This window comes from Taudactylus pleione, unplaced genomic scaffold (assembly GCF_031769625.1).
Source record: "Taudactylus pleione unplaced genomic scaffold, aTauple2 ptg000101l, whole genome shotgun sequence".
In the NCBI taxonomy this organism is placed as follows: Eukaryota; Metazoa; Chordata; class Amphibia; order Anura; family Myobatrachidae; genus Taudactylus; species Taudactylus pleione.
In genome coordinates, this window is record NW_028284503.1 from 1,207,696 (window position 1) to 1,323,012 (window position 115,317).

The 115,317-nt window shown below is 50.3% G+C and overlaps 1 protein-coding gene across 1 annotated transcript; it reads right to left on the bottom strand.

Moving 5' to 3' along the window:
- Window positions 1-215: 215 nt before the first annotated feature.
- Window positions 216-84,785, bottom strand: ETV6 (ETS variant transcription factor 6). Its single transcript, XM_088470602.1, has 8 exons — window positions 84,459-84,785; window positions 51,685-51,820; window positions 19,842-20,006; window positions 17,854-17,988; window positions 17,151-17,687; window positions 15,105-15,247; window positions 14,535-14,635; window positions 216-1,140 (listed from the first exon to the last, which is right to left on the bottom strand). The coding sequence occupies exons 1-8, from the start codon at window positions 84,483-84,485 to the stop codon at window positions 1,035-1,037; spliced, it is 1,350 nt and encodes a 449-aa protein (XP_088326728.1). The 5' UTR covers window positions 84,486-84,785; the 3' UTR covers window positions 216-1,034.
- Between the last annotated feature and the right edge of the window lie 30,532 nt (window positions 84,786-115,317).

Genomic DNA, 115,317 nt, shown 5'->3' on the forward strand with positions numbered 1-115,317 from the left:
AGGCCTTCTGTCTCTGTCAGCAGAGATCTGAGCAGTAAACTTAGAGGTTTCCACCGCTCCGCAAAACCTAGGACCACATACTGTGCGCATTGTAGATAAAATAAAATAAGTGCCTCAGTAATAACATAGGTTCCTAGTGGATTGCTGCTATCTCGTAACTACTAACAGTGTAAGCGGGGGGTACACGGTAACAATCAGACACAGAGACAAATTCGTGGCACTGTCAAATCAGGTTTCATATATTTTTTTTTTTCTGTACAACAAATCATTGGTTAAAAAAAACAAAACAAACCCCCAAAAAAACAAAAATTCTAAAAATAAAAATATAGAAAAACAGCCTAAAAATTAGAAATCCCGTCATTGCCAGACAACTTAATCCCCCCCGTACATATGAACGGCTCGCATTTTTTTTTTCTGGAACGAAAAAACACGTGTTCATGTCGGAGGAGGCAACGCAAACAGGAAACTGCTGAGCGCTAACAGGAAGTTATGGCGTGAATACAGAGCAGGTCGCAGGCAATAAGCGATGATGTCACAAGGAAGGCGTGGAATCATGCGCCACCTCTCGGCACGCCGCGTTTGGAAGCAGTGACAGAGGCCGCCGGTAGATTATGTGAACGTAGACCGTAGACAAAAGGAGTCTAGTGCAATTTACAAGTGATACAAAAAGATTCGAGAAAAGTTGTGTCAAAAAAGCGAAGGGGGCGCACTGATCCGAATCCCAATGCGCCAGCCCGGTCACAGTGCGTCGTCCCCAGTATCTTTCTCCAGTGCAAATACTTCCAAAAATACGAGCTGTAAAGGAATAGGATTGAATAGTCTCTTGGTGGAGGCAGCGCACAGCCTCTCCCCTCAGAGTACCGGGAACCGGCCACGTCATGCGGGTATACGTCCAACACTGGCCTTAAATGTCCATTGTAGAGGGGAGAGGGGCTGCACTCATTGTCCAGGCAGTACACATCCAGCGTGTGTTTCCAGTCCTTGTGATGCCTCCACCCGCTCAGACACTGCGCAATATGTCTCATTATTACGTCTCAGCATTCATCTTCCTGATACATCTGCTCGTCCAGCTCCTGAGATTCCAGATGCTCCAGCCGATCCGTCCTCCCGCTCATTATCTCATCCGGTGTCTTCATGAACCTGCGGGGAATGAGGAAAGGTTTATTATCACTGGAGGTTTCGCATGTTGGGCCGACGTTCACCTGCTGGGTAGGAGACTGGGATGATGTGTGCGTACTGGCTAGGAGACTGGGCTGATGTGTGCGTACTGGCTAGGAGACTGGGCTGATGTGTGCTCGCTGGCTAGGAGACTGGGCTGACGTTCACCTGCTGGGTAGGAGACTGGGCTGACGTGTGCCTGCTGGAGACTGGGCTGACGTGTGCCTTCTGGCTAGGAGACTGGGCTGACGTGTGCCTTTTGGCTAGGAGACTGGGCCGACATTCACCTGCTGGGTAGGAGATTGTGCTTGCGTGTGAGCACATGCATGTCAGCCCAGTCTCTTACCCAGCGAGCACACATCGGCCAGTTCTCCTAGCCAGTACGCACACGTCAGCCCAATCTCCTAGCCAGAAGGCACACGTCAGCCCAGTCTCCTAGCCAGCACGCACGCTAGGAGACTGGGCTGACATTCACCTGCTGGGTAGGAGACTGGGCTGACGTGTGCGTGCTGGCTAGGAGACTGGGCTGACGTGTGCCTTCTGGCTAGGAGACTGGGCCAATGTTCACCTGCTGGGTAGGAGATTGTGCTTACGTGTGCGTACTGGCTAGGAGAACTGGCCGATGTGTGCTCGCTGGGTAAGAGACTGGGCTGACGTGTGCCTGCTGGCTAGGAGACTGGGCTGACGTGTGCCTGCTGGCTAGGAGACTGGGCTGACGTGTGCCTGCTGGCTAGGAGACTGGGCTGACGTGTGCCTGCTGGCTAGGAGACTATGCTGACGTGTGCATGCTGGCTAGGAGACTATGCTGACGTGTGCCTGCTGGCCAGGAGACTGGGCTGACGTGTGCCTGCTGGCTAGGAGACTGGGCTGACGTGTGCCTGCTGGCTAGGAGACTATGCTGACGTGTGCCTGCTGGCTAGGAGACTGGGCTGATATGTGCTGCTGGGTAGGAGACTGGGCTGATGTGTATGTGCTGGCTAGGAGACTGGGCTGACGTGTGCATGCTGGCTAGGAGACTGGGCTGACGTGTGCCTGCTGGCTAGGAGACTGGGCTGATGTGTGCTCGCTGGCTAGGAGACTATGCTGACGTGTGCCTGCTGGCTAGGAGACTGGGCTGACGTGCTCGCTGGCTAGGAGACTGGGCTGACGTGTGCCTGCTGGCTAGGAGACTGGGCCAATGTTCACCTGCTGGGTAGGAGATTGGGCTGACGTATGCCTTCTGGCTAGGAGAACTGGCCGATGTGTGCTCGCTGGGTAAGAGACTGGGCTGACGTGTGCCTGCTGGCTAGGAGAATGGGCTGACGTGTGCCTGCTGGTTAGGAGACTGGACTGACGTGTGCCTGCTGGCTAGGAGACTGGACTGACGTTCACCTGCTGGCTAGGAGACTGGGCTGATGTATATGTGCTGGCTAGGAGACTGGGATGACGTGTGCCTGCTGGCTAGGAGACTGGGCCAATGTTCACCTGCTGGGTAGGAGACTGGGCTGACGTGTGCCTACTGGCAAGGAGACTGGGCTGACGTGTGCCTGCTGGCTAGGAAACTGGGCTGACGTGTGCCTGCTGGCTAGGAGACTGGGCCAATGTTCACCTGCTGGGTAGGAGACTGGGCTGATGTGTATGTGCTGGCTAGGAGACTGGGCTGACGTGTGCCTGCTGGCTAGGAGACTGGGCTGACGTTCGCCTGCTGGGTAGGAGACTGGGCTGATGTGTATGTGCTGGCTAGGAGACTGGGCTGATGTGTGCTCGCTGGCTAGGAGACTGGGCTGACGTGTGCCTGGTGGAGACTGGGCTGACGTGTGCCTGCTGGAGACTGGGCTGACGTGTGCCTTCTGGCTAGGAGACTGGGCTGACGTGTGCCTTTTGGCTAGGAGACTGGGCCGACATTCACCTGCTGGGTAGGAGACTGGGCTGACGTGTGCGTGCTGGCTAGGAGACAGGGCTGACGTGTGCCTTCTGGCTAGGAGACTGGGCCAATGTTCACCTGCTGGGTAAGAGACTGGGCTGACGTGTGCCTGCTGGCTAGGAGACTGGGCTGACGTGTGCCTACTGGCTAGGAGACTGGGCTGACGTGTGCCTGCTGGCTAGGAGACTGAGCTGACGTGTGCGTGCTGGCTAGGAGACTGGGCTGACGTGTGCCCTCTGGCTAGGAGACTGGGCCAATGTTCACCTGCTGGGTAGGAGACTGGGCTGACGTGTGCCTTCTGGCTAGGAGACTGGGCTGACGTGTGCATGCTGGCTAGGAGACTATGCTGACATGTGCCTGCTGGCTAGGAGACTGGGCTGACATGTGCCTGCTGGCTAGGAGACTATGCTGACGTGTGCATGCTGGCTAGGAGACTATGCTGACGTGTGCCTGCTGGCTAGGAGACTGGGCTGATATGTGCTGCTGGCTAGGAGACCGGGCTGACGTGTGCCTGCTGGCTAGGAGACTGGGCTGATATGTGCTGCTGGGTAGGAGACTGGGCCAATGTTCACCTGCTGGGTAGGAGATTGGGCTGACGTATGCCTTCTGGCTAGGAGAACTGGCCGATGTGTGCTCGCTGGGTAAGAGACTGGGCTGACGTGTGCCTGCTGGCTAGGAGACCGGGCTGACGTGTGCCTGCTGGCTAGGAGACTGGGCTGACGTGTGCCTGCTGGCTAGGAGACTATGCTGACGTGTGCATGCTGGCTAGGAGACTGGGCTGATGTGTATGTGCTGGCTAGGAGAACTGGCCGATGTGTGCTCGCTGGCTAGGAGACAGGGCTGACGTGTGCCTTCTGGCTAGGAGACTGGGCCAATGTTCACCTGCTGGGTAAGAGACTGGGCTGACGTGTGCCTGCTGGCTAGGAGACTGGGCTGACGTGTGCCTGCTGGCTAGGAGACTGGGCTGACGTGTGCCTGCTGGCTAGGAGACTATGCTGACATGTGCCTGCTGGCTAGGAGACTGGGCTGACATGTGCCTGCTGGCTAGGAGACTATGCTGACGTGTGCATGCTGGCTAGGAGACTATGCTGACGTGTGCCTGCTGGCTAGGAGACTGGGCTGATATGTGCTGCTGGCTAGGAGACTGGGCTGACGTGTGCCCTCTGGCTAGAAGACTGGGCCAATGTTCACCTGCTGGGTAGGAGACTGGGCTGACGTGTGCCTTCTGGCTAGGAGACTGGGCTGACGTGTGCATGCTGGCTAGGAGACTATGCTGACATGTGCCTGCTGGCTAGGAGACTGGGCTGACATGTGCCTGCTGGCTAGGAGACTATGCTGACGTGTGCATGCTGGCTAGGAGACTATGCTGACGTGTGCCTGCTGGCTAGGAGACTGGGCTGATATGTGCTGCTGGCTAGGAGACCGGGCTGACGTGTGCCTGCTGGCTAGGAGACTGGGCTGATATGTGCTGCTGGGTAGGAGACTGGGCCAATGTTCACCTGCTGGGTAGGAGATTGGGCTGACGTATGCCTTCTGGCTAGGAGAACTGGCCGATGTGGGCTCGCTGGGTAAGAGACTGGGCTGACGTGTGCCTGCTGGCTAGGAGACTGGGCAGACGTGTGCCTGCTGGCTAGGAGACTATGCTGACGTGTGCATGCTGGCTAGGAGACTGGGCTGATGTGTATGTGCTGGCTAGGAGAACTGGCCGATGTGTGCTCGCTGGCTAGGAGACTGGGCTGACGTGTGCCTGCTGGCTAGGAGACTGGGCTGAAATGTGCTGCTGGCTAGGAGACTGGGCTGACGTGTGCCTTCTGGCTAGGAGACTGGGCCAATGTTCACCTGCTGGGTAGGAGATTGTGCTTACGTGTGCGTACTGGCTAGGAGAACTGGCCGATGTGTGCTCGCTGGGTAAGAGACTGGGCTGACGTGTGCCTGCTGGCTAGGAGACTGGGCTGACGTGTGCCTGCTGGCTAGGAGACTGGGCTGACGTGTGCCTGCTGGCTAGGAGACTATGCTGCCGTGTGCATGCTGGCTAGGAGACTATGCTGACGTGTGCATGCTGGCCAGGAGACTGGGCTGACGTGTGCCTGCTGGCTAGGAGACTGGGCTGACGTGTGCCTGCTGGCTAGGAGACTGGGCTGATATGTGCTGCTGGGTAGGAGACTGGGCTGATGTGTATGTGCTGGCTAGGAGACTGGGCTGACGTGTGCATGCTGGCTAGTAGACTGGGCTGACGTGTGCCTGCTGGCTAGGAGACTGGGCTGATGTGTGCTCGCTGGCTAGGAGACTATGCTGACGTGTGCCTGCTGGCTAGGAGAACTGGCCGATGTGTGCTCGCTGGCTAGGAGACTATGCTGACGTGTGCCTGCTGGCTAGGAGACTGGGCTGACGTGCTCGCTGGCTAGGAGACTGGGCTGACGTGTGCCTGCTGGCTAGGAGACTGGGCCAATGTTCACCTGCTGGGTAGGAGATTGGGCTGACGTATGCCTTCTGGCTAGGAGAACTGGCCGATGTGTGCTCGCTGGGTAAGAGACTGGGCTGACGTGTGCCTGCTGGCTAGGAGAATGGGCTGACGTGTGCCTGCTGGCTAGGAGACTGGACTGACGTGTGCCTGCTGGCTAGGAGACTGGACTGAGGTTCACCTGCTGGCTAGGAGACTGGGCTGATGTATATGTGCTGGCTAGGAGACTGGGATGACGTGTGCCTGCTGGCTAGGAGACTGGGCCAATGTTCACCTGCTGGGTAGGAGACTGGGCCAATGTTCACCTGCTGGGTAGGAGACTGGGCTGACGTGTGCCTACTGGCAAGGAGACTGGGCTAACGTGTGCCTGCTGGCTAGGAGACTGGGCTGACGTGTGCCTGCTGGCTAGGAGACTGGGCTGACGTTCACCTGCTGGGTAGGAGACTGGGCTGATGTGTATGTGCTGGCTAGGAGACTGGGCTGACGTGTGCTCGCTGGCTAGGAGACTGGGCTGACGTGTGCCTGGTGGAGACTGGGCTGACGTGTGCCTGCTGGAGACTGGGCTGACGTGTGCCTTCTGGCTAGGAGACTGGGCTGACGTGTGCCTTTTGGCTAGGAGACTGGGCCGACATTCACCTGCTGGGTAGGAGACTGGGCTGACGTGTGCGTGCTGGCTAGGAGACAGGGCTGACGTGTGCCTTCTGGCTAGGAGACTGGGCCAATGTTCACCTGTTGGGTAAGAGACTGGGCTGACGTGTGCCTGCTGGCTAGGAGACTGGGCTGACGTGTGCCTACTGGCTAGGAGACTGGGCTGACGTGTGCCTGCTGGCTAGGAGACTGAGCTGACGTGTGCCTGCTGGCTAGGAGACTGGGCTGACGTGTGCCCTCTGGCTAGGAGACTGGGCCAATGTTCACCTGCTGGGTAGGAGACTGGGCTGACGTGTGCCTTCTGGCTAGGAGACTGGGCTGACGTGTGCCTGCTGGCTAGGAGACTGGGCTGACGTGTGCCTGCTGGCTAGGAGACTATGCTGACGTGTGCATGCTGGCTAGGAGACTGGGCTGATGTGTATGTGCTGGCTAGGAGAACTGGCCGATGTGTGCTCGCTGGCTAGGAGACTGGGCTGACGTGTGCCTGCTGGCTAGGAGACTGGGCAGATATGTGCTGCTGGCTAGGAGACTGGGCTGACGTGTGCCTTCTGGCTAGGAGACTGGGCTGACGTGTGCATGCTGGCTAGGAGACTGGGCAGCGTGTGCCTGCTGGCTAGGAGACTATGCTGACGTGTGCATGCTGGCTAGGAGACTGGGCTGACGTGTGCCTGTTGGCTAGGAGAATGGGCTGACGTGTGCCTGCTGGCTAGGAGACTGGACTGACGTGTGCCTGCTGGCTAGGAGACTGGACTGACGTTCACCTGCTGGGTAGGAGACTGGGCTGATGTATATGTGCTGGCTAGGAGACTGGGCTGACGTGTGCCTGCTGGCTAGGAGACTGGGCCAATGTTCACCTGCTGGGTAGGAGACTGGGCTGATGTGTATGTGCTGGCTAGGAGACTGGGCTGACGTGTGCATGCTGGCTAGGAGACTGGGCTGACGTGTGCCTGCTGGCTAGGAGACTGGGCTGACGTGTGCCTGCTGGCTAGGAGACTGGGCCAATGTTCACCTGCTGGGTAGGAGACTGGGCTGATGTGTATGTGCTGGCTAGGAGACTGGGCTGACGTGTGCATGCTGGCTAGGAGACTGGGCTGACGTGTGCCTGCTGGCTAGGAGACTATGCTGACGTGTGCCTGCTGGCTAGGAGACTGGGCTGACGTGCTCGCTGGCTAGGAGACTGGGCTGACGTGTGTCTGCTGGCTAGGAGACTGGGCCAATGTTCACGTGCTGGGTAGGAGATTGTGCTTACGTGTGCGTACTGGCTAGGAGAACTGGCCGATGTGTGCTCGCTGGGTAAGAGACTGGGCTGACGTGTGCCTGCTGGCTAGGAGACTGGGCAGACGTGTGCCTACTGGCTAGGAGACTGGGCTGACGTGTGCCTGCTGGCAAGGAGACTGGGCGACGTGTGCGTGCTGGCTAGGAGACTGGGCTGACGTGTGCGTGCTGGCTAGGAGACTGGGCTGACGTGTGCCCTCTGGCTAGGAGACTGGGCCAATGTTCACCTGCTGGGTAGGAGATTGTGCTTACGTGTGCGTACTGGCTAGGAGACTGGGCTGATATGTGCTGCTGGGTAGGAGACTGGGCTGATGTGTATGTGCTGGCTAGGAGACTGGGCTGACGTGTGCCTTCTGGCTAGGAGACTGGGCTGACGTGTGCATGCTGGCTAGGAGACTATGCTGACGTGTGCCTGCTGGCAAGGAGACTGGGCTGACGTGCTCGCTGGCTAGGAGACTGGGCTGACGTGTGCCTGCTGGCTAGGAGACTGGGCAATGTTCACCTGCTGGGTAGGAGCTTGGGCTGACGTATGTCTTCTGGCTAGGAGAACTGGCCGATGTGTGCTCGCTGGGTAAGAGACTGGGCTGACGTGTGCCTGCTGGTTAGGAGACTGGGCTGACGTGTGCCTGCTGGCTAGGAGACTATGCTGACGTGTGCCTGCTGGCTAGGAGACTGGGCTGACGTGTGCCTGCTGGCTAGGAGACTGGGCTGACGTGTGCCTGCTGGCTAGGAGACTGGGCTGACGTGTGCCTGCTGGCTAGGAGACTGGGCTGATGTTCACCTGCTGGGTAGGAGACTGGGCTGATGTATATGTGCTGGCTAGGAGACTGGGCTGACGTGTGCCTTCTGGCTAGGAGACTGGGCCAATGTTCACCTGCTGGGTAGGAGACTGGGCTGATGTGTATGTGCTGGCTAGGAGACTGGGCTGACGTGTGCATGCTGGCTAGGAGACTGGGCTGACGTGTGCCTGCTGGCTAGGAGACTATGCTGACGTGTGCCTGCTGGCTAGGAGACTGGGCTGACGTGTGCCTGCTGGTTAGGAGACTATGCTGACGTGTGCCTGCTGGCTAGGAGACTATGCTGACGTGTGCCTGCTGGCTAGGAGACTGGGCTGACGTGCTCGCTGGCTAGGAGACTGGGCTGACGTGTGCCTGCTGGCTAGGAGACTGGGCCAATGTTCACCTGCTGGGTAGGAGATTGGGCTGACGTATGCCTTCTGGCTAGGAGAACTGGCCGATGTGTGCTCGCTGGGTAAGAGACTGGGCTGACGTGTGCCTGCTGGCTAGGAGACTGGGCTGACGTGTGCTCGCTGGCCAGGAGACTATGCTGACGTGTGCCTGCTGGCTAGGAGACTATGCTGACGTGTGCCTGCTGGTTAGGAGACTATGCTGATGTGTGCCTGCTGGCTAGGAGACTATGCTGACGTGTGCCTGCTGGCTAGGAGACTGGGCTGACGTGTGCTCGCTGGCCAGGAGACTGGGCTGACGTGTGCCTGCTGGCTAGGAGACTGGGCCAATGTTCACCTGCTGGGTAGGAGATTGGGCTGACGTATGCCTTTTGGCTAGCAGAACTGGCCGATGTGTGCTCGCTGGGTAAGAGACTGGGCTGACATGTGCCTTCTGGCTAGGAGACTGGGCTGACGTGTGCCTGCTGGCTAGGAGACTGGGCTGACGTGTGCCTGCTGGCTAGGAGATTGGGCTGACGTGTGCCTGCTGGCTAGGAGACTGGGCCAATGTTCACTTGCTGGCAAGGAGACTGGGCTGACGTGTGCCTTCTGGCTAGGAGACTGGGCCAATGTTCACCTGCTGGGTAGGAGACTGGGCTGATGTGTATGTGCTGGCTAGGACACTGGGCTGACGTGTGCATGCTGGCTAGGAGACTGGGCTGACGTGTGCCTGCTGGCTAGGAGACTATGCTGACGTGTGCTTGCTGGCTAGGAGACTATGCTGACGTGTGCCTGCTGGCTAGGAGACTGGGCAGACGTGTGCCTGCTGGCTAGGAGACTATGCTGACGTGTGCCTGCTGGCTAGGAGACTATTCTGACGTGTGCCTGCTGGCTAGGAGACTGGGCTGACGTGCTCGCTGGCTAGGAGACTGGGCTGATGTGTGCCTGCTGGCTAGGAGACTGGGCCAATGTTCACCTGCTGGGTAGGAGATTGGGCTGACGTATGCCTTCTGGCTTGGAGTACTGGCCGATGTGTGCTCGCTGGGTAAGAGACTGGGCTGACGTGTTCCTGCTGGCTAGGAGACTGGGCTGACGTGTGCTCGCTGGCCAGGAGACTATGATGACGTGTGCCTGCTGGCTAGGATACTATGCTGACGTGTGCCTGCTGGCTAGGAGACTATGCTGACGTGTGCCTGCTGGCTAGGAGACTATGCTGACGTGTGCCTGCTGGCTAGAAGACTATGCTGACGTGTGCCTGCTGGCTAGGAGACCGGGCTGACGTGTGCCTGCTGGCTAGGAGAAAGGGCTGACGTGTGCCTGCTGGCTAGGAGAAAGGGCTGACGTGCTCGCTGGCTAGGAGACTGGGCTGACGTGCTCGCTGGCTAGGAGACTGGGCTGACGTGCTCGCTGGCTAGGAGACTGGGCTGACGTGTGCCTGCTGGCTAGGAGACTGGGCCAATGTTCACCTGCTGGGTAGGAGATTGGGCTGACGTATGCCTTTTGGCTAGGAGAACTGGCCGATGTGTGCTCGCTGGGTAAGAGACTGGGCTGACGTGTGCCTGCTGGCTAGGAGACTATGCTGACGTGTGCCTGCTGGCTAGGAGACTGGGCTGACGTCTGCCTGCTGGCTAGGAGACTATGCTGACATGTGCCTGCTGGCTAGGAGACTGGGCTGACGTCTGCCTGCTGGCTAGGAGACTGGGCTGACGTGTGCCTGCTGGCTAGGAGACTGGGCTGACGTGTGCCTGCTGGCTAGGAGACTATGCTGACGTGTGCCTGCTGGCTAGGAGACTGGGCTGACGTGTGCCTGCTGGCTAGGAGACTGGGCTGACGTGTGCCTGCTGGCTAGGAGACTGGGCTGACGTGTGCCAGCTGGCTAGGAGACTGGGCTGACGTGTGCCTGCTGGCTAGGAGACTGGGCTGACGTGTGCCTGCTGGCTAGGAGACTGGGCTGACGTGTGCCTGCTGGCTAGGAGACTATGCTGACGTGTGCATGCTGGCTAGGAGACTGGGCTGACGTGTGCCTGCTGGCTAGGAGACTGGGCTGACGTGTGCCTGCTGGCTAGGAGACTGGGCTGACGTGTGCCTGCTGGCTAGGAGAATGGGCTGACGTGTGCCTTCTGGCTAGGAGACTGGGCTGACGTGTGCCTTCTGGCTAGGAGACTGGGCTGACGTGTGTATGCTGGCTAGGAGACAGGGCTGATATGTGCTGCTGGCTAGGAGACTGGGCTGACGTTCACCTGCTGGGTAGGAGACTGGGCTGATGTGTATGTGCTGGCTAGGAGACTGGGCTGACGTGTGCCTTCTGGCTAGGAGACTGGGCTGACGTGTGTATGCTGGCTAGGAGACTATGCTGACGTGTGCCTGCTGGCTAGGAGACTGGGCTGACGTGCTCGCTGGCTAGGAGACTGGGCTGACGTGTGCCTGCTGGCTAGGAGACTGGGCCAATGTTCACCTGCTGGGTAGGAGATTGGGCTGACGTATGCCTTCTGGCTAGGAGAACTGGCCGATGTGTGCTCGCTGGGTAAGAGACTGGGCTGACGTGTGCCGGCTGGCTAGGAGACTGGGCTGACGTGTGCCGGCTGGCTAGGAGACAGGGCTGATATGTGCTGCTGGCTAGGAGACTGGGCTGACGTTCACCTGCTGGGTAGGAGACTGGGCTGATGTGTATGTGCTGGCTAGGAGACTGGGCTGACGTGTGTATGCTGGCTAGGAGACTATGCTGACGTGTGCCTGCTGGCTAGGAGACTGGGCTGACGTGCTCGCTGGCTAGGAGACTGGGCTGACGTGTGCCTGCTGGCTAGGAGACTGGGCCAATGTTCACCTGCTGGCTAGGAGACTATGCTGACGTGTGCCTGCTGGCTAGGAGACTGGGCTGACGTGCTCGCTGGCTAGGAGACTGGGCTGACGTATGCCTTCTGGCTAGGAGAACTGGCCGATGTGTGCTCGCTGGGTAAGAGACTGGGCTGACGTGTGCCTGCTGGTTAGGAGACTGGGCTGACGTGTGCCTGCTGGCTAGGAGACTATGCTGACGTGTGCATGCTGGCTAGGAGACTGGGCTGACGTGTGCCTGCTGGCTAGGAGACTGAGCTGACGTGTGCCTGCTGGCTAGGAGACTATGCTGACGTGTGCCTGCTGGCTAGGAGACTGGGCTGACGTGTGCCTGCTGGCTAGGAGACTATGCTGACGTGTGCCTGCTGGCTAGGAGACTATGCTGACGTGTGCCTGCTGGCTAGGAGACTGGGCTGACGTGCTCGCTGGCTAGGAGACTGGGCTGACGTTTGCCTGCTGGCTAGGAGACTGGGCTGACGTGTGCCTGCTGGCTAGGAGACTGGGCTGACGTGTGCCTGCTGGCTAGGAGACTGGGCCAATGTTCACCTGCTGGGTAGGAGATTGGGCTGACGTATGCCTTCTGGCTAGGAGAACTGGCCGATGTGTGCTCGCTGGGTAAGAGACTGGGCTGACGTGTGCTCGCTGGCCAGGAGACTATGATGACGTGTGCCTGCTGGCTAGGAGACCGGGCTGACGTGTGCCTGCTGGCTAGGAGACCGGGCTGACGTGCTCGCTGGCTAGGAGACTGGGCTGACGTGCTCGCTGGCTAGGAGACTGGGCTGACGTGCTCGCTGGCTAGGAGACTGGGCTGACGTGCTCGCTGGCTAGGAGATTGGGCTGACGTGTGCCTGCTGCCTAGGAGACTGGGCCAATGTTCACCTGCTGGGTAGGAGATTGGGCTGACGTATGCCTTTTGGCTAGGAGAACTGGCCGATGTGTGCTCGCTGGGTAAGAGACTGGGCTGACGTGTGCCTTCTGGCTAGGAGACTGGGCTGACGTGTGCCTGCTGGCTAGGAGACTGGGCTGACGTGTGCCTGCTGGCTAGGAGACTGGGCTGACGTGTGCCTGTTGGCTAGGAGACTATGCTGACGTGTGCCTGCTGGCTAGGAGACTATGCTGACGTGTGCCTGCTGGCTAGGAGACTGGGCTGACGTGCTCGCTGGCTAGGAGACTGGGCTGACGTGCTCGCTGGCTAGGAGACTGGGCTGACGTGTGCCTGCTGGCTAGGAGCCTGGGCCAATGTTCACCTGCTGGGTAGGAGTGTGGCTGACGTATGCCTTCTGGCTAGGAGAACTGGCCGATGTGTGCTCGCTGGGTAAGAGACTGGGCTGACGTGTGCCTGCTGGCTAGGAGACTGGGCTGACGTGTGCCTGCTGGCTAGGAGACTATGCCGACGTGTGCCTGCTGGCTAGGAGACTATGCCGACGTGTGCCTGCTGGCTAGGAGAGTATGCTGACGTGTGCCTGCTGGCTAGGAGACTGGGCTGACGTGTGCCTGCTGGCTAGGAGACTGGGCTGACGTGTGCCTGCTGGCTAGGAGACTGGGCTGACGTGTGCCTGCTGGCTAGTAGACTGGGCTGACGTGTGCCTGCTGGCTAGGAGTCTATGCTGACGTGTGCCTGCTGGCTAGGAGACTGGGCTGACGTGTGCCTGCTGGCTAGTAGACTGGGCTGACGTGTGCCTGCTGGCTAGGAGACTGGGCTGACGTGTGCCTGCTGGCTAGGAGACTGGGCTGACGTGTGCCTGCTGGCTAGGAGACTGGGCTGACGTGTGCCTGCTGGCTAGGAGACTGGGCTGACGTGTGCCTGCTGGCTAGGAGACTGGGCTGACGTGTGCCTGCTGGCTAGGAGACTGGGCTGACGTGTGCCTGCTGGCTAGGAGACTGGGCTGACGTGTGCCTGCTGGCTAGGAGACTGGGCTGACGTGTGCCTGCTGGCTAGGAGACTGGGCTGACGTGTGCCTGCTGGCTAGGAGACTGGGCTGACGTGTGCCTGCTGGCTAGGAGACTGGGCTGACGTGTGCCTGCTGGCTAGGAGACTGGGCTGACGTGTGCCTGCTGGCTAGGAGACTGGGCTGACGTGTGCCTGCTGGCTAGGAGACTGGGCTGACGTGTGCCTGCTGGCTAGGAGACTGGGCTGACGTGTGCCTGCTGGCTAGGAGACTGGGCTGACGTGTGCCTGCTGGCTAGGAGACTGGGCTGACGTGTGCCTGCTGGCTAGGAGACTGGGCTGACGTGTGCCTGCTGGCTAGGAGACTGGGCTGACGTGTGCCTGCTGGCTAGGAGACTGGGCTGACGTGTGCCTGCTGGCTAGGAGACTGGGCTGACGTGTGCCTGCTGGCTAGGAGATTGGGCTGACGTGTGCCTGCTGGCTAGGAGACTGGGCTGACGTGTGCCTGCTGGCTAGGAGACTGGGCTGACGTGTGCCTTCTGGCTAGGAGACTGGGCTGACGTGTGCCTGCTGGCTAGGAGACTGGGCTGACGTGTGCCTGCTGGCTAGGAGACTGGGCTGACGTGTGCCTGTTGGCTAGGAGACTATGCTGACGTGTGCCTGCTGGCTAGGAGACTATGCTGACGTGTGCCTGCTGGCTAGGAGACTGGGCTGACGTGCTCGCTGGCTAGGAGACTGGGCTGACGTGCTCGCTGGCTAGGAGACTGGGCTGACGTGTGCCTGCTGGCTAGGAGCCTGGGCCAATGTTCACCTGCTGGGTAGGAGTGTGGCTGACGTATGCCTTCTGGCTAGGAGAACTGGCCGATGTGTGCCTGCTGGCTAGGAGACTGGGCTGACGTGTGCCTGCTGGCTAGGAGACTGGGCTGACGTGTGCCTGCTGGCTAGGAGACCGGGCTGACGTGTGCCTGCAGGCTAGGAGACTGGGCTGACGTGTAATGTGTGATCTATGCGGACACCCCTATGTATGGCAGTAACTACTGGCAATCAGCATGTACCTAACAGTGGCCTTAGCTGGAAAATAGAACCAAACGGCAGCCTGTGAATAACAGACTATAAATAACCATCCATTTTGTATGTTATTCTCCTGTACAGGCTATGGGAAAACACCACGTCACCGGCTCTGGCCAGGGCCGGGTACCGTTACCTGAAGAGTAAGCGCTGGCCGGGTTCCTTACGGATTATGTTCAATTTGTAGTAATGGCGGAGCGCCCGGGACATCTTCTCATACGTCATGTTTGTCCTGTTCTGTGTATGGAGGAGAGAGAGAGAGAGAGGAATAAGCAGCTGTCTGCATGGAGAGCGAGGAGACCGGCGTACAGGAAGAGACAGACCAGGGAACCGCCATGGAGGACAGGAAGAGACAGACCAGGGAACCGCCATGGAAGACAGGAAGAGACAGACCAGGGAACCGCCATGGAAGACAGGAAGAGACAGACCAGGAGGACAGGAAGAGACAGACCAGGAGGACAGGAAGAGACAGACCAGGGAACCGCCATGGAAGACAGGAAGAGACAGACCAGGGAACCGCCATGGAAGACAGGAAGAGACAGGCCAGGAGGACAGGAAGAGACAGACCAGGGAACCGCCATGGAAGACAGGAAGAGACAGACTAGGGAACCGCCATGTAAGACAGGAAGAGACAGACCAGGAGGACAGGAAGAGACAGACCAGGGAACCGCCATGGAAGAAACACTACAGGAGGCGCGTGTAATACCTTATGGTTCCCCCACAGACGCGCCAATCCATTGGGGTCCATGATTCGGAAAACCATCGACTCCTTATCTTCCCAGCGGATAAAGTTTTCGTATCTGGTGTCAGACAGGAGCTGGTAGACGTAATCCCAGAGCAGCCGGCAGTCTGGGGAGACGCGAAGACAACGGGGGAATGAGGCAAAGATCATACAAATACATACTGTATACATTACTATATACAAAGAGTGACCACTACATTCACCACACACCTCTAGTACTGAGTACCCCCGCACCCTTTGCCGCAGAACAGCCTGAATTCCCTGAGGCGTGGATACGACGAGGCGCTAATACATTATGACTCTGGCACATGGTGACAAGATGGCGTCGCGCAGTTGGTGCACATTTATGCTCTGAATCCCCCGTTCCTCCTCATCCCAAAGCTGCTCTATTGAGACCTGGTGACTTTGGCGCCCGTTGGGGTACAAGGACCTTACTGTCATGTACATGGTACCAGCGTGAGACGACGTGCGCTGTGTGACATGGGGGGAGATGCATCAAGCTTTGGAGAGAGAAAATGGAGAAGTTGCCCATAGCAACCAATCAGCTACTAACGGACATGTCACAGACTGTGCTGGATAAATGACAGAAGCTGATTGGCTAATTTAGGTAACTTCTGGCCTTATCTCTCCTTAGGCCGCATGCGATGCCTCCCCCGCTCCCTACACTAATACCTCTAATCCCCACATATCACACCGGGTCCCGCGCTCCCTACACTAATACCTCTAATCCCCACATATCACACCGGGTCCCCCGCTCCCTACACTAATACCTCTAATCCCCACATATCACACCGGGTCACCCTGCTCCCTTCACTAATATCTCTAATCCCCACATATCACACCGGGTCCCCCTCTCCCTACACTAATATCTCTAATCCCCACATATCACACCGGGTCCCCCGCTCCCTACACTAATATCTCTAATCCCCACATATCACACCGGGTCCCCCGCTCCCTACACTAATATCTCTAATCCCCGCATATCACACCGGGTCCCCCGATCCCTACACTAATATCTGTAATCCCCATATATCACACCGGGTCCCACGCTCCCTACACTAAAACCTCTAATCCCCACATATCACACCGGATCCCCCACTCCCTACACTAGTATCTCCAATCCCCACATATCACACCGGGTCCCCCTGCTCCCTACACTAATACCTCTAATCCCCACATATCACACCGGGTCCCCGCTCCCTACACTAATATCTCTAATCCCCACATATCACACCGGGTCCCCACGCTCCCTACACTAATATCTCTAATCCCCACATATCACACCGGGTCCCCCGCTCCCTACACTAATACCTCTAATCCCCACATATCACACCGGGTCCCACGCTCCCTACACTAAAACCTCTAATCCCCACATATCACACCGGATCCCCCACTCCCTACACTAGTATCTCCAATCCCCACATATCACACGGGTCCCCCTGCTCCCTACACTAATATCTCTAATCCCCACATATCACACCGGGTCCCCGCTCCCTACACTAGTATCTCCAATCACCACATATCACACCGGATCCCCCTGCTCCCTACACTAATATCTCTAATCCCCACATATCACACCGGGTCCCCGCTCCCTACACTAATATCTCTAATCCCCACATATCACACCGGGTCCCCCTGCTCCCTACACTAATATCTCTAATCCCCACATATCACACCGGGTCCCCACGCTCCCTACACTAATATCTCTAATCCCCACATATCAGACCGGGTCCCCACGCTCCCTACACTAATACCTCTAATCCCCACATATCACACCGGGTCCCCCGCTCCCTACACTAATACCTCTAATCCCCACATATCACACCGGGTCCCCGCTCCCTACACTAATGCCTCTAATCCCCACATATCACACCGGGGCACCCGCTCCCTACACTAATATCTCTAATCCCCACATATCACACCGGTTCCCGCGCTCCCTACACTAATACCTCTAATCCCCACATATCACCCTGACGTGTTACACGCCCGTCGGGCGCTCAGATAACATACCCGCTATTCTTCCCATGGGGATGGTCTGCTCCTCGGGGGGAGAGATGGAGACCATGACGTGATTCATGTACGCCATCTCCTCTCTGTGAGATAAGTTCATGGGTTTGCCCTCTCGCTGCTGCCCGTCATCTGCTCCCAGCCGCGGCTGCTTAAATTCCACAGGATGGCGCGGATTGAGGAGCAGCGGGTGCATGATGGGGCTGGGCATGAGCTGGATGACCCGGGGGTTTTCCTGCCGCGGGCTGCTGGCTTTGGGCAGAGTATCGGCGGGACAGTGGTTGGCTTCGGCAGGGGACACGGATAAGGGGTAAGGATCCTGGGGGTGGTGGTTGGTTTCACTTTGCAAGCGGTGGAGGCGTTCTGCGGGGGAGGGACGACGGAGGTTGCTGTCCAGTGGTGAGCGCAGTGGGCGGGGCTCAGGGGAGGGGTGGTGGTTAGAAGACAGAGGGGAGTGGGATCGATGTCGTAGCTCTATAGTGGGGGTATTCTGCGGGTGGACATCGGAGGGCGCTCTCGGGGGTCTGTGATGAAGGTGGTCTAGAAGAAAAAAAGAAAAAATAGAAAATATTAATGGGATGAACAGAATCACTAATTCCTCCCGTCATCGCTGCGCAATACTCTGCCCCTGGTAACGCTCTGCAGCCAGGAGAGGAATACGACCACTCAGAATGCCGCAGAGACACCACAGGCTGGGAGCGCTTACCGTCATGGTGGTTGTGGGGGAGCAGAACCTCGGGCTGGCCGTGGAGAGAGTTTCCAGTGTGATACACAGATGAATGAGCCAGCCGGGGTCTACGCTGTCGCAGGATGTGCTGCAGAACCTCGTACAAAACGTCACCTGCACCGCAAGATACATGTGTTACTACTGTTATGTGCACAACACTCTATACACACATTTCAGTACACACAGGGCATCATGTCATTACCCTACAGGGCCGAGGTGTATACCGCTGTTTTATAATATTACTTCTCAGCAGCACAGAGTATATCAGGAGATGAGTGATGTGTCAGTGAGGACAGGGCTGCATGTGACAGGGGCAGTGACATGATGTGAGGAGGGGAATGGAGGCAGCAGGAAGCCACAGACTGAGAGTTATATAGTGGGAGGAGCAGGGTCCCCAGCAGCACAGAGTATATCAGGAGATGAGTGATGTGTTAGTGAGGACAGGGCTGCATGTGACGGGGGCAGTGACATGATGTGAGGAGAGGAATGGGGGCAGCAGGAAGTCACAGACTGAGAGTTATATAGTGGGAGGAGCAGAGTCCCCAGCAGCACAGAGTATATAAGGAGATGAGGGATGTGTTAGTGAGGATAGGGCTGCATGTGACAGGGGCAGTGACATGATGTGAGGAGGGGAATGGAGGCAGCAGGAAGCCACAGACTGAGAGTTATATAGTGGGAGGAGCAGAGTCCCCAGCAGCACAGAGTATATCAGGAGATGAGTGATGTGTTAGTGAGGACAGGGCTGCAAGTGACAGGGGCAGTGACATGATGTGAGGAGGGGAATGGAGGCAGCAGGAAGTCACAGACTGAGAGTTATATAGTGGGAGGAGCAGGGTCCCCAGCAGCACAGAGTATATCAGGAGATGAGTGATGTGTTAGTGAGGACAGGGCTGCATGTGACAGTGGCAGTGACATGATGTGAGGAGGGGAATGGAGGCAGCAGGAAGCCACAGACTGAGAGTTATATAGTGGGATGAGCAGGGTCCCCAGCAGCACAGAGTAGGGATATGAGGCTCAAACACTGATACAGGAAGACTGATGTCAAATGCACTTTTGTACCCAACTTATTTCCTTATATTCGCTTGTTTTGTTACTTAGTATTTACACATCCACATTAATAGTAGTGATGCAGGAATTTTGGATGGAAGGACTCTGACCATGTGATGTGCCCAGTTACTCATTGGGGCCATATTTATAATAGAACCCTGTTACATACTACAGTTTTATGTAATGGTCAATAGGGGGCGCCAAGGTATAATGAAATACAAATATATTGTATTTCCTTGATAATTACTCTCCTGCTGTCTGTCAGCTAAAACTAAGGGGGAACAGTCTCTCATAGCAACCAAGCAGCATTTATCATTCATTGACTGTGCTAGATAAATGATAGCTAGAAGCTGATTGGGCAACCTCTCCACTTTACGGCCGGGATGTACCAACGTGAAGAATGCGGTAAAACCGTTTTCGGGGGCATTACCGCATTTCTCAAATGTACTGAGGACTGGCATGCGATGCATTCTGGTGCTTCGTCCCGGTGTGTAACGCCCACTTCTTTTCGTGATGCCTCCCCTGAGGGGGATACAATCGGATCCCTCCCATCTCCTTCTGCGGCACGCATCCTGTCACGCATACACAGAAGGATGCCAGAGAGACTTCTGGGTGTTAAACTCGGAAGTCCCTCCATCCAAGGGCATCGCAAAGGGTCTGCCGCTCCGATCGGGAGCGCTGTGCTTTGCAATTTTATTCGCATTTCTAAGTACATACCGCGGTAATCAACTGCAGTAAGTACCCGATAAGAGGCGGGATGTACAGCATTGCAGAAGCGATTCTTAGTACATCCCACCCTATCTATTTACAGGTTTGTCACAACTCCCCCTAATAATGGTAAAAGTCTTTGATACGGCCAGTCACAATAGCTGTGCTGCGACTCGCCGCGCCGGAGCGTCAGGATGTAACACTCTAGTCACCTGAGTGAGCGCAGCGGTATCTGAAGTCTTCCTTGGTGAGGAGGAGCAGGGCTTTGCCATTCATCTCAAACGTGTTATTCTCGATCGGATGCAGAGAGAACTCGCTCTCCGCCCAGCGCAGCCACTGACACACGTCATCCCGCGACCAGTGCGAAGGGGGGAGACCTGCAACAAAACAGTATCAGGAAGATAATTAATATTTTTTGCTCTTTACGTGACTCCGCCCCCAGACCTCACGGGGATTCTGCGCAGAATGCAACTTTTTGTTTTTCAGGCTCATTTTACGTATTTGGATGCGCAACGCGTCCGACTCTACAAGAGCCCCTCATCCTTAAAATCAGCATTAGACCAACACAAAGGGGAAAGTATAACATAGAGGGTGTGAGAACCTTTTATCATCTGTTAGTGGTAGTAGCAGCTGCCCCGCACTGCACCTCATCTCTCCAGGAAGCTCCTGTTTGGAGGAGGAAATTTCCTGCGGTCAAACAGACATGTCTGTGAGCTGTTATCACACGGTGCAGCCCCGGCCGGGGAGCCCAGTGTCCATGGAAACCACATGAAAACACGGCCTTGCTCAGGAGCGGTAACGTGTAGACGGAGGTTGCTGGATTTCAGTACTTAACCGTTTGCACCAGATGATGACGAGAGCTGGGCCGTAATAAGATATCTTGTACACAGGCCACAGTGCCCCCTTCTATTCTCATGCACAAACCAACATCTGTAAATTATATGTATATGCTGATATATAAGACGCAAGTGATCCAACAGCAGCAGAATGCAAAGTACATTTTCTTTTTTACATTCGATTTTTACAACAAACACAAATACTGGAGAGATCTGCCCCAGACTGGCACATTATAGGACCCCCCGCTGCCAAACCGGACTTAGGGCCTGATTCAGAGCCGCTCGTTCGCTCCGAGCGATGTTCGCACAACTGTGCATGCGTATGGGTTGTAATGCGCATGCGCCAACCAGTCATTGCTGTTGGAAATTGTGTGCTCGCAAAATAGCGAATGCCTGCTAATTTGAGTGACAGGATGAGGCGTTTGTGGGTGGTAACAGGGGAAGGTGCTTGAAAACGGGGAGTGGAGATCCGAACGCAGGCGTGCCAAACGGTCAAAACGGGCGTTTTAAGGGTGTGCATAATTAACAAAGCAGCGTCATCGGCCACGTCACTTGGTTGTCTTTTAGCCTGAACTGCTCGCATGATTGCGGTAGGAAAATGCAACCACAAGCACTGCGAGCAGTTCAGACGCCTTTCGATGTACTCGATTAATCTAATAAATAGCGGAGATGACGTAGGATGCGAGCGGCCAGGTTTTTTTTTTAAAAAAATAGCGAGCGCATGTTTCGTTCGCTCGTTCAGACATAGAGGCGTCAACAGACCGCAATGAGCGAGCGCTCTATTTAAATATCTGGCCCCTTTTTCTGAACGAGCGAGCGCAAATAGCGTCCGGCTCTGAATCAGGCCCTTAATCCCTGCTCATGTAATAATACTACGCAACACTGAGAAGAACAGACTGACCGGCTCCTGCCTCAAATTAAAATCTACATGTATAATATCATTGTAGAGAAATACTGTATGTGTTTTTAAGCAGCGAGTATTTTCCTTATTTACGGCACCTGCCTATAGAACATAACAACTTCTATACTGTATAATTAGACAGTATATAGAGTTGCAGGTCAGCCGTCACACATATGTAATGCGCTTGCAGTCTGGCACGGTTCTGCTACCTGCGTTCCTGCGTAGTCATGGCTGAAGTCATACACCTGAGAGCTCAATTCAGATCCGCTCGCTAGATGTGTTCGCACGCAGCCAAAGTATGCAAATCCCGCAATCGCACGGCAAGGCATTAGTACGCCCACTATGACTTGGCGTGCAATCGGGGTGTGTATTTAGACGCCCACTTTCCCTTAGTAACACACGTCATCTCCAGGAAGCGTATGCAACAATCGGTAGCATCGAGTACCATCGGAAGTGTACGCAGCACTTGTGGCTGACCATACCCTACCGCACGCACTGCGAGTGCTGCTGTGTGTAATTCAGCCATGTGACGTGTACGCTGACGCTGCGTCTTAATTATGCACGCCTCTGAAACGGCGTTAAGACGCACAGACATGCCTGCGTTCGCACCACCACACCCCCGTTTCCATCGACCAACCCCTGTCGCCACCCACAAACGACTCTTCCTGTCACTCAATCTAGCGAGGTGGCTATGCGCTGCGAGCGACCGTTTCCCGATCGATTGGACTAGTTCGCGCACTGCGTCTTTTTGCATGCGCACATTGCAAACATCGGCAGGCTACGTGCGAACGCAGCCTAGTGAGCGGGTCTGAATGGGACCCTTAGTTTGAAGCAGCAATGCGGCCTGTGCATACTCGGTTTTATAAGGCAGGGGGTGCAAGACCCCAGAGGCACAAAACTGCTTTTTTCTAGAGAACATTAAATACCTAAGGGGTCCCTGTCAGCCTCTGGCATGCTGGATCTTGTAGTTCCATCACAAGAAATTATTTATATAGCGCGTACATATTCCGCAGCGCTTTACAGAGAATATTTGGACATTCACACCAGTGGAGCTTACACTCTATATTGCCTACCACCAGTACCTATAGATGGACAGAGGCATCGGACGGATAATGAATACATTATTTGGGTTTGCTTTGATGCATGCTTTAGGTAATTTCCCTGTTACTAAAAACCAACCCCAGCATCTTCCTAATATCTGTGCGATGGGCCCTAGTACTGAGAGGAACGTCACCCGCCCCCCTCGCTGCTGTGTCATAGAATGAGGAAGCCGTAGATTTGGCACAGGCACAGCGGAGGGCTGGTAAGACCTAAGAATGGTCACACCCAGATACGTTATCAGCACCGTCTACCCCTGGAAACTCCCCGCAATCTGATTATCATCGTCTCCCACAGGGTGGTCACATGAAAATATTTCTCCCCGAGACAAACAGCTCTCTGCCGAGATGCCTCAATGTGACTGTATTCATATTTACACACAGCCTGTTATTGGTTATATCCTATTAATCCTGAGAATCAGATCCTCCCTCTGCGCTGTAACTTTACAGTTCCCTGCACTCAGCGCTGGATTAAGGCTTGTGGGGGTCCCTACCAATAAAATAAGCTGCCGATGTTTCTAATACTGTGTAAATGCTCCCAGTTCACATTATGCCACAGTGACCCCCACACTGGCAATATGGGTATGTATGTGTGTGGGCCCCCCATTGTGTGGGGTCCCCGAGGCGATCACCCTGCTGCTCTGTTGCTATTCCGGTTCTGTCTGCGCTCTTCACCAATTAGCCGAACGTGTTTATTTACTCTGCGGACAAAGGGGTCTATTTACTAAGCAGTGTTAGGAGACAGAGGGCCTGATTCAGACCCGCTCATAAGCCGGCGCTCGTTCGCTCTGAGCGATGTTCGCACAACTGCGCATGTGTATGGTTCCCAATGCGCGTGCGCCAACCAGTAATTGCGGTCGGAAATTGTGCGCTCGTAAAACAACGAGGGGCTGCTAATTTGAGTGACAGAATGTACCGTTTGTGGGTGGTAACAGGGGAAGGTGCTTGAAAACAGGGGAGTGGAGATCCGAACGCAGGCGTGCCAAATGGTCAAAACGGCGTTTAATGGATGTGTATAATTAGTAAAGGAGCGTCATCGACCACGTCACTTGGTTGTCTTTTAGCCTGAACTGCTCGCAGTGATAGCGGGAAGTAAATCCTACCACAAGCACTGCGAGCAGTTCAGATGCCTTTCAATGTTCCCGATTAATCTAATAAATAACGGAGATGACGTGTGATGCGAACGGCAAAGGGGCGCCTTTACAAAATAGCGAGCGCATTTATCGGACGCTTGCTCAGACATAGAGGCGTCCACACACCGCAAAGAGCGAGCGCTCAATTTAAATATCTGGCCACTTTTTAAGAACGAGCGACCGCAAATAGCGTCCGGGTCTGAATCAGGCCCAGAGTGTAAAGTGATAAAGTACCAGCCAATCAGCTCCTAACTGCCATCTCACAGGTTGTGTTTGAAAAATGACAGTTGATAGCTGACTGGCTGGTACCTTATCACTTTCTTATCACTTTTCACACTGTCTCCTAACACTGCTTAGTAAATAGACCCCAAAGTCAGGGAGCTAAACAGGCGCATATGTCTCCCCAAAACGTGCGCAATCCCCCAGAGCCATCCGATCCGCAGATGGACCTGATCATGACCCACGTGTTACTAAGATTTGGAAGATTTTAATTTAAAAAAAAAACAAAACATTTTAAGATGTTGCTGTAACAACAGAATAGCGGCCACGCGCACACTCAGATTATAGGAATAGTATTTTAGGATTTCCTTGGCCGGGGTTTTGTATGTCCGTTAGTCCAGAGCTGAAGGGGTTCAGTCACCAGAGAGAGAACAGATGTCTGATAGTGGATTACATTCGGCATCCCACTAGGAAATGCAGGTTCCATCCAAGAAGTCGGTGGCAGGAAACCTCATCGGCCCACGCAGGAAATTCTTTCCACTTCACGTCCTCCTATAGGAAATTTCCCTGGAAGGGAACTCATTAACCACTTCTGTGAGCCGTCTCCGTGGGAACGTTCAGCGTCTTCATCTCCATTTTCTACCGATAATTCACAATCACTATGAAAAATATTTCTGAATTGAAAGTTATGACGTAATTAGCGCAGCGTTGTCCAAGCTCTCTGTGGTGGGGGGCCTTATATAATGCAACGCGCTCCTTTATAATAGCGAGCCAGGCCGTGGCTCATTTATCAGCGGCACATACAATAACCACACGTGGTACAGTGATACTTGTATGATTGGCGTAGAGTGACGTGTGTGAATTCGCAATGTGCATGCCCAGGACAGTGTACGCTGGCAGGTACGTCCAGGCAGATTTGCGCGATCCTGACAATTATACCCGCCTCCACCTGGATGGATGGAGCAGGAGAGTACCGGTGGAGTTTGCGCAACTGTGAACTCTTTCAGCCCATAAATAAACACGCATATACGTGGGCGATCAGAGACAGGTGCGATTAGGATAAGACAGTGATGACGGGCGCCTGCAAATGGGTGCTGATTGCGTACCGATTGGTGCATTCTTCGTTGCTTCGGCGTAGATTTTGCTTTCTGGGGGTGGTTATGCAATTTTCTTTTCTTGCCCATGTGAGATGGGGAGTTGTTATTGCTGTATTACAGAGGCCGCACGGTCTGTATGGAATATATATACACGAGACCGGTAGTCGGGATGCCAGTAACATTCAGTCGTATATATTCCAGCGTCGCATCTCAAGTGATGTTGGGATTCCGGCGCTGGTATTCTGGCCGTGGTCGGTATTTCCTCCAGAATTGTATCTACATCCCATCTGTAGTTACACTGAGGCAGAATAGTGCATTTATTATTTTGCGCATAAACAATGAGATAGTTGCATTTAGGTAAAATTATTTTCCTGTAGCCCACTGGGGACACTGCAACCACCAAGGGGTACAGAGCGCAGTGCAGGAACCCCTGAGCACTGTAACATTACAGGCCGAGACTCCTCCCCCAGCGGCTGCCTGAGAACAAGTTTACAATTTGGGCGCAAGTGGCGTGTAAGTGTCCGTGATGTGCGCCAGGCATAAACTAGACACGTAATGCTACAGCTGCTGACCGGAAACACATCTCCGGGGTGGGAAGTGGGAAAATGCCATCTTTGTGCGCATTTTTTTAGGACAATTTACGCCAATCTTGTGAGCGACTCTACATTATCCCCTCAGACCGCATCTATCACGACCGGACGTGTACAATTCTACCTAGATTTACATAGTAAATTTTGGGATAAGAAAACGCCAAGAAGTTACCTCAGTTGACCTTTCGCACAACACAGAAACACGAGAACGGTCTATGGTGGAAAACACCAATAATACAGAGACGTAAACACTGCAACCCGCCCACTACCGAGAGGTGACGAGGACCAAGCGCCCGGGGTCTTCGGTGTGGACGGTGTCGGGGCGTATCTTGTTACGTTATCAGCATGCCAGTCAGTCTCTTTCCTACGATGCCCTCGTCTCTTATCAGCCCATTTCTGCTTCCTGTGCAGCCTCACACCTCCATGAACTGGTTTCTCCCTCAGTGCCAATGTCTTTCAGCGCTAGCGGTGTGTGGCATCGCCGCAATAGGTGGGGCACCTTGATCCCAGAGAGATACGGGGCGCAGGCCGTGTGGAGGTCCAAATGACAAGTAAAACAAATGGATTCTAGGGAGTGATGCTGCAGCCATGTCTCCCTTATATGACTCAGGACCTGCCATCATTACGGTATACGTTTAGGAAGCCGGCGGACGCAATGCCGACCGCCGGCTTCCCGACTGCTTAATCCCGGCCAGGGTTAAATGACAGGCGTTATTACATGGGGCAGCACCTATCAATCAATCTGCTTCTGCTATTAAAAAGTACAGGACGACACCCAAACACCAAGAACATATGCAGGGTCAAAGGTACAGAGCAAGGGCGTATTTAGAGAGGTGGGGGCCCGTGTTCACTCACCGTCCGGGGCCCCCTCCTCTCTCTCTCTCTCTCCGGTGGCCGCGGCGCACTGACAGGTTCAGTAGACTTCGGGCATTAGTCTGTGCCCGGAGTCTACTGAGGGCGATTTCCCTATGGCAGCGGCGGCCATTTTCCAGGCATTCTGCGTTGCGCCTCTCCAGCTGACGTGGGACTTCGGAGAGGTAAGTATTAGAAAGTATGGGTGCAGGGTGCGCGGTGTGGGCCTCCAACTAGGGGCCCGTGTGCCCCGCACACCCTGCACCCATTATATATACTCCCCTGGTAGAGAGTGCCCTTCAGCGCAGCAAGGAACGTTCCAATAAATGCGCCCTATTTACCGCTATAGCTGCGTATTCAATTAGATGCGAAAAGTCGGCAAGGTTTCGCCTGCTGTGTACTTTTCCCCATCTTCGCATGTTTTGGTGGTGAAAACTTGTCGTGTGCGGCCCCGCTTTTCGCCCTATTCAATTCCAAAGACGTGAAGCCGGGACCTGGCGAAACGCAAACTGGCGAAAAGTGCTGTCTGATTTGGGGAAATCAGCCTGACACCCCCCAAAAGATGCACTAACATTGGGGATCATTGTAGATCCCCCGAATCGCCCTGCTGAAGCTATTGGGGTACTTAAATGCTCTCATTAGCTGCTAATTAGCGTCTTTGCACAAGTGGTGAAGAAGAGCATTTAGCAGTTTGTTTTGGTGAAATGAACTAGTCACAGCAAATTTGGGGTACATGACAATGGGTGCAAGCATGGTTATAAATCGCAAAAGTGTGCTTTAAAAAAACTTGACAAAACGCACCGTCAGCAAGCGCCTGCAAAAACAACCCCCCCCCCATACTTGTAGACCCCCCTAAGGTCTATTTCACTACTTTTTAAGTTTGTACCCCAACTTGGGGTTTTTTCACCCCCTTTTTCAAAGTAATTTTTTGGGGTGTTCTTTAATTTTGTGGGGGAATTTTTTGATGCAGTTAACCTTTGGGGACCTGTCCTAAGGGTGCAGGGTGGTTTGCCCACCTTTGCTCCCCAAAACCGCAATTCTGCACTTTTTTCCGCCAGGTTTCATAGGCGAATGTCTTTCGCCTATACCAATGCATTGACTTTCCGCACCGGCGAAAAGTCGCCACAATTGAATACGGGGATAACTTCTCGCCTGGTGAAATGATATCACCGGCGAAAACGTCTTTTTGCCGCTAATTGACAAAACTTTTTTATAAAATCTAATAAGTCTTGTTTTTGTAAAAGTAGGTTCCCTTGTGCGTCTACTTCCTACCTGTAAAGGTGTCACCCCACCCAACGTTCCCAAACTGCTCTGTGGAGGCAGAACCCTGGGTGCACCTCAAACTTTTTTCTTTGTATTTTCTTCATTTAAATGATAATCCATACAAGTGTACCTACTAACGGGGGCTCCCTATTACCTGGCACAGATCTGGCTGACGTAAGTTACAGTGCCAACGTGCCAGCTGCACTGATCCACCTTAAAGGGTTAAAAGTTAATGGGGAACTTCAGGTCCCTCCAGAAACAAAAGTAGTAAAAAAGATTTCCCATGAAATTGCGCAATGCCTCTTACTGGAGAATTCCCCTCCGCGCGATCTCAACTGTGAAGATGTTCCGGATACAACCGTCAGATATATTGTGCATGAGTGTACAGGGGGAGGGGGCAGCGTGGGCTTTGTCTGTAGGGGGCGTGGATACTGCAGGATGGAAGACATGTACAGGCAGTATGTCCGGCGCTATACGTGGATTGCTGCCAATGTGAAGTGACGGTTTTAGTGCCAGAGGCGCCTTCAGTCAGATCTGGTCACTGAGACGGTTACGGACGCCCACGCGCGCAGGAATGTTTTACGCGATCACACTAGATTGGATGTTGCAGCAATCACTACAGGTGTGATGCATGTCACATCATAGTATAACTATCAGTGGGATCGGTGTGCGCGTGGGCAGATCGAGCGCTCAGAATTACGCAAAGTACCAGGTCCCTTGTGTGGTCACAAGATCTGCGGATGTGTGCAATGCGGGCATGTGCTGGTCCCCTTCAGCCGGACACCAATGCTGGCCACACAGACGGGCAGATTGGCCGCAATGTCAGGCAACTGGCACAATATCGCACTAAGGAAGGGATGTACCAAGCATTGCATCCGTGATAACGTACATTCCGCCCATTATCGGGTACATATCGGCAGTGGCGTCCCTCCCCGCCATGTCAGCCGGTGCTGGGAGGGACGATGTGCATGCCGAAAAGTGGGCGTGGTCAGGCGAAAAGGGGCATGGCCATGCGTCCGGAACACCCGTGGCTATTACTTGGGAGGGGGAGGGGGGGTGCAGGAGGTCCCAGTTTGCAGTGCCGTCCGGCCGGCTCCCTCAGTGACCAGAGCCGAGTGCTGCACTTAATGCTCCAGTGCGGCACCCGGCTCCTGTTAGCGAGGGGGAGTCTTCACCTTGGTGTCACCACTTGGCGAGTGACACCCCACCTCCCCCTGCACTCCCTTGTGACGCCATTGCATACCAACGATAAAATCTCCCTGTTAGAGCCGTCCTGTGCGATAGAGGGACTTAAGGTTTTATGACCCAGACAGGTCCCTGTGATGTCCTCTGCACATGTGCTGCGGGGAGAGCTGGGAGGGATACGATTGGATTCCTCTAAGGGGGCGTAATAATAAGAAGCCCATCGGTAAATATGGTTAAATGCCTGAAAACTGAATTTTCAGGGTTTTTGCCGAATTTCTGCCCTTAGCACATCCCGCGCAATATGTGGCCGTAAGCGACCTCTATAACAAATGGCGATCCCACTGATATAGATGGGATTATTATTGGGCATGTGGGGTCTGGAAGATGACCGCTGTCTGTGGCCTGTGCATATGGTCGCCTTTCCGAGCGCATTAATAGTATCCGCGGGCCCATGAAAGAATGGAAATGAGAGGCCAGATTATATGACTGATAAAAAAAATAAGGAGGGAATAAAAAGGAAAGTAAAAAAAAAAAAACAACCACTATCTGAAACTAGCGACAGACCTAAAGGATAACTGCACCCATAGTACACAGCCAGTATACCTCCATATACCCTCACACAGCCAGTATACCTCCATATATCCTCACACAGCCAGTATACCTCCATATACCCTCACACAGCCAGTATACCTCCATATACCCTCACACAGCCAGTATACCTCCATATACCCTCACACACCACCACACAGCCAGTATACCTCCATATACCCTCACACAGCCAGTATACCTCTATATACCCTCACACAGCCAGTACACCTCCATATACCCTTACACAGCCAGTATACCTCCATATACCCTCACACAGCCAGTATACCTCCATATACCCTCACACACCACCACACAGCCAGTATACCTCCATATACCCTCACACAGCCAGTATACCTCCATATACCCTTACACAGCCAGTATACCTCCATATACCCTCACACAGCCAGTATACCTCCATATACCCTCACACACCACCACACAGCCAGTATACCTCCATATACCCTCACACACCACCACACAGCCAGTATACCTCCATATACCCTCACACAGCCAGTATACCTCCATATACCCTCACACACCACCACACAGCCAGTATACCTCCATATACCCTCACACAGCCAGTATACCTCCATATATCATCACACACCACCACACAGCCAGTATACCTCCATATACCCTCAAACAGCCAGTATACCTCCAAACCCTCACACACCACCACACAGCCAGTATATCTCCATATACCCTCACACACCACCACACAGCCAGTATACCTCCATATATCCTCATACACCACCACACAGCCAGTATACCTCCATATACCCTCACACACCACACACAGCCAGTATACCTCCATATGCCCTCACACACCACCACACAGCCAGTATACCTCCATATACCCTCACACAACACCACACAGCCAGTACACCTCCATATACCCACACACACCACCACACAGCCAGTATACCTCCATATACCCTCACACACCACCACACAGCCAGTATACCTCCATATACCCTCACACACCACCACACAGCCAGTATACCTCCATATACCCTCACACACCACCACACAGCCAGTACACCTCCATATACCCTCACACACCACCACACAGCCAGTATACCTCCATATACCCTCACACACCACCACACAGCCAGTATACCTCCATATACCCTCACACACCACCACACAGCCAGTATACCTCCATATACCCTCAAACAGCCAGTATACCTCCATACCCTCACACACCACCACACAGCCAGTATATCTCCATATACCCTCACACACCACCACACAGCCAGTATACCTCCATATATCCTCACACACCACCACACAGCCAGTATACCTCCATATACCCTCACACACCACACACAGCCAGTATACCTCCATATGCCCTCACACAGCCAGTATACCTCCATATGCCCTCACACAGCCAGTATACCTCCATATACCCTCACACACACCACCACACAGCCAGTATACCTCCATATACCCTCACACACCACCACACAGCCAGTATACCTCCAAATACCCTCACACAGCCAGTATACCTCCATATACCCTCACACAGCCAGTATACCTCCATATACCCTCACACAGCCAATATACCTCCATATACCCTCACACAGCCAGTATACCTCCATATATCCTCACACAGCCAGTATACCTCCATATACCCTCACATATGCCAGTATACCTCCATATACCCTCACACAGCCAGTATACCTCCATATACCCTCACAGCCAGTATACCTCCATATGCCCTCACACAGCCAGTATACCTCCATATACCCTCACACATCACCACACAGCCAGTATACCTCCATATACCCTCACACACCACCACACAGCCAGTATACCTCCATATACCCTCACACACCACCACACAGCCAGTATACCTCCATATAACCTCACACAGCCAGTATACCTCCATATACCCTCACACAGCCAGTATACCTCCATATACGCTCACACAGCCAGTATACCTCCATATACCCTCACACAGCCAGTATACCTCCATATACCCTCACACACCACCACACAGCCAGTATACCTCCATATACCCTCACACAGCCAGTATACCTCCATATACCCTCACACAGCCAGTATACCTCCATATACGCTCACACAGCCAGTATACCTCCATATACCCTCACACAGCCAGTATACCTCCATATACCCTCACACACCACCACACAGCCAGTATACCTCCATATACCCTCACACAGCCAGTATACCTCCATATACCCTCACACAGCCAGTATACGTCCATATACCCTCACACAGCCAGTATACCTCCATATACCCTCACACACCACCACACAGCCAGTATACCTCCATATACCCTCACACACCACCACACAGCCAGTATACCTCCATATACCCTCACACAGCCAGTATACCTCCATATACCCTCACACAGCCAGTATGCCTCCATATACCCTCACACAGCCAGTATACCTCCATATACCATCACACAGCCAGTATACCTCCATATACCCTCACACAGCCAGTATACCTCCATATATCCTCACACAGCCAGTATACCTCCATATACCCTCACAGCCAGTAAACCTCCATATACCCTCACACAGCCAGTATACCTCCATATACCCTCACACAGCCAGTATACCTCCATATACCCTCACACACCACCACACAGCCAGTATACCTCCATATACCCTCAAACAGCCAGTATACCTCCATAACCTCACACACCACCACACAGCCAGTATATATCCATATACCCTCACACACCACCACACACCCAGTATACCTCCATATACCCTCACACACCACCACACAGCCAGTATACCTCCATATACCCTCAAACAGCCAGTATACCTCCATAACCTCACACACCACCACACAGCCAGTATATATCCATATACCCTCACACACCACCACACAGCCAGTATACCTCCAAATATCCTCACACACCACCACACAGCCAGTATACCTCCATATACCCTCACACACCACACACAGCCAGTATACCTCCATATGCCCTCACACAGCCAGTATACCTCCATATGCCCTCACACAACCAGTATACCTCCATATACCCTCACACACACCACCACACAGCCAGTATACCTCCATATACCCTCACACACCACACAGCCAGTATACCTCTATATACCCTCACATACCACCACACAGCCAGTATACCTCCATATATCCTCACACACCACCACACAGCCAGTATACCTCCATATACCCTCACACACCACCACACAGCCAGTATACCTCCATATACCCTCACACACCAACACAGCCAGTATACCTCCATATACCCTCACACACCACCACGCAGCCAGTATACCTCCATATATCCTCACACACACCACACAGCCAGAATACCTCCATATACCCTCACACACGCCACCACACAGCCAGTATACCTCCATATACCCTCACACCACCACACACCCAGTATACCTCCATATACCCTCACACACACCACCACAAAGCCAGTATACCTCCATATACCCTCACACATCACCACACAGCCAGTATACCTCCATATACCCTCACACACCACCACACAGCCACACAGCCAATATACCTCCATATACCCTCACACACCACCACACAGCCAACATACCTCCATATACCCTCACACACCACCACACAGCCAGTATACCTCCATATACCCTCACACACCACCACACAGCCAGTATACCTCCATATACCCTCACACATCACCACACAGCCAGTATACCTCCATCTACCCTCACACACCACCACACAGCCAGTATACCTCCATATACCCTCACACACCACCACACAGCCAGTATACCTCCATATACCCTCACACACCACCACACAGCCAGTATACCTCCATATACCCTCACACAGCCAGTATACCTCCATATACCCTCACACAGCCAGTATACCTCCATATACCCTCACACAGCCAGTATACCTCCAAATATCCTCACACAGCCAGTATACCTCCATATACCCTCACACAAGACAGTATACCTCCATATACCCTCACACAGACAGTATACCTCCATATACCCTCACACAGCCAGTATACCTCCATATACCCTCACACAGCCAGTATACCTCGATATACCCTCACACAGCCAGTATACCTCCATATACCCTCACACATCACCACACAGCCAGTATACCTCCATATACCCTCACACACCACCACACAGCCAGTATACCTCCATATACCCTCACACACCACCACACAGCCAGCCTACCTCCATATACCCTCACAGAGCCAGTATACCTCCATATACCCTCACACAGCCAGTATACCTTCATATACCCTCACACAGCCAGTATACCTCCATATACCCTCACACACCACCACACAGCCAGTATACCTCCATATACCCTCACACAGCCAGTATACCTCCATATACCCTCACACAGCCAGTATACCTCCATATACCCTCACACAGCCAGTATACCGCCATATACCCTCACACAGCCAGTATACCTCCATATACCCTCATACAGCCAGTATACCTCCATATATCCTCACACAGCCAGTATACCCCCATATACCCTCACATATGCCAGTATACCTCCATATACCCTCACACAGCCAGTATACCTCCATATACCCTCACAGCCAGTATACCCCCATATACCCTCACACAGCCAGTATACCTCCATATACCCTCACACATCACCACACAGCCAGTATACCTCCATATACCCTCACACACCACCACACAGCCAGTATACCTCCATATACCCTCACACACCACCACACAGCCAGTATACCTCCATATACCCTCACACAGCCAGTATACCTCCATATACCCTCACACAGCCAGTATACCTCCATATACGCTCACACAGCCAGTATACCTCCATATACCCTCACACAGCCAGTATACCTCCATATACCCTCACACACCACCACACAGCCAGTATACCTCCATATACCCTCACACAGCCAGTATACCTCCATATACCCTCACACAGCCAGTATACCTCCATATACGCTCACACAGCCAGTATACCTCCATATACCCTCACACAGCCAGTATACCTCCATATACCCTCACACACCACCACACAGCCAGTATACCTCCATATACCCTCACACAGCCAGTATACCTCCATATACCCTCACACAGCCAGTATACGTCCATATACCCTCACACAGCCAGTATACCTCCATATACCCTCACACAGCCAGTATGCCTCCATATACCCTCACACAGCCAGTATACCTCCATATACCCTCACACAGCCAGTATACCTCCATATACCCTCACACAGCCAGTATACCTCCATATATCCTCACACAGCCAGTATACCTCCATATACCCTCACACAGCCAGTAAACCTCCATATACCCTCACACAACCAGTATACCTCCATATACCCTCACACAGCCAGTATACCTCCATATACCCTCACACATCACCACACAGCCAGTATACCTCCATATACCCTCACACACCACCACACAGCCAGTATACCTCCATATACCCTCACACACCACCACACAGGCAGTAAACCTCCAAATACCCTCACACACCACCACACAGCCAGTATACCTCCATATACCCTCACACAGCCAGAATACCTCCATATACCCTCACACAGCCAGTATACCTCCATATACCCTCACACAGCCAGTATACCTCCATATACCCTCACACAGCCAGTATACCTCCATATACCCTCACACATCACCACACAGCCAGTATACCTCCATATACCCTCACACACCACCACACAGCCAGTATACCTCCAAATACCCTCACACAGCCTGTATACCTCCATATACCCTCACACAGCCAGTATACCTCCATATACCCTCACACAGCCAGTATATCTCCATATACCCTCACACACCACCACGCAGCCAGTATACCTCCATATACCCTCACACACCAACACACAGCCAGTATACCTCCATATACCCTCACACAGCCAGTATACCTCCATATACCCTCACACAGCCAGTATACCTCCATATACCCTCACACAGCCAGTATACCTCCATATACGCTCACACAGCCAGTATACCTCCATATACACTCACACAGCCAGTATACCTCCATATATCCTCACACAGCCAGTATACCTCCATATACCCTCACACAGCCAGTATACCTCAATATACCCTCACACAGCCAGTATACCTCCATATACCCTCACACAGCCAGTATACCTCCATATACCCTCACACATCACCACACAGCCAGTATACCTCCATATACCCTCACACACCACCACACAGCCAGTATACCTCCATATACCCTCACACACCACCACACAGCCAGTATACCTCCATATACCCTCACACAGCCAGTATACCTCCATATACCCTCACACAGCCAGTATACCTCCATATACCCTCACACAGCCAGTATACCTCCATATACCCTCACACAGCCAGTATACCTCCATATACCCTCACACAGCCAGTATACCTCCATATACCCTCACACAGCCAGTATACCTCCATATACCCTCACACAGCCAGTATACCTCCATATACCCTCACACATCACCACACAGCCAGTATACCTCCATATACCCTCACACACCACCACACAGCCAGTATACATTCATAGACCCTCACACACCACCACACAGCCAGTATACCTCCATATACCCTCACACACCACCACACAGCCAGTATACCTCCATATACCCTCACACCACCACACAGCCAGTATACCTCTATATACCCACACTCCACCACACAGCAAGTATACCTCCATATATCCTCACACAGCCAGTATACCTCCATATACCCTCACATCACCACACAGCCAGTATACCTCCATATATCCTCACACAGCCAGTATACCTCCATATACCCTCACACACCACCACACAGCCAGTATACATTCATAGACCCTCACATACCACCACACAGCCAGTATACCTCCATATACCCTCACACACCACCACACAGCCAGTATACCTCCATATACCCTCACACACCACCACACAGGCAGTATACCTCCATATACCCTCCCACATCACCACACAGCCAGTATACCTCCATATATCCTCACACAGCTAGTATACCTCCATATACCCTCACACATCACCACACAGCCAGTATACCTCCATATATCCTCACACAGCCAGCATACCTCCATATACCCTCACACACCACCACACAGCCAGTATACCTCGATATACCCTCACACACCACCACACAGCCAGTATACCTCCATATACCCTCACACACTACCACACAGCCAGTATACCTCCATATACCCTCACACACCACCACACAGCCAGTATACCTCCATACACCCTCACACACCACCACACAGCCTGTATACCTCCATATACCCTCACACACCACCACACAGCCAGTATACCTCCATATACCCTCACACATCACCACACAGCCTGTATACCTCCATATACCCTCACACCACCACACAGCCAGTATACCTCCATATACCCTCACACACCACCACACAGCCAGTATACCTCCATATACCCTCACACATCACCACACAGCCTGTATACCTCCATATACCCTCACACCACCACACAGCCAGTATACCTCCATATACCTTCACACACCACCACACAGCCAGTATACCTCCATATACCTTCACACACCACCACACAGCCAGTATACCTCCATACTCCCTCACACACCACCACACAGCCTGTATACCTCCATATACCCTCACACACCACCACACAGCCAGTATACCTCCATATACCCTCACACATCACCACACAGCCTGTATACCTCCATATACCCTCACACCACCACACAGCCAGTATACCTCCATATACCCTCACACACCACCACACAGCCAGTATACCTCCATATACGCTCACACACCACCACACAGCCAGCATACCTCCATATACCCTCACACACCACCACACAGCCAGTATACCTCCATATACCCTCACACACCACCACACAGCAGGTATACCTCCATATACCCTCACACAGCCAGTATACCTCCATATATCCTCACAGCCAGTATACCTACATATACCCTCACACAGCCACTATACCTCCATATACCCTCACACAGCCAGTATACCTCCATATACCCTCACACACCACCACACAGCCAGTATACATTCATAGACCCTCACACCACCACACAGCCAGTACACTTCCATATACCCTCACACACCACCACACAGCCAGTATACCTCCATATACCCTCACACAGCCAGTGTACCTCCATATACCCTCACACAGCCAGTATACCTCCATATACCCTCACACAGCCAGTATACCTCCATATATCCTCACACAGCCAGTATACCTCCATATACCCTCACAGCCAGTATACCTCCATATACCCTCACACAGCCAGTATACCTCCATATACCCTCACACAGCCAGTATACCTCCATATACCCTCACACAGCCAGTATACCTCCATATACCCTCACACACCACCACACAGCCAGTATACATTCATAGACCCTCACACACCACCACACAGCCAGTATACCTCCATATACCCTCACACACCACCACACAGCCAGAATACCTCCATATACCCTCACACCACCACACAGCCAGTATACCTCCATATACCCACACTCCACCACACAGCAAGTATACCTCCATATATCCTCACACAGCCAGTATACCTCCATATACCCTCACACATCACCACACAGCCAGTATACCTCCATATATCCTCACACAGCCAGTATACCTCCATATACCCTCACACACCACCACACAGCCAGTATACATTCATAGACCCTCACACACCACCACACAGCCAGTATACCTCCATATACCCTCACACACCACCACACAGCCAGTATACCTCCATATACCCTCACACACCACCACACAGCCAGTATACCTCCATATACCCTCCCACATCACCACACAGCCAGTATACCTCCATATATCCTCACACAGCCAGTATACCTCCATATACCCTCACACATCACCACACAGCCAGTATACCTCCATATATCCTCACACAGCCAGTATACCTCCATATACCCTGACACACAACCACACAGCCAGTATACCTCGATATACCCTCACACACCACCACACAGCCAGTATACCTCCATATACCCTCACACACTACCACACAGCCAGTATACCTCCATATACCCTCACACACCACCACACAGCCAGAATACCTCCATACACCCTCACACACCACCACACAGCCTGTATACCTCCATATACCCTCACACACCACCACACAGCCAGTATACCTCCATATACCCTCACACATCACCACACAGCCTGTATACCTCCATATATCCTCACACCACCACACAGCCAGTATACCTCCATATACCCTCACACACCACCACACAGCCAGTATACCTCCATATACCCTCACACACCACCACACAGCCAGTATACCTCCATATACCCTCACACACCACCACACAGCCAGTATACCTCCATATACCCTCACACACCACCACACAGCCAGTATACCTCCATACACCCTCACACACCACCACACAGCCTGTATACCTCCATATACCCTCACACACCACCACACAGCCAGTATACCTCCATATACCCTCACACATCACCACACAGCCTGTATACCTCCATATACCCTCACACCACCACACAGCCAGTATACCTCCATATACCCTCACACACCACCACACAGCCAGTATACCTACATATACCCTCACACAGCCACTATACCTCCATATACCCTCACACAGCCAGTATACCTCCATATACCCTCACACACCACCACACAGCCAGTATACATTCATAGACCCTCACACCACCACACAGCCAGTACACCTCCATATACCCTCACACACCACCACACAGCCAGTATACCTCCATATACCCTCACACAGCCAGTGTACCTCCATATACCCTCACACAGGCAGTATACCTCCATATACCCTCACACAGCCAGTATACCTCCATATATCCTCACACAGCCAGTATACCTCCATATACCCTATACAGCCAGTATACCTACATATACCCTCACACAGCCACTATACCTCCATATACCCTCACACAGCCAGTATACCTCCATAGACCCTCACACACCACCACACAGCCAGTATACCTCCATATACCCTCACACACCACCACACAGCCAGTATACCTCCATATACCCTCACACCACCACACAGCCAGTATACCTCCATATACCCTCCCACAGCCAGTATACCTCCATATACCCTCACACATCACCACACAGCCAGTATACCTCCATATACCCTCACACACCACCACACAGCCAGTATACATTCATAGACCCTCACACACCACCACACAGCCAGTATACCTCCATATACCCTCACACACCACCACACAGCCAGTATACCTCCATATACCCTCACACACCACCACACAGCCAGTATACCTCCATATACCCTCCCACATCACCACACAGCCAGTATACCTCCATATATCCTCACACAGCCAGTATACCTCCATATACCCTCACACATCACCACACAGCCAGTATACCTCCATATATCCTCACACAGCCAGTATACCTCCATATATCCTCACACAGCCAGTATACCTCCATATACCCTCACACACCACCACACAGCCAGTATACCTCCATATACCCTCACACACTACCACACAGCCAGTATACCTCCATATACCCTCACACACCACCACACAGCCAGTATACCTCCATACACCCTCACACAACACCACACAGCCTGTATACCTCCATATACCCTCACACCACCACACAGCCAGCAAACCTCCATATACCCTCACACCCCACCAAACAGCCAGTATACCTCCATATACCCTCACACCACCACACAGCCAGTACACCTCCATATACCCTCACACACCACCGCACAGCCAGTATACCTCCATATACCCTCACACAGCCAGTATACCTCCATATACCCTCACACAGCCAGTATACCTCCATATACCCTCACACAGCCAGTATACCTCCATATATCCTCACACAGCTAGTATACCTCCATATACCCTCACACAGCCAGTATACCTACATATACCCTCACACAGCCACTATACCTCCATATAACCTCACACAGCCAGTATACCTCCATATACCCTCACACAGCCAGTATACCTCCATATACCCTCACACACCACCACACAGCCAGTATACATTCATAGACCCTCACACACCACCACACAGCCAGTATACCTCCATATACCCTCACACACCACAACACAGCCAGTATACCTCCATATACCCTCACACCACCACACAGCCAGTATACCTACATATACCCACACACCACCACACAGCAAGTATACCTCCATATATCCTCACACAGCCAGTATACCTCCATATACCCTCACACATCACCACATAGCCAGTATACCTCCATATATCCTCACACAGCCAGTATACCTCCATATACCCTCACACATCACCACACAGCCAGTATACATTCATAAACCCTCACACACAACCACACAGCCAGTATACCTCCATATACCCTCACACACCACCACACAGCCAGTATACCTCCATATACCCTCACACATTACCACACAGCCAGTATACCTCCATATATCCTCACACAGCCAGTATACCTCCATATACCCTCACACATCACCACACAGCCAGTATACCTCCATATATCCTCACACAGCCAGTATACCTCCATATACCCTCACACACCACCACACAGCCAGTATACCTCCTTATACCCTCACACACCACCACACAGCCAGTATACCTCCATATACCCTCACACACTACCACACAGCCAGTATACCTCCATATATCCTCACACACCACCACACAGCCAGTATACCTCCATACACCCTCACACACCACCACACAGCCTGTATACCTCCATATACCCTCGCACACCACCACACAGCCAATATACCTCCATATACCCTCACACATCACCACACAGCCAGTATACCTCCATATACCCTCACACCACCACACAGCCAGCATACCTCCATATACCCTCACACACCACCACACAGCCAGTATACCTCCATATACCCTCACACATCACCACACAGCCAGTATACCTCCATATACCCTCACACAGCCAGTATACCTCCATATACCCTCACACAGCCAGTATACCTCCATATATCCTCACACAGCCAGTATACCTCCATATACCTTCACACAGCCAGTATACCTACATATACCCTCACACAGCCACTATACCTCCATATACCCTCACACAGCCAGTATACCTCCATATACCCTCACACAGCCAGTATACCTCCATACACCATCACACACCACCACACAGCCTGTATACCTCCATATACCCTCACACACCACCACACAGCCAATATACCTCCATATACCCTCACACCACCACACAGCCAGCATACCTCCATATACCCTCACACACCACCACACAGCCAGTATACCTCCATATACCCTCACACATCACCACACAGCCAGTATACCTCCATATACCCTCACACACCACCACACAACCAGTATACCTCCATATACCCTCACACACTACCACACAGCCAGTATACCTCCATATATCCTCACATACCACCACACAGCCAGTATACCTCCATACACCATCACACACCACCACACAGCCTGTATACCTCCATATACCCTCACACACCACCAAACAGCCAGTATACCTCCATATACCCTCACACCACCACACAGCCAGTACACCTCCATATACCCTCACACACCAACGCACAGCCAGTATACCTCCATATACCCTCACACAGCCAGTATACCTCCATATACCCTCACACAGCCAGTATACCTCCATATACCCTCACACAGCCAGTATACCTCCATATATCCTCACACAGCCAGTATACCTCCATATACCCTCACACAGCCAGTATACCTACATATACCCTCACACAGCCACTATACCTCCATATACCCTCACACAGCCAGTATACCTCCATATACCCTCACACAGCCAGTATACCTCCATATACCCTCACACACCGCCACACAGCCAGTATACATTCATAGACCCTCACACACCACCACACAGCCAGTATACCTCCATATACCCTCACACACCACCACACAGCCAGTATACCTCCATATACCCTCACACCACCACACAGCCAGTATACCTCCATATACCCACACACCACCACACAGCAAGTATACCTCCATATATCCTCACACAGCCAGTATAACTCCATATACCCTCACACATCACCACATAGCCAGTATACCTCCATATATCCTCACACAGCCAGTATACCTCTATATACCCTCACACACCACCACACAGCCAGTATACATTCATAGACCCTCACACACCACCACACTGCCAGTATACCTCCATATACCCTCACAAACCACCACACAGCCAGTATACATTCATAGACCCTCATACACCACCACACAGCCAGTATACCTCCATATACCCTCACACACCACCACATAGCCAGTATGCCTCCATATATCCTCACACAGCCAGTATACCTCCATATACCCTCACACACCACCACACAGCCAGTATACATTCATAGACCCTCACACACCACCACACAGCCAGTATACCTCCATATACCCTCACACACCACCACACAGCCAGTATACCTCCATATACCCTCACACATTACCACACAGCCAGTATACCTCCATATATCCTCACACAGCCAGTATACCTCCATATACCCTCACACACCACCACACAGCCAGTATACATTCATAGACCCTCACACACCACCACACAGCCAGTATACCTCCATATACCCACACACCACCACACAGCAAGTATACCTCCATATATCCTCACACAGCCAGTATACCTCCATATACCCTCACACATCACCACATAGCCAGTATACCTCCATATATCCTCACACACCAGTATACCTCCATATACCCTCACACACCACCACACAGCCAGTATACATTCATAGACCCTCACACACCACCACACAGCCAGTATACCTCCATATACCCTCACACACCACCACACAGCCAGTATACCTCCATATACCCTCACACATTACCACACAGCCAGTATACCTCCATATATCCTCACACAGCCAGTATACCTCCATATACCCTCACACAACACCACACAGCCAGTATACCTCCAAATATCCTCACACAGCCAGTATACCTCCATATACCCTCACACACCACCACACAGCCAGTATACCTCCATATACCCTCACACACCACCACACAGCCAGTATACCTCCATATACCCTCACACACTACCACACAGCCAGTATACCTCCATACACCACCACACAGCCTGTATACCTCCATATACCCTCACACACCACCACACAGCCAGTATACCTCCATATACCCTCACACATCACCACACAGCCAGTATACCTCCATATACCCTCACACATCACCACACAGCCAGTATACCTCCATATACCCTCACACCACCACACAGCCAGCATACCTCCATATACCCTCACACACCACCACACAGCCAGTATACCTCCATATACCCTCACACATCACCACACAGCCAGTATACCTCCATATACCCTCACACCACCACACAGCCAGCATACCTCCATACACCCTCACACACCACCACACAGCCAGTACACCTCCATATACCCTCACACACCACCACACAGCCAGTATACCTCCATATACCCTCACACACCACCACACAGCCAGTATACCTCAATATACCCTCACACACCACCACACAGCCAGTATACCTCCATATACCCTCAAACAGCCAGTATACCTCCATACCCTCACACACCACCACATACACCGTATATCTCCATATACCCTCACACACCACCACACAGCCAGTATACCTATATATATCCTCATACACCACCACACAGCCAGTATACCTCCATATACCCTCACACACCACACACAGCCAGTATACCTCCATATACCCTCACACACCACCACACAGTCAGTATACCTCCATATACCCTCACACACACCACCACACAGCCAGTACACCTCCATATACCCTCACACACCACCACACAGCCAGTATACCTCCATATACCCTCACACACCACCACACAGCCAGTATACATTCATAGACCCTCACACACCACCACACAGCCAGTATACCTCCATATACCCTCACACACCACCACACAGACAGTATACCTCCATATACCCTTACACATTACCACACAGCCAGTATACCTCCATATATCCTCACACAGCCAGTATACCTCCATATACCCTCACACAACACCACACAGCCAGTATACCTCCAAATATCCTCACACAGCCAGTATACCTCCATATACCCTCACACACCACCACACAGCCAGTATACCTCCATATATCCTCACACACCACCACACAGCCAGTATACCTCCATACACCACCACACAGCCTGTATACCTCCATTTACCCTCACACACCACCACACAGCCAGTATACCTCCATATACCCTCACACATCACCACACAGCCAGTATACCTCCATATACCCTCACACCACCACACAGCCAGCATACCTCCATATACCCTCACACACCACCACACAGCCAGTATACCTCCATATACCCTCACACATCACCACACAGCCAGTATACCTCCATATACCCTCACACCACCACACAGCCAGCATACCTCCATACACCCTCACACACCACCACACAGCCAGTACACCTCCATATACCCTCACACACCACCACACAGCCAGTATACCTCCATATACCCTCACACACCACCACACAGCCAGTATACCTCAATATACCCTCACACACCACCACATAGCCAGAATACCTCCATATACCCTCAAACAGCCAGTATACCTCCATACCCTCACACACCACCACAGAGCCAGTATATCTCCATATACCCTCACACACCACCACACAGCCAGTATACCTCCATATATCCTCACACACCACACACAGCCAGTATACCCCCATATGCCCTCACACAGCAAGTATACCTCCATATGCCCTCACACAGCCAGTATACCTCCATATACCCTCACACACACCACCACACAGCCAGTATACCTCCATATACCCTCACACACCACACAGCCAGTATACCTCCATATACCCTCACATACCACCACACAGCCAGTATACCTCCATATATCCTCACACACCACCACACAGCCAGTATACCTCCATATACCCTCACACACCACCACACAGCCAGTATACCTCCATATACCCTCACACACCAACACAGCCAGTATACCTCCATATACCCTCACACACCACCACGCAGCCAGTATACCTCCATATATCCTCACACACACCACACAGCCAGTATACCTCCATATACCCTCACACACCCCACCACACAGCCAGTATACCTCCATATACCCTCACACCACCACACACCCAGTATACCTCCATATACCCTCACACACACCACCACAAAGCCAGTATACCTCCATATACCCTCACACATCACCACACAGCCAGTATACCTCCATATACCCTCAAACACCACCACACAGCCGGTATACACACCACACACAGTCAGTATACCTCCATATACCCTCACACACCACCACACAGCCAGTATACCTCCATATACCCTCACACACCACCACACAGCCAGTATACCTCCATATACCCTTACACACCACCACACAGCCAGTATACCTCCATATACCCTCACACACCACCACACAGCCAGTATACCTCCATATACCATCACACTACCGCACAGCCAGGATACCTCTATATACCCTCACACACCACCACACTGCCTGTATATCTCCAGATACCTTCACACACCACCACACAGCCAGTATACCTCCATATATCCTCACACACCACCACACAGCCTGTATACCTCCATATACCCTCACACACCACCACACAGTCAGTATACCTCCATATACCCTCACACATAACCACACAGCCAGTATACCTCCATATACCCTCACACACCACCACACAGTCAGTATACCTCCATATATCCTCACACACCTACCACACAGCCAGTATACCTCCATATACCCTCACACACCAGACAGCCAGTATACCTCCATATACCCTCAAACAGCCAGTATACCTCCATACCCTCACACACCACCACACAGCCAGTATACCTCCATATACCCTCACACACCACCACACAGCCAGTATACCTTCATATATCCTCACACACCACCACACAGCCAGTATACCTCCATATAACCTCACACCATCACACAGCCAGTATATCTCCATATGCCCTCACACACCACCACACAGCCAGTATACCTCCATATATCCTCACACACCACCACACAGCCAGTATACCTCCATATACCCTCACACACCACACACAGCCAGTATACCTCCATATGCCCTCACACAGCCAGTATACCTCCATATGCCCTCACACAGCCAGTATACCTCCATATACCCTCACACACACCACCACACAGCCAGTATACCTCCATATACCCTCACACCCCACCACACAGCCAGTATACCTCCATATACCACCACACAGCCAGTATACCTCCATATATCCTCACACACCACCCCACAGCTAGTATACCTCCATATACCCTCACACACCACCACACAGCTAGTATACCTCACACACCATCACACAGCCAGTATACCTCCATATATCCTCACATACCACCACACAGCCAGTATACTCCATATACCCTCACAGATCACCACACAGCCAGTATACCTCCATATACCCTCACACATTACCACACAGCCAGTATACCTCCATATATCCTCACACAGCCAGTATACCTCCATATACCCTCACACATCACTACACAGCCAGCATACCTCCATATACCCTCACACATCACCACACAGCCAGTATACCTCCATATACCCTCACACACCACAACACAGCCAGCATACCTCCATATACCCTCACACACCACCACACAGCCTCCATATACCCTCACACACCACCACACAGCCAGTATACCTCCATGTACCCTCACACACCACCACACAGCCAGCATACCTCCATATACCCTCACACACCACCACACAGCCAGTATACCTCCATATACCCTCACACATCACCAAACAGCCAGTATACATCCAAATACCCTCACACACCACCACACAGCCGGTATACCTCCATATACCCTCACACACCACCACACAGCCAGTATACCTCCATATACCCTCACACACCACCACACAGCCTGTATACCTTCCATATACCCTCACACAGCCAGTATACCTCCATATACCCTCACACACCACCACACAGCCAGTATACCTCCATATATCCTCACACATCACCACACAGCCTGAATACCTCCATATACCCTCACACACCACCACACAGCAAGTATACCTCCATATACCCTCACACAGCCAGTATACCTCCATATACCCTCACACACCACCACACAGCCAGTATACCTCCATATACCCTCACACCCCACCACACAGCCAGTATACCTCCATATACCCTCACACACCACCACACAGCCTGTATACCTCCATATACCCTCACACACCACCACACAGCCAGTATACCTCCATATACCCTCACACAGCCAGTATACCTCCATATACCCTGACACACCACAACACAGCCAGTATACCGCCATATATCCTCACACATCACCACACAGCCAGTATACCTCCATATATCCTCACACACCACCACACAGCCAGTATACCTCCATATATCCTCACACACCACCACACAGCCAGTATACCTCCATATACCATCACACATCACCACACAGCCAGTAAACCTCCATATACCCTCACACACCACCACACAGCCAGTATACCTCCATATATCCTCACACACCACCACACAGCCAGTATACCTCCATATATCCTCACACACCACCACACAGCCAGTATACCTCCATATATCCTCACACACCACCACACAGCCAGTATACCTCCATATATCCTCACACACCACCACACAGCCAGTATACCTCCATATACCCTCACACACCACCACACAGCCAGTATACCTTCATATATCCTCACACATCACCACACAGCCAGTATACCTCCATATACCCTCACACACCACCACACAGCCAGTATACCTCCATATATCCTCACACACCACCACACAGCCAGTATACCTCCATATACCCTCACACTCCACCACACAGCCAGTATACCTCCATATACCCTCACACACCAACACAGCCAGTATTCCTCCATATACCCTCACACAGCCAGTATACCTCCATATGCCCTCACACATACCACCACACAGCCAGTAAACCTCCATATACCACCACACAGCCAGTATACCTCCATATATCCTCACACACCACCACGCAGCCAGTATACCTCCATATATCCTCACACACCACCACACAGCTAGTATACCTCCATATACCCTCACACACCACCACACAGCTAGTATACCTCACACACCATCACACAGCCAGTATACCTCCATATATCCTCACATACCACCACACAGCCAGTATACTCCAAATACCCTCACAGATCACCACACAGCCAGTATACCTCCATATACCCTCACACATTACCACACAGCCAGTATACCTCCATATCTCCTCACACAGCCAGTATACCTCCATATACCCTCACACATCACTACACAGCCAGCATACCTCCATATACCCTCACACATCACCACACAGCCAGTATACCTCCATATACCCTCACACACCACCACACAGCCAGCATACCTCCATATACCCTCACACACCACCACACAGCCTGTATACCTCCATATACCCTCACACACCACCACACAGCAAGTATACCTCCATATACCCTCACACACCACCACACAGCCAGTATACCTCCATATACCCTCACACACCACCACACAGCCTCGATATACCCTCACACACCACCACACAGCCAGTATACCTCCATGTACCTTCACACACCACCACACAGCCAGCATACCTCCATATACCCTCACACACCACCACACAGCCAGTATACCTCCATATACCCTCACACACCACCACACAGCCGGTATACCTCCATATACCCTCACACACCACCACACAGCCAGTATACCTCCATATACCCTCACACACCACCACACAGCCTGTATACCTCCATATACCCTCACACAGCCAGTATACCTCCATATACCCTCACACACCACCACACAGCCAGTATACCTCCATATATCCTCACACATCACCACACAGCCTGTATACCTCCATATACCCTCACACACCACCACACAGCAAGTATACCTCCATATACCCTCACACAGCCAGTATACCTCCATATACCCTCACACACCACCACACAGCCAGTATACCTCCATATACCCTCACAGCCAGTATACCTCCATATATCCTCACACACCACCACACAGCCAGTATACCTCCATATACCCTCACACATCACCACACAGCCAGTAAACCTCCATATACCCTCACACACCACCACACAGCAAGTATACCTCCATGTACCCTCACACACACCACCACACAGCCAGTATACCTCCATATACCCTCACACCCCACCACACAGCCAGTATACCTCCATATACCCTCACACACCACCACACAGCCTGTATACCTCCATATACCCTCACACACCACCACACAGCCAGTATACCTCCATATACCCTCACACAGCCAGTATACCTCCATATACCCTGACACACCACAACACAGCCAGTATACCGCCATATATCCTCACACATCACCACACAGCCAGTATACCTCCATATATCCTCACACACCACCACACAGCCAGTATACCTCCATATATCCTCACACACCACCACACAGCCAGTATACCTCCATATACACTCACGCATCACCACACAGCCAGTAAACCTCCATATACCCTCACACACCACCACACAGCCAGTATACCTCCATATATCCTCACACACCACCACACAGCCAGTATACCTCCATATATTCTCACACACCACCACACAGCCAGTATACCTCCATATACCCTCACACATCACCACACAGCCAGTATACCTCCATATATCCTCACACACCACCACACAGCCAGTATACCTCCATATATCCTCACACACCACCACACAGCCAGTATACCTCCATATATCCTCACACACCACCACACAGCCAGTATACCTCCATATACCCTCACACACCACCACACAGCCAGTATACCTTCATATATCCTCACACATCACCACACAGCCAGTATACCTCCATATACCCTCACACACCACCACACAGCCAGTATACCTCCATATATCCTCACACACCACCACACAGCCAGTATACCTCCATATACCCTCACACTCCACCACACAGCCAGTATACCTCCATATACCCTCACACACCAACACAGCCAGTATTCCTCCATATACCCTCACACAGCCAGTATACCTCCATATGCCCTCACACATACCACCACACAGCCAGTAAACCTCCATATGCCCTCACACAGCCAGTATACCTCCATATACCCTCACACCACCGCACAGCCAGTATACCTCCATATACCACCACACAGCCAGTAAACCTCCATATACCCTCACACACCACCACACAGCCAGTATACCTCCATATACCTTCACACATACCACCACACAGCCAGTATACCTCCATATACCCTTACACACCACCACACAGCCAATATACCTCCATATACCCTCACACACCACCACACAGCCAGTATACCTCCATATATCCTCACACACCACCAACACAGCCAGTATACCTCCATATACCCTCACACAGCACAACACAGCCAGTATACCTCCATATGCCCTCACACAGCCAGTATACCTCCATATACCCTCACACCACCGCACAGACAGTATACCTCCATATACCCTCACACATACCACCACACAGCCAGTAAACCTCCATATACCCTCACACACCACCACACAGCCAGTATACCTCCATATACCCTCACTCATACCACCACACAGCCAGTATACCTCCATATACCCTCACACACCACAACACAGCCAGTATACCCCCATATACCCTCACACAGCACCACACAGCCAGTATACCTCCATATACCCTCACACATCACCACACAGCCAGTATACCTCTATATACCCTCACACAGCCAGTATACCCCCATATACCCTCACACACCACCACACAGCCAGTATACCTCCATATACCCTCACACAGCACCACACAGCCAGTATACCCCCATATACCCTCACACACCACCACACATCCAGTATACCTCCATATACCCTCACACACCATCACACAGCCAGTATACCTCCATATACCCTCACACACCAACACAGCCAGTATTCCTCCATATACCCTCACACAGCCAGTATACCTCCATATGCCCTCACACATACCACCACACAGCCAGTAAACCTCCATATACCCTCATACACACCACACAGCCTGTATACCTCCATATACCCTCACACACCATCACATAGCCAGTATACCTCCATATACCCTCATACACACCACACAGCCTGTATACCTCCATATACCCTCACACACCATCACACAGCCAGTATACCTCCATATATCCTCACACACCAGCACTGTGTTCCCAGTCCCATAGACGGAGCATAGTGACAGGTACTCACGCAGGTGTGCAGGCAGCCTGACTGGCTCCTCTTCCATCCTGTAAGGACGTGGCCCCGGGACATGGAGCAGGGAGGGGGACGGTGTGGTACAGTTTTGCCCCGGGCTCTCTGGGGGTGAGAATGAAATCTGCTCCTGCTGAAATATGCAAGAAAGAAAAGAGATATAAAGTGCTGTATGGTGACATCTCCAATATCATTACTTGTATAAGGGTATAAAGAGCCTCCTTCTGTTATCTATATACAGATATTAGATGTCTCCTTGGTGATCCCAGACTTTACATGGCACAGATCTCCTCAGTGCCTTATTCTGTAAGGGAGACACTGACCTGTATATAACCGGCTGCGTGTGGTAAAATCACTGAGAAATCAGATTTACATCTCTTATCAGTATAACACAATGTCAGATCCATTACTGCCTGTTACACCCCAAATCCCAAATTGTTAGCTCCCCAATAACACCTGCCCACTGCCATGGATACAGCAATCTGCAGGAAACTGGCCTCTTGCTCATAATACTCCCCAATCCCTAACCTGACCTCCAAATACTACTACTCTCATTCTCCTCACATCCCTGACCTCCAAATACTCTCCTACATATACAATGTGGTCCAGTGACTACTGCTCTAATCCTCCTCACATCCCTGACCTGACCGCCAAATACTACAGCTCTCATCCTCCTCACATCCTGACCTCCAAATACTCTCCTACATATACAATGTAGTCCAGAGACTACTGATCTCATCCTCCTCACATCCCTGACCTCCAAATACTACTACTCTCATCCTCCGCACATCCCTGACCTGACCTCCAAATACTACAGCTCTCATCCTCCTCACATCCCTGACCTCCAAATACTACTGCTCTCATCCTCCTCACATTCCTGACCTCCAAATACTCTCCTACATCTACACCGTGCTCCAGCTACTACTACTCTCATCATCATCACATCCCTGAACTCCACATTCTACTCACATCCTCCTCACATCCCTGACCTCCAAATACTACTACTCTCATCCTCCTCACATCCTTGACCTCCAAATACTACTGCTCTCATACTCCTCACATCCCTGACCTCCAAATACTACTGCTCTCATCCTCCTCACATCCCTGACCTCCAAATACTACTGCTCTCATCCTCCTCACATCCCTGACCTCCAAATACTACTGCTCTCATCCTCCTCACATCCCTGACCTCCAAATACTACTACTCTCATCCTCCTCACATCCTTGACCTCCAAATACTACTCTCTCATCCTTCTCACATCACTGACCTCCTAATACTACAACTCTCATCCTCTTCACATCACTGACCTCCAAATACTACTACTCTCATCCTCCTCACATCCCTGACCTGACCTCCAAATACTACTACTCACCTCCTCACATCCCTGACCTCCAAATCCTACTACTCTCATCCTCCTCACATTCTTGACCTCCAAATACTACTACTCTCATCCTAGTGCCATCCCTGACTTCCAAATACTACAGCTCTCATCCTCCTCCCATCCCTGATCTACAAATACTCTCCTACATATACAGTACACTGAGCTCCAGCTACTACTGATCTCATCCTCCTCTCCTCACATCACTGACCTCCAAATACTACTGCTCTCATCCTCCTCACATACCTGACCTCCAAATACTACTGCTCTCATCCTTCTCACATCACTGACCTCCAAATACTACTGCTCTCATCCCTGACCTCCAAATACTACAACTCTCATCCTCCTCACATCATTCACCTCCAAATACTACTGCTCTCATCCTCCTCACATCCCAGACCTGACCTCCAAATACTACTACTGTCCTCCTCACATCCCTGACCTGACCTCCAAATACTACTACTCTCATCCTTGACCTCCATATACTACTACTCTCATCCTCCTCACATCCCTAACCTCCAAATACTACTGCTCTCATCCTCCTCACATCCTTGACCTTCATATACTACTACTCTCATCCTAGTCCCATCACTGACCTCCAAACACTACAGCTCTCATCCTCCTCCCATCCCTGATCTACAAATACTCTCCTACATATACAGTACAATGAGCTCCAGCTACTACTTCTCTCATCCTCCTCTCCTCACATCACTGACCTCCAAATACTACTGCTCTCATCCTCCTCTCCTCACATCCCTGACCTCCAAATACTACTGCTATCATCCTCCTCACATCACTGATCTACAAATACTCTCCTACATATACAGTACACTGAGCTTCAGCTACTACTGTTCTCATCCTCCTCTCCTCACATCCCTGACCTGACCTCCAAATACTACTGCTCTCATCCTCCTCACATCCCTGACCTCCAAATACTCTCCTACATATACAATGTGGTCCAGCTACTACTGCTGTCATCTTCCTCTCCTCACATCCCTGACCTGACCTCCAAATACTACAGCTCTCATCCTCCTCACAATGCCGGCCTGATATCCAACTACTCTCCTACACATCCACTAAGCTCCTGCAACTACTGCTCTCATTTGCCTCTGCTCCTTACATCACTAACCTGATCTCCAAACACTGAGCTCCAAGGACTACTGCTCTCATCATCCATTATTACTTTCTCTCCAAGTGGGAGATGTATAAAGCCTCGGAGAGAGAACATGAGGAGAGATAAAGTACCAAACAATCTGCTCCCAACTGTCATTTCTGAAACACAGCCTGTAACATGACAGTTAGGAGCTGATTGGTTGGTACTTTACCTCTCTCCACTTTATCACTCTCCAAGCTTCGATACATCTCCCCCATCCCTTTCAAGACTTTTCCGGCACTGCTCCTTTTTCATGGAATCCTCTACTTCACGCTTATACGTCTTTTCCAATGTCCTTAGGGAGACCTATTACCACAGCCCGATTATTAAGTAGCCTACTCTTTCTAAACATTCCCCTAACCCAGTGATTCCCAACCTCAGTCCTCCAGGCACACTAACAGTCCTGGTTTTAGTGATAGCCATGGTTGAGCACAGATGGTTCAATCAAAATAACAGAGGTGCTAATTAAGTCACCTGTGCTCAAGTATGGCTATCCTTAAAACCTGGACTGTTAGTGTGCCTTGAGGACCGTGGTCGGGAACCCGTGCCCTAACCGATTAGATTGTAAGCTCCCATGACCAGGGCCCCTTTAGCCCCTTGTACCAGTAGGTAAATGTAACTAATATTTATAGGTCCATCATGCTTAACAAAATAAAAAAATAAAAAAACCTTAGTATGTAACACTTAGACCAGACAGTTAATCATGTATGGCACCAAAACCGGGTGAATTTATGGGCATAATAAGGGTATTTATATATAAAAAAAAAAATCTTTTGCAAAACAATTCTGTCTGTCTCCATAGAGCCATATTAATCTGTTGCGCTACCTGTGATCTGGGTGATGGATGATGATTGACGCAAGGGGAGGAGCTTATCCATGGGACCTGCAGCAGCAAAACTTTTATTGCGACAGGAAAAAAAAAGTAGTTTTCCTGCACCGCACCAGTCAGGGAAAAGGGCGTCTGGCTGCCGACATGTCGCTCTACAGTTTCAAATGCTGTAAATAAATACTGCGGTGTTTGAATCACAACTCGGGGTATTGATTTCCATATATATGTGTGTTATTATAATATGATTAGTGATATATTTATTTTTATATAGGCTAATGAATAAAGAGACATAATAAAATGAGAGAAGCTAAATGGTTGCTATGGGTAACAGCACCATTTTGCTTCACACCAGGGGCCAAATGTAATAGGGTGAGAGTTTAGAAAACGTGAGAGATTAGCAGTAAATTTCACACTATTACATTGGCTGAGTTGCTTTTTCAAAATGGGAAAACACCTGGTTGGTTTATATCGTGAGAGTTTTTGGAGTCTGAAAAACGTGTGTTTCCATGTTCTAGGTGTAGGACATTGGGGGAGTATAACATGTGTGAGAGGTTACTGCTAAACTCTCACCCCATTACATTTGGCCCCAGGATTACTGGTGTTGGGAACTTTTGTTTCAAGTTATTTTTAAACAGATGTAAATTTAGTAATGCCTCATTATATAGGTGATGGAGAGCATCATATAGATAACATTTATACTGTCCCGGGTCTCTTGCCTATGAAGATGGAGGCAGCCATTTTGTGGGCTGAACCAATGTCAGAATCACTGACAACACTGAGGCGCCATATGGTGAATATTCACTTTTAATGAGAAGTTTTGTTCAAAATGGTGCTTCCAGTATGTCAGGGGGCAGGTGCTCTCACAAAACATATTCTGAATAAATGATACAGTGTGACGTATTTGTTTTATCTTCTTTTTTTTTTATAGTAGGATATTTATGCTCCTTTTTCTCCAGAAATGTATTACATTTATTTTCTTTCCATAGTTTGAGGAAACAGATTCCAGCTATGATTTAGAACGGGTTGGGTACAGGATCCTGTCGGTTGGGTTGCCAGTAATCAGAATACAGACAGTAAGAATCCTGACGCCTGAATGTATGTAACCTAACCCTCTTCCCACAGCCTAACACACCTTTTCCCCAGCCTAACACTAACTTTCCCTCCCGCGGCCTAACCTTCCCCCAGCCTAACCCGAACTCCCCCCCTGCAGCCAAACCCTAACCTTCCCTCCTGCAGCCTAACCCTGGCCTTCCCCCCGCCTAACCCTAACTCCCCCCCACAGCCTAACCCTCACCTTCCCCCCTTGCAGCCTAACCCTAACCCCTCCCCCACCTAACTACTCCCCCACACCCTAACCTTCCCACTGCCTAACCCTAACCTTCCCCCCGCAGTCTAACCCTAACCTCCCCCTGCCTAACCCTAACTCCCCGCCCCCGTAGCCTGACCCTAACCTTCCCCCCGCCCAACCCTAACCCCTCCACCCACAGCCTAACCCTAACCACTCCCCCACCTAACTTCTTCCCCCGCAGCCTCACCCTAACCTTCCCCCGCCTAATCCTAACTCTCCCCCACCTAACTCCTCCCCCCGAAGCCTAACCCTCCCCCCCCCGCAGCCTGACCCTAACCTTCCCTCCCGCAGCCTAACCCCAACCTCCCCTGCCAAACCCTAACTCCCGCCCCCGCAGCCTGACACTAACCACCCCCCCGCCCAACCCTAACTCCTCCCCCCCACAGCCTAACCCTAACCACTCTCCCACCTAACTTCTTCCCCTGCAGCCTCACCCTAACCTTCCCCCCGCCTATTCCTAACTCTCCCCCACCTAACTCCTCCCCCCGAAGCCTAATCCTCCCCCCCCGCAGCCTAACCCTAACCTTCCCTCCCGCAGCCTAACCCCAACCTCCCCCCGCCTAACCCTAACTCCCCGCCCCCGCAGCCTGACCCTAACCTTCCCCCGCCCAGCCCTAACTCCTCCCCCCCACAGCCTAACCCTAACCACTTCCCCACCTAACTTCTTCCCCCGCAGCCTAACCCTAAACTCCCCCCCCCCGGCAGCCTAACCCTAACCTTCCCCCCGCATAACCCAAACCCCTCCTCCCCGCAGCCTAACCATAACCTCCCCCCGCAGCATATTTAACGATCTGTGAACTCACCGATCCGACGGGCAACCCCCCGCTACCGATGGGCCGACATATCGGGAGCCCGGTACATATTAGACAATCTGGTGCACGACCATCCGATACGTCGGCCCCTGCCGCATCCCGCAGCAAGGTGTCGTCGGTCGCATCGTCTGCATGTTGGCCCGACCTGACGACGCGGCAGACGACCCTTCGGAGCACGCAGTGCCCGGCATAGTGGGTACACACTGCACGATTTCAATGATCTGTCGTTCCGATCCGTCAGAATCGGGCAAATAGTTCGAAATATCGCTAAGTGTGTACCCAGCTTACCCCCAACCCTCCCCCCCAGTGCCTAACCCTACCCCACCAGTGCCTAACCCTACCCCCCAGTGCCTAACCCTACCCCACCAGTGCCTAACCCTACCCCACCAGTGCCTAACCCTACCCCACCAGTGCCTAACCCTAAACCTAATACTTAGTGTCAGGATGCAGACTCTGCAAAGGCCATATCCATTTCCCACAGGGGCGCAGAGATCCGTTGTGGTCTCCAAAATCCAGTGGGGATCTGCACCTAAAATGGAGTGGTAACATACTCTATAATACTCACTGCCCCCCACCCCTTTACCCCCAAATCCACTCCTGTCCCAATTTCACAGTCTGAAATAATTACACTTATAACTCGACTTCCCGGCTGGCATGTTAATATGCCAGCAGCTGCCAAGGTTTCTTTATATAGTCACTTGTCTGCCTGTGCTCGTGCCCCCTGTCTGATACCTGCACTCCCCCCCTCCTCCCCGCTGTCTTCTTGCCAGGAGGTTTAACCCTTTGCGGGACAGGCTCTCCACTATGAGGCGCAAACTTTGGAGACAGAAGTTAAGGCTGAGGTACTGCGAAAAATTGTGTCCTGCAGGTCTGCGTTGCCCTGCGATAAATTAACCCCCTGCGTTCAAATCTCTGGCAAACCTGATTCTTAACTCCTTCATTACCAGAGACTGCGGGTGCACCACCTCACTGCACCTGCTCCGGCGTTACCTCTTACCCATTTCCTCCAATCTCTACCGATTCTCCTCATGTCCTGTCATCAGCCCCTGATTTCTCCTTTTCCTGTGCTGGCTCCTTCCCGTCACCCGGCTGCCTCTCTCTTCCTTGTGACCCTCCCACCTGCGTCTCACCCGCCCGTGGTTCCTTAACTTCTCTCTGTGGAAAGTCTCCCAGCTAGTTTCTCTTTCTATTCCCTTCTTCCTCCTTAAGAGTCTCTCATGTGTCCGAAGACGGGGCTCCCTGCTGGCCCCCCCTGCATCCCCGTCTACACACTGGGCGAGGGCTCCCAACCCATCACGTAACCCGAGAGAGACTGGGAGACCTGCCGGCAGTGAAAGGGTTAAGTGCTCTCCACACATTTTGGGAAAGTCTGTGAATCTCCAAAAGGCTTTGGATCCGGACCAATAGAGAGCGGAAGTTGAAAAACCGACCAAACTGGTCAGGCGGACGGTGAGTCAACAAGGAAAAGGCCGGGGAAATTGGCTGAGGGGTGTAAACACCTCCACGCAGTGGCCTCCCCCACTCAGGCCCGTCTCAGGTAGAAGGAAGCTACAGGTGTAATTAACGAGGACTAGGCGAGCCGGCTGATGCAAGTGACAGGGCAACAACTAGCTAATTAAGGAGGCCTTGGCCTCCATATGAGGACCCAAAACTTTATCCACCCCTGGATGGCTTGCTACAGGAACATAGGCGCCCAAATGATCATCCAGACACGCACAGGAAAATAGACCAGCAAAAAATATTTATTTTCTTCCTGCCCAGTGAATAGCGCAGCCACTAGGCCTGAGCCTCTATGGCAGGGGTCTTCAACCTTGGCCCTCCAGCTGCTGTGGAACTACATATCCCAGCATGCACTGCCACCTTTTTGATATAACAGCATGCTAAAACTATGGCAGTGCATGCTGGGATGTGTAGTTCCACAGCAGCTGGAGGGCCAAGGTTGAAGACCCCTGCTCTATAGTTACTACAGTCCTTTGTCTCCACACTTTCCCCCCAACGACTAACAATAAATGTATCATTAGATTATGGAGGACTATCTAGGATCTTCAATAAGCTGAAAAAAGGATTTGACATGTTTTGCAATCCACCATCTACATCAAAATAAGAGAATAACAAAAAAAAAAAAATTTGAATATTAAACAAACAGCGAATGTTTTATGTAAAAATATGGCAGAATTTGTCACTGAGCCAACAGGAGGTGGAGAATTGCACTATTGCAGCTACATGAGAGACCCCCAGCCCCGGGACCGAGCAGACGGATTCTGGCTTCATAACGCCTGGGAAATTCCCCCGCACAGACAGGACTGTTTTGTATTAGACGTAGATCTGCAGGTGTCACGTGTGAAAATCATCCTCAAGGCAAAGAACCTGGTGAACCACGAAAAATTCCAGACAGGAAAAAAACAAAAACAAAAAAAAACTTTTGTGCAAAACAGAGTTTTTGGTATTTTTTTTCTTTCCACAATTATACCGTGAGGCAGACAGTAAGGGCCCTGAGGAGAGGGGAAGGGGGGTTAAGGACAAGCCATGGGGTGTCAGACAGAGGCGTCAATTGTCTGATAGCAGGTAGACACCAGACTTTAAAAAAGGTAGAGAAGCCACATAATAGCCCGATAATGCCGATTTCATTATTCCCTTTAAATATGGTCCCAACCATGATGATGATGGGAAACCGGCTGACAGTACATTGTAACAACTGTACATTAGGATATAAAGTACCAACCAATCAGCTCCTGTCACTCTACAGGCTGTGTTTGAAAAAGTGACAGGAGCTGATTGGTTGGTACTTTATCTCTCTCCAAGGCTTAGGGCCTGATTCAGACCCGGACGCTATGCTGCGCTCGCTCGCATTGAGCGATTTTTCGCAATCTGCGCATGCGCGTGTGTGAATCAGTCATTGCAATGGGAAAGTGCTCGGCCATAGCCCTCAGTCGGGCTATTTTGAGTGACAGATTGTGCCGTTTGTGGGTGGTAACAGGGGAAGGTGCTTGTAAACGGGGGTGTGGATGTGCGAACGCAGGCGTGCCCGACCGTCAGAATGGCATTTAATGGGCGTGCATAATTACCAAAGTAGCGTCATTACACACGTGACTGGGTTGTATTTTAGCCTGAACTGCTCGCAAAGTTGTGGTGGGAAAAGGCTACCACAAGCGCTGCGAGCAGCTCCGATGGCTCTCGATGTTCCCGATTAATCCTACAACTGCTGGAGATGACGTGTGTTGCGAGTGACAAAGGGGCGTCTTTATACAGGTGCGAGCGCATAGTGCGGCCGCTCGCTATTACTTAGTGGGCGGCTTTACGCGACGCAGTGCGAGCGCATGATTTAAATAGCCGGCTCCTTTTAGCCAGCCAGCGAGCGGACGCAAATAGCGTCCGGGTCTGAATCAGGCCCTTAGTACATAGACCTCTAAAAGTCCCCTAAGCAGCAACAGATTGCAAGCTGTGTGTTCTAGAACCTTTTAATCCTCCTAAAGCCTCGGAGCCCTCACTCTTCATTTACCAGACTGCGCTCGTCTGTCGTCTGTCTGTGCTCCGTATAAACTTAGTAACCGGGTCACTGAAGACTTTTCAATATAGAACACTTATCACCTACTACTTATAGAGAGGAGTGCGCATCATATAACCAACTGAAGGTCAGAGCTTTATTAATACACACAAAAACACCAGGAATCTTGCCCTCCACCAGCAGCATCCATCCGGCAAAGGCTAACAGCGTCAGTCCATACTTGCCGAATCGCCCTGGATATCGGGGAGACGCCCTGAATTAGAGGTAATCTCCCCTACTACTAGCAATCTACCGAAGGCAGGGCCCGATGGGTGCCACTAAGTGATTATTATGTCACCGACCAGCACGGAGGAGATACAGGAGAGAAAATAATAAAGGAGGATGCGGGCTACAAAAAAATGGCCGCAACTACATGAAAACCAGCATTCTGCATGCACGTCTGAATCATGGCCTCTGTGTACCCAGGGACGTGTGATGGATCACAGATTTGTGCCCAGGGATGTGTGATGATGTACTGGAGAGTGGTTGGGCATGGGATGCCAGCTGTCAGAATCCCGACACCGGCATCCCGACAGGGCTAGCATACAGACACTTGTTGTTCGGTTTGCTAACCCTCCCTCCCTGGTGCCTGACCCAAACCCCCCCCCCCCTTAGTACCTAACCCTAACCTATCCCACCCCGGTGTCTAATCCTAATACTCCCCCTTAGTGCCTAACCTCCCCCCTTAGTACCTAACCTCTCCCTCCCCGATGCCTAATCCTAACCCTCCCCCTTAGTGCCTAACCCACCCCATAGTACCTAACCCTAACCTCTCCCTCCCCGGTGTCTAATCCTAACCCTTCCCCTTAGTGCCTAACCCACCCATAGTACCTAACCCTAACCTCTCCCTCCCCGATGCCTAATCCTAACCCTCCCCCTTAGTGCCTAACCCACCCCATAGTACCCAACCCTAACCTCTCCCTCCCCGGTGTCTAATCCTAACCCTCCCCCTTAGTGCCTAACCCTAACCCTCCCCCTAAATGCCTAACCCTAACCCTCCCCCTAATCTCTAGCCCTAAACCCTCCCCTAAACGCCCGATACTTACCTTTAGCATGGTACCCACCAATCAGGTCCTGTCATTTTTCAAACGCCGCCTGTAAGGTGACATTTAGGAGCTGATTGGTTGGTACTTTATCCATCTGAAAGGTTTAGTACATCTCTCCCACAATGATATTATGGTGTCTGAGTCAGACATTTATGCTAAAAGTAGGAAACTATGTTTAGTGCACAGAAAACCAGCAGCTAAAAATACCAATAAACAAACAAATTCCATCCATTAGTATAAAACATATAAAAAACATGGAAAGGAACCGATATCCCTTAGAGCTTAGATAAGGCGCTAATGTGGTCTGAGATTTAACTCCCTTTGGGCGGGATGTACTAAGCATCGCGTCCACGCCTCTTATCGGTTTAACACCCACAAGTCCCTCTGGCGTCCTTCCTCGCGTCGTGGGGAGAGATCTGATTGGATCCCATTCACTTCTATTGGATAACGCCACCTAAAATTAGCGTTACCGGCCGGGACGAAACTCCGGAATACTTAGTACATATGGAATATGTTAGAAAACCCTGAACACTGACTTTTCGGGGGGGGGTTTGCGCATTATTCACTTTAGTACATCCCGTTCTTTGTCTGGAGTTTGCGGCTAGATCCCCTTCGCCTACAGGACCCCGACGTCATCCGTTACTATCCACGTGGGAATAGTAACCCGCGAGGGTACAAATATCTACTATTGGTGGCCAGATGCTACAGCGGAGACAAAATAACAGCGCCGTCAGGGCATAGAACAGCACTTCCGCCCTCACGCCGCGTCACGTTCGGGTCCTTTAGCTGAAGGGGAACTAGGATCAACCCTTTGTCTTGAGCCGGGATGTATTAATATAAATAAAATAAATACAGTTCACAGTGTGGGATATAAGAGTTCAGTGATCGAACACCCTTGTGAGAGAACAAAGACAAACTAGGCGATAATAATAAAAGTTCACAGAACACGTTTTCCAACCCAGTAAATAGGAGCTGGTGTTTTTCTTTCGGCTTGAAACCTCCTGGGTGACACGTGGCCCTCTCGCCCCGCCGCCGGGTAATGCCCGTACTTATAAATACATAACCAGCACGTAGCCGTTCCTCTAAGCTTGCGTCACCCCTATGTTAGAATACCATCTCTTAGGTGGTTTTCATATCATAGTAAGGAGAAGAGAAAGAACATTGGGCCTCATTCAGACCCACTCGCGAGCGGCTGTCCGCTCGCAAGTGGGTCGATGTTATGCACTGAGCATGCGCACGACGGAGGGAGCTCCGTCGTGCGCATGCGCCAGACGCGACGAGCGAAGGAAAGTCCTTCGCTCGTTGTGTCCGATCAAAGGGGGCGTGCTGTCAATGTTGATTGACAGCACGCCCCCTTTGGTGGGCGTGCCTCCCTGACGGGGGCGTTCCCACGGGAACGCCTCCCGTCAGAAGCCGTCCCACTGACATCACTAGTGATGTCAGTGGGAGTGATTTTGGCTCTGATAGAGCCAAAATCACTCCGGAGCTTGCGGTTGAAAACCTCAACCGCAGGCTCCGGATCGCAAATTCGATGGTCGCGATGGTCTCGACCATCGCGGCCATCACAAAGCACGCTCGTATAGCCTGTGGGTGGTGACCCACAGCTATACGAGCGTCCAGGAGGACGCTCCATGAAAATGGAGCCCGGCCCTCATTCAGAGCGTGCGCTCTGCTCAGAGCGTACGGCTCTGAATGAGGGCCATTGTGCAATATCTTCTAAAATAACTTTTTTTATTATTACAACATCCGGATATTCACTTACAATAAAACAAATGTGACAAATTCCATATAATAAATGTCCCAGTTTGCCCACCAGGTAGCGGGTCTTATCCAGAGGGGACGCAGTTCCTGCAGCAGCCGCGTCTTTTGCGCAGCGGATGTGCGATAACATGTAAAGCTACAACCAGCGTCTGTGATCCAGGTCATCTGCGTGACCATCAATCATCTCAGGATGGGCGGCGTTTTCACGTTGCCGGGGCCAGTGATGCTGCGACAGAAGACTTAGGGCCTGATTCAGACCCGCTCGCAAGCGGGTCAATGGTGGCCCAGTGCGCACGCACTGCGCGTGCCCCGGAACGAGCGCAAAAAGCACTCGATTCGGGACTCACTACAAAAGGGGCGGCTGTCAATGTTGATGGACAGCTCGCCCCATTTTGTAGGGGTGGCGGGGGGGGCAGGAACGCCTGCCGTTGTGGGCGGCCCTACTGACATCACTCGTGATGTCAGTAGGTGGACTTCCTGCTCTAGTACAGGAAGTCAACTGGGGCTTGCGGCAACGAGACCCTACCGCAAGGGTCTCGTCACAAACCCGATGGTCGCGATGGTCTTGACCATCATCATGGCCGCTCGCATAAGCTGTGGGTGGTAACCCACAGCTATGCGAGCGGCCAAGAGGCCGCAACAAAAAATAAAAGCACACGCCCTGATTCAGAGCGAGCGCACGCTTTTTGCGAGCGGCTCTGAATCAGGCCCTTAGACCCTGGCCTCGGCTCACCTACAGAACAGGACTGCAAACGGCTGCAGACTGTCACCCATCTTAGTGCCTGCAGCCGCACTGAGAGCCTGATTGGAGATGGACGCAATGCCATCGCAGCTGCCATCTCTCACGGATCGCAATAGCGAACCTATGCTAATGACTCGCTCGCCGCCCAGTGCTTATTAGGGATGCCCACCGATGGCATCTCACATACGCCGTTCTCGCACAAAACCGGCAACATGGAACGCAGATCAAGCGGCCATCAGTAAGTCTAAGCTGCCGCAGACACAGTGGGTCTCCAGACACCCAGAGGGCACCTTGGGCACACTGGCTAATTTATGGATGCCCTGAAAACAGTGTTTTAATGGTCCGAAATGCCTGCGTTAAACAAACATTGGAGATGTACATAAACCGTCACGTTTGCGTACATCTCTTTAGGCCCAGTGAATATAACAACATGTGAAACAATTTATTTTACATCAGTGGGGTCTGGATCCACATCAAAAGTGATTCTCCACGTCCATTAAGTCCAGCTGCTGGCGGCGATCCCAGGAGTACCTTAAGCTCTAACGCATTTTTTTTAACCTAGTGGTCTGTGGTTGTACAGTTAGGCAGCCTGGCACAAACTGTGTCTGTTGGTAGACTGGCACTGGGGTAGAGTAGCTGGATTGCCGGCTGCCTCCGCTGTCCCCTCTCTCTGGTTCTATATGTCAAGATAGGGACCGGTATGATCCATACTTGACCCATCAGCGCCTATGCCCGAGGCGCTGCAGAGGGTGTGTACTCCTCCGTCTGAGAGGCGTCATAAAATTGTCTGACATCCAACTTAGCGTTAATAATTTGCATCACTCTGTTATTTTCTAGCACCTGAGATGTCCCTTTCTGACTCTCAACAGGTTCAACCTTTTGGTACAAACCACTTTCTCTCTCTCTCTCCCAGCTTAGTACATCTCCCCCAATGTGAGGTGGTTACTGATAGTATTGCTGTATTAGGGTGCCCCCATGCATAGGACTGGGACCCCAGGATGAACCCGTTCTCTGTAAGTAACCCAGATATATACAGACTGACTAACCTGACCTGCGCTCTTATTACGTGGGAAAGTAGACTAGTTGTTGGCGTGTTACCCACCTACAATCTGTGCCCTGGTGCATCCTCCCGAATCTGTCTGTATAGTGAGGACAATACACAGGACGGGACCATAACACAGGCTGCACCAATCACTTGTTTATCCTGCCAAAATATTAAAGCAGAAATGAACCCAAAGGGGAATTCAATTGCATTATTGAAGCCACAGCTCCCATCTAGAGTGACGGGAGCTATTCAATTGTTATTGGGCGCCCATTACTTATCAGGGGTTTCTGCTCGCGGCCTCCTGAGGTGCGAGCCGCAATCCACTCCTCGGGAAGTGCGAGAGGCAATCCACTCCTCGGGAAGTGCGAGCCGCAATCCACTCCTCGGGAAGTGCGAGCCGCAATCCACTCCTCGGGAAGTGCGAGCAGAAATCCATTCCTTGGGCAGTGTGAGCAGAAATCCATTCCTCGGGCAGTGCGAGCCGCAATCCAGTCCTCGGGAAGTGCGAGCAGAAATCCACCCCCCGGAGGTGCGAGCTGCAATCCACTCCCCGGGAAGTGCGAGCAGGAATCTGGCTTTTGAGCATCTTAATCGCATAGCATTATGGGCGCGAGATCCGGGATAGTGATTGACACCCAAAAACAGTCGAATAGACAGGAGCTGCGGCCGTGATAAAACAAGTGAAATCCCTCTCAAAATGTAAATGCTGAATATAAAACTCCATGTACAGACTTTTACATATATCAGTCGTTTGCAGGCAGTAGAGGGAACCAATATTCAGCCTATCCATTGGGAACCAGGGGCAGCATTGAGGCATGCTTTTCCCCTAGGATTTAAAACACATCTCTGCTTACTAAAAGTTTTTTTTCCTAGTTGCTTTCTGCCACTGCCATATTTTTGTAAAAGTAAAAAACGTACATCACTGACAACACAGGGCCTTATTCAGACCCGGACGCAAGGGTTGTTTTACTTATGCGCATGTATCCCAATGGTCACTGCCGGTGGGTAAAGATTGGAACTTCATGGAGGTCCAGGCAGCTCCAACAGGCAACCTGGGTGGTGACAGGGGGATGGTTCGAGGCAGCGTACATGTTGGAGGCGTGCCCGTGTCAGGCATTGCGTCAAGACTCGAAAGACGAAGTTCCTCTAAATCTGGGCAGGGAAATGAATTCTGAGTATAAGTTCCACTAGATACAGAGAAACTCAGAGAAACTCTCTCCCTCCCGGGATAACAGTCACCACAGGCTGGGCGGAGGGGGGAGGTTACTCCGTGACTCCAAAAGTGTCGGTCTGATCATTTTCCAGGATCAATCCTTTAGAGCTACAAATACCATTTCGGTCATCAGCATCATGGATCCTCAGTGTCACTACTCTTACAATAAAGAATCCTTCCCTATCCTGGGGCTGAAACCTTCCTTCTCCCATTCACAACTCGTGACCCCACAATCTCTGTATCGTCCTGTACAAAATGTTTCACTTTTACTAATCAATCTAATTCTCTCTCTACTACAGATTACACTATATCACCATCATATACTGCAGCGCTGTACAATAAGGGACATATAGATTAAACCATGATAACAGTACAGGAACATACAGTGATACAGAAGGTGAGAGGTCACTACAGATTACACTATATCACCATCATATACTGCAGTGCTGTACAATAAGGGGACATATAGATTATACCATGATAACAGTACAGGAACATACAGTGATACAGAAGGTGAGAGGTCACTACAGATAACACTATATCACCATCATATACTGCAGTGCTGTACAATAAGGGGACATATAGATTATACCATGATAACAGTACAGGAACATACAGTGATACAGAAGGTGAGAGGTCACTACAGATTACACTATATCACCATCATACACTGCAGCGCTGTACAATAAGGGGACATATAGATTATACCATGATAACAGTACAGGAACATACAGTGATACAGAAGGTGAGAGGTCACTACAGATTACACTATATCACCATCATATACTGCAGCGCTGTACAATAAGGGGACATATATATTATACCATGATAACAGTACAGGAACATACAGTGATACAGAAGGTGAGAGGTCACTACAGATTACACTATATCACCATCAAATACTGCAGTGCTGTACAATAAGGGGACATATATATTATACCATGATAACAGTACAGGAACATACAGTGATACAGAAGGTGAGAGGTCACTACAGATTACACTATATCACCATCATATACTGCAGTGCTGTACAATAAGGGGACATATATATTATAACATGATAACAGAACAGGAACATACAGTGATACAGAAGGTGAGAGGTCACTACAGATTACACTATATCACATCATATACTGCAGCGCTGTACAATAAGGGGACATATAGATTATACCATGATAACAGTACAGGAACATACAGTGATACAGAAGGTGAGAGGTCACTACAGATTACACTATATCACCATCATATACTGCAGTGCTGTACAATAAGGGGACATATATATTATACCATGATAACAGTACAGGAACATACAGTGATACAGAAGGTGAGAGGTCACTACAGATTACACTATATCACCATCATATACTGCAGTGCTGTACAATAAGGGACATATATATTATACCATGATAACAGTACAGGAACATACAGTGATACAGAAGGTGAGAGGTCACTACAGATTACACTATATCACCATCATATACTGCAGCGCTGTACAATAAGGGGACATATAGATTATACCATGATAACAGTACAGGAACATACAGTGATACAGAAGGTGAGAGGTCACTACAGATTACACTATATCACCATCATATACTGCAGCGCTGTACAATAAGGGGACATATAGATTATACCATGATAACAGTACAGGAACATACAGTGATACAGAAGGTGAGAGATCACTACAGATTACACTATATCACCATCATATACTGCAGTGCTGTACAATAAGGGGACATATAGATTATACCATGATAACAGTACAGGAACATACAGTGATACAGAAGGTGAGAGGTCACTACAGATTACACTATATCACCATCATATACTGCAGCGCTGTACAATAAGGGGACATATAGATTATACCATGATAACAGTACAGGAACATACAGTGATACAGAAAGTGAGAGGTCACTACAGATTACACTATATCACCATCATATACTGCAGCGCTGTACAATAAGGGGACATATAGATTATACCATGATAACAGTACAGGAACATACAGTGATACAGAAGGTGAGAGGTCACTACAGATTACACTATATCACCATCATATACTGCAGCGCTGTACAATAAGGGGACATATAGATTATACCATGATAACAGTACAGGAACATACAGTGATACAGAAGGTGAGAGGTCACTACAGATTACACTATATCACCATCATATACTGCAGTGCTGTACAATAAGGGGACATATAGATTATACCATGATAACAGTACAGGAACATACAGTGATACAGAAGGTGAGAGGTCACTTCAGATTATACTATATCACCATCATATACTGCAGTGCTGTACAATAAGGGGACATTTATATTATAACATGATAACAGAACAGGAACATACAGTGATACAGAAGGTGAGAGGTCACTACAGATTACACTATATCACCATCATATACTGCAGTGCTGTACAATAAGGGGACATATAGATTATACCATGATAACAGTACAGGAACATACAGTGATACAGAAGGTGAGAGGTCACTACAGATTACACTATATCACATCATATACTGCAGTGCTGTACAATAAGGGGACATATATATTATAACATGATAACAGAACAGGAACATACAGTGATACAGAAGGTGAGAGGTCACTACAGATTACACTATATCACCATCAAATACTGCAGTGCTGTACAATAAGGGGACATATATATTATAACATGATAACAGAACAGGAACATACAGTGATACAGAAGGTGAGAGGTCACTACAGATTACACTATATCACCATCATATACTGCAGTGCTGTACAATAAGGGGACATTTATATTATAACATGATAACAGAACAGGAACATACAGTGATACAGAAGGTGAGAGGTCACTACAGATTACACTATATCACCATCATATACTGCAGCGCTGTACAATAAGGGGACATATATATTATACCATGATTACAGTACAGGAACATACAGTGATACAGAAGGTGAGAGGTCACTACAGATAACACTATATCACCATCATATACTGCAGTGCTGTACAATAAGGGGACATATATATTATACCATGATAACAGTACAGGAACATACAGTGATACAGAAGGTGAGAGGTCACTACAGATTACACTATATCACCATCATATACTGCAGTTCTGTACAATAAGGGGACATATAGATTATACCATAACAGTACAGGAACATACAGTGATACAGAAGGTGAGAGGTCACTACAGATTACACTATATCACCATCATATACTGCAGCGCTGTACAATAAGGGGACATATAGATTATACCATGATAACAGTACAGGAACATACAGTGATACAGAAGGTGAGAGGTCACTACAGATTATACTATATCACCATCATATACTGCAGTGCTGTACAATAAGGGGACATATAGATTATACCATGATAACAGTACAGGAACATACAGTGATACAGAAGGTGAGAGGTCACTACAGATTACACTATATCACCATCATATACTGCAGCGCTGTACAATAAGGGGACATATATATTATACCATGATAACAGTACAGGAACATACAGTGATACAGAAGGTGAGAGGTCACTACAGATTACACTATATCACCATCATACAATGCAGTGCTGTACAATAAGGGGACATATAGATTATACCATGATAACAGTACAGGAACATACAGTGATACAGAAGGTGAGAGGTCACTACAGATTACACTATATCACCATCATATACTGCAGTGCTGTACAATAAGGGGACATATAGATTATACCATGATAACAGTACAGGAACATACAGTGATACAGAAGGTGAGAGGTCACTACAGATTATACTATATCACCATCATATACTGCAGTGCTGTACAATAAGGGGACATATAGATTATACCATGATAACAGTACAGGAACATACAGTGATACAGAAGGTGAGAGGTCACTACAGTTTACACTATATCACCATCATATACTGCAGTGCTGTACAATAAGGGGACATATAGATTATACCATGATAACAGTACAGGAACATACAGTGATACAGAAGGTGAGAGGTCACTACAGATTACACTATATCACCATCATATACTGCAGCGCTGTACAATAAGGGGACATATATATTATACCATGATAACAGTACAGGAACATACAGTGATACAGAAGGTGAGAGGTCACTACAGATTACACTATATCACCATCATATACTGCAGTGCTGTACAATAAGGGGACATATAGATTATACCATGATAACAGTACAGGTACATACAGTGATACAGAAGGTGAGAGGTCACTACAGATTACACTATATCACCATCATATACTGCAGCGCTGTACAATAAGGGGACATATAGATTATACCATGATAACAGAACAGGAACATACAGTGATACAGAAGGTGAGAGGTCACTACAGATTACACTATATCACCATCATATACTGCAGCGCTGTACAATAAGGGGACATATAGATTATACCATGATAACAGAACAGGAATATACAGTGATACAGAAGGTGAGAGGATCCCGCTCACTACAGATTACACTATATCACATCATATACTGCAGTGCTGTACAATAAGGGGACATATATATTATACCATGATAACAGTACAGGAACATACAGTGATACAGAAGGTGAGAGGTCACTACAGATTACACTATATCACCATCATATACTGCAGTGCTGTACAATAAGGGGACATATAGATTATACCATGATAACAGTACAGGAACATACAGTGATACAGAAGGTGAGAGGTCACTACAGATTACACTATATCACCATCATATACTGCAGCGCTGTACAATAAGGGGACATATAGATTATACCATGATAACAGAACAGGAACATACAGTGATACAGAAGGTGAGAGGATCCCGCTCACTACAGATTACACTATATCACATCATATACTGCAGTGCTGTACAATAAGGGGACATATATATTATACCATGATAACAGTACAGGAACATACAGTGATACAGAAGGTGAGAGGTCACTACAGATTACACTATATCACCATCATATACTGCAGTGCTGTACAATAAGGGGACATATAGATTATACCATGATAACAGTACAGGAACATACAGTGATACAGAAGGTGAGAGGTCACTACAGATTACACTATATCACCATCATATACTGCAGCGCTGTACAATAAGGGGACATATAGATTATACCATGATAACAGTACAGGAACATACAGTGATACAGAGGGTGAGGATTATCTTTGTGTATTGTGATCAGGTCCTTCGCTTGTCTCTATACGGTTAGTGTAAGTGATCAGTACGGTGAATGATAAGAGCAGCGGAATGCACTGAAACTAGGTGAAACCAGCAGCTGATAAGAGACATTGAGATAAAGGACGATGAGAGTTTACTGCGGTGATTTATCCAGTTCCAATTCACGGGACCCAAACACAGGTCAGTGTTTCTAAATCTAAATCCCCAGCTCCTCCTCCAGCGCTTCCTATACAGTTATATGTTACGCCCACGCTTTGTTCAGTACCGTTTCTGATAACGTAACTGGATCTCTACAGCCAATATGTCGCAAAAAAACAGACGCACACCTGGGGATCGCCCATTATCTCATTGTGACGCCCGTATCTGTATAAATGCCGGATGGTAGGGGGGTACCATGACTTATAGACCATCTACTGAAGACCTCACAGTTTGGTATAGCCAGTCGGAGTATATACACATTATATATACACATTACGGGGCTGGCGCAGAGTTGGGTGTAAGAATTATTTTTGAAGGAAATTTGTTTGCAAAAAGATTCTTATGCGTCTATGACCAATGTAGATTCCGGCGCATTTTGCGCTTACAGCATTTTCCAGTTAGAGAGACAGAATGGGGGCAAAGTACAGTAAGGGCGTCCGTGCAAAAATGCGTTGCATAAGCGCAACTGCGTCCGTCAGGAGGTGGATCATTTGTGGGTGATCGACTTCTGGTGCAAAATACGATGATGGCGATGAAGGCGAATATTTACTAACACTGGTAAGCGGCATTCTCCTGGCATAAACCTGGCGCACACGCTACCTTTGCAGAGCTGGAGACGTCTTGCGTTACGGCTGCAAAAAACCCCCCCCCACAACTTTATTTGGAGGGGAGCGCAATTTACACCTGCGTTTTTGAAGTAAAATTGCATCCCTCCCTACAACAGCCCCTAGATTTGCAATTAACATGGAAGCCCCCAGTCAAAGCGCAAAAGGACGTCAGAAAATAAATTAGTTTGTTTTAATTAGAATACAACATTATGAAGGTTTACGGTAAGATGCTCTCACAATGTTCCAGTCATATAAGTCCGGGACAATTGTGCAGACCCCTCTGGGGGGAGAAGACGTAGCCGTCGTACAAATACCATTATATTAATTTTACCGCGGCATCAAAAAGGCCAGAAAAACAGAAGAAACAGAACGATGCAACCAGGACAGCAATACTACTGCGACGTGCTTCACCAATGTTGGTTTATATAAAAATCATCAGTCATGTGACCCAGACACTGGCGAAGCGGCGAGTTACAGTTCTGCCAGTGAAGAAGCTGAATTGTGAGGCAGAGATAGGATGTTCCCAGGGTCGGTTACAGATCGGCTCTTAGAGAATGTGATCCTCTGTTTTCATTCTCGGGGTGAAAGGACAGGTGTTTACTGCTCATATCTGAGCGAGATAGGAGGTGCCGACGTCACTGGGCCCTTCCTGTCGTCAGCGTAGACAGGCGCGCTATCCTTCCCAGATGATCTCTGTGCCATATAAGTAGATAACAGACCACGGACGGGACAACTTCCAAGATCAGAAGCTGGAAATAAATACTTTGCGCTTTGTACACAGAATGTGTTTCACAATATATATTATCTGGCCGTTTCCATCGCAGTCAGTTCGTTTAACTTCGTGCTGTGAAGGCTCTGAGTGGCTACAGGACCTCGCCACGTAAATATTGTAATGCTTTGATTGGCTACAGGACCACGACACGTAAATATGGTAATGCTCTGATTGGCTACAGGACCTCGCCACGTAAATATTGTAATGCTTTGATTGGCTACAGGACCACGACACGTAAATATGGTAATGCTCTGATTGGCTACAAGACCTCGCCACGTAAATAATGTAATGCTCTGATTGGCTACAGGACCTCGACACGTAAATATTGTAATGCTCCGATTGGCTACAGGACCTTGCCACGTAAATATTGTAATGCTCTGATTGGCTACAGGACCTCGCCACGTAAATATTGTAATGCTCCGATTGGCTACAGGACCTTGCCACGTAAATATTGTAATGCTCTGATTGGCTACAGGACCTCGCCACGTAAATATTGTAATGCTCCGATTGGCTACAGGACCTCGCCACGTAAATATTGTAATGCTCCGATTGGCTACAGGATCTCGCCACGTAAATATGGTAATGCTCTGATTGGCTACAGGACCTCGACACGTAAATATTGTAATGCTCCGATTGGCTACTGGACCTTGCCACGTAAATATTGTAATGCTCCGATTGGCTACAGGACCTCGCCACGTAAATATTGTAATGCTCCGATTGGCTACAGGACCTCGCCACGTAAATATTGTAATGCTCTGATTGGCTACAGGACCTCGCCACGTAAATATGGTAATGCTCTGATTGGCTACAGGACCTCGACGCGTAAATATTGTAATGCTCTGATTGGCTACAGGACCTTGCCACGTAAATATTGTAATGCTCTGATTGGCTACAGGACCTCGCCACGTAAATATGGTAATGCTCTGATTGGCTACAGGACCTCGACACATAAATATGGTAATGCTCCGATTGGCTACAGGACCTCGCCACGTAAATATTGTAATGCTCTGATTGGCTACACGGCCTTGCCACGTAAATATTGTAATGCTCTGATTGGCTACAGGGCCTTGCCACGTAAATATTGTAATGCTCTGATTGGCTACAGGTTAATCTAGTGTTCCAACAGCTTGGTCTAGCCACGTAAATGTTCTAATGCACCATTTATTTAGATCTGGTCATACAGAATGATCTGCAAATGCCCAAATTTAGTGATTTCGGAGGTGGGGTTGCAGGAGTCGGCCAATGACCACACAACGCATAGTTTGCAGTCAGTGACCAATCTTTTTTTTCCACCATCCTGACTGATAACAAATCACCAGAGAAATGATAGTGGTTGGCGGTTGTGAAGTGCTGTGATTTTGTGGCCGGCAGAACCACCGTGCGTTTCGCCGCTTTTATTTATTTGCTCCTCGGAAAGGGGGGCGGAGTGTGAAGTAGGTAATGAGATCACCTGAATATGCAGAGTTTCTAGATCAACCAAAAATCGTTATTATCTGCCAAAATAATGGCACTTCCTGTTCAGCCAAACGCAGAGCCATTTGGGTAGAAAGACACGAATTTCTTTCATTTAAACGTTCAGCGCGAACTGTAATGTCGGGCCCACCGCGTCCAGGGCCCTTTATGCAAACGGCAAACCCCAGGCCACACGCGCGCTTCACCCACAGCCAACCCTTTGCCTCAGGGCTGAATAGCGCGGCCTAATATGTAAATAAATCATTAAAGTTTATTAGTTAAGGTGTCACAAGTTCTGTCGCAGGGAACAATTGTATAAAACAAATAAGACATGAGAGAAATGAAGGCAGAAGTCATACGAGAACAGTAGCGCATCAGGGCCGGAGGTGCGTAAGTGCCCAGCACAGGGGTTGTCACACGGGACAGGGTATAACATACCTCCCAACATGACCCTCTCCAGGAGGGACACAATGCTCTGGTCCTGGACTTCCCTGGTAAGTTATGATTGGTGGCGGCTCCTGGGGTGGGGCTTCAGCACAGTCCAAAATTCAAATAGGGGAGTCACACCAACTGCCAGTGAGTCCCAGCCAGTGATGTTGGGCAGTGTGTGAGATGACAGTTGGTGTGACTCCCCTATTTGAATTTTGAACTGTGCTACAGCCCCACCTCTTACCAGGGAAGTCCAGGACCAGAGCATTGTGTCCCTCCTGGAGAGGGTCATGTTGGGAGGTATGGTATAATGTGCTAATCATACAAATAGTATAACAGTCATACGGATAACGCAAAGGATGGGCAGGGTGTGTGTGGGAACAATGAGACATGGGGAGATGTATCAAACCTTCAAGCGAGATAAAGTGGGGAGAAGATGTCCATAGCAACCAATCAGCTCCTAGGTATCATTTATCATGCACAGTTGCCATGGGCAACTTCTCCACTTTATCTCTCTCTCAGCTTTGATGCCTCTCCCCCTCAAGGTTCAGAGGGCCTGATTCAGAGCCGGACGCTATTTGCGGACGGTCGTTCTGAAAAAGGGGCCGGATATTTAAATTAAGCGCTCGCTCTTTGCGGTCTGTTGACGCCTCTATGTCTGAACGAGCGAACGAAACACGCGCTCGCTATTTTGAAAAAAACGCCCCCTGGCCGCTCGCATCATACGTCATCTCCGCTATTTATTAGATTAATCGAGTACATCGAACGGCGTCTGAACTGCTCGCTATTCTTGTGGTAGCATTTTCCTACCGCAATCATGCGAGCAGTTCAGGCTAAAAGACAACCAAGTGATGTGGTCGATGACGCTGCTTTGTTAATTATGCACTCCCATTAAACGCCCGTTTTGACCGTTTGGCACGCCTGCGTTCGGATCTCCACTCCCCGTTTTCAAGCACCTTCCCCTCTTACCACCCACAAACGCCTCATCCGGTCACTCAAATTAGCAGGCATTCGCTATTTTGCGAGCACACGATTTCCGATTGCACTGACTGGTTTGCGCATGCGTATTACAACCCATATGCATGCGCAGATGTGCGAACATCGCTCGGAGCGAACGAGCGGCCGCTTACGAGCGGCTCTGAATCAGGCCCAGAGGATGTGTCAAGGAGTAGATGGGACGAGTGGTAGGAAATGTATCAGGTGGGGGAGGTAGCCACTAATGGATTTTGAGGGACTGCTTGAAGGAGTGAAGGTTGGGGGAGAGCCCGGTCAGACAGATTAGGGAGCGCCATAAGTGGGTAAAAGTCGGAGTGTGTGGAGGTTACTAGGGTAGAGGAAAGGCACAGGTCCGAACGCTAAAGAGAACATGTCTCAAGAAATGATCAGATACGTACGAGGATGGGGAAGTTGGAGTTGATGGGCGGACATTGACGGAGTGATTGAGGAGCTTGAAATGGATCTTGGGGTGGAGATAAAAGTGATAGTAGAAGAAAAGTAGCGAGGGCACAAGATCAATCTCACTGCAGTATTCAGGATGGATTCCAGCGGAGAGAATCAGTAGCAGGGATGGCTGGAGGTTGCAGTAATCTTGGTGGGAGATGATGAGGGAATGGTTCAGGGTTTTGGCAATGTTATGGGTCAGGAAGTTGCACATTTTGCCAATGGTGATGAGAAGGAGGTGGCAGGACAGGGTCAGGTACCGTATGTGAGGGGTAAAGCTGAGAGAAGAGTCTAAAATGACACCAAAGCAGTGGGCATGGGTAACATGGGTAGGGAATTAGCCAGGTGTTTGGGCGGGCAGGGTAGTCACTACCTGCTAATAATAACTGTTAATGATAGGCCTGACAACACACGGCTTCCCCCAGGAATTCTGCACAGGTGCTTACCATTCAGAATTAACTACAGATTACAGGAGGAGGAGGAGGAGGAGGAGACAAGGCCAGCTGCTGCAGGGTCAGGGTGTGGATCAGTAATGGTCACACGTACAGCAGACTATGAGGAGGTGTAACACATTAATCAGGTACAGTCAGGAATACAGCAATGGTCAGGGCTGGTGGAGTTCAAGGTTAAGGTCAGTAGACGGAAAATAGAAAGTTTAGTACTTATCTTTTTGAGCCTATAACGGGCAAGGAGTAGGAATGATAAGCTGGCAAGCTCTAATAAGCAGGCTCCACTGAGTCATGTAAAGCAGTGGTGAGTCCTACCTACCCACCTAGTACCCTATGTTTGCCGATGAGGATGAACCCGTAAGCAGGGCACTTAAGACCCAGACAAAGCGGCACGCACTGAAGCTTAGTTTCATCACAGCCCCGTTAAGTTCATGATTTCTAACCCTCAGTGCTCGCGAGCGGGTCTGAATCAGGCCCAAAGAGTGAAGTGTGGGCCTGATTCATCGCGCAACCCGCCGTCTGCAAAAATATACGAATGCAATCGCAGCACTATACCAATACGCCCATCACTGTATAAAGCCGCCCACCTCTCATTACACACATCCGCAAGTCAGCAAAAACATCGGTAACATCGGAACCATTCGCACAGTGGGCCTGACTCAGAGCCGGACGCTCTGAACGAGCGCCCGCTCTGAATCAGGGCGTTTTTTTTCTTTTTTTGTTGCGGCTCTTGGACGCTCGCATAGCTGTGGGTTACCACCCACAGCTTATGCGCGCGCCCATGATGATGGTTGCAATGGTCAAGACCATCGCAACCATCGGGCTTGCGACGAGACCCTTGAGATAGGGTCTCGTTTGCAGCACTCCCACTGACTTCACTAGTGATGTCAGTGGGGCCAGCCCTTGACGGTAGGCATTCCCATGGGAACGCCTCCGTCTGGGCAGCAACGCCCCCGGCACGCCCACCAAAGGGGGCGTGCTGTCACTCACCATCGATAGCACGCCCCATTTGGCGCGAGACCCATAACGACGGCCTGGCCGTCGTTATTCGGGTCTCGCGCATGCGCACTTGCCCAACATCGACCCGCTTGCGAGCGGGTCTGAATCAGGCCCAGTAGTGGTTGACATGACCCTACCTCACAAACTGCTAAACTCCCTGTCTATACCTCTGCCAGCGTATACAATCGCAGGGGCTTAATTACGCACGTCCCTGTAATGGCGTTCAAACACACAGGCATGCCTGCGTTCCGCCGACCACCGCCCTCTCCACCCATAAACAGTCACTTCATGTCAATCACTAAGCTGTTGGACTGCGTGCTCACTGTGATCGCTCGCCGATTGCAGCGGAAGATTCACGCACTGCGATGCATACGCAGGGCACAAACATCGACCGGCTGCGTGTGAACGCAGCCGTGCGATGCAAGCTGAATAAGGCCCTGTGTTCGCACCTTCCACCGTTCTTCTGACCTTCCTCCGTCAGCAGCGACGCCTCTGCGGGCGTGCATCATTAAACCAATCTTTTCCTTCAATATATTGGGCAGACAGGGATCGAAGACTCACAACTATGACTGAATAGGTGGGCACACTCGTATCGGCGCTGTCATCGGGTCGGGACTGAAGCAAAGTCAATTGAAACATCACATCGAAAGGGTGATCGCGAAGGCGTGTACCTAGCTTTACCGTTGGACACAGCATTGTGCAGAGCGTGTGCATGAAAGCGAACTTACGTGGGCATTCTCATGTGGCCCACTCAAAACGAGCAGTATCTGTGCCAGGCATAGGGCGGGCATACAAGCGTCTATACTTATGCCTAACGATAGCGCAAGGATGCAGTGTAACAGTGTTGGTAGTAGTTAAGGGACTCACATTACAATGTAATACTGCAATGAAAAGTCGTATAAACAAGAGAGAATTCAGCTAATATCCGATATAAAACGTAATTACATACAAATATCCCAACATCCGTTGCTTAAACAGTTTTGACATTTTAATGGGGGATCTTCTTTCCTGCAGTTGTCCAAACAGAAAGGACAAATAAGTAATGCCATTATATGCCAGACGGGTCATAATACAGCCGTGACGCCCCGAGGGGTGGAGAGGCAAGGACGGATTATCAAAGTCTGGGCTTATCTGGGGGGCCTGGCAGGGTGCTTGTGCCAGCCATAAGGGGTGCAAGGCTTTACAGTGGCGTGCAGAATGGAATCATTGTGCGAGTTGGCATGGCCACGCCTCCATGCTAAGCGACACCCCCTTCTGGCCCAGGGGGGCCATGAAACATTTCGGCCCTGCCGTGAATCTTATAAATGAGGTACTATCAGCTGGAGGGGTCAATACACAAATAGCCAACAGAAGCGGCTACATAATGCTGACGATTATCTTCGTCCCTGACCTTTGCCCTGGCCTTCCCGCAAGAGGTACGCTCCTCATTAGCATATTACTGGATGTGTTCGCATAGATTTAGATCATGAGAACGCATTTGCGTCTGTGTGTCTGGAGACCCGCTATGTCTGCGGCAGTTTAGACATCCTCAGAAGGCTGATGGCCGCCTGATCTGCGTTCCATGTTTCCGGTTATGTGCATGTGCGGCGGATGTGAGGTGCTGTCAGTGTGCGTCCAGGGGGGGGTCATTAGCATAAGTAAATAGACCCCAATGTACCAACCAATTACCTCCTGTCACATTACAGGTTGTGTTTGAAAAATGACAGGAGCTGATTGGTTGGTACTTTATCTCTTTCCAAGCTTTTGATAAATCTCCCCCTTTATGAGGGCCGCAATAATATGAGCAGAGTTAAAGTAACTCTGCCAATCACGCCCAACAAACTACATTTCCTCATATTTTTCCACTTAATTAAACACAAAGCGCAGTTCTGATCGTCGCATTCCTGTAATAGCCATCACGCGGATTATTTTCTCAGGTGAGAACACCTGACCGGCAGGAAGCTGCGGCCTCCAAGGGTTTAACCCCCTATCAGAGGATACACACTGCAGATCGTTTCCTTATGAAGGAGCAACAAATGCTACTACACCAGTGCTCCGGGCGTTGTGGTTCGGGGCAGTAGTCTTGCAGTGAGCCCCTTATATAACTGTAGTCACCAAACCAAAAGGACAGTTACAGTCTCCATAACGCTGGGCCGGTCACTGCCTGTGCCAAGGTAAACAATGGTATTGGCACTTTGGCAAGCTGCAAAGTATTCTGGGAATGGCGTTACAACAACACTTATTAAAGAGGAGAGGGGAAGGGAACTCTGGGCCTAATTCAGACCCGCTCGCGAGCGCTGAGCACTCGCAAGCGGGTCGATGGTGCCCTAATGTGCATGCGCATGACGGAGGGAGCTCCGTCGTGCGCATGCGCGAGACCCGCATAGCGACAGCCAAGCTGTCGCTCGGGGTCTCGCACCAAAGGGGGCGTGCTGTCGATGGTGACTGACAGCACGCCCCCTTTGGTGGGCGTGACGGGGGCGTTGCTTCCCAGACGGAAGCGTTCCCATGGGAACGCCTATCGTCTGGGTCCGGCCCCACTGACATCACTAGTGATGTCAGTGGGAGTGCTTTTGGCTCTGATAGAGCCAAAAGCACTCCTGGGCTTGTGGCTGGGAGATCCTACCGCAGGGTCTCGTCGCAAGCCCGATGGTCTTGACCATCGCGACCATCTTTTTGGCCGCTCGCATAAGCTGTGGGTGGTCACCCACAGCTATGCGAGCGGCCAGGAGGCCGCTCCATTTTTAGGTAGGAGGGCCCTGATTCAGAGCGAGCGCTCTGGTCAGAGCGTCCGGCTCTGAATCAGGCCCTCTGTACAGCGGACATCTCAGTGTCACCTTCAGCTGAATAGTCTACAATTATTACAGGCTGCTAAGTATTAGTTTGTTTGCAGTGTATTTATGGCTGTAACTAACATGTGTAAGCTCTGGGATTTACCTCGCTGAAGTTATGTATTAAACGGAGATGACGAGAAATGGATCGTAGACGACTGAGACTCAATGGGGTATTCTGCACTAAGGGGCTGACTCAGAGAGGGGCGCTAATGCCGTCGCGGCTGCGATTGCGTCCTCAGCGGCTGTGCGAAGATATGCAAATGTCTCAGCCGCCTGGATTTGCATTCAGACGCCAACAGGGTCGGTCTCAGATCAGTCAATAATCGGCCTTCTGAGTAACCCTACAATCACGCTAAATGGCCGCGGGTACTGAGACGCAAGAGCGGTTTCTACTGCGCACAGGATCTCAGTCACCAAAAAAAGATCGCTACACACCTTCATTTGAGTCACCCCTTCACCGTTGACACCCACAAACGGCCCCTGCCTGTCAATCACTTCGCGAATACATTATCGCAGCGAACGACAACGAAACTTGGACGTAGGCGCATGTGAAGATTAACAATAATCGTTCAACTGCGTAACCAACTGCGTCCATCTCTAAATCAGGACCTAGATCCACAACAACCAACCAAATACTGGCTTTCATTATGTAATCAGTGCTGGGCAGGTAAAAGCAGCTTGCTGATTGGCTGCTGTGGTTTCAGCACAAATTCACAACTTTGAGCAACGCCATTAGATTCATGAGTTCAAACAATTCCTTTCAGCAAAAGACCACAGGTAACTTCCCGTATTTTCCACACAGACAGGTGCAAAGCGATCCAGCTTTCCCCAAAGGACATGCCTTGGTAATGCTTTCTTATATAAATTCCAGTAAGTTACCAGAGGCTGTCTCTCATTTGCTCTTGTTAGAAAAGAATATTAAATATATTATTGTAGTACAAATCTGTTTAGCAAGGTGTCACGTCCATATCTTGCATCATCGTCGAACACTGGAAACAATTACGTAACAATTCATATCCTATACAGACTGGTGGATCCAAACATAAGGCCAGAGGCATAGCGGACATGCTTTGGTTATTATTATACGCGTTTTACTCTATAGCAGCGCCATTTTACCTGTATAAGCTAAACGTACCAGGTAGGGGACTCCGGTAAACTTTCCGTTTCAACACATTTGCACTTAAAATCCAGAGTGACCCTAAAGATTCATGTTTATCTTTATGTTTTATAAACTGAATAGCACAAATGTTTGTAAGAGAGTTGCTGATCGTAAACTCGTTAAAAATGATTTAGGGCCTGATTCAGAGCCGCTCACTAGCGCTGTGCGTTTCCAAGCGGCCCGATTTTCTGTGTACGCGCATGTGCACGCTTCATTCCGCGCGTGCGCAAACTACACGCTGCGATCGCATCCCTCTCGCTCGCCCAGCAAAGGCAGCCCAGGGTAATGAGTGACAGGAGAGGTCGTTTGTGGGTGGTAACAGGGGCAGGACACTAATAACGGGGGGTTTTAGATGCGAACGCAGGCGTGCCTGAGTGTTTCGACGCCGTTTTAGAGGCGTGCATAATTAACAGGCAGCGTCATAGTACACGTCACTTGACTTTTTTTACACTGATTTCCTCGCAGTGCTTGCGGTAGGGTAAAGCTACCTCAAGCACTGCGTTCACATCCGATGGTGCTCGATGTACCAATGTTTTAATACACATCCTGGAGATGACGTGTTGCTGGTGGCGGCTCTGCCTGTGCGATTGGGCGTACGCATACCCAAAGTGGCCGCTCGCTAAGACATGGTGGGCGTGCTTATGCCTTGGCGAGCGTTCGCTTCCCGTGGCGTCACTTTGACAAATTTGCATAGGCATCCAGCGAGCGTACGCAGATAGCAAACGGGTCTGAATGAGGTCCTTAGTTACAACAATAGAAGTTCAGTTTATAGATCATCATTACCAAGAAATTAAGGCCCTCATTCAGAGCCGCTCGTTAGCGGCAGTACGCTCGTTCCGAGCGATGTTTGCACATCTGCGCATGCGTACGGTTTTTAGTACGCATGCGCGAACCAGTCAGTGCGGCCGAAAATCGTTGGTACGCAATATAGCGAGGGCCTGCTATTTTGAGTGACAGAATGAGGCGTATGTGGGTGGTAACAGGGGAAGGTGCTTGAAAATGGGGAGTGGAGATCCGAACGCAGGCGTGCTTAAAGGTCAAAACGGGCGTTTTATGGGTGTGTATATTTAAAACAGCAGCGTCACTGACCACGTCACTGGGTTATTTTATAGTCAGAACTGCTCGCAAATTTGTGGTAGCAAAAACCAACCACAAGAATAGCGAGCAGTTCATACGCTGGTCGATGTACTCGATTAATCTAATAAATAGCGGACATGACGTAGGATGCGAGCGGCCAGGGGGCGTTTTTAACAAATAAACGAGCGTATGTTTTGCTCGCTCGTTCAGACTTAGAGGTGTGAACAGACTGCAATGTGCGTACGGATCATTTGAATAGCCACCCCTTGTTTTTAAACGAGCGACCACAAATAGCGAACGGCTCTGAATCAGGCCCTAAGAGTGCAAGCTCTTCAGTCTCCTATATGAATAGCGTGGGCACGTGTGATTCCTACAACGCTATCCTGCGATTCTGGCCTTTGATTATGAAACCAAGACCTTGACCGTGGGTTTTACCAGCGTCCTATCACACGGTATCTGCGGCCAGCGCTCAGGAGTTTCAGCAACAAAAAAAGCGACACCTTTTCCAGGAAATCAAATATAATTCTCAGGAACAGCAGGAAGCAAAAACAAGTTTCGGCGCATGTGGAATATTACATTCGCTTTGTCCTGATTGTATTTAACCCCTTCGGTGCCAGGCACGCCAACAACGACATTGGAGCGTCACGCGTACTGGAGATTTAACCCTTTCCGAATGGACAAGGAAAATAATAAACTAGTATAAACCTAAACCCAGTAGTCCCACACTCCCCCAAAAAATAAAAATTAAAAAAAAAATAGTTCAGCGTTGAGAATGAGGAAACAAAAAGTTTCTTTTAAAAAAAAAAAAATCTAGAACGAGGAAGCAATTCATGAATCGTCAGCTCTTGAGGTCAGACAGACACCTCTACGTTCCGTAGACTGTTGGTATCGATAGAGAGATTAATGTAGAAAGCCGGACGTAAACAATAAGATATTGACCGCCTGGGCAATCCGTGGCCTTTGCCCTGTGCCTGCCCAGTGCTAATGTGGTTCAGTCTGCATTACAGTACTTATGGTGGTGGTTTCACAATACACAAAGTGCAGGAGACTCTACACGCCTGTCCCAGCCACATGTTACATACAACACGGATATTATAATATGATTATTTTATAAGGAAGAATAAAAAAAAAAATCCTACTTTTTGGTGTTCCTGCTCCATTGCATAAATGTGACATAATTATCAGTAATGGAAATATCATCTGTTTTTTTTTTCTATTCCCTAAATCACACTCTTCCCTATAGGCAGAGCCTGGCATGGGTAACAGCCTACCAGTCCCTAGTGCCAGGGGGCAGAGAAGGGCACTGCTGCTCACTTACCTTAATGCAAAACTGTGCAGAAGACATAGCCAGCAATCAGGATAGCCCCTCTCTCTGCTGAGGTGAGGGGGGGCAGACACCGGCTCCCATCAGCCCCCCCCCCCTGACTCCCAGAAGTTAGCACATTGTACTCCTGGGTGCTGGAGTTGGGGGTGCAGGACAGGGGGACCCCGCAGGTTCGGGCTGCTGGTGCCTGTGTTTTGGGATCTCAGTGTTTTGTTTTTTTTTCTGTTTTCCTTCCTGGAAGAGAGAAGTGGAGGCAGAAGTGACTCCCCCCCCCCCTTCCTCCCTCATTGATCACAGTGCAAGTCCTGAAACTGACGTGTATTCCCAGCACAAGGCATTGCCAGCACTGCCTCTTAAAGGGCCAGCAGCACCAGGAAACACAGGCTGGGAAGTAGCAGCAGAGGAGGGGGAGGGGGGCCAGGAGGAGGTGGGGGGAGGATGGAAGTGGGATCTGGAGGTAATTGGGAGGAGGCTGGGGGGATCCTGAGAGAGGGGGAGGGGCTGGTAGGGCAGAAGTAATAGACTTTGTGGGAGGAGGGGTAATAAATAAAAGAGAAGAGTAGGAAGTAACATAAGAAGAGGTGATAGAGTGCAAGCTCTTCAGTCACCTATTGCATTCATTTCTTTGTCTTCCTTAATTAACCCCTTACCTATAAGATGTGGAAATGAGGGGTCCATGATGATATTGTGATAGGTGTCAGCTCCTGCTGCCCTCTAGAGGCTCGGGCAGAACATCCAGGGTTCTGTGTGCCCTGAGTATATTAGGGGCAGGGGCACTGTGGCCGGTGTGTAATACAGGCAGGGGCAGAACACTCAGGGCCAGTGTTACCTGAGTATAATAGGGGCAGGGGTCAGTGTGCCCTGTGTATAATAAGGGCAGGGGTCAGTGTGCCCTGTGTATAATAAGGGCAGGGGTCAGTGTGCCCTGTGTATAATAAGGGCAGGGGTCAGTGTGCCCTGTGTATAATAGGGGCAGGGGTCGGTGTGCCCTGTGTATAATAGGGGCAGGGGTCGGTGTGCCCTGTGTATAATACGGGCAGGGGTCGGTGTGCCCTGTGTATAATAGGGGCAGGGGTCGGTGTGCCCTGTGTATAATAGGGGCAGGGGTCGGTGTGCCCTGTGTATAATAGGGGCAGGGGTCGGTGTGCCCTGTGTATAATAGGGGCAGGGGTCGGTGTGCCCTGTGTATAATACGGGCAGGGGTCGGTGTGCCCTGTGTATAAGAGGGGCAGGGGTCGGTGTGCCCTTTGTATAAGAGGGGCAGGGGTCGGTGTGCCCTGTGTATAACAGGGGCAGGGGTCGGTGTGCCCTGTGTATAACAGGGGCAGGGGTCGGTGTGCCCTGTGTATAATAGGGGCAGGGGTCGGTGTGCCCTGTGTATAATACGGGCAGGGGTCGGTGTGCCCTGTGTATAATAGGGTCAGTGTGCCCTGTGTATAATACGGGCAGGGGTCGGTGTGCCCTGTGTATAATACGGGCAGGGGTCGGTGTGCCCTGTGTATAATAGGGGCAGGGGTCAGTGTGCCCTGTGTATAATACGGGCAGGGGTCGGTGTGCCCTGTGTATAATAGGGGCAGGGGTCGGTGTTAGGGGCAGGGGTCGGTGTGCCCTGTGTATAATAGGGTCAGGGGTCAGTGTGCCCTGTGTATAATAGGGGCAGGGGTCAGTGTGCCCTGTGTATAATAGGGGCAGGGGTCAGTGTGCCCTGTGTATAATAGGGGCAGGGGTCAGTGTGCCCTGTATATAATACTGGCAGGGGTCGGTGTGCCCTGTGTATAATAGGGGCAGCGATCGGTGTGCAATATGTATATAATAGGTTCAGGGGTCGGTGTGCCCTGTGTATAATAGGGTCAGGGGTCGGTGTGCCCTGTGTATAATAGGGGCAGGGGCCGGTGTGCCCTGTGTATAATACGGGCAGGGGTCGGTGTGCCCTGTGTATAATAGGGTCAGGGGTCGGTGTGCCCTGTGTATAATACGGGCAGGGGTCGGTGTGCCCTGTGTATAATACGGGCAGGGGTCAGTGTGCCCTGTGTATAATATGGGCAGGGGTCAGTGTGCCCTGTGTATAATACGGGCAGAAGGACACTGAGGGGACTATAGAATAGACTGCAGACTGCACTGACTCAGGACCTCATTCAGACGCGCTCGCTATCGCTGTGCGCCAGCAAGCGGCCCGATGGTTTGCGATTGCGCATGTGCATGCTTTGTTCTGCGCGTGCGCGAACTACTCTGTGCGATCGCAGCCCGCTCGCTCGCCCAGTAAAGACAGCCCAGGGCAATGAGTGACAGGAGAGGCCGTTTGTGGGTGGTAGCAGGGCAGGACACTAATAACGGGGGAGTGGAGGTGCGAACGCAGGTGTGCCTCGGTGTTTCCACGCCGTTTTTAAGGCGTGCATAATTACCAGGCAGCGTCACAGTACACGTCACATGCCTGTTTTTTACACTGAAGTCCTCGCAGTGCTTGCGGCAGGGTAAGGCAGCCACAAGCGCTGCGATTGCTACCGATGGTGCTCGATGTACCAATGTTTTAATACACTTCCTGGAGATGACGTGCGCTAGTGGGCGTCTCTACATACGCTAATGGGCGTCTGCGTACACAGAGCGATCGCTCACACAGCCACAGTGGGCGTGCTTATGCCTTGGCGAGCGATGGCTTCCCATGCCGTCACTTTGACAAATTTGCATACGCTGGATGCGAGCGGCTCTGTATCAGGTCCTCGGTGTCTCAGGAGATGATACAATGTTGCAAGTTGAATAACAAAGTTGTGTGAACAATAGGATGTGATGGTTAAATAATAACATCCGGCACACGGGCAGTTTAACCCCTACTGTGCCAGTGAGGAATTCGGGTCAGAGACACATCAGGTCACAGAGAGACTTACACAGGGGCCAGGCAGGTGAGGCAGAGGAAAGGCAGCGCGGCCCCTTTAAGAAAAGCTACCCGGAAATGTCAGCTCACGTTGCAGAGAGAGAGAGCTGGGAAATGAGGAAGAAGGGGGGAGGGGCAGGGAGACATGCTGCCAGGGGGGCAGGGAGACATGAGGGGCAGGGAGACATGCTGCCAGGGGGGCAGGGAGACATGAGGGGCAGGGAGACATGCTGCCAGGGGGGCAAGGAGACATGCTGCCAGGGGGGCAGGGAGACATGAGGGGCAGGGAGACATGCTGCCAGGGGGGCAGGGAGAAATGAGGGGCAGGGAGACATGCTGCCAGGGGGGCAGGGAGACATGAGGGGCAGGGAGACATGCTGCCAGGGGGGCAGGGAGAAATGAGGGGCAGGGAGACATGCTGGAGGGGAGGAAGGCGGGTAGTGGCAGGGGATTGGAGCATGGAGGAGAATAGGGGGTAATACCTGTAGAAGGTGGGTGAGACATTAGACAAAGAGTCAGCACATTGTTAATAATTTAATCTTTTTCATTAATTACTTAACATTTGTATATTTAGCGCCCGCAAATTCTCCAGAGCTGCACAATAGGGAAATCCTTATTACCATTTATTATATATATATATATATATTATATGGCCCCAGCATACTCCCTTGCGTCTTGGCGAAGGGTCACTCTTTCTGCAAGGACATGTGGTGAAAGCAAGACGCTCCATCCACACACTCACAGCGAGCGCGGAGGGGATCAATAAGCACCTAAGGTCTGACCATGAGCAGCACACGGAAAGCGCCCTCAGCGCTGCGCAGCGTAGACGTATTAGAACCGTTTGAGTGTAAGGCATGATATGATGCTATGACAGGCCCTGGAGGGGTGAGTGACATCCTGATATAGAGACATCCTGTGGGAGGAGAGAGAGAGTGTGACATCCTGATATAGAGAGACATCCTGTGGGAGGAGAGAGAGAGTGTGACATCCTGGTATAGAGAGACATCCTGTGGGAGGAGAGAGAGAGTGTGACATCCTGATATAGAGAGACATCCTGTGGGAGGAGAGAGAGAGTGAGACATCCTGATATAGAGAGACATCCTCTGGGAGAGAGAGAGAGAGTGTGACATCCTGATATAGAGAGACATCCTCTGGGAGAGAGAGAAAGAGAGTGTGACATCCTGTGGGAGAGAGAGGAAGAGAGTGTGACATCCTGTGGGAGAGAGAGAGAGGAAGAGAGTGCAACATCCTGTGGGAGAGAGAGAGACGAAGAGAGTGTGACATCCTGTGGGAGAGAGAGAGGAAGAGAGTGTAACATCCTGTGGGAGAGAGAGAGAGAGGAAGAGAGTGTGACATCTTGTGGGAGAGAGAGGAAGAGAGTGTGACATCCTGTGGGAGAGAGAGAGGAAGAGAGTGTGACATCCTGTGGGAGAGAGAGGGAGAGAGTGTGACATCCTGTGGGAGAGAGAGAGAGGAAGAGAGTGTGACATGCTGTGGGAGAGAGAGAGGAAGAGAGTGTGACATCCTGTGGGAGAGAGAGGGAGAGAGTGTGACATCCTGTGGGAGAGAGAGGAAGAGAGTGTGACATCCTGTGGGAGAGAGAGAGGAAGAGAGTGTGACATCCTGTGGGAGAGAGAGGGAGAGAGTGTGACATCCTGTGGGAGAGAGAGGAAGAGAGTGTGACATCCTGTGGGAGAGAGAGATAGGAAGAGAGTGCGACATCCTGTGGGAGAGAGAGGAAGAGAGTGCAACATCCTGTGGGAGAGAGAGAGAGGAAGAGAGTGTGACATCCTGTGGGAGAGAGAGAGAGGAAGAGAGTGTGACATCCTGTGGGAGAGAGAGAGGAAGAGAGTGTGACATCCTGTGGGAGAGAGAGAGAGGAAGAGAGTGTGACATCCTGTGGGAGAGAGAGGAAGAGAGGGTGACATCCTGTGGGAGAGAGAGAGGAAGAGAGTGTGACATCCTGTGGGAGAGAGAGGAAGAGAGTGTGACATCCTGTGGGAGAGAGAGAGAGGAAGAGAGTGCAACATCCTGTGGGAGAGAGAGAGACGAAGAGAGTGTGACATCCTGTGGGAGAGAGAGAGGAAGAGAGTGTAACATCCTGTGGGAGAGAGAGAGAGAGGAAGAGAGTGTGACATCTTGTGGGAGAGAGAGGAAGAGAGTGTGACATCCTGTGGGAGAGAGAGAGGAAGAGAGTGTGACATCCTGTGGGAGAGAGAGGGAGAGAGTGTGACATCCTGTGGGAGAGAGAGAGAGGAAGAGAGTGTGACATGCTGTGGGAGAGAGAGGGAGAGAGTGTGACATCCTGTGGGAGAGAGAGGAAGAGAGTGTGACATCCTGTGGGAGAGAGAGATAGGAAGAGAGTGCGACATCCTGTGGGAGAGAGAGGAAGAGAGTGCAACATCCTGTGGGAGAGAGAGAGAGGAAGAGAGTGTGACATCCTGTGGGAGAGAGAGAGAGGAAGAGAGTGTGACATCCTGTGGGAGAGAGAGAGGAAGAGAGTGTGACATCCTGTGGGAGAGAGAGAGAGGAAGAGAGTGTGACATCCTGTGGGAGAGAGAGGAAGAGAGGGTGACATCCTGTGGGCGAGAGAGAGGAAGAGAGTGTGACATCCTGTGGGAGAGAGAGGAAGAGAGTGTGACATCCTGTGGGAGAGAGAGAGAGGAAGAGAGTGTGACATGCTGTGGGAGAGAGAGAGGAAGAGAGTGTGACATCCTGTGGGAGAGAGAGGGAGAGAGTGTGACATCCTGTGGGAAAGAGAGGAAGAGAGTGTGACATCCTGTGGGAGAGAGAGGAAGAGAGTGTGACATCCTGTGGGAGAGAGAGGAAGAGAGTGTGACATCCTGTGGGAGAGAGAGGAAGAGAGTGTGACATCCTGTGGGAGAGAGAGAGGAAGAGAGTGTGACATCCTGTGGGAGAGAGAGGAAGAGAGTGTGACATCCTGTGGGAGAGAGAGGAAGAGAGTGTGATATCCTGTGGGAGAGAGAGGAAGAGAGTGTGACATCCTGTGGGAGAGAGAGGGAGAGAGTGTGACAACCTGTGGGAGAATGACAGGAAAAGACTGTGACAAAATGTGGGAGAGTGACAGGAAAAGAGTGTGACATCCTGTGGGAGAGAGAAAGGAATAGAGTGTGACATCCTGTGGGAGAGAGAAAGGAATAGAGTGTGACATCCTGTGGGAGAGAGAGAGAGGAAGAGAGTGTGACATTCTGTGGGAGAGAGAGAGAGAGAGGAAGAGAGAGTGTGACATCCTGTGGGAGAGAGAGAGGAAGAGAGTGTGACATCCTGTGGGAGAGAGAGGAAGAGAATGTGACATCCTGTGGGAGAGAGAGGAAGAGAGTGTGACATCCTGTGGGAGAGAGAGGAAGAGAGTGTGACATCCTGTGGGAGAGAGAGGAAGAGAGTGTGACATCCTGTGGGAGAGAGAGAGGAAGAGAATGTGACATCCTGTGGGAGAGAGAGGAAGAGAGTGTGACATCCTGTGGGAGAGAGAGGAAGAGAGTGTGACATCCTGTGGGAGAGAGAGGAAGAGAGTGTGACATCCTGTGGGAGAGAGAAAGGAATAGAGTGTGACATCCTGTGGGAGAGAGAAAGGAATAGAGTGTGACATCCTGTGGGAGAGAGAAAGGAATAGAGTGTGACATCCTGTGGGAGAGAGAGAGAGAGGAAGAGAGTGTGACATCCTGTGGGAGAGAGAGAGAGGAAGAGAGAGTGTGACATCCTGTGGGAGAGAGAGAGGAAGAGAATGTGACATCCTGTGGGAGAGAGAGGAAGAGAGTGTGACATCCTGTGGGAGAGAGAGGAAGAGAGTGTGACATCCTGTGGGAGAGAGAGGGAGAGAGTGTGACATCCTGTGGGGGAGAGAGGAAGAGAGTGTGACATCCTGTGGGAGACAGAGGAAGAGAGTGTGATATCCTGTGGGAGAGAGAGGAAGAGAGTGTGACATCCTGTGGGAGAGAGAGAGGGAGAGAGTGTGACATCCTGTGGGAGAGAGAGATGACGAGAGTGTGACATCCTGTGGGAGAGAGAGGAAGAGAGTGTGACATCCTGTGGGAGAGAGAGAGGAAGAGAGTGTGACATCCTGTGGGAGAGAGAGAGGAAGAGAGTGTGACATCCTGTGGGAGAGAGAGGAAGAGAGTGTGACATCCTGTGGGAGAGAGGAAGAGAGTGTGATATCCTGTTGGACAGAGAGAGGAAGAGAGTGTGACATCCTGTGGAGGAGAGAGAGGAAGAGAGTGTGACATCCTGTGGGAGAGAGAGAGGAAGAGAGTGTGACATCCTGTGGGAGAGAGAGGAAGAGAGTGTGACATCCTGTGGGAGAGAGAGAGGAAGAGAGTGTGACATCCTGTGGGAGAGAGAGGAAGAGAATGTGACATCCTGTGGGAGAGAGAGGAAGAGAGTGTGACATCCTGTGGGAGAGAGAGGAAGAGAGTGTGACATCCTGTGGGAGAGAGAGAGGAAGAGAATGTGACATCCTGTGGGAGAGAGAGGAAGAGAGTGTGACATCCTGTGGGAGAGAGAGGAAGAGAGTGTGACATCCTGTGGGAGAGAGAGGAAGAGAGTGTGACATCCTGTGGGAGAGAGAAAGGAATAGAGTGTGACATCCTGTGGGAGAGAGAAAGGAATAGAGTGTGACATCCTGTGGGAGAGAGAAAGGAATAGAGTGTGACATCCTGTGGGAGAGAGAGAGAGAGGAAGAGAGTGTGACATCCTGTGGGAGAGAGAGAGAGGAAGAGAGAGTGTGACATCCTGTGGGAGAGAGAGAGGAAGAGAATGTGACATCCTGTGGGAGAGAGAGGAAGAGAGTGTGACATCCTGTGGGAGAGAGAGGAAGAGAGTGTGACATCCTGTGGGAGAGAGAGGGAGAGAGTGTGACATCCTGTGGGGGAGAGAGGGAGAGAGTGTGACATCCTGTGGGGGAGAGAGGAAGAGAGTGTGACATCCTGTGGGAGACAGAGGAAGAGAGTGTGATATCCTGTGGGAGAGAGAGGAAGAGAGTGTGACATCCTGTGGGAGAGAGAGAGGGAGAGAGTGTGACATCCTGTGGGAGAGAGAGATGACGAGAGTGTGACATCCTGTGGGAGAGAGAGGAAGAGAGTGTGACATCCTGTGGGAGAGAGATAGGAAGAGAGTGTGACATCCTGTGGGAGAGAGAGGGAGAGAGTGTGACATCCTGTGGGAGAGAGAGGAAGAGAGTGTGACATCCTGTGGGAGAGAGAGGAAGAGAGTGTGACATCCTGTGGGAGAGAGAGAGAGAGAGAGAGAGGAAGAGAGTGTGACATCCTGTGGGAGAGAGAGAGGAAGAGAGTGTGACATCCTGTGGGAGAGAGAGGAAGAGAGTGTGACATCCTGTGGGAGAGAGAGAGAGGAAGAGAGTGTGACATCCTGTGAGAGAGATAGAGGAAGAGAGTGTGACATCCTGTGTGAGAGAGAGAGAGGAAGAGAGTGTGATATCCTGTGGGGGAGAGAGAGAGAGAGGAAGAGAGTGTGACATCCTGTGGGAGAGAGAGAGAGGAAGAGAGTGTGACATCCTGTGGGAGAGAGAGAGAGGAAGAGTGTGATATCCTGTGGGAGAGAGAGAGGAAGAGAGTGTGACATCCTGTGGGAGAGAGAGGGAGAGAGTGTGACATCCTGTGGGAGAGAGAGGAAGAGAGTGTGACATCCTGTGGGAGAGAGAGGAAGAGAGTGTGATATCCTGTGGGAGAGAGAGATGACGAGAGTGTGACATCCTGTGGGAGAGAGAGGAAGAGAGTGTGACATCCTGTGGGAGAGAGAGAGGAAGAGAGTGTGACATCCTGTGGGAGAGAGAGGAAGAGAGTGTGACATCCTGTGGGAGAGAGAGAGGAAGAGAGTGTGACATCCTGTGGGAGAGAGAGAGAAAGAGAGTGTGACATCCTGTGGGAGAGAGAGAGAGGAAGAGAGTGTGACATCCTGTGGGAGAGAGAGAGGAAGAGAGTGTGACATCCTGTGGGAGAGAGAGGAAGAGAGTGTGACATCCTGTGGGAGAGAGATAGAGATGAAGAGAGTGTGACATCCTGTGGGAGAGAGAGAGGAAGAGAGTGTGACATCCTGTGGGAGAGAGAGGAAGAGAGTGTGACATCCTGTGGGAGAGAGAGAGAGGAAGAGAGTGTGACATCCTGTGGGAGAGAGAGGGAGAGAGTGTGACATCCTGTGGGAGAGAGAGGAAGAGAGTGTGACATCCTGTGGGAGAGAGAGGAAGAGAGTGTGACATCCTGTGGGAGAGAGAGGGAGAGAGTGTGACATCCTGTGGGAGAGAGAGGAAGAGAGTGTTATATCCTGTGGGAGAGAGAGATGACGAGAGTGTGACATCCTGTGGGAGAGAGAGGAAGAGAGTGTGACATCCTGTGGGAGAGAGAGAGAGGAAGAGAGTGTGACATCCTGTGGGAGAGAGAGGGAGAGAGTGTGACATCCTGTGGGAGAGAGAGGAAGAGAGTGTGACATCCTGTGGGAGAGAGAGGAAGAGAGTGTTATATCCTGTGGGAGAGAGAGATGACGAGAGTGTGACATCCTGTGGGAGAGAGAGGAAGAGTGTGTGACATCCTGTGGGAGAGAGAGAGAGGAAGAGAGTGTGACATCCTGTGGGAGAGAGAGAGGAAGAGAGTGTGACATCCTGTGGAGGAGAGAGAGAGGAAGAGAGAGTGACATGCTGTGGGAGAGAGAGAGGAAGAGAGTGTGACATCATGTGAGAGAGATAGAGGGAGAGAGTGTGACAACCTGTGGGAGAATGACAGGAAAAGACTGTGACAAAATGTGGGAGAGAGAGAGGAAGAGAGTGTGACATCCTGTGGGAGAGAGAGAGAGGAAGAGAGTGTGACATCCTGTGGGAGAGAGAGAGGAAGAGAGTGTGACATCCTGTGGGAGAGAGAGGAAGAGAGTGTGACATCCTGTGGGAGAGAGATAGAGATGAAGAGAGTGTGACATCCTGTGGGAGAGAGAGAGGAAGAGAGTGTGACATCCTGTGGGAGAGAGAGGAAGAGAGTGTGACATCCTGTGGGAGAGAGAGAGAGGAAGAGAGTGTGACATCCTGTGGGAGAGAGAGAGGAAGAGAGTGTGACATCCTGTGGGAGAGAGAGGAAGAGAGTGTGACATCCTGTGGGAGAGAGAGAGAGGAAGAGAGTGTGACATCCTGTGGGAGAGAGAGGGAGAGAGTGTGACATCCTGTGGGAGAGAGAGGAAGAGAGTGTGACATCCTGTGGGAGAGAGAGGAAGAGAGTGTTATATCCTGTGGGAGAGAGAGATGACGAGAGTGTGACATCCTGTGGGAGAGAGAGGAAGAGAGTGTGATATCCTGTGGGAGAGAGAGATGACGAGAGTGTGACATCCTGTGGGAGAGAGAGGAAGAGAGTGTGACATCCTGTGGGAGAGAGAGAGGAAGAGAGTGTGACATCCTGTGGGAGAGAGAGGAAGAGAGTGTGACATCCTGTGGGAGAGAGAGAGGAAGAGAGTGTGACATCCTGTGGGAGAGAGAGAGGAAGAGAGTGTGACATCCTGTGGGAGAGAGAGAGAGGAAGAGAGTGTGACATCCTGTGGGAGAGAGAGAGGAAGAGAGTGTGACATCCTGTGGGAGAGAGAGGAAGAGAGTGTGACATCCTGTGGGAGAGAGATAGAGATGAAGAGAGTGTGACATCCTGTGGGAGAGAGAGAGGAAGAGAGTGTGACATCCTGTGGGAGAGAGAGGAAGAGAGTGTTATATCCTGTGGGAGAGAGAGATGACGAGAGTGTGACATCCTGTGGGAGAGAGAGGAAGAGAGTGTGATATCCTGTGGGAGAGAGAGATGACGAGAGTGTGACATCCTGTGGGAGAGAGAGGAAGAGAGTGTGACATCCTGTGGGAGAGAGAGAGGAAGAGAGTGTGACATCCTGTGGGAGAGAGAGGAAGAGAGTGTGACATCCTGTGGGAGAGAGAGAGGAAGAGAGTGTGACATCCTGTGGGAGAGAGAGAGGAAGAGAGTGTGACATCCTGTGGGAGAGAGAGAGAGGAAGAGAGTGTGACATCCTGTGGGAGAGAGAGAGGAAGAGAGTGTGACATCCTGTGGGAGAGAGAGGAAGAGAGTGTGACATCCTGTGGGAGAGAGATAGAGATGAAGAGAGTGTGACATCCTGTGGGAGAGAGAGGAAGAGAGTGTGACATCCTGTGGGAGAGAGAGAGAGGAAGAGAGTGTGACATCCTGTGGGAGAGAGAGGGAGAGAGTGTGACATCCTGTGGGAGAGAGAGGAAGAGAGTGTGACATCCTGTGGGAGAGAGAGAGGAAGAGAGTGTGACATCCTGTGGGAGAGAGAGGAAGAGAGTGTGACATCCTGTGGGAGAGAGATAGAGATGAAGAGAGTGTGACATCCTGTGGGAGAGAGAGGAAGAGAGTGTGACATCCTGTGGGAGAGAGAGAGAGGAAGAGAGTGTGACATCCTGTGGGAGAGAGAGGGAGAGAGTGTGACATCCTGTGGGAGAGAGAGGAAGAGAGTGTGACATCCTGTGGGAGAGAGAGGAAGAGAGTGTTATATCCTGTGGGAGAGTGAGATGACGAGAGTGTGACATCCTGTGGGAGAGAGAGGAAGAGTGTGTGACGTCCTGTGGGAGAGAGAGAGAGGAAGAGAGTGTGACATCCTGTGGGAGAGAGAGAGGAAGAGAGTGTGACATCCTGTGGAGGAGAGAGAGAGGAAGAGAGAGTGACATGCTGTGGGAGAGAGAGAGGAAGAGAGTGTGACATCATGTGAGAGAGATAGAGGGAGAGAGTGTGACAACCTGTGGGAGAATGACAGGAAAAGACTGTGACAAAATGTGGGAGAGTGACAGGAAAAGAGTGTGACATCCTGTGGGAGAGAGAAAGGAATAGAGTGTGACATCCTGTGGGAGAGAGAAAGGAATAGAGTGTGACATCCTCTTGGCTAGAGCTCTGGCATGGAGACCCCACACTCAGGGCCTCATTCAGAAGCGGTCGTAGGATGCAAGCGGTCGTTCAGAAACAGGGCGGCCGCTTGCATGTAGGTCGTTAGCTCTAACGACCGCTAAGGGAGATGGTCGCGATGGTCAAGACCATCGCGACCATCGGGGCTTATGACGAGACCCTAGGGTAGGGTCTTGTCAGCCTTAAGCCCCAGGGAGCTTCCTGCTGTTTCAGCAGGAAGCTCCCCACTGACATCACTGATGATGTCAGTGGGGCCGCCCCCAAACGGCTAGCGTTCCGGCGGGAACTCCTCCGTTTGGGCTGGCACGCCCCCTGCCCGCCCAGCAAACGGAGCGAGCTGTCAATCAACAGCGACAGCTTGCTCTGTCTGCTTCGAGCGCGCTAACGACGGATCACCCCTCGTTAGCGGGGGCTCGCGTATGCGCACGACGGAGCAAACTCCGTTGTGCGCATGCCCTGTGGACCAACATTGAGTCAGTTGCGAGCGCTCAGCGCTCGCGACCGACCCTGAATAAGGTCCTCAGTCTCCCTACTGTACTGTAACCCATACCAGGCTTCCTAGCTTGGTGACTGGTTGAAGATTGGTGAGAGGTGTGTAAGTAACGCAGCCAGATTTCCCAGAGTCATGTTTATTACGCAATCATGTGCACATCTTGGAGCTGATTCCGAGCGTGTACTTCGCCAGTCTGCGTTCCTTATCTTGCATGAAATTGTTCTACTCATGCACAGAGAAGCAAGTGTAAGGTTGTGTGCCACTGCAGATCAGTGTGATTCGGGCATTATACCTACCTGCACCTGGAGAGGTGAAACGGGCACAGAGAAGCGAGTGTACGGATGTGTGCCGATGCAGATCGGTGTGATTCGGGCATTATACCTACCTGCACCTGGAGAGGTGAAACGGGCATAGAGAAGGGGCACTTTAATGTAAACTGAATGTAGGAAGTGTGTGCACATGCAGATAGAAGCATGTTACACGAGAAAGCCGTATAATTTGCGAGTGGCTACGGACAGGTGCAAATGGTTTATTATTATTATCCTTTATTTATATGGCGTCCCAAGTGTTCCGCAGCGCCTTACAAAGTACATAAACAAGTAACAAGAAAACCGTAACTTACAGTACAATACAATGCAGGACAAGGACATGGTTTATACACATTGCTACATTGGCAGTCATAACACTTAAAATAAGCAGCAGGGCATAAGCGACCAAGTGTTAGGTGTCCTAGTGGGGAGTAAGAAGTAGATGAATGTAAAGTAAGGAGAAGCACATGAGGGTAGAGGGCCCTGCTCATGAAAGCTTACATTCTAAAGGAGAGGGGCAGACAGACAGGTGTGACAGAGATGGGGTAGACAGGGAGGAAGGAGCATGGAGCAGGGGGTTAGGATGAGAGCTGGAAGGCTTTGATGAAGTAGTGGGTCTTAGGAGCCCGTTTGAAGATTTGTAGAGAGGTGGAGAGTCGGAGAGGGAGAGAGTTCCAGAGGTAGGGAGCAGCATGGGCAAAATCTTGGAGGCTGGAGTGGGAAGAAGTAATCAGTTGGCAGGAGAGGCGGCGTGCATTTGTTGAACAAAGTGGGTGAGAGTGAAGGGAGATGAGATGAGAGACGTAAATGGGAGAGGAATGGGTAAGGGCTTTGTCAGTGAATGTAAGAACCTTGAATTGGGTTGGGAAGGGGAAGGGGAGCCAGTGTAGGGCTTGTAGGAGAGGGGAGGCAGATGTAGAGCATTTGGAGAGTAAGAAGAGCCAGGGAGCAGCATTGAGCACAGACTGGAGAGGTGGGAGACTGGGAGGCCAGAAAGGAGGAGGTTACATTAGTACAATCTGGAGATGACCAGTGCATGGATGAGGGTTTTAGTAGCCTCCAGGGTGAGAAAGGGTCTGATCCTGGAAATATTTTTGAAATGGAAACTATAGGATTGTGGGCCTGATTCAGAGCCGGACGCTATTTGCGCGTTCAGAAAAAGGGGCCGTCTATTTAAATTGAGCGCTCGCTCTTTGCGGTCTGTTGACGCCTCTATGTCTGAGCGAGCGAGCGAAACATGCGCTCGCTGTTTTGTAAAGACGCCCCCTGGCCGCTCGCATTCTACGTCATCTCCGCTATTTATTTGATTAATCGAGTACATCGAAAGGTGTCTGAACTGCTCGCAGTACTTGTGGTTGGATTTTCCTACCGCAATCATGCGAACAGTTCAGGCTAAGAAACAACCAAGTGACGTGGTCGATGACGCTGCTTTGTTAATTATGCACACCCTTAAAACGCCTGTTTTGACCTTTAAGCACGCCTGCGTTCGGATCTCCACTCCCCGTTTTCAAGCACCTTCCCATGTTACAACCCACAAACGCCTCATCCTGTCACTCAAATTAGCAGGCACTTGCTATTTTGCGAGCTCTCGATTCCCGACTGCAATGACTGGTTGGCGCATGCGCATTACGACCCATACGCATGCGCAGTTGTGCGAACATTGCTCGGAGCGAACGAGCGGCCGCTTACGAGCGGCTCTGAATCAGGCCCAGTGAGAGGTGCTGAATGTGTGGTGTGAATGAGAGGGAAGAGTCCAGGATAACTCCAAGACAGTGCACTTTGGGGCTAGAGGAGATAGTTGTGCCGTCAATAGATAATGTAATTGTGGGAAGTGAGGTAATGCAGGAAGGTGGGGAGATGATCACCTCAGTCTTAGACATGTTAAGTTTAAGAAAGCTCCTGATATATCCAGGAAGAGACAGCAGAAAGACAGTTGGAGATACGGGTGAAGAGAGAGGGGGAGAGGTCAGGGGAGGGAAGGTAGATCGGAGTGTCATCAGCATAGAGATGATAATGGAGGCCAAAAGAGTTTATGAGTTCACCTAGAGAGGACGTATATAGGGAGAACAGGAGAGGTCCAAGAACCAAGCCTTGGAGAACACCAACTGTTATTGGAAGTGGGGGGTGAGGAGTCATGAGAGGACACAGAGAAGGACCAGTCAGAGAGGTAGGAGGACAGCCAGGAGAGAGCAGTATCACATAGATCAAGGGAGTGAAGTATATGCAGCAGGAGAGGGTGGTCCACAGTGTAAAAAGCAGCAGAGAGGTTGAGGAGAATGAGCAGAGAGTAGTAGCCCTTGTATTTGGCAGCAAGGAGGTAATTGCTGACTTTTGTGAGGGCAGTTTCAGTGTAGTGGAGAGAACGGAAACCAGACTGAAAAGGGTCAAGGAGGGAGTGGGAGGAAAGAAAGGCGGTTGGAGGGGAGAGATGGGTCGGTAGTTACATAGAATTTTAGGATCAAGTTTAAGTTTTTTTAAGAATGGGGGAGACAAGGGTATGTTTGAATGCAAAAGGGACAGTGCCTGATGAGAGGGAGAGATTGAGGAGGTGGGCAAGATGGGAACAGGCAGAAGGAGAGAGGTAGAGGAGGAGGCGGGAAGGTGTAGGGTCATGTGTTTGTGTCAGAATCAGCCTACTGTGTATATATATACAGATTTGCACACGACATCTCTTAAACATTCTATGCAAACAATTTCACTCGCCTTCTTTTGAAACCGTTAAGACATGGAGAAACGCATTTTACTCACACAGCCCATGTGACCGCACCCTGCACCTCTGTGTTAGGATCCGCAGGCAGTGAATCATTTTGGTGGCAGTTCCCAGCCTTGGTTACTACTGGAGATTACATCTAATGTCTGTGTGTTTTTTCCCAGGTGCTATTAATCATCTGCTTCTCTGCAGATCTCAGGTGCACACCAGCCTGTGATCAGGAATTACTCTCTGCTGGAGACGGCTCTGATTGGGTCCTGCGTCTATTAAATTACAGCCAACCCTGCACTCTGTGCCAGTTATACTGTGTTAACAGCAGAACATGGACTGTTCCCCAGCTTCCAAGCTGCACCAGTGCACATACGTCCTCCTGGCTTCCAAGCCGCTCAGTCAACGGACTGTTTCCCAGCTCCCTAGCCGCAACATCGGCCTCCGGCCACTCTACTGGCTCACCAGCCACACCATCGGCACCTTGCCGCACCAACGGCTCCCAAGCCGCATCATCGGCTCCCAAGCCACAACATCGGCCTCCAGCCACTCTACTGGCTCTCTAGCCGCACCATCGGCACCTTGATGCACCAACAGCTCCTAAGCTGCATCATCGGCTCCCAAGCCACAACATCGGCCTCCGGCCACTCTACTGGCTCACTAGCTGCACCATAGACTCTCTAGCCATATCATCGGCGTTCAGCCGCACCGTATGTACTTTGGACTATTCCTTTATACATGCTAGCCTGTTTTTTGTGACAATAAAGTCACTAACTTTGATTTCACCCTACGGCTTCTGGTGTCACTCTCCTCAAGGTATTCTGGTCGTCTGGATCCCCAGACAACCATAACACTCTGTTATTGGGGTGACACTGTACCGCTGACACCATTGGAGACGCACGTCCCACATTTAGCACCGTCCGCTCTCACTAGCCATCTCCTGGCGCGTATTACATCGGTGCACTCAGTCTCCCCCTGCACCCACAGAACAGACGCTGGTTCCCATCACGCACGGCTTATAGTGGTGATTCCATTACGGGAGTGATTGTGGCCCACATAAAGGAGGTGGCCTGCGACCAAGATGACATTTGCAGCACTTGAATTTTCAGCCCCCATTTAACAAGAGGGCTCATACTGTGTACAGCAAGCGCCTGATACTTACACAGCTTGTGCTCATTCAGAACAGGGGAATTTTTAAACGCCAATTTAATTCTTGCAGTCACTGCGTTCAGGGCAGTATACGTGTATTCTATATGTATCTACATATTCTCATTAAGGGGGAGATGTATCAGTCTGTGGATAGAGATAAAGTGGATGGAGATACCAACCAATCAGCTCCTGTAATAACAGGGGCCTGATTCACTACGGATCACTATTCTGCTAGAACGCACGCAACGCACTTGCTAATATCAGCGGTGATATGTAAATGTTTGCATTCGCATTGCGATCGCAGCCTGACATAAGGACGATCATTTCCCCTTACACACATCCGTATACTTAAGCAACATAGCGAAACAATCGGTAACATGGAGTAACATCGGACCCATACGCACAGATAAGGCCGGTCAGACTTCACTCAGGAACTGCTAACTTCAGCGCACGCTATGAGGCCACAGGCTGCGTCTGGTATCGCAGAGGATAATTTATGCACGCCCATGCAACGCCGTCCCAACGCACTGGCACGCCTGCATTCAGCCGACCAACCCCATCGCCACCCACAAACGGCACTTCCTGTCATTCACTCTGCCATGGGTCTGCGTAGCCACTGAACAACCGGTTTCCATATTTTTATTGTGGTTAAGTTACTTCCTTTTCCAATTCTTCCCATGTCACCTCCTCAGTGAATTTCAGCTGCAAACACAATTGTGGATATTTTGTATCCGATCAGCGCTGCGCACTAATTCTTCTCCTGAATCTATGCTCTGGTATTTATAGCATAAAGCAATAAAACACTAAAGATAAATCATTAACGTATAGTACACGCGCAGGGCACAGTGAGATTGGATGCAGTTACACAAGGTTCATTACCTGCATTTGGCACCTGACTGACCAGGAAACATTTTTTAAAGAAGCCGGTGCAGCTGGTTTTGTCTTACAGTCCTTTGGCTCACTAGCCCCATGTTTTCAGCCTCTTTGGTTTACCTCTGTCATTGATGTAACTGGTCACCAGGTCATCCACAACTTGTCTCTTTATTTACCCATATTCCTTAATTGAAAGTCCATTCGGATATATGATGGAATAGGACACTGGGCCTGATTCAGACCGCAAGCGGGTCGATGGTGGCGCATGCGCGAGACCCGGATAGTGACGAGCAATCCATCGCTCCGGGTCTCGCTGCAAAGGGGGCGTGCTGTCGATGTTGAGTGACAGCACGCCCCCTGTGGTGGGCGGGCCGGGGATGTGGCTGCCCAGACGGAGGCGTTCCCATGGGAACGCCTCCGTTTGGGGCCGGCCCCACTGACATCATGAGTGATGTCAGTGGGAGAGATTTCGGCTCTGTTTGAGCCGAAATCTCTCTGGGGCTTGCGGCCACGAGACCCTACCACAAGGGTCTCGTCGCAAGCCCAATGGTCGCGAAGGTCTTGACCACAGCTATGCGAGCGGCCAGGAGGCCGTTCTAAAAAAAAAAAAGAACGGCCCTGATTCAGAGCGAACGCTCTGTCAGAGCGTCCGGCTCTGAATCAGGGCCACTGGGCCTGATTCAGACACGCTCGCGAGCGCTATGCGCTTGCAAGCGGGTCGATGTTGGCCCAGTGCGCACGACGGAGCCGGCTCCGTCCTGCACATGCGCGAGACCCGGATAGCGACGGGCAAGCCGTCGCTCCGGGTCTCGCTGCAAAGGGGGCGTGCTGTCGATGTTGAGTGACAGCACGCCCCCTTTGGTGGGCGGGCCGAGGATGAGGCTGCCCAGACGGAGGCGTTCCCATGGGAACGCCTACCGTCTAGGGCCGGCCCCACTGACATCACAAGTGATGTCAGTGGGAGTGCTTTTGGCTCTGTTAGAGCTGAAAGCACTCTTGGGCTTGCGGCAACGAGACCCTACCACAAGGGTCTCGTCGCAAGCCCGCAAGACCATCGCGACCATCTTCCTGGCCACTCGCTATAGTTGTGGTTGGTCACCCACAGCTATGCGAGCGACCAGGAGGCCGCTCTAAAAAAAGAGAAGGACAGCCCTGATTCAGAGTGAGCGCTCTGTCAGAGCGTCCGGCTCTGAATCAGGGCCACTGTTCCCTCCTTTCTGTGCCAGAGTCCCCGGCCACCACTAAAGTGGTAGTGGGGGTTAGCTCTACTCTTTAATGAACCCATACAATTTATGTCATAACTGATTATTACACTTGACACGCCTCTGCTCCAAAAACGAAGCACCGGGATTCTAAATATAGAGCCCAGATTCAACAAGACTGTCATGGGGTTATGCATAGATCTGCATATGCGGAGATCAGTCTGTATGGGGGGTGGGGGTGCGGTCAGGGGCACAGAGGAGGTGTTGGGGGGTATCTGGGCATGGGCTTGATGGAGGGGTCTCCCTTTTATTGAGGTTGTGTGGCCATGCCTCTCGGACTTGGCTACATCCCCCCAGTACACGGGGCCGTCTTAGCTCTCTACGGCCTTGAGTGCGGTTGCGTACATGTGTAGAGCCCGATGTATTTTGGTTTTATCACTAACACTACATTTATTTTGTTACCTCTCCAGTACCATGGGTGCCTCAGACCCAAACGATGATGCCTCAAACCAAATGATGTTGCCTCAGACCCAAATGACGACAAAATGGAACAGAGGAGGTCATTCACCGATGTTCTCGCAACCGGCCGCACTGCTCGTGCACAAGCCCCGGAGTGAGATGAAAACTCTCTCGCTGCGGAACTCTCTACAAAAGGGGCGGCTGTCGATGTTGATCGACAGCTCGCCCCGTTTTGTAGGCGGGCCGGGGGGTGGTTTCCAAAACAGAGGCGTTCCTTAAGGAACGCCTAGCGTTTTGTGGGCGGCCGCACTGACATCATCAGTGATGTCAGTGGGGAACTTCCTGCTCCATCAGAGCAGAAAGCTCCCTGGGGCTTGCGAGTGCCCAAACCCAATCTTAGGGTCTGGTTGCAAGCCCTGATGGTGACCATCACCCTGGTCACTAGCTAAGCTGTGGGTGGGAACCCACAGCTTAGCTAGCGACCAGGAGGCCGCACCAAAAAAAAAGAAGCGCCCGCCCTCATTCAGAGAGAGCGATCGCTTCTTGCGACCGCCTCTGAATGACAGCCTGAATCCTCGAACAATTACATCAGTGACTGTCTCTGCTTCTGTACATGGGTGAATTTCAACCCAAACCACAGACCATGCAAAGAATTACAGGTACATATTCAAAACGGCAACATTTTAATTTAAATATGACCAACATGAATATGTACAGAGGAGTCTGATTCTGATTTGGCAACAAAGCTAAAAAAAAAAGCGAAAAGTAACTTTGCACCTGGACAAACAATGCTGCAATACAAGGGGGACTAATACAATTATTATGTTTGCATGCGGGGTAAACCGCGGCTGCTTTTGCAGGTAGCCCAGAAATACTGGACAGCTGAATTATCACACTGCAATTATGGCAGTACCCAGGGGCAAGGTTACTCGCTTCTTTGTTTTGCTCCCTACTCAGTGGGGGTTGTGTTATTTTCTTCTCTACTTTGCCCCCATCATGACCGTGTTTCGGAGGTGCTCACAGCATAGATGTTGGACGCAGTGAAGTGATTTTTAGTTACTGGACATGCGACAAAACCGCACTTTGTGCGCGCCGATTGGTTGGAGATGACGATTGCATCAAGGAATTTTTTGCAAAGGGAGTGACAGGCAGTCAGCGTTTGGGGAATGTAGAGGGAGGTGGTGGTGGTGGGGGAGTTTGTGGTGACATGGCATGACAGGATCATTTTTCTGGCCGTGCCCTAGTGAGCCTATGTGAATTCGAACGCAGCTGGGTCTTACATGAGACCAAGATTCTGAGACAGCACAGGGTTAATCACAGCGGTGCAAACAGAACAGAACATTGCTTCTATAGTCAGCCCATAATCGTACACTGGGCCTGATTCAGACCCAGTCGCAAGCGCTGAGCGCTCGCAACCCGGGTCGATGGTGGCCCACAGTGCATGCGCACGACGGAGCCGGCTCCGTCGTGCACATGCATGAGACCCGGCTAGCGACGGGCAATCCGTCGCTCCGGGTCTCGCACCAAAGGGGATGAGCTGTTGATGTTGAGTGACAGCGCGCCCCTTTTGGTGGGTGGGCCGGGGGGGTGGCTGTCCCAAATGGAGGCGTTCCCGAGGGAACGCTTGCCGTTTGGGGGCGGCCCCACTGACATCAAGAGTGATGTCAGTGTAGAGTTCCGGCTCTGTTAGAGCCGAAAGCTCTCTGGGGCTTGCGATGAACGAGACCCTACCACAAGGGTCGCGTCGCAAGCCCGATGGTCTTGACCATCGCAACCATCATCATGGCCACTCGCTATAGCTGTGGGTGGTCACCCACAGCTATGCGAGCGGACAAGAGGGCGCTCCAAAAAAAAAAAGCCCGGCCCTGATTCAGAGCGAGCGTTCTGTCAGAGCGAGCGGCTCTGAATCAGGCCCACTATTCCAAATGCATCACAAGAATCAGGTTCCCTGGCAGGCATGTGTGCTCCTGTGCGGCCACGAGCTCAGCAACTCGGGCCGGTGGTGTAGCCAGGGGACCATGGACAGCATGCAGGGTACGACTTCTCTGGCTGAATGGCCCCCACAGACCCTCCCCTGCTGAGCAGTATAGGCAGCGTGGACAGTTGCTGCTGTAGCTGGTGTTATGTGTTGTGGCCGTGTACGCAGCTTCCTATTGCTCTTACACCCCTGCATATCACACGTACTTGTCCCAATGCTCCAGCATCTCTCATATATCAGCCAGATCCTGGAAGTGGAGCGCTGGGATTGGGAATTCACAGGTACCTGAGCTATTCCTCTCTGCACAATGGGGGCCAGAGTACCACCAGTGGATTTTGTCTGTAGGGGAGGAAGGGGCGATGAGGTGATTACACATCTAAGCCATTCTCAGTGGGGCAGTCTTTATACGTTGTCAGAAATAGTAACAAATGGATAATACTGGAGGGGGTGAGTTTTTACCTTCTTAATTTCTATATAAAGTTTAGCTTTCCCTCCCTTATAAGATGACTCCAGACTTCTTTGCTGCAAGTCTCAGAATCATACTGTGTACATGTGAAACTGGCGCGCTTGATGGCGGACTCTATTACTGGTTTCCGTCATCTAACTCATCATTCACACCTCCTGGCCACATGGAATATAGGGCCTGATTCAGAGCTGAACGCTCTGACCAGAGCGCTCGCTCTGAATCAGGGCCCTCCTACCTGTTTTTGGAGCGTCCTCATGGACGCTCGCATAGCTGTGGGTTACCACCCACAGCTTATGCGAGCGTCCATGATGATGGTCGCGATGGTCAAAGACCATCGCGACCATCGGGCTTGCGACGAGACCCTGCGGTAGGGTCTCGCTGCCGCAAGCCCAGGAGTGATTTTGGCTCTATCAGAGCCAAAGTCACTCCCACTGACATCATTACTGATGTCAGTGGGGCCGGACTCAGACGGTAGGCGTTCCCATGGGAACGCCTCCGTCTGGCCGACACGCCCACCAAAGGGGGCGTGCTGTCAGTCACCATCAACAGCACGCCCCCTTTGGTGCGAGACCCCGAGCGACGTATTTCTCGTCGCTCGCCGGGTCTCGCGCATGCGCACGACGGAGCTCCCTCCGTCGTGCGCATGCGCATTCGCCAAACATCGACCTGCTTGCGAGCGAACTTCCCTCGCGAGCGGGTCTGAATGACCCCCATACCTTTCTGCAGTTTTTACTGAAAGTACAATCTAGATGTCGCCAATACAGTTTTTTTTACCACAACATGTGGACAGGAAAGTCAGAATAAACAAGGATCAGATGGAATTAGCTCTGCAAGGAAGTGATAAGGTGCATACACACACAACGATTTTTTGAATGATTATCATTAAACGATATCGTTTAACGATAATCGTTTGAAAAAATCGTTCACTTTCTGAGTCAAACGATGAACGATTATTGTTCATGCGCGTTCACGTTTGTAGTTCAGTCAGACTTGTCAACTCAACGATTTTCATTAAGTTAATATGCAAAAATCGTTTGTAGTTCATAAAAATCGTTCATTACATTTAAATGAACATAATAAATGAACAACTTTAGTAAACAATAGTGTAGAAGAAAGCGCAAATAGAATATTGATTTGATATATTTAATATAAAAAATTTTTAAACCTTAATGGTAAAAACAGGGGAAGAACCACCTGAATCATATATAAATCCACAAAATAAGTACAAGAGCTGTATATATATATTCAACAGTATAAATTTAAATTAAATTCACATATAAAATAGAATTGAATTAAATAATATTAAATAAAATAAAATACATGTATAATTGCTGCATATATATTGATCAAATTGTTCTATATATATCCTTTGTGGGACAAAAGCCTCAATCCGATGTTATAGGTATACAATCATTCCCAAATGATAAAAGGATTCTTGTTAGATGAATAGTATAATCACTTGTGCATATTGCACTAGTATTGGTTAATTGAACAATGGTATTGTGCACAATACTAGCTGACCTGTTATGTAACTCCCAATTGCGCTCCGAAAAAACAAAAAGAGGGCAGTGTGACACACCAGTCAGATGGCTCCTGCTAGGTGACTCCACACTGAGTGGTTATTCAGGACGGCTATATTCCCGGTGTACATCATCATCATTACCCCTCTGTGCGGTGACTTTTCAACATCAGAGAGGCATTCCGGACACTGCCCTCTTTTTGTTTTCGGAGCGCAATTGGGAGTTACATAACAGGTCAGCTAGTATTGTGCACAATACCATTGTTCAATTAACCAATACTAGTGCAATATGCACAAGTGATTATACTATTCATCTAACAAGAATCCTTTTATCATTTGGGAATGATTGTATACCTATAACATCGGATTGAGGCTTTTGTCCCACAAAGGATATATATAGAACAATTTGATCAATATATATGCAGCAATTATACATGTATTTTATTTTATTTAATATTATTTAATTCAATTCTATTTTATATGTGAATTTAATTTAAATTTATACTGTTGAATATATATATACAGCTCTTGTACTTATTTTGTGGATTTATATATGATTCAGGTGGTTCTTCCCCTGTTTTTACCATTAAGGTTTAACATTTTTTTATATTAAATATATCAAATCAATATTCTATTTGCGCTTTCTTCTACACTATTTTTTGCTTGGGTTTATCCCATTAGAGTGGCTAGTCACCACTCAGAGAGCAGCAGTAGAATATTCTTTACTGTTAATCACAGCGCCCTTACTGTTCGTGTTTTGTAACTTTAGTAAACGATTTTAGTTCATTTTTTCAAGGTAGAAAATCGTTTACTAAAATCGTTCATTAACTCAATCGTTGTGTGTGTATGCAGCTTAAAGCTACATACACACACACACAACGATTAGTTAATGAACGATTTTAGTAAACGATTTTCTCCCTTGAAAAAATGAACTAAAATCGTTTACTAAAGTTGTTCATTTACTATGTTCATTTAAATGTAATGAACGATTTTTATGAACTACAAACGATTTTTGCATATTAACTTACTGAAAATCGTTCAGTTGACAAGTCTGACTGAACTACAAACTACAAACGTGAACGCGCATGAACGAAAATCGTTCATCGTTTGACTCAGAAAGTGAACGATTTTTACAAACGATTATTGTTAAACGATATTGTTTAACGATAATCGTTAAAAAATCGTTGTGTGTGTATGCACCTTTCGAGCTGAAACAGGGGGTTCACCAGTTCCCTTCTGTGCTCTGTCCCTCCTCGAGGCTTCTGTATCCCCCTTCTAACACCACGTAAATGGCAATGAAGATCCCGAGGCTTGGACAAAATGAGAACGTTTGTTTTACAATCAGATACGCACCTGTGCATTATTCTCCCCAGAGAGCCCCTGAGGGTCCATATACTGGTATTGACAGTATACAGTAGAACAAAAACAAAAGTGTTTAACTTAACGTACATTCGTAGTACCCAATAAGATTTTTTTCAGAGAACACAGTCACTTTTATTAGTACATAACACATTCCCTAATTCTTGGCAGTTACACGCATTTCATTCCTTGAATATACGGTTTGTCCCCTAGGTATTGAAACTTTGCACCAAAGTACTGGTGTTATTGTCACACTTACACGTTTTCTCTCTGGGCGGGACTTTATTGTACTGCAATTAAACTGCGATACATCCCACCCCCTATTCGCCTGCGTACCGGCCAAGTTAATCTGACACATCTATTCTTACCCCTTACTGGTTGCTTTTGTTTAACATGTTTTGAGCAAATTTTCTCCATAGTTGGTACAATCATGGGAACAAATGTTGCTCCGTGGAAGATAATTATTTACTTATTCATTCAGTATACAGTACACATATATTCCGCAGCACATTACAGAGAATATTTCAGTCAGTCGCATCACTCCCTGCCCCAGCGAAGCTTACACTCTATGGGGCATATTCAATTAGATGTGAAAAGTCCCATACTATTCGCATGTCGGACTTTTCACCGACATCGCTGGTTTTCTTTCAGAAAAAGTATCGTGCTTGTCCCCACTTATCCCCGTATTCAATTAGAAATCGTCGAAAACGGGACCCGGCGAATTAGGACCTGGCGAAAAGTGCTGTCACATTTGGGGAAATCAGCATGACACCTCCCAAAAGATTCCCTGACATTGGGGATCACTATCGATACCCCCGAATAGCCCTGCTGAAGCTATTTGAGTTACTTAATTGCTCTCAATAGCTGCTGATTAGCGTCTTTGCAGAAGTGGTGAAGAAGAGTATTTAGCAGTTTTTTTTTGCAGAAAATAAGTAGTCCCAGCAAATTTGGGGTACATGAAAATGGGGGCTAGCATAATTGAAAGTTGCTAAAGTGAAGTTTTAAAAAACATTAAAAATCCACCTGCGGCAACTACCTGCAAACTTATAAACACCTGGGTTATACTTGGGGACCCCCCTGGAGTCTATTTCACTAGTTTTTAAATTTGTTCCCCAACTTTGCCCCCAAAATTAAAGTACTTTTTTGGGGTGATCTAAAGTATTTTTTAAACTTTTTTTGACGCAGTTTACCTTTGGGGGACTGTCCCAAGGATGCAGGGTTTTTTTCCGAAGTTTGCACCCCAAATCCCCAATTCTGCGCTGTTTTTTCGGCACCTATTCATGGGCGAAACTTTTTTGCTGGTTCCATTGCATTGAGTTTGCGCACCGGCAAAAGTCTCGGAAGTGAATATGAAGGAAACTTTTCGCATGGCGAAATGATGTCTCTCGCGATACTTTATCACCGAAAACGGCTTTTCGCCGCTAATTGAATATGGCCCTATATTCCCTACCACATGGACACACACGAGGGTTAGTTTTTCTGAAATGTGGGAGGAAACTGGAACTCCCGGGGGAAACCCACGCCGACACAGGGAGAACATACAAACTCCACACCGGGCCCTGGAAATATAAGCTCATCAGTGTGATTCTTGTTGCCTGCTGTCATAGACACTACATGAGTGCAGTGTAATTCTTATCTAGTGCCCTACAAAATGGGTAATATTTTGACATATACCCCAGCTCATACTATTAACAAAACAGGTTCTGCATTAAGATGTTTAAATGTAAATAGCTATAATGGTAGTGGTAGTATTAAGCTGTCAATGTACAGATAACTGGTACAGTTTAGTGAATAGTGTGAATCAGATGTATTTTAAATATAGGAAACCGCCGCTTGTACTGGCGCAATGGTGATAAATAGAGTCCAGCCTGTGTATATCTGCCTTATAATATAGACGAGCAGATGCCGGGCAGCAGTTTAAAAGAGAGAAAGGCGTCAGTAAGTGAAAGTCTGTGATGGGGAAGGAAGGAGAGAGTCAGTGAGTGGGGAAGTGGCCGCAGTGTCCGGGGAAGTGGCCGCAGTGTCCGGGGAAGTGGGACGTTACAGTCATGTTGCCCTATTTGTACATAATATCATGAAATGTCATATACACAAGAGAGAATATTGGCTAGGCAGCTATTAATAAATACAAACGTTGCATTTCACTTGCAAAATATAATACAAAGTAACAATTATCAATGAAATACAAAAGCGTCCACAAATGTCCTTATAGTGCCTATAATTAAAGCGGCCCACAACAATATATACACAGTATACAATATATATATATAGTTGCAATAGAAGGACATTGGGCCTCATTCAGGTTGGATTGCAGTGCAATCGCAGCACTATACCAAGACACCCACCAGCTTATAAAGCCGCCCACGTCCCATTACTTACATCCGTGAAAACATCGGTAACATCGGACCCATACGCAGAGTTGTGGTTGAGCATGACATGACTCATAACCTGCGAAGCTTCCTGTCGCCATGTAGAGCTCTGGCTTTGTACGCCGTCGCTGGGACTTAATTATGCACGCCCTTATAACGGCGTTCCAACGCACAGGCACATCTGCGTTCTTTCAACCCCCCCCTCCACCTCCAAACGGCACTTGCTATCAATCATTTATCTGTGCCTCTGCGTTCACGATCGCAGCGGCTGGTTCGCACACTGCAGTGGATACGCAGAACGCAAACATCGACCGGGTGCTTGCGAACGCAGACCTGCGATCCAACCTGAATGAGGCCCCTTGTTTCACATAGGATACACAAATTTACAGTCCGTTATTCTATGGAATACATGTGGGAATACAACACAGTTATTACAGAAAAATGAATATTTAATATTGGATGTCCCTACAGTTTGTTTATAAGCACTGTTTGCATTCATAGGGGCATATCCCACTAGTATGCACGCTCCCGCTATCCGCGGTATTCAATTCCCAAAATACTGGTCGTGAGGTTTTCAGTTCTGAAAACCCTGCGGCGCGTAATTTTTGAAGAAAAAAAAAAACTCCACTTACCTGGCCGGGGGTCTCCAGTAGTCTCCGCAGCTCCCGGTGGCCTCCCCTCTCTCTTCTTACCGGTGAGGGGGCTGCTGGGAGGCTTCAAGGGCTGCTGGGAGATGTAGTTCTTCCAGCGCCCATTCCAGGGGGCCACATACACCCTGCGGGGGCACACTGACAGTGGGACACACACACACACACTCATACACACACACACACACTGACATACTCACCGCGGCTGAAGAGCCAGCTCCCGGCGCAGGATGAAGAGGACAGCGCTGCAGGAGGTAAGCAATTAAGGACTAATTAAGCTAATTGGATACTTCCAATTGCTCATTTAGTCCTCAGGGGGGGGGGGCGCTGCGGGAGCGTCAGAGCAAGTGCCGGTGATTTTACCTAAAATCATGGAATTCAGGAAAAATCACGCTTGCTCCGGAGGTGAGTGTAAAAAAAAAACCTCCTGACGCGTTTTAAAAAAAAAAAACTACGCACCTAATAGAATAGCAAAGCACCTACAGGAAAAACCTTGCAGGTGCGGGATTTTTGCTATTCTCGCAGCCTATTGAATATGCCCCATTGGGAACGTGTCTCGTCTTGTTCTTAATACACAACTTTCATGCTTCCTCTGTGACCCCCCCCCCCCCTCCCAATGCACAACCAGCACCGGCCTTTTTTGAGCAGGTCCTGGTTGTGAAAATAAATACGTGGGGAAAAAAGACATAGGATTCCCCTGTATTTTCAACCAGAACCAGGCTCAGGGAGCCAGTCCTGGTTTTGGAAATATGGAGGACAAAATGAGTAGGGGTCCCCTATATTTACCAAAACCAGCACCGGACTCTTTCTAACGGGGGTGTAATGCCGCAGCTGTGGGACCCTTTCACCGGGCTCCCTGGCCAAAGCATTCTCACCTCACCACTAGTATATCCAGGCCGGGGATGCCTGGGGAGGTGGGGCAGCCCTCAATTAAGGGGTTACCCCTCTGCAAGGCACCCCAGGCCTGGGCGGATGTCCCGGGGCTATAAATGGCACCCCTGGGTGCCAGGTTGTGTCAAAGATTAGATGAATTAATAGTCTTTTACAGCAGAAGTAGAGGTCCCAGCAAACCTCCCCCACATGCTGGTACTTGGAGAACCACAAGTACCTGCATGCAGGCATGAAGGGCCCACTGGTACCTCTAGTTCATCTGCAAAATAAATATTAAAATAAAGACAAGACACACACCATGAAATGTAAACTTTATCCCACTTACTCATCTACAATCTCTGTAGCCAATCACATCCTCTTCTCCATATATGCAGCCACGTCTTCAGAAAAAAAAAAATTGTCAATACCCGAGCCAGTCCCCTAAGAACGGTACTTTCCGAATGACGGCTCAGCCGCGGCATTTCACGTGGAAATGCATTGGCTGAGAGAGGCAAGCCTCCGCCTCTCAGCCAATGGGCGGTACCCACCGTTGACTTCAATGCTGAGAACCGCTAGGTTATAAAAGGTTACCTAGCGGTTCCCACCATTCGATTTCATGTTCGTTTTTGACATGAGCGCCCAAAAACCATACAAGAAATCATTAGTCAAAATCTAACCACTTTGAATTTGATTTAGAAAAGGCTTACAAAATCCAATTTTTGTGAATGTGGGATTTTGACAGTGATATTTACATTTGATTTAATCCGATTTCAGGTGAGCTAAATCCAATGCAAAATTTAACTTTGATAAATATATATCCCTTAATCTTAGCGCCATCTTCTGTTAGTATGAGTTCGGCATCCCGGTGGTCTGGATGCAGACACCTTACCGGTGCCGGCATCACGACCGCCGGGATGCCAAAGGTAAGTACTTTTTAGGCACTAGGCGGAGGTTAGGTTTAGGCACTAGGGGGGGGGGGGGAGGGTAGGGAGAGGTGGAGGGTTAGCATACCGACCACCAAAGCTGCATACACACACAACGATTTTGTTACCAACTATTTTTATGAACGATTTTATGAACGATTATCTGTCAGATTTTTTTAACTACAAACGATTTTCGCATATTCCCTTAATAAAAATCGTTCAGTTGGTCAATCTGACTGAACTACAAACGTGAACGCACATGAACGATAATTGTTCATCGTTTTAACTCAGAAAGTGAACGATTTTTTTATTGTTATCGATAATCGTTCAAAAAATCGTTGTGTGTGTATGCACCTCAAGTGTCGGTATGTTAACCCTTTTGGGATCCTGGCCACCTGGATCCCGTCTGTCCGGGATTAGATACTGATTGCCTTCTGTTTTAAGGGACATGGCACATCTACATTTCAGTGGGCCTGATTTTTCCATCCCTACAAAAAAAACTTGTGTGTGAAGAACGTAATGCTCCGAATACAGGCTGGTCCAGCCCTATAAAGGCACCAGCACTCTGCTTGGTCTTATCCTGTGAATGCTCTTTTGCTACAGGTTGGTTTGGTTTTCCAGATCATTTAGCTGGAGTACAGGTGTGTAATTGATTAACATAATAGATCTACAGGTGGTACTATTTATTCCTGAGGATACCATGAAAACACGCACTGCTATTGTTCCATGAGGACAGAGGGCCTGATTCAGAGCCGCTCGTAAGCGGGCGCTCGTTCGCTCTGAGCGATGTTCGCACAACTGCGCATGCATATGGGTCGTAATGCGCATGCGCAAACCAGTCATTGCGGTCGGGAATCGTGCGCTTGCAAAACAGCGAGGGGCTGCTAATTTGAGTGACAGAATGAGGCGTTTGTGGGTGGTAACAGGGGAAGGTGCTTGAAAACGGGGAGTGGAGATCCGAAAGCAGGCGTGCCAAACGGTCAAAACGGGCGTTTAATGGGAGTGCATAATTAGTAAAGCAGCGTCATCGACCACGTCACTTGGTTGTCTTTTAGCCTGAACTGCTCGCAGTGATTGCGGTAGGAAAAACCTACCACAAGCACTGCGAGCAGTTCAGATGCCTTTCGATGTACCCGATTAATCTAATAAATACCGGAGATGACATGTGTTGCGAACGGCAAAGGGGCGTCTTTACAAAATAGCGAGCGCATTTTTCATTCGCTCGCTCAGACATAGAGGCGTCAACAAACCGCAAAGAGCGAGCACTCAATTTAAATAGCCGGCCCCTTTTTTGGAACGAGCGTCCGCAAATAGCGTCCGGCTCTGAATCAGGCCCTCCGTGTGTGTAGGTGTGACCCTGCCAGTGTGTATGTATGTGTGTGACCCTGTCGGTGTGTTTGTATGTCTGTGTGACCCTGCCTGTGTATGTATATATCTATGTGTGACCCTGTATGTATGTATGTATGTCTGTGACCTTGCTTGAGTGTATCTATGTATGATCCTGCCTGTGTGTGTATGTATGACTCTGTCTGTGTGTGTAGGTGTGACCATGCCTTTGTGTGTATGTATGTCTGCCTATGTGTGACCCTGCCTGTATGTATGTCTGTGTGACCTTGCTTGGGTGTATCTATGTATGACCCTGAGTGTGTGTGTATGTATATATGACCCTGCCTGTATATGTGTATATGTATGTCTGTCTATGTGACCCTGCCTGTGTGTATGTATATGTCTGTGTGACCCTGCCTAC

Coding starts and splice junctions, on each gene's coding strand:
- ETV6 (XM_088470602.1), bottom strand. CDS start 84,485: ATGTCTTCTGCACAGTTTTGCATTAAG. Junction 15,248..17,150: donor CCCCATGGGAAGAATAGCGG/GTATGTTATCTG, acceptor GCGTCTCCCCAG/ACTGCCGGCTGCTCTGGGAT. Junction 14,636..15,104: donor GTCTGTGGGGGAACCATAAG/GTATTACACGCG, acceptor CTCCATACACAG/AACAGGACAAACATGACGTA.